The 121385-nt window shown below is 52.8% G+C and overlaps 4 protein-coding genes across 7 annotated transcripts; 2 read left to right on the plus strand and 2 right to left on the minus strand.

The window, feature by feature from the left end:
• Window positions 1–274: 274 nt before the first annotated feature.
• On the minus strand, window positions 275–69207 carry CNGB1 (cyclic nucleotide gated channel subunit beta 1). Its single transcript, XM_058527708.1, has 33 exons — window positions 69031–69207; window positions 66449–66506; window positions 66088–66160; window positions 65191–65308; window positions 65045–65087; window positions 64807–64843; window positions 63092–63167; window positions 62782–62821; window positions 62257–62416; window positions 61383–61458; window positions 60078–60309; window positions 52800–52959; window positions 51804–51875; window positions 51542–51558; window positions 45084–45259; window positions 44368–44404; window positions 38055–38217; window positions 34939–35046; window positions 32890–33047; window positions 31628–31783; window positions 30440–30648; window positions 29393–29443; window positions 29019–29105; window positions 26996–27060; window positions 26048–26170; window positions 20429–20570; window positions 19495–19654; window positions 17668–17765; window positions 17489–17572; window positions 14473–14591; window positions 14047–14193; window positions 6214–6433; window positions 275–3063 (listed from the first exon to the last, which is right to left on the minus strand). Exons 1-33 carry the CDS (start codon window positions 69205–69207, stop codon window positions 2806–2808), a joined length of 3900 nt encoding a protein of 1299 aa, XP_058383691.1. The 3' UTR covers window positions 275–2805.
• Window positions 69208–75740: 6533 nt separating this feature from the next.
• On the plus strand, window positions 75741–86716 carry SPMIP8 (sperm microtubule inner protein 8). Its single transcript, XM_058527921.1, is given in 10 exon segments — window positions 75741–75848; window positions 75850–75876; window positions 75878–75911; window positions 76642–76866; window positions 80235–80296; window positions 80592–80766; window positions 81309–81370; window positions 81596–81660; window positions 82023–82055; window positions 83128–86716. Coding segments are annotated over 10 exon segments (822 nt in total). The 3' UTR covers window positions 83159–86716.
• A 3671-nt stretch (window positions 86717–90387) lies between these two features.
• Window positions 90388–97173, minus strand: ZNF319 (zinc finger protein 319). Of its 4 annotated transcripts, XM_058527918.1 has the most exons (4): window positions 96886–97173; window positions 95381–95469; window positions 92284–94275; window positions 90388–92053 (listed from the first exon to the last, which is right to left on the minus strand). In XM_058527918.1, exons 3-4 carry the CDS (start codon window positions 94018–94020, stop codon window positions 92039–92041), a joined length of 1752 nt encoding a protein of 583 aa, XP_058383901.1. In that variant the 5' UTR covers window positions 94021–94275; window positions 95381–95469; window positions 96886–97173; the 3' UTR covers window positions 90388–92038. The 4 variants fall into 4 exon arrangements, with proteins under 4 accessions (XP_058383901.1, XP_058383898.1, XP_058383900.1 ...); XM_058527915.1 differs by having other exon boundaries at window positions 90388–94275; XM_058527917.1 differs by lacking the exon at window positions 96886–97173 and adding an exon at window positions 96275–96846 and having other exon boundaries at window positions 90388–94275.
• A 120-nt stretch (window positions 97174–97293) lies between these two features.
• USB1 (U6 snRNA biogenesis phosphodiesterase 1) lies at window positions 97294–119894 on the plus strand. Its single transcript, XM_058527920.1, has 7 exons — window positions 97294–97461; window positions 98130–98296; window positions 106326–106509; window positions 113733–113786; window positions 116132–116237; window positions 117469–117552; window positions 118824–119894. Exons 1-7 carry the CDS (start codon window positions 97364–97366, stop codon window positions 118926–118928), a joined length of 798 nt encoding a protein of 265 aa, XP_058383903.1. The 5' UTR covers window positions 97294–97363; the 3' UTR covers window positions 118929–119894.
• Window positions 119895–121385: the final 1491 nt, after the last annotated feature.

Here is a 121385-nt window from a genome sequence, read left to right on the forward strand (position 1 = left end):
GTCTAACGGGGTTGGGGAAATTGGAAGCAGTTGGCTTGGTGAGACCAGAGGTAAAGGGGCTGTTTTTGAGGTGTTTAGAATCCTAGGGGCCACGGAGGTTTGATAAAGCATGCCACAGGGATATCTCTCCAACAACAGGAATGCAGGATAAATTACACCCCAAGGATGTCGATAGGAGACCAGCTAGGGAGCCTGAGCCAGGAAATAACTTCGTTTTTCTCACAAAAGTGTCTGTCATACTTGGTCAGTTTCCAAAATGAATCCACAAGCCAGGAACATTTGTCTAAATACTTTAATTAAAATGCATTGTAATAGGATGAATGCCAGACTGTAAATGCAGTGTTCATGTTCACTAAGAAAACAGATGAAAATATTCCAGGTAGCTGAATACATCTTGATAATGAAGTTTTAAACAGCTTCTTGGTTTTCATTTTCTTTAAAATATTTATGTAATTAAAAAAATAACTTGCTATTCATTTTCTACCAAAATGCAGGAAATGTTGAGACATATTAAATTAGTAGAGATTCAACATACATCAATTAAGGATTCTGTTTCAGATGCAGAATGACAGTATTCCTGAGTGGTACCATCCATGCCTTGGCTATCAACCAGTCCAAGTCTATTTGGAGAATCATGCCAGCCTCAAATTCAATTAATTGAATATCCAAATTTTGTGAAAATGTCAAGTTTTCTGAGATTTCTCAGTGAATTTAAGACACCGCTCATCTCATTTCAAAAGCAATTTTCTTTCCAGGACAATTCTTGGGAACCTCAAGAATCTCTTGCCTTATATAATAAGCAGTATTCATTCCAGGGTTGATATCTAAAAGAATAAGTACATTCATATAAAAAAAGATTCCTTATAAAATAGGATCTCACAGTGAAGTTGTCCTTAAACCATTCTGCCATCTACTGAAGGGCAATCCGTTTACTTTACTGATATATGTGAAATACTTGCTAAAGACAGAAGCATTTTCTATGCTTGGATCTTAGAATACGTAGTGCAAATACGGGGATGATAAATGGGGATGGTAAAGAAAAAAATTAGCCAAACCCCCAGACCTTCCCTATTTAAATCAGTGTTTACCAGTGAAATTATGTCTATACGACACTATTTATTACAGCATTATTTTTACCAGCATAAGATTGGAACACAACGCAAATGCCCATCAGTGGGAGAACGGTTAAATGTTATATTATATGCATACCATGGACTAAATTGCAGTCACACAAAAATAAGCATGTCCTTAATGTGCTCATAAGGAGCAATTCCCAAAATAAATCAAGTGAAAAATAACAGCGGCTCTAGTACATTCCCAGTCGTATTTAAGAAAAAAAAAAAGGAAGAAAACAAGAATGAATTTACCTATTTCCTTGTGTCAGCTTAAAAATATCTCTGAAAGGATACACAAGAAACTGACAATAGTGGTTGCTTGCAGGAAGGGGACCAGGGAGGTTGGGGTAAGGGGAGAACTTCTACTGAGTATCCTTTTGTACACATGTAAATGTGTTATTACCTATTAAAACTAATTAATAAAAATTTTTTAAAAGGGTAAAATAATAATGTCGCTCATCATTATAGCCAATGTGATGATCACTCACATCACATGATATGTCATTGGCTGGATGAATCTGTTTGTCACCCTGGGGTTTGGAAACGCTTAGACCAGCCTGGGAACTCCCACATTGTTTAATTTTTCGCAGGGGAAATGAAGGTTCTACTTTTCATTCGATGGATTAAAACACACATTTGCAGCCCCCCAAAGGCCCCTTCAGCAGTTCACAAGGTTCCTGTAATTGTATATAAAATGGGCAGTATCTATTTGGAAGTCCAGGCTTTTTGTGTTCATGGTTGCTGGTGGAAACACATGGCCCAATGCTAGTTTTCATTTTTCATCACCAGCTCCCCCAAGAGCCATTCAGTATGCAAATAAAATCCTCTTAATAAATATTCATTGACTGAATGATTCTTTTTCTTTTCTTTTTTTTTTTTTTTTAAACTATAAAAGCAACACGACTTGATCTGGAGAAATCTCAGGAACTTCAGTGGCGTGGGCTGTGAGATTTCATCTTCTAGGATTAATGGAAGTCGCTGCCATCATCTCTATAGCAAAGGTGTCAAAAGCAAGTAACAGATTGATCCCTGCTGAGGAGAAATGAGTGGCCAGCAGAGCGGATGCTCAGAAGCGTTCCCAGCACCTGCCCAATAAGTCCACTTCCATTTTACCTGTTCTGAGATAACGGTATCACTCACAAGTGAATAGTCTGGGGAAGACAAGCGCTAACTACCTGAACGAGCATCACGTTGCTAATGCAACCGCCCAGCAAAGAAAAATAGCATCGCACGTGGGTCAGACGCGCCATAATGTTCGCTTAGTCAAACGAACAGCACGACTGCCCTCTTCTCTGCCGAAATGTTTTCCGTCCTTGAAATGTGGGAGTCAAATCCTTGAGGGAAAACCCCAAACATTCCATAACCCTTTACTTCTCTTCCCATGTCTTGGAGCCCCATTCTGTCCGCTGCCTGTGAACTTTCAAAATAGAGAAGAGTTTTGTTCTTAAAAATAACAACAGTCGGGGGAAGGCAGGGCTCTCAAGTGACAGTGGGAGCTTAGGGACACGAACACTTTATGAAATTTGTTGGTTTCAAGACCAGCCCTGCGAGAAGCTGATGTCCGGGCGGGAATGTTGGCGCGGAGGTCAAGGAGAGCGCCTGAGGCCACTACCGCGGAGCAGCGTCCCGGCCCGGGGAGAGGAGCGCGCGGTGCCGGGGGCGCGGGGCGCGGGGCGCGCGGGCGGCCGCCTCACTCCGTCTCCTCCTTCTCCTCGGGCATCTCCACCGACAAGATCTGTTCGCCGGGGTCCGGGCCCGGGCTCATGCGGATCCGCACCGAGTGCTGCTCGGGCTCGGCCGCCCCCTCCCCGCCTCCCTCGAGTCTCGCAGGGGAGGCAGGTGGCGGAGAGCGCGCGGCCGGGCCCTCCGGGGCGGTCTCCGCCGGGGCCGAGGGTTGCACCTGCGCGGCCGAGCCCGCCTCTCCCGCGGCGTCTCCCGATCTCTGGGCCTGGAATCCGGAAAGAGTGACTCGTGAGGCAGAGAACCTCCAAGGGGTCTTGGGTACCTCCCGGTTCCCGCCTTCTCGACCCGCAAGGAGGAGGATGGCGGAACGCTCAGGGATCTAACGGGTCGGGGCGGAGCCGCATCAGGGTTATTTAAATAGTAGAAACAGTGTATTATGGGGAAGTTTAAGGATTAAAAGTCGCGGTCGGATTTAGTGGAAGGTCTTGGGGATATTTTAGGTCTCTGCTGATTTGCAGGGCTGGAAGCGACAGTGCAGTTTCCAGTTCAAGGGCTGAGCCCCGCGCCTGAGCTATTGAGAGAGGAGAGGCTGCGACCAGCAGGGGGTGCCACCATGGCCCCTGCAAAGCTGAGCTGGCCTGTCCTGCCCGCCCCAGTGACCAGGGCTGGGTGCTCCTGGGTGAAGGAGAAAAACTCTGAGCAAACACGGTGAAGGCTGACGAGAGCAGGAGCAGCGGTGGCCTGGCCACCTTTCTGGAAGGTCTCAAAGATTGAGACCCCCAGGGGAAGAATGGGCTAGGTACCACTGGCATTAGGCTGAGCCGAGCCCGTGTTTGGGGACTCTGGTGGGTAACTCCAGCCTCCCGCCTGCAGGGTTCCGGTGGACGCTGGTCGTGGTTTTGAAACCGAGGAGGAAGGAGTTAAAATTTCCGTGGCTTAGGGTGAAACTGTGCCTTGTTCCCACCAGGTTAACGTGGGAAACAAAGTTTCTGAGCTTGCCTTGCAGAACAGCAGGAGGACCGCTGATAAGAGAGTAGCTTGCTGACAGCCGCCTGCCTAAGCATGCACAGGAGCATTGAGACACGAAAGTGACTGATTGTAAACTTTAGATGTCACAGACTAAAAATCCACTGCGTGCAACACATAGAAGCCCCGGAATTTGCACGTGCGACCCGTGAAGAAATATGAAAGACAGTCGCGCCTGGGCAGAGGACTCTTAGAAATTCAGCCCCCAAGGCCACATGCTCCCCCCTCCCTTACCTGAAACCCCAAATAAAAACCCTGGCTGGTAGCTTTTCCTGGAGTTTGGGATTACAGTATTAGCTGCCCATTCTCCTTGCTCAGCACTTTGCAATAAAATTCCTCCTTTCTTCCACTACACCCCGTGTCAGGGATTGGCTTGCTGCCGAACAGGTGAGTCAACCCACTTCAGGTTCAGCAACAGTCTGGGTATCAGTAGGGAATCGGGTGAAAACGCAAGCCTTTGTGGTTACCCATGGCCCCTCCTGCCCTGTCTGATCCCCTCTCTGCATGGAAGGAAACCAGGGAGGAAGCAGCCCCCAGAGAAGGAGGTCCGAGTGGCCCTCAGCTATCTAAGAGCCGCTTGAGTGGGTGGTAGTGAGTTTAAAGTGAGAACAGTCAGCATGCTTCTGTGGAACAGAGACCCCCTGGCATTCGCTCAAGTCATAGGGTGTTGAAGAAAGGAAAGGGGGGAGAGGGAGTGACCAAGATGCTCCTAGAACCCAAGGCAGCCCTGGGGACCTGCCACTCCCCCTGTCTCGGTGTTTCTGCATGTGTTGGCGCACCTGTTCCACCTCCCCTGTCCACCCTAAACTCTGACACGCACTTCTAGGACAGGATGCCCAGATGGTGCCCATTATGCGACTTCCTGAAGCATCCTGCTATAGATGGGACCAGAGGAATCATGGGAAGGTTGGTCAAGTGCTTCTCCGTGTTCAAAGTGCTTTTATAAAAGGTATCCAAGGCGGCCTGCTTCCTCTCGACAATGCTCTGTGGCAACCATGAGTATCTGGGTCTCAGAAAGCTTGAGGAGCTCCCCAGGTCACAGAGCTGCGGTGACAGAGCCGGGATCTGGACCTGGGTCTTTGGACTGCTATTTAAGAGCTCCCTGCACTCTGTCGTTCTGTCCTGGTTGTTCTGAATTGCGGGGAAATGCCTTTTATTAGAATAGTCCTGCAAATTTAATTCATATCTCCAAGCCGCCTGGGTAGAGCAACGTGCCCCATTTCAGATAAAGCCTTTCACTGTATGAAAACAGTCTTGGAGCTCGTGTCCGCTCAGCCCATCACAGCAGCCGCCACTGAAGACCCCAACTTGCCAGCTCCACCCTGCCCCTGGCCGTTTGTGAGCCAGGCAAGCACGTCTTTCCTCAATCTGGGGCCATGGGAGGCTGTATCCAGAGAATATCTTGGAACTCCAGGTGGCTTTGATGTCACTCCCCAGAGTCCTGCTGTCAAACGACCTCTGGACAGGTCCCCTGGACTCTGACACCAGCCTAGATTGAGACTGAGTTCACCGGGCTCCTTTGAATTCTGTCATGTAGACTGCTGCCCCCTCCCTGCCGCTGAGCTCCTGCCTAGCGCCCCGACCCCGTGGCCTCCCTAAGGGACAGTCATGAACAGCCATAATTAGTGCAATCATCCTAATTGGCATTCTCAGCATTAGTCACAGAAAAAAGTCCCAGAACTAATTTTTAAACTCCCTTCAGATTTAGGGGGGTGGGGGTAGTCGGCACTGTGCCTCTCAGCAGATTTTTCTTTCAAATCTTCTAAATTGTCACAGACACAATATTAAATATGAGAACATCACTGGCCTCTGGGGAGGGACGTTCCCTGCCCGCACCCACCGCTCCTACCTCTGCAACAGCACTGGGGCTTCCTTTTTCGGAAGCCCCACCCCCACCCCAGTCCAGAGTGTGTGAGCCAGGCCTCTCCAGAGCACCACATCGAATGGCTCAAGACTTGACATGTGACCCACTTCTGTCCAATGACAGTGGCCCTGGGAGTTTTGCTGGAATTACTGGGAAAGAGGCACCTCTTTCTGTTGGGGTTGCTAAGCAGGAGGATGTGATCCTGGAGCTCTTGGGGGCCTGCCCGGGAGTGGAGCCACCCCTGAGGAAGGCAGAGATGGCAGGGTGGCAGACCTCGTCCTGTGGGCATCCTCGGAGCTTTTGGATCCAGCCTTGCCTGAAGTTTTCAGTTCCTTGACCCAAGAAATTCCCTGATTTTCAAGCTAATTTCAGCCTGCACTGTGGCTTACATTTCTGTCACTTGCAACCAAACGAATCCTAAGTGATATAAAAGGAGGGGGAAGATACCTTAAAATTAAACATGGGGTCCATTCTCTGAGGCCCCTGGGCCCGCTCCTTGGCGCGTAGTTGAAATGGACGGGTTACCTGTTCCAACAGCTGCTGCTGCCTCGCAGCCGCCTCCAGCGCAGCCAGTTCTTTGAGTCGGGCCCGGAGGTGGGCCAGCTTGCCGCCTTTTGCCCCCTTGGCGCCCAGCTTTCCCGCTGCGGCCAGGGCGGCATTGAAGAGCTTGGGGGTGCCCGCCCGGGGAGGAAGGATGAGCACGCTCTTCTGCTCCTTGGGCTTGTTGTTATTTCTCAGCATGCGCCTGAAAGAAAGCAGCGGCTACTAACACCACAAGAACACCCTGGGACAGAAGAAAGACTCGTTTGTGGACGGCCCTTTAAGTTGGAGTTGTGTGATGGTGGTTTTTTGGGTTAACAACTTTTAAGTGCCTTTTCTGAGCCAAGCACAGACTGAGTGCTTCATGCACAGCATCTCACTGAATGATCAGAATAACCATATGATGTGGGTCTTATGGTCTGCACATTATAGATGAGGAAACAGAGGCTCAGAGAGGTTGAGTAACTTTTCTGAGGTCACACAGGAAACAATGAAGGACACTTTAACATATGGAATCAGAAACAGGATGCCCAGATGAGAAAGGAACCACAGCTTTTTGCTTCTCCTTCTCCTTGAGCTTCGTTGTAATTTCACCGTCATGACCATCACCACTGTCAACACTCACTGAGTGTCTGTATGTGTCGGGCCCTGTGCTTGGTCATTTATAGGCAGGCATTCTCTGGTGACCTCTGTGATCCCTATCCTGGTTTTCATGCCTCTGTGTGGTCCCCTCCCCTTGAGGCCGAGTGGGACATGTGACTTGCTTTCAACCAGTAGAAGACAGCAAAGGAATATCACTTTGGTGACTATGCCACATAGGGTTGTGATCTCTGTCTTGCATGGAGACTGTCTCCCTTGCTGGCTCTGATGAAGCAAGCAGCCGGGTCGAGGGGACCCGTGTGGCAAGCACCTGTGGGCAGACACCGGCCAACAAGTAGCTAGGAACTGAGGCCCCCAGTCCTACAACCACAAGAAAGTGAATTTGGCCAACAACCATGTGACCTCGGAAGCAGATCTTTCCCCACTCAAGACTTAAAATGCGACCCAGCTCTGATTATAGCCTTGTAGCAGACCCACCTAAGCCGTCCCCAGACTTCCGACCCATAGACACTCTGAGATAATAACTGTGTGTGGTTTTATGCTCCTAAATTTGGGGGAATATTGTTATACAGCAACAGATAACTGATACACACTCTGTCGTTTAAGTTTCACAGTCGTCCTCACAGGTAGGTCCTATTATTCTGCCTCATTTCAAAGGAGGATATGGAAGTCCAGAGGGGGTGAGTAAGTTTCCCAAGGCCACACAGCTGGGAAGGGGCAGAGCTGGAATTCAAACCCATGCCTCTGACCCCAGCACCCCAGATCTTAATGAATATAAAGCAACATCATAGTCACTATCTTCTTGGATGCTGACAATACTCCTGTGACATGGGAAGGGCTGGGATTATTGTACCTATGAGAGTTGGGGAAACTGAGGCTCAGAATGGAGGGAATGACATGCCCAAGGTTGCTCGTAAGTGGCAGAGGCAGAATTACAACCCAGATCTAAATGCAGTATACTGCCCTGCTTCTCTGAATAAGGATAGAATTTTCCATCTAACAGAGCCCCAGCCTTTTATAAGTAATTTTTCACACTACAAATATGTGATGAACGGTTTGGCTCAAGAACAAATGAATTTCGCCTGCAATCTAGCGGGCCTAGGGTCCTAATTGGCAAATTCATTCATCAGACTTCCAGCAAAAGTTGTTTGTTTAAAAATGAGGCCATTACAGGCTGCTTATCTAATCAGAGGCAAGGGATTTAAATTGTGCATATTGCTATTAATTGCCCAAGACTTGCATTTTCTAGATGAGGCTCCCCCAGGAGGACGCAAACACGATAATTCATCAGAGGCCTCTAACATGCCCGGCACTGTCACCTGTGTCATTTGAGTCCATAATTCACGGCACAACAGTCTGCGGGAAGGGTCGGCGTGGTACTAAAATGACGTACAAGGAGCGTCTCTGAGACCGTGGCTGATTGCTAATGGCTGTCTCTGTTTTGAAACATTGAGCTGGCTTCTGGGACATTTCCAGATTAAAGAAATTTATCCTCATTTTCAGGTGACACGTGTTGCACTATAATTAGGCTCAAGCATTCACCCTCGGAGAAAGTGGCACGCTCCATTTCTTGGAGCAGCCAAGCCAAAGAGCTGAGCACTTCACTTCTTGGGGGCCTCAGGTCTCCCCTCTGTAAAGCAGGGAGCTTAGACAGAATCCCACACGTGACTCTCACCAACTCAGATGTCCTCAGCCCCATGGTTCTCAGACTGCTTCTCTCCTTTGATGGGCAGGGCTCATACATGATCCCCTGCCTGTCTCCTCAAGCTCGCTTCCAGACAACCAGCCTCTCTGAATGAATCACGTTCACGCCACAGCCCCCAGTCCCAGGCCCCTGTCCTGCAAGGCCTGTCAGCGTTTCCTCCTTCCTCTGGCTGCCTCACACCAGCACCCTGCAGGCATGGTCAAGAGCGAGGCCTCTGCGGGATCCTAGCTGATCTGCCAAACCCTCACCTAACCCAGCCAGAGGAAAGGGATTGCAGCTAAAGCGTGGTCTCCCTGGGCAGCGCTCCTCTCGCAGGGGGAGGGAGGGAGGGTGAGGGGACCCGGTGCCAGTCCTGGGACATAAACAGTCAGCGCTCATTATTCGCGGTAGTTCAGTTTTATAAAGTCCCTGTGAACACTGAATTAGCGAATACTGAACCATTGCTTCTAGAGGAAACACAGGGTGAGGTCTCTGTGAGCCTGTCTACACAACAGTCTCATCAACTGATCAATACACAACCTTATCTTGTGTGTGTTTCTGTTTAAAGACATCTTGTTTAATATACACTGTTGATTCATTAACAACGAACTCACGGCCGACAGCACTGTAACTCATGCCTGAACAAAGGCGCATCCCAGCCTTCGCGCCCTTAGAACATGGGACGACACTTCAGCACGACACTGGGGGCCGTTCTAAATAGCAGTCACCAACAAGAATCACAAAAACGTGGCACACCATAGACCGGAAAAAGACCCTTGTTTACAGTAGGAGCTGAAGCAAGAAGGCAGAACGTCAGCTTCCGCTGGGATGTGTGCTTTGGGCGACTCAAATTTTTTGCTTCTCTGAGCGTGTCTGCAGATGACCGTGACAGCCCCGAGTGTTGATTTTGGGGTTACGAATAAATTTTGGTGAGTAGGCAAATTGCAGATACGGAATCCATGGACGATGAGGATTGATTGCACTTTCTGATCCCTCGGGAGAATAGGAGGAAGTGGGCAGACTTTGTGGGAAAAGTTCAGGCAGACCAGCCTTTGGAAGGGCCCTGGGGCTTCTCGGAGAGCAGCCAGGTAACGTGAGTTATGGGGCAGTTTCTTCCCCAGGGGACCCCAGCGCCTTGTGTGTATGAGGCTCTAAGTCAACACTACATCCACTCACCTGGACACTGCCAAGCGGATCCTGTAAAAACCTAAGTCACATCAGTCACTCCTCTGTGTAAAGCCCTGCATAGCTCCCATCTCCCTCAGGGTAAAAGCCCAAGCCACCATGAGGCTTCACCTACAAGGCCCTACCCAATCTCATCTCCTTGACTTCTCCCAGCCCATCTCAAGCTGTGCTCATTTTCTTACTGGTCTGCACACACACTGAGCCTGTGCCTCCTCTGGGCTGTTGCACATGTGGTTCCCTCTGCCTGGAATGCTTTTCCCTGCGGGAAGTCCCCAGCTCACTCCTTCACTCTGTGCCCGTCTCAGTTGAAATGTCACCTCCTCAGAGTGGCTTCTCCTGACCCACTTATCTCAGACAGCTCCCTCCATCACCTCCAATTCCTCCCGTGGCTCTGTGCTTCCTCATGGCCCTTATCCCCAGCTGACACATCATGTCATCACTCACGTCTCCTCAACTAGAATGTAAGCTGTGTCTAGGTCCCCAGGGCCTAGAACAATATAGTCAATAAATTACTGTGCTGTGTGAATGGCGTTGGTGCGTCTGTTCCTTTATCGTGACCACTCTCTGTGTAGGTTATTTATGGTGTCATTTCACAGAAGAAGGGGAAAATAAGCATGTGTGACAAAAGGCAAGGGAGGAAAAACCAGATATGTGGATTCAAAAGGCTTTATCCGATGGAAAAATTATAGAGAGAACAATTATTATTAGCATTTATCGAGTTCTCCCACATGCCTGGCACACTGCTGGAGGCATTCACATATGCTATTTTGTTTAATCTTCTCGACAACAAAGTAGGGGCTAATTATCCTTATTTTACAGTGGAGAAAACTGAGACCAGAAAAGTTAAGTAACCTTTCCAAGGTCACACAGCCAGTACCGCACACAGATGGGATTTGAGCCCTACCAGCCTCCCAAGCCTATGGTGGTTTTTCTACATGATGCTGCCTCCATCACTCAATTTAAAACCTGATCTTAAGGGTTTGAAAGCAAAAACCTGCTTTTCTAAAAAATTACCTACTCCTCAACGATACAAAATACAGATGCGCAAGGTTTTTGTTTGTAATTGCAAAATATTGGAAATAGACTAAACGCCCATTCATAGGACGGCTCTGCAACTGCCCAAAAGAAGGAGGAAGCTGTCTAGGACTGGTGGAGAATGTTTCTCAGGATTTGTCACGTGAAAAGAGCAAAGTGCAAAAGAGAATGTACAATACGCTAGCTTTTGGGATAAGACAGAAAGGGAAATAAGAAAATATTCACGGATCTGCTGATTTTTGCAAAAGGAAAAGCAAGAATCCAAAAGCAGAAATGAATGAGCTCGGGTTCCGACAGGGGGCAGGTGGCGACGGTGGGGGGGTGGGGGGGAGGTGGGACACTTCTCTGTGTACGCTCCTTTGTAGTGTTTTGACTTTTGGTATCACGTTCATGTTCTACCAAACAAGAATAAATCAGCAAGGATTGGTGGGGGGATCCTAAAATGGAATGCAAACTGAAACATGCGAACCTAGTTGTATCGCAAATGAGCAAATCACCCACAGTAAAGGCAGGAGGAAGAGAGCTCATCCAAGGAACTCCTAACCCAGCGCTGACACCGTGTGTGCTCAGGCCGAAGGCAGAGAGAACCGTGCTCTGCTTAGAGGGCCATCTTGTCTCCAGGAGCACGGGGTAGTAATTCTGATGCTGCTTTCTCTGTAGTGGAGGGCTGAACAAATGAACAAATGCAATGAGGATAAAGGGAGCCACATTTCTCAGTGTGGGAGAAGGAATTTACAAATGTAGCAAAGGAGAAGATTAGAATGGACTTTGTGGGACCGGCCTCGTGGCTTAGCGGTTAAGTGCGCGCACTCCGCTACTGGCGGCCCGGGTTCGGATCCCAGGCGTGCACCGACGCACCACTTCTCCGGCCGTGCTGAGGCTGCGTCCCACATACAGCAACTAGAAGGATGTGCAGCTGTGACATACAACTATCTACTGGGGCTTTGGGGGAAAAAAAATAAATAAAATTATAAAAAAAAAAAGAATAGACTCTGTGGTGTTGGATTGAAACTGTTCGATGTAGATATAGATACAGATGTAGATATAGATATAGACACAGATAGATACAGACAGAAAAACAGATCTTAATATATGTGTGTATACGTGTGTGTGTATGTGTATATATATTTGCATTTATACATACAGATGTGTATGTTGGTGTATTTCCCAGCTCTGTCCACTCTGGAGCCCTAGCAGCACCCCAGGAGCAATGAGTGCACTGATTCAGATCCTGGTTTCTAAAAACCGCTCCCCTCTGAAAGGAATCAAGGCTCCTTGGAGAAATGGCCATTTCCAGGGACGCAGCCAGGAAAGTACGGAATGAGCTTTGAGCATCTTATTGTGCCTGTAGGCAAGGAAGTGAAACTGAAGGTGAAGGAGTTCAAGTTTCCCTGGATTAGCGTGAAACTGTGCCTGTACCCACCAGGTTAACACGGGAAACAAAGTAACCAAAGTGTCTGAGCTTGCCTTGCAGAACAGCAGGAGGACCGCTGATAAGACAGGAACTTGCTGACAGCCCTCCACCTGACTAAGCATCAGTCAGCAGCATTCAGAATCTCAAATGACTGATGGTAACCTTCACACGTCATAGACTAGAGATCCACCGCATGCAACACACAGAATCCCCCAGAATTTGCACAGGAGGCCCTTGAAGAAATATGAAAGACAGTCGTGACTGCGCAGAGGACTCTTAGAACTTTAGCCGCCAAGGCCACGTGCTCTCCTCCCCACCTTATTCTCACAGTATGCTTTGGCAAAACGCTTAGAACCTCACCTAGGCAAGCTAATTTGTAACCGGTAGAAAGAACAACTTGTTAGCAGAAAATTTATGTCCTCTGCCCAAACTGTTCCTTCTGTCCCAGATAAGGAAGGAATTGAGGTTTTCTTAGATTCCTCAGGAACGTTGCATTCAGCAGATCCGCTATGGAGAGGTACCCAGTGTTCTGTGCTCATCCATCACCGGACACTCCTGAGCCCCCTTCCCAACCCTGTTTGCCTTGTATAAGTCGTTTCCAAATCCATTCCCTTTAACATGGGTTTTCTAGGACGATAGTCCACCATCTTCTGATTTGCTAGCTTATGGCTTATTAAAGTTTTATCTCTTGGCCTTTTATATTATGGTGAGCAGATCGAGCCCTTGCTCAGTATCAGAAGTGCTAAAATATGATGGGGATGTAACAAAAGGTCACTAGAGCCAGCCTGAAGAGGTTCCCACTGGCCAAATATGAAAGGATTTGAGCATCAAAATAATGATTGTAAAAGGATATACATGAAATAAAGCAAATCCATGCTGATATAAATAGATAAATGAATAAACAAATAAATGAGAGAAGAGAAAGCTCTTCCTTACAGTAGAATGCTTGCTAATAAATGTAGAAGGCCTGAGGGAGTCAGAAAATTACTGTTCTGCAGCCATCATGGCCATCATTGTGGGGAACCTTCAGTGGATGCTAAAAGCAGTGAGTGAAAGTTTGATGAGGAACAGGAGATCGATACAGTCTCAGAGTGACTCCCCACAAATGACCTATTAATTACAAAGAAAGAAATAGTCGCTGCAGAGTGCAGAAACTTTAACCAAGTGATCACAGTAAAAAGCATCAATATTGGGAGAAAGCGGCATCTCGTGCCTCTAGATATGCTGCACCGAGAAGGACGCAACATCATTTCTGAAGAATTCCCACCCGAAATGCAGACCCTGAATGTCATCGCTGGAAAACATCAGATCAAACTAAATTGCGGGAAATTCTTCAAAATAACTGGCCTGTTGGGCCGGCCCCATGGCTTGGTGGTTGAGTGAGCGCGCTCCGCTGCTGGCGACCCGGGTTCGGATCCCGGGCTCGCACCGACGCGCTGCTTCTCTGGCCATGCTGAGGCCGCGTCCCACATGCAGCAACTGGAAGGATGTGCAGCTGTGACACGCAACTGTCTACTGGGGCTTTGGGGGGAAAAAATAAATAAATAAAATCTTTAAAAAAAAAAATAACTGGCCTGTCCTCTTCGAAGAAGTCAACGTTCTTAAAGATAGAAAAAGGCCGAGGAACGTTGATCCTAGATCGAAGGAGACGAAAGATATGTGCCAACATGGTGCGATAGGTGATCCTAGACTGGATCCGGGAATGCAAAAGAAGATCTATAAAAGACACTTTGGGGACAATTAGCAAACGTTGAATCTGGATAAGGATGAGGTAATAGTATTGTTTCAATATTGAATTTCCTGATTTAGTAAAGGTACTACAGTTCTGTACGAGAAAGTCCCAGTCCTCAGGAAATGCACACTGAAGTATACACAGATTTTTTTAATTGAGAACACGTACCTGGCCTTCTTCCGGAGCAACTTCTGGGACTCAGGATAATGCACCAAGATCTCATTGAGGTCCTTCTTATCCAGAATGAAGAGGTTGGTGAACCCGTGGGCCACCACGTTGGCTGTGCGCCGATTCCCGCCCCCGACAGCCAGCAAGCTGGGGCAGAGAAGGGAGGCGTGTGAGACCCTTCGGAGGCTGCGGTTTCAATCACACTAAAATCTTAATTTTCGCCCCTGCGTGGAGCACAATGATGGCCTCACGAAGGTGAGAGCCGGGGACCACCCTGCCTATGTCAGCAGGTGCCCGTGCTGCATCTACAGAGGATTCCTCAGACCCACCAAAGGGCCCTGAGGACGTGGTCCCTCCATCGGCCATCCCCTCTCTTTCCCCAGCCTCTGCCCAGGTCCCCTCGGTCCACTGCAGCTCCCCTCTGACCTTATTTCTCCAAACACAGATCCAGCTCTCAGCGTCACCAGCACAGACTTCCCGTCGGGACCACCCAGGACCTGCACCTGCCCTGCCTGGATGATGTACATCTCTCGGCCTATCTCCCCCTGAAACGGAGAAGGGGTGACCAGAGAAGCAGCAGACTGGGCCCGGAGGCTGGTGTCACAGCTCGGAGGAACCTGGGCTGGGGTCTAGCCCTGCCAGTGACTTGGTGTGTGGTTTGCAGCCAGTCATATCCTCTCTCAGGCTTGTCTCCCCATCAGCGGATTGGGGACAGTGCCCACCCCCAGCCTGCCTCACTGACAGGATTACAGTGGGGAGTTAGTGGTGCGATGGAAAGGACAGGGCTAGATAAGCTAGGAGGTGCAGGTGTAATGGTATTCTGCAAATTCCCGACTATCCACAAGATGGAGGGCCCAGAGGAGTGGAAAATGTAACGGTGGTTCATACAATAAACTGATACCTATACCTAGCTCGTATCATATCAGCAGCTCGGAAAGCGTTTGCTAACTAAAATAAGAATAACAACAATAGTAATGTCTAGCGCTTACATAACATCTTTCTCTGCCAGGCGCTGCTCCAAGTGCGTTGTGTGGCTAAGCCTGCTTAATCCTCAGCAACCCTCTGAGGTAGGAACTCTTTGCCCAAGGTCGCAAATCTAGGCCGAGGCAGAGCTGGGATTTGAAGCCAGACAGTCTGGTTCCAGAGTTCATGGTTGTTATGGGCTGAGTTGTGTCCCCCCAAATTCATCTGTTGAAGTCCTAACCCCTGAGTCCTCAGAATGTGACATTATTTGGAAATAGGGTCATTGCAGATGCAATGAGTTAGATTAAGACGAGCTCATACTGGAGTTGATGGGCCCCTAATCCAATATGACTGGTGTCCTTATAAAAGGGACATTTGGACACAGAGATGGGCATAGAGGGAAGGCAATGCCTCTTCAAGACACAGGGAGAAGATGGCCATCTCCACGCCAAGGAGGGAAGCCTGGAGCAGATCCTTCCCTCCCAGCCCTCAGAAGGAACCAGTCCTGCTGACACCTTGATTTTGGACTTCCAGCCTCCAGAACTGTGAGACAATACATTTATGTTGTTTAAGCCGCCCAGTTTGTGGTATTTCGTTACGGCAGTGGTAGCAAACCAGCACAATGGTCTTGTAACCAAATTAACCCAAGTGAATGAATGAATGAATGAATGAACAGCTTGCTTTGGACGGCAATCAAAGTACCCGGTCTGCCAGGCATCCTCCACTGCTCACGCCCTCGCAGGCCCCTGCCTGGCCTGCTATCTGTCGGTCTCACCTGGCATGTTTAGAGGCAGAGAGACCAAGGACACGTAGGTCGATTACGCCTCTGATGCATTTCACAAACGTCTCCTGGCCATTTCACACTTGCATGACCTTCTTAACAAGAAGGAAGAAAGTTTCGTTTCCCTGTTTCTGCGTCCAGTTTGACACGGGGCGAAAGTGTGACGGGTCTAACGAGCGCACCCCACCTCACTAACCAGCCTCGGGGTGCTCAAGTGGGGTGGCCTGGGGGTGTCTCAGCAAAATCGTCGCAGAACAAGACTGGACAGCAGAGGGCGCCACTCACACACGCTCACCAAGGGCTCACCTCAACTTCCCCCTGTAAACTCCCCAACAGCCTGATTCACTCTTCCTCATCTGAGCAAATTCTACCTCACCCGCAACGATGGCAGCACTATCCACGGCATCTGCTCTGTGCTATCACAGGGCCAAATGTCGTATGCTCATCTTATTCAGTCCTCACAACCACCCCATGAAGGAATTACTATCACTCTCCTTACTTTAGCCGTGAGAAGAACCCAACTCAGAGAGGGCAAGCCACTTGCCCAAGGCTGCACAGCTAGGAAGCGGCTCCAATGTCAGACAAATCACTCTGTCGCTCCCAAACTCTCTTGGCTTCTAAGGCTGCAGCTTTAAACTCTCAGCCATCTGCAGCACACTTTCCCCTTCCTCCCCCAGCTCGCTGCTTCTAGAAACTTCACTGGAGCATACAACTTGGAGGCAGGGGCCTCTTGGGCTGGGGGTTTCTGAGTCTTACAGGGGTTGCTTGGGCAATATTTTCACCCCTGTACACACACCCGGCCTTATTAACAGCTCTGTAACAAGAGGACTGAAATCTGGCTCCTATTCCTCGACTCAGCTACTCACACACCAAGGGACCTTGGTCTCACCTTGAATCCCAAAGAGTGAGAGCAGAAAGGCCCTAGACACAGTCTAGCCCTGGGATTCCAATCCAAATGTTTTCCGGGACCAGGTGGATGATGTAAACTAGTGAAGGGAGCCTGGTGTGGGGCAGCGGGGAGTGGTGGGGCCTGTGGCATCAGGAGAGAGCATGACGTCCCCTTCAGGGGCAGCCCCTTCTCCATTCCAGCTGACTCTTGCTGTTTGGGAAAGTGGGGCTCAGTGCCAGCAGATTTTCTGTTTTCACCCAGAAATCTGGATTTTTATGTGAAACCTTCTAATTTTTAAAGGTCGGAAACTAATTTAACTTTTTTCTTTTTTTTTAGATTAGGCAAAAACAAAACAAAAAGTAACCTCTACAAAACATCTGTGGGCTGGCTCCTATGCAAGGGCCATCAGTTTGCAACCTCTGACCCACCCCACCCCTTTTCCCACCCATTTTCCTGACAGGAAGACCAAGGCCCCAGAAGCAGTTCCATTGACACAGTCCAGGGCCCGCCTCGCTTTAGGCTCCTCACTGTCCTTTCCTGTAGAGTGGGCTTCCTCAAGTCCTGGCCCCCATGTTCCGCTGCTGGGGAAGCAAAGCCTGAGGCAGTTCTGAGCTCAGCACCTGCAGCTGGACAAAGCCCCCTCGTGCCCCGCATCCCGGGATCCCCGGGGTCAGCTCACCAGACAGAGCTGCTCTGCTCCCTCCCGACAATTCCGCTCTCCCTGGGCCCGCAAATCTCCCTGGGCCTTCGACACACGCACCGGCGGGGCTGTACATCTCAGACCGTGTGGCAGCGGCCTCGGCCCTCACCTTCTTGCACACGTAGTCGTTGGGCAGGTAGACCACGGAGCGAAGCCTCTTCAGCATGTCGAAGATCATCTGTCGGTCACAGCCCTGTCCCCGAGAGGAGGGGAGAGAGCCCCGTTGAGAGGCAGGTGTGGGCTTGGGGCCTTCCAGAGCCCGAGGGCGAGGGCGCTGGGCGGGCGTACCTGGAAGAGTGCCACTTTGCTGACGATGTTGTAGTTCACGTCGATGGCCAGGTCCAGCCTCATCTTGTCTGGAAGCTGCACCATCAGCTCTGACTCGTCTGCAAACGAGACCCTGGCAAGGGTCAGAGGCATGGCCAGGTCTCTCCCCGACACACGTGGGGCTGAGTCTACACTGCACTGGCTGGCCTGGGCACACCATTCCTGCTGCCAGAACCACTCTGGATTGGGACAGTGCCCTCTCTCGCCTTTCCCTCTGCCGATAACACCTGCGTGCACCTCCCTGGCTAACTCCTACTCACTCTTCAGAACCCAGCACTAATGTCACCTCCTCCAGGAAGCCTTCCATTGAGATGGCCCCACCCAGCTATTATGTTAGCAGTTCCTGTGCTGTCATACTTATCACACCCTTTATTGCAATTGTTTGTTAGTGATCTGTCTTCCCTACTCACACTATAAGAATAACATTAGCCAGAACTAAAGTACATTGAACATGTTTTTACAGAATGCTTTACGAAGATGATTTTATTAAATCCTCCCAGCACCCCCAGAGGTGCCCACCACCATAATCTCCACTTTACAAACAAGGAAAAGGTGCCCACGGCCACGCAGCCCAGGGGGGTGGAATCAGGATCCCAGCCAGGCCCTGCAGCTCCAGAGCTCGTCTCGGGAGAGCAGGAGCCGAGTCTGTTTTGCCCACCATGGGGTCTGCAGTGCCCAGCAGAGAGCCTGGCACGGAGGGAATGTGGGTGACTGGAGACAGGAAATGCACCATCTGACCCCGACCCCGATGCCCCTCCCACTGCACCACAATTACTTGTGGGCTCGAGCTCTGCGTGAGCCTGGGCAAGTCAGGGCCCTCTCTGGTCTTTAATGTGCGCCCCTGTGAAAGGGGGCAGAGATACAGATGTCACAAAGCTGTCACCAGAATGGAATGAGGCAGTGGATGTGAACACACCTTGTAAACTGTAGAGCCCTGTGCACTAGCAATAGGTAACAATGAAGATTCTACTGCTCATTGTCCACAGACCTGCCAACACCCCCAGCCCAGGAGAGCTTGGGGCTGAAGTACGGCTTCCTTGAGACCAGAGAGAACCGCAGTGTGGCCCTTTTATTTGGCTGAGAGGGTTGGGGAGCTCTAGGCCCAGTGCCAGCAGCCTACAAGTTTTTTGGGGACCCCGAAAATGACATCTAAGCTCTGAAAACAAAATTACTAGCTCCCCAAGATAAAAAAGAAATTGGAAAAAAACTTAAAATTAATGAACATGTAATTAGCATATTCAAATTTCATTAAGGGTCCCATCTAGAATCCTTGAAAACTTCACTACATGTGGAAACAATTTACAGGTAAGATTCTCTCACTTTGAATTACTGAGCACACCCCATTCCTGACAAGAAAGGGGAAACAATGGTGAATTAAATGCATTGTTGCAGCCAAATAACTTCAGAAGCAAAGTATAACATCAAAAAATTTACCAAAACAAATATATATATGTGTATATACATGGAAAGAGAGAGAGACAGAAAGACAGAGCCTCCCCTCTCTCCTGATTTCAGTGGTACGTGTATCTCCGATGGGGATGCACTGCAAAGTTGGCGAAGGTGGGTGGGGCAGAGCGTCCAGAAGACAAGCCCCTGGAGTCTTCAGGGGTCTCCTGATGGCCCAGCTTGGGGTACCTCATGAGCATCTCCAGGCCCCTCTTGCTTAAATGTTGGGGCTGCAGCCAGGAGAAGCCCCAGTGCCGGCGCCTCGGGGACACAGGCAGAGGGCAGGCAGACAGGGCGGGGCGACAAGAGTGGGCGGGGGAGCTGGTGTGGGGGGGGTCTTACCCAACATGCCTTGGGAGTGCCAGGTGTACTCGTACCAGGTCTTGACGCGGCTCTGCACGGCCCGGGGGATCTTGTAGAAGTTCATGTACTTCACCGTGCTGTCCATGCAGCTGCGGTAGTAGGTCTGCCCCGCCGTGGCGGCCCCCACCACGTCTCTCATCTGGGGGCAAGGGTCATGGAAGCCACTGGGTCAGAGTGGGGCCATCAATGGGCGTTGGGGACGTGTGTCGTGGGCACATCTACTTTACACAGACCAGGGGTGCCTGCTCGCGGTGGGTGGGGGAGATCAGCAGACAGAGGGAACCCCATGCCCACACACGGAGGTTTTGCTGATGGGAAACATCCTGCCTCCAGTGTGGACAGGACAGAAGGAGAGAGGCTGCTGGCCCCTTGGGTGCCCTCAGGTCTGTGGGGCCACACGGGAAGGAATGCCTGGCTGGGCTGGCTGATTCTGGTACAACATGGTCCCGCGGTGCCAGAGGCCACTTTGAGCCCATGATGGAGGACATGTGAACCCAGTGTACTGCTCCTCAGGGTGGGACCCTTCAAAGGTAACTCCTAGGACCGCTGATCGTCACCTTGGGCACTCACTAGAATATGAGCTGCACCCCTAGCACATTGGAAACTCCCAGGGGTTTCTCTCCAAGGGAACAGCCCATATCCCCAACCTTTGCAGAAAGCCATTCAACCCGGCTCTCCCAGATATCCCAGAGGGATTGACGTTTCAAATGGGACGTGACCTCAGAGAGGGACCTCCACCACCTCCTTCACCCAGTGGGTCCCAGAGCTCCTGGCTGCTGGCTCTCGGTCCAGTGCTCTTTCCCGGGCTTAGTCCCAAAGGAATGGGCACAGATGGGGACATTCTTGGCAGCAGTGGGAGGAAGAGGGGCCCTGAAGGCAGGTGGGTGGGAAGCCAGACTAGTGACCCAGCTACCTGTCCGATCATCACGGAGAAAGCGAAGACGCCCGTGAAATAGTTCAGCAGCTGGAAGACAATTTCAAAGAGCGTCTGGGGGTCGGGCAGCCCGCCAATGGTGATGAGAGTCTTCACAGCCCAGTAGTAGCAGCGAATGTAACTAGGGAGAGAAGAGAAGGGGGACCCCAGTTATCACAGGCCCCACCCTGCCGACCCTGGGTGGCCTGGCTCTGATAGATGTGCGCTGTGCAAAAAAAATCATTTACAGCCCACAAGTGCAGAGAAACAGCCTCTCACGTGCGCAGAGCACTCTGCAGTCTGCAGGGCGTGTTTGCAGACGCTCTCCAGTCTGGTTGTGGCTCTGCCCCAATCCTGCAGGGACCTGCTGTCATCTCCATCTACAGATGTGGAAACTGAGCTTCCGGGAGATTGCTAGAAAGTGTTGGCAGGAGGATACACCAGGGTTTTCCCACTCCTGAGGCCTGGGTTTCCTCAATTTCCCTCAATATTATTTCAATTTCCGGTCTTTCCTTTGCTATCCCATCACATTGGTTCATGGAAAGCAAAAACAACATCCAAGTTGGAAGGTGCCTCAAGGACCACCTTTTCTGACCCTCCCCCTTGCCCACTCATTTTCTGGATAGAGAAACTGAGGTTCCCGAAGGGAAAGGGAACACCCACGGCCACCAGCTGGCAAGTTCCAGAGCCAAGACTAGAACCCAGGGTGTCGTCGGCTTCTCTGAGCTGTCACCGCCCTTAGTAACCCCTCGACACAGGCTCATGAACCTTCTGGAAGGGAGGTGGGGGGGATGGGGTCCTACTGCGCACTAAAAAGCATAGGAAATGCCCCGAGCTAGTCTCATTATCACAAAGCAGCAGGAGTCCCTCCTACGCCTGTCCACACCATCAGGCTGTGCCCTGCCAGGGGTCAGCAAAGGGCCAGGTCAGCAGGGCCGAAAGATGGGGCACTCCCAGCCGGCTTTCCTGTGCCTTCCTGTCCTCCCACCAGGGGGTTGTGAACGTTCCTGTTCTCCCACCTGTGGACACAGGAACCACTCAGTGTCCCGATATACCCATGCTTCCAGGGACCCTGCTCAGCTCTGAGATGGAGAATGTCATCCAGTTGGCGATCCTCCGGTCTGAGGATGACCCTAACCCGGTCCTGCCCTAGGCTCCAGGCACATGCTACTTATGCAGCATCGTAGTTAGAACCTGGGCTCTGGAGCCGGCCTGCCCAGGCTCAGACTCAGCTCCGCCTCTTTTTAGCTGCATAGCCTCAGCCTCCTTCTCCTAAAATGAGCATGCCAGTAGAACATCCTTCACAGAGTGATCATGAGGACGAGATGAGGTGCTAGAAGAGCGCCTGGCACGCGGTGGACTCTCGGTAAATGTCAGCTGTCAGAGCCTTCATTGTCGGTGCCTGCCGCGTGCCTGCAGTGGGGAACAGTAGACTCGCCTGTGTCCTCAGGAAGCTCACCGTCTAGCAGGGGCAGGCAAGAAAACATGCCATGAGTGCTGGGAGGGGGAAGTAGAGGTTGTAAGACGGGCTCTGCCTCTGACTCACTGCAAGGCCTTGGGCAGGGCTCTGATCCGCCCTGCTCCTGGTTACCAGCAGGTGCATGGCCTGTGGGGTCAAGCCTCCCATCATACTGGCCTTGGCCACCAGAGGGCGCTCAAAGTGGCCTTTAGTGGGACTGAGCTGGGTGCTGTTTGGGAGCTGGATGGAGGGGCTGCTGGGGGCCACCAACAGAAAGAAGACCTGAGTAATGTCCACAAACCTCTGGCTTTCCCCCAAAGCCTTCCTGGTTGGAGGAATCTTCCACTGGCATGGCACGTCTTAGGGGCCTCCCTGAAGTCCTTGTGTCTTCCATGCTGCTGGGTCTGGGGGGACCCCTGCACGCCCAGGCTGGGCAGAAGCAGAGCAGGATGAAGGACGCAGATGTGTAGGAACTCGAGTTTTCAAGCCCTGGACCATAGCAGGCACTCAACAAACCATCACTATTTTGAAAGCTACCTTTCTCTGTGATACTGAACTTCTAGAGGAATCTCCCTTCACTCCTTGTGCTTTTTGCATATATTGGGGTTCTCTGTAGATTTCATTTGGAAAAGAAACGGGCTGCCAAGAAAGTGTGCCCTCTCCCCCGCTGAGAAGCAAGAGCTCCCGAGAGCCCTGCTGAAGGAAGTCCCCGACGCGTCTCCATCCTCTCCCTTCCCAGCTCTCCATTCCGTCCCAGGACCGCCCGTGATGGGGGTGCCAGGCCCAGCCTGGGACGTGGCTTCTTAGTTTGTTGGGGTACAAACCCTTTGAGAATCTAAGGAAAGCTAGGAAGCTTCTCCTTAGGAAAGCCAGCATGTTCTCAAAATTTAGCTCCAGTTTCCAGGGGGGTTCCTGATTCCCTTAAATCTCTGGACCCCAGGTCAGGAGCCCCTTTTCTGGTATGCCGGCTTCCCCGTAAGAAAGGCCTCAACTAGGAAGTGGGGTCACCGACGCCTGTTCAGGCACGGGCTGGACATGTTACACACTTGAGTTTATTTTTTCACGCAAGAAATCTAAATGTAATACTACCCCCGTTGCGCAGATGAGAAAATTGAGTCTCAGAAAGGGTAAAGGCCTTACCCGAGATCACACAGCAAGCTTTAAAGAATAGCTTCTGTTCTTCCCTTTGCTTAGAAGGGATCTTTGAGTCCTCTCTCTGCTCCCTTGTGAGGGGATGAACGAATGAAATCATGGGTTCAGGAGCAGGGCTGCAGATGGGTTCAGCCGAGGGGAACAGGGAACAGGGCCGGTGGTGATGCAGGGGTGTTAGGCCGTGACCCCATCCCCGACACGCTCCATCCCACACGGGTGTCAGGGTCCCCTCCTGCCTGCCTGGGCTGCCCTGGGCTCTGGGACATCTCTATATAGGTGTGACTCCCCTCAGGCCACAGACCCACCGCAGAAGGCGACAGCCGTGGCCGCTGTGGCCGAGATTGGGGCATCGTACTGAGAAGGGGACGTTCTGGATGAACAACCAGGCTACAAAAAGACCGCCTCGGACTGAGTGACCGCCCGTTCCAGCGCCACCTGGAAGAAAGTGCTTGGAGGAGGTCAAAGTGTTGACAGCTAGCCTGAGAACATTTTGCGTCACTAGTGGGCACCACCCAGGGCGAGGCAGGGCCCCCCTGAGGTGACTAACTGACCCCCTGGACTCTTCCCCCCTCCTCTTCATCATCACGGCTGACCGAGCACCCGCTACGGCCCGGCACCGGACCAGTGACTCAGACAATCTAATCCTCACAGCTTACTTCTTCAGGCTGTGGGTGGGTCCCATCATCAGCACCCTTCTGCAGATGAAGAAACAGGCCCAGAGAAGAGAAATGACCCATCCATGGCGAGCAGCTCCAGGAGTCACACCCTGGCCTCCTGTCACTAAAGCCTGTGCTCTGAATCTCCAGGCTCATCCCCGATCTTGACCCCACGTGCTCCTCGTCTGCTTGCCACACTGCCCTCCCTCCTCCTAATCGCGAAACCCTTTGTCGTGACCTTTTGGTCTAACCGACAGACCAACATCCCCCTAACTGGTCCGTCTGCTTCCCCCGTCCTCCTCCCAGGCCATCCTCCCATCAGCCATCATGAGAGTCACCTTTTGAGACCCCCCTGGGTCCTGTCATCCTCCTGCCTACAAGGCTGTGATGGACAAGGGGTGAGAGGGTCAGTGGGGGAGCTTCTGACAACCAGCCAAGCCTTACAGAGGGGGTGGTTTCCGGGATCTCTCTGTACTTCCCGATTGACTTTTCTGTCAACCTAACACTGCTCTGAAAAAATAGCCCATTAATTAAAATAATGTTAATTTTTTAAAACTTTAAAAATGTTCATACCCTTGGCCCTGCCATCCCCCCTTAGGAATTTCTTATGAGGACATAATCAGGCCAGAGGACAAGATTCACATACACAGGTGTTCACTGCAGCATCGTGCGTCATACTGAAAAAGTGGAAACATCTTAAGTGGCCAATGATAAGAAAATGGCTAAACAAATGGTGGGGTTAATCTGTATGGTGGGGTATCTATATCGTGGTTTTTAAAAATTTAATGGTGGGAAAATATGCACAATTTTGTGTTATTCTATTTCCTCGTTGATGACATATTTTTTCACATTTCTAAAATTGGGATTATCTTACAATCCATGTATACATTTAGTGTAATATTTCTTTTTTTTTTCCAAAAAGCTGTATTGACTCAATACTGGGTCATATAATTAACTACATCTTAGAATCAAAGTAGTATAGTAGGAAGGAATAGGTTCCTGATCTTTCTTTTATAATCAGACAGAAAAGAAACCTTGGCTGGTTCCCCACTATTGAGAGCAGCGCCATCCAATAAAAATACGATGCAATCCACATGCATAATTTCAAGTTTTCTAGTAGCCACATTTTTGAAAAGTAAAAAGGAACAGGTGAAATAAATTTCCATAATGTATCTTAGTTAACCCAAATATCAAAATTAATGTCATTTCAACAAGTAACCAATATTTTTAAAATTAATAGTAAGATAGTTGACATGTGTTTTCATGTCTTTCGAATCCCGTGTGTATCTTATGCCTCCCACACATGTCAGTGGCGCTCGCATTTCAGGTGCTCGGTAGCCCGTGTGGCTGGGGGCCACGATATTGGACAGCACGGCTCTAGAAGGTGGGGTTCCAGCTTCTCAGATGGGGAGTCTGCTTGGCAACCCGGCCTGCCTGCCTTTCCGGATACTTCCACACACCGGCCCCCTCTAGCCATGCAGGACTGCTCCTGGCTTCTCCATTATTTTGCGACTTCGCACCTTTCTTCAGGCTGTTCCCTTCCCCAGGGATTCTCTGCCCCTTCTCTCCACCCACCAAGGCCAAGATCAAACTTAACTGTTCAGCATTGACCATCCCATGCCACCGTCCCCACCCCTCTACAGCACTGGGCAGATGGCACGACGTTAGGACCCTGTAGCCACGCTGCCTGGGTTCAAATCCCAGCTCTCTAACGTGTGACATGTGTGACCTTGAGAAGTCACTTCACATATGTTACCTCATCTGTAAAATGAGGGTGATCATAGGACCTATCTCATGTGACTGTGGGGAAGACTGAGCTACTACGCTGGGTGCTTAGAACAGGGCTGGTCCATAACAAGTGTCCTCCAATGCTCGCTGCTATTATCATTATCACCATCCCCATCATCATCGTTTGAGCAGATCCCACAGTGACCGGCGGCTCTCTGGATTGGCAGGTAGGTTTCCCCTGAGTGCCTTCTCCTCCACGGCTAGTGATGCCCGGGGAGCTGTGTTGAGAAGCATTGTCTGGTCCCACTCCCACTCTGCCAGACCCATGGGGTAGAGGGGCGGACGCATGTGTGAGGTCAATTTGCCAACTCTACTAGACTTTGGCATGCTGAAAGGATCTTTCGAGCAGGTCTTGTTCATGTCTGTGCCCCCCTCTGTCTGGCACGTGCAGGTGCTCAGGAAGTGTTAGCTTAGTGTGGACGGACGTGGAGACTCAGCACTTGAATTTGACCAGGTCAGTGGTGCCCTGGGGGCAAGGTGGCCTCGGCAATATGGCAGCATGGGACTCCTTTCTGGGAGTCTTTGTTCGTGAATTGCGGCCCTGGGGGGAGGACCGTGGCTCACCTGTTTCCCACGCCATCGTAAACCCAGTGAGTGGAGCCGATGCCCTGATAGGCTGATGCCCAGTAATACAGACACGAGTTCACGTGCAAACTGTAGAGCAGGTAGGCCGTGGTCCTGATGACCCTGCAGAAGAATGAAGGCATGAACACAGCAGCAGAAAGGGCGGCTGGGACCCCTGGCCCCCGGGGTCAGGACTGCAGGGAACAAGCCAGTCCTCACGTCCCCTCATGCCCCCCTCAGAGATGCCCTTGGTGGAGCTGCACGGCCCTGCCCAGCTGCCTGCAGGATGGACGCCTGGCCGATGGGAACCAGCCAGTGGCTGGAGTGGACCAACTGGATACTCCTTTGAGACTGCACCATTAGGAATGGTGGCGCTTGAATGGAAAGTTGTCAAGGCTAGGGGCTGGAATCGGCACAGAGCTCCCTGTGCGGGCAGTCCTGGGGAGTGGAGGAGCCAGAGGGGAAATGTATCTGCGGGGAGGGGCAGAGAAGGGACAGAGGCATGTGGAGATGTGGAGAGGAGCTCGTCCCCGCATGTGGCCTTGGTGGTCTTGCACGCCATCCTTGGACGTCCGTGAGACGGTCCGTACAACCGTTCCCCCTGTGTCTGAGCGCTTGAGGGGGTCAGTTCCCTGAGCTGAGACCAAAGTGAGGCCCGGCTCCCTGGAAACGCGGGGGAGCCGTGCATGTCAACCTGCGTGTGCCCTCCTCACAATTGGGGGAAACGGGACATTCCTGGTTCTCTGAAAAACAAACATCCCTTCGGAGAAGGGCCAGGAAGAGGCCAGGCTTCCGGTGGCGAGGGGACCAGCAGGGCCAGGGCAGCTGGAAAGGGGAAGAAATGTGGGTAGAGAATGGCTTGCTCCGTTCTGGCCGCGAACGTCCTGCGTCGTGTGTGTGTGTGTTCATGTGTGCGTGTGTGTGCGTGTGTGTGCGAGGGGATCTCACCTGTAAACGTAGGCTTTGCTGAGGATGGATTCCAGGCGGTTGTTAAACTCGAAGAAGGCCATGTACTGGGAGGAAGAGAACGGCATCAGAGCAGCCCGCTGCCAAGGGTGGCCCGCCGCCCTCACCTGCCCGGCCCAGTCCCCACAGTGCCAGGGCTGAGGGATCTTTCTGCAGCCCTTGGGGGGATGAGGCTGGAGGGTGAGCATTCACAATCAGAGGTCCTTAGCCCTCAGAGGGATGGGGATCAGACACTCCATTTACAAACCTTATTGGAAAACCATGGCCCCTCTTCCCGCAGAAATTACGTACTATAATCACGTTCTCACAGTCTGCGTATCATTTCAGGGCCCTCACAGACCTTCTGAATCCTATCATGAAACTTTTAGGGGTAGGTGGGTCCCAGGTTAAGGAGCCTGTTTTCAATGCTTACTTATAAAGAAAACAATTTTATAACGAAACAGCATCCCTCACACCCCCACTCATATCCTCCAAAGGCTTATTTATAATAATAAAATTATAATAATAACTCCTCTTTACCGAGCACCTCTGATGCCTGCCCTTTATTTTGGTGCCTTATTCCTTTTCTACATGTGAAGTATGTGTTATCGTTCTCCTTCTACAGACAGGAAATTGGCACTCAGAGCAGTTCAGTAACTTGCCCAAAGCACACGGCTGGTAAGTGACAGAGCCAGGATTCGAATCCAGATGGGACTCAAAGCTGCAAGCTCTTTTCATTATGTTACACTACCTTTAAATCTCTGCACATATGCTGTTTGATATTTGAAGATAAATTGGTGAAGATTCCCTAAGGGACATGCTAGCTCTCGTCCAGGGATTCATTCTAATTTCCGTCCAGAGTTTGCACAAGATGCAGGAGGACCATGGGCTTGGAGCCCTTGCTTTAGGCTCAAAGCGTTTTGTCCTCTGAGTTGTGCTAAACATTAGGCACCGAAGATATGCATGCTCACTACCACCATGTGAACCAAGATATGGATCCCACCTCTGCATCGGGAGTAAAACTTGGCCTGTGTATCCAACCTTCCTCACTCAACTGTTTGGCTCTAAAGCAACCTCTGAAGCCCCCAGGAGGCTGGCACGTGCCGGATAAGACTGGTGCCACTTCCCGTTTCCCCCTTCCCCTTGGCAGCCAGGAAGCTCAGAAGTAGCGTCCGTGCTCAATTCTAGCAAGGTGTGCTTTCTTTTCCTCAGGGTACTTGCATTCTTCCTATTTTTCTCCACCCCGTTTCTCCAGGTTATTAAGGTTATTGCATTGGCCTCTTTTGTAAATTCCTTCATTACGGTTTTGGGGAAGAGGCATCAGGCATCATGGAAGGAGAGAGATGAATTTATTGGTTGGCCAGAAAAATCCATTTGGGGGATCCAGCGTGCTCCAACTGGCTGTCTACCCTGGTCACATTAAAGGATGGTTACCAGCTCTCCACTCCACACGTGTCACCCTTGCTGGGACGCCAGCTCTGCCTCAGTGGCAGCAGGAATGACTGTAATGACACTGAGCAACAACCAATGATGAAACAGGTGTCAGGCTGCACGTTCAAATCCGTCCCCGGCGCTTCCTGGCTCCTGTGACCTGGGGCAAGTCACCCAAGCTTTCCAAGCCTCAGTTTCCCCATCTTTTGGATGAAAACCATCATAAAGCAGAAGTCTCTCTATAGTTACTGAAAGCTTAGACAGTGGAGACAGACTGCCTGGGTTCAAATCTGGACTCCACACCTTCCTACCTGTGTGACCTTGGGCAAGTTACTTAACCTCTCTGTGCCTCAGACTTCTCATTTGTAAAATGCTGGTACTAACAACACTCACCTCACGGGATTGAGGAGGAAGCACCTGTAAAGCCTCCGGAAAAATACCCAACACAGGGCGCCACAGAAGCCCTAGCAGTTGTAAGGAACCTCCCATCTCGCCTCAGGCCACCCCCACCCCCATGCCACCCGCCCCCTAGTGCCGGTGCAGAGCATGGGGGAGCTGAAGGCCTCGGATGGGGAAGCCCGCTCGCTCGTCTTACTTTCAAGCAGCGGGGCAAACGCAGGAGGGGGTTCACTCCGAATTTCAAGTAGAGCAAGTCCAGGGGCAGGAGGCAGAGCACGTCCATCTAAAATCCCAGGGGACACCAGAGTGCGTAAAACTGGTACCCTCATGGCTGTGGGATGGGGTGAGGTATGGGGTGGAGGGGTCTCTACCCATGATGGAAAGCTGAGGTCAGAATGCCCCAGGAGGGCCTAGAACTGAGGGCAGAAGGCGTCCCACCAACAAGCCTCTGTTTGGCTGCCCGGCCTGTGCCGTCCTGGTGGGAACCACGTCCCACAGGCCCCAAGTCCCCAGGGCCCCCAAGACACCACCCTCCAAGACCCCGCAGAAACCTGCATCCCCGGCACTCACCTTAAAGCGGCGAGACTTCAGGTAGTTATCCCGCATCTCCTTTTTGTCCGTCTGTAAGAAAATAAAATCGTGACTGTGAATTGGCCTGAGAGCTTAATCCCTGACCCAGTGGGAGCAGCGGTGGAAAATCTCGCAGAACCTCCACCTCCCTATCGGAGTAACAGCCGCATGGACACGGAACCCAGATGAGCTTCGGTGAAAGCCTGGGAGCGGGGGGCTACAGGTGGGGAGGTCGAGCCCCCGGTGGGAAGGGAGTGGTCACCCAGCTAGAGTCTGATTTCTTGGACGGAAAGCCAGGATACTGAACTTATTCTCAGCACGTTGTTCTTCCCCAGACCATCTGCAACCTTATTTACCGAAGAGCTGGCAACTGCTCTGATCGGGCCAGGAAAGAGGTGGCCCAGGGAAGGCCTTGTCCTCTAGATTGTTTTAGAGGCACAACCTCCCCTTGTCTGTACACAGGGGTGCAGGCTCTGCTAGGGTGGGATTTTGGAAAGTGACCTGCACCAGGAGATGAGAACTGTGCCTCCTGCTTCTGCCAAGTCACAATCAGGACTTCAGTTCCCACCCAGTAAGTGCAGTGGGCTCTTTGCAGGACCCAGGACATGTCAGTTACCAGCAGTTACCTGTGCTGAGCACCCTGAAGACATGACCTCTGTCCATCCTCACAGCAATGTTGTGAGGGGGGAGGAATTACTACTCCCATTTTACAGAAGAGGAGACTGAGGCTCAGAGAGGTGATATAGCTAGTTATGGTTGAGCCGGGATTTGAAACAGGTCCACTTGCACTAAAGGCCATTCTCTGGACCCCTTTCCATCTCTGATTCCATCAGGTGGCCCAGGAGCCGTTTCGCCCACAAGCAATATTTGATGTGCATAATTTGAATACGTCAAAGGTGTTGTGTTGTTGAACAAACACGGGCAGACTTCCTGCGATTTCCCTGTTCATTTCTCTTGCTGTCAATCGTGGCATCGGGGGTCAGTCCCTCAAAGGCTCTGGCTGCAGAGTCTGCCCCCGGCCACCCCCTCTTCCTGCCTGTGACTCACAATGATGTCCCCTCCTCTGACAAACTGCAGGCGCAGCTGGAACACGGTGATGTCCAGGAGGTAGACGAGGTCGCACAGGTAATCCAGCAGCAGCCAGAGGTGGATGTTGTCCGGGGTCTGGTAGGGGAAGGCCCAGCGCACGGGAATCAGCCAGCAGTTCCAATTCCAGGCCAGCACCACGAAGAACAGCCACAGGATGTACATCAGGTCTGCGGGGACGGGAGGGGGCAGGAATGTGCGAGAACAGCAGCTGGAGAGGGCTCCTCACGGTGGGATCAGGGTGAGGCTTTCTTCTTTCCACATGTCCGTCTGCACTTTCCTACAAACACTATATGTGGCACTTCGGTAACTTGGGGGGAGGAGTGTAAAACTATCTTTGGGTAAAAAATAAATCACCGCTAGGCTCTAATAAATCAGAGTACTCTGAGGAGGGGATGTGGGGGCATTATTAGACGATAGACGCCCACTAGAAAACACTTCTGCTTTCAATCCTGTTGAAGTTTTTCCAAAAATGTATTTCCTACCTTAGTAAATACACGACAGTAAACCTAGAAGGTGGACAGATGGATACATGGACAGGTGGATGGATGGTTGGATACCGTAGGTCACCTGGTCATTTTAGAGAACCAGTGGACATCAGGGCTGGAGTCCTGTCCCCCAAATGACTTCTTGTGTGACCTTGGGAATGTCCCCTCTGGCACCAGCCCTGCCCTCCTCAGAGAAGTCACAAGAGGAGGCCAGATAAGAAAGGCAGGGAGATCTTTCGTGAACTGTAAAGTGCTGTGCGCACGTGAAGGGTTGTTATTCCTGGGGAATATATCGTGGGCTAAAAGGGAAGCGAGAGGAATTCACTTTGACGTTGGAAGAATTTCTTCCCTTTTCTGCTCAGAGCAGCAGCTCCGGGAAGGAGCCAGCGAGAGCAGAGTAGAAGAAAGACAGGGCCAGGAGTCGGAGTCCTGGGTCTCCATAACTAGTTGTGTCTTTAGGGTGGTTAACTTCTCTGTGCCTTAGTTTTCTTGTCTGTGAGATGGGTATGATCTCATGTTCCTATGCCAGGGATTTTTCATTTGTTTTGGGTCATGAACCTTGGAGGTCCGTGGCCTCCCAGCCCACCTCTTGCACTCCCTCCCGTTCTCCTGCCCTCTCATGTTACAAGGAGGCAATGCCCATTGCCCACCCCGGACTCACTGGTCAGCGGGTCAATGCTCTGGGGAAACTGGTACTTCTTCCAGGGGCGGCGTTTGAACTTGCAGCAGAGCATGTCGCAGTAGTGCCCCTCCTCCTCCTGCCCTGCCTCAGCCGGCTTCGTGTCAGGGGCTGGCTCTGGGGGTTTCTTGGCTGGAGCTGTGGGATGACACTGGTGACCATCTGACCCAGCCCTGAGGCTCAGGGAGAGGATCCAGAGAGAAGGCTCCCAACTACAGACCCTGCAACCAGAGCCAAGGGGACCCTGGCACCATCCCACAACCCACTGTAAGCTCTGTGTGTGGAAGCCACGTGCTCTCCTGGAGCAAACCCCACAGCTCCCTCCTTAACAGCAACCTGGGCACCTGCCCAGAAACTCTTCCCAGCTCAATCTGGAACTGCTTCTCAGGAGCTGCCCCAAATGAGGTGTTTCTGGGCCAGTTGGATGTTTCCAACTTGAGTGTCTGCTTGTGTGTCTGCGTTTGGACCCCTCTGGGTCCCTCTGCAGCGCCAGGAGCATTTCATACCCGGAACTTCCACTACCCTGGGCCAGAAATCAGGAAAACATTGCTCTAGGTTTTGCAGAGCAGAAATCCCAGCTTCTTCCTCTCTAAAACAAGACATCGAATGGGATCACAGGCTTCCTGTGCGTCTATGATGATATTGTTGGTGACCTAGAGGTTGGCTCTTGTAAGTTCAATATGGCTATGTTTCTGGCTTTAGGATTGTGAAGTCAGGCTCTGCTAGATCCATGGTTGGCACCATGAGTTCTAAGGCACAGCCCTCCTTTGGAAAGACCTAGAAAACCTCCTTGGTAAGAGAGCACGGGTCTTATTTCCTCCTGAAATCTTGAAAGCAGGGACCTTTCAGGTAGCCCCATAAGAATATTGCAACTGGGGCCTCTGATAAATAAGACTGTCTAGTTTCAGAGTAGGCTATGGACACCATCTGAGTGTGTGACATGAGACACGTCCCAGGGTAGACCACCTGCCTGCCTGTGGGAAAGGGGCAGAAGGGTCAGTGAGGGTACTTGCTGTGTGGGAGGGGGAGGGAAGTACAACAGGATAGCTGGTTGGAACTTTGACCTTCTTCCCTCCCCCGGCTCCTGTACATACAGGACCCAGAAATCCAGAGAGTGGGGATCTTGGCTTTTCTCATGTACCCCACCCATTTCCTTAGGGCCATTCTCACTGTGAGTTGACAGGGGGCTTTGGGGGTCCCATCCCACCCCTGGCCGGGTGGGCGATCTCCAGCTCTGGACTCACAGGGCTTGGGGCTCTCCTCATCGGAGGTGACGTCGGGGTCGATGAGTTTTTCCTTCACCTTCTCTGTCCGCTCCTTGAAAAGCTTCACCAGCTCCTGCAGCCGGTCGTTGATGATGGCGCTGTTCTGGCTGGCAGCGGAGGCCGCGCGGTCCTGGTCACTGAGGAAACACCACCCAAAGCTGAGCGGGCATCCCGGGAAGGGACCTCTTGCCCCAGGCAAGAGCAGAACAGGGTCTGCATCCCACCTGGGCTGAAGGAGGCAAGTCCTGCCCATCTCCTTCTGATATCAGAAACATCAAACCAACTTTAATATCTCTGAGGAGGAAATTCGGTCTGGGAGTAACGGCCGGGTGCTCCGGCCCAGCTTTTAGAAAATGTACCACGGAGGCTCTGATTCAGATGGGCGGTTCTGGAAAATCTTTGATGCCATTTGTAATTTAGAGGGAAACACTTGTAATTTAGGTGGGGCTCAGGTGAGATACGTGTGTGAGACAGATCAGAGAGGGGACACGGCTGCTTTTCCAGGCTTAGGAAATAGCTGGTGGGAAAAACCATGCAGATACATTACATATCCTTTAACTGATAGGAATTTAAACTGCATGCAGTCGCAGCAAGAGAGAGACAGACAGACAGAGAGAATGAATGAGTCTCCTGACATTCCACTCAGCGTGGGGCCAGGGCCCCGGGCGAGTGGAGACGGGCCGTGAGTGGCTCTCCCCTGAGTGGCCTCACTGTGACCATCTCACTGAGCTGAGTGCGGTACTAGCGTTGATAGATCCATTTTCTTTTTCTTACATCAAGGCACTGAGACTCAAGCCAGCTTCTCCCTGTGCTCAGGTGAGGGAGCTGAGCTGGAGACAACCAGTGTGGGGGTCCCAATGAAAGATGGCTCCCGGGTGTGCTGGAGACATGAGCTGCTCACCCACACCTGTTCTCTCCTGTGGGGAGTAGCCACTGGGACGTGGACACCTGGCTGGGACCACATTTCCTGGGTGTGGCCAGGCGAGTTCTCACCAGCGGACTGTGAACAGTCATGACACATGTAACTCCAGCCTCCTTGTCAAGGAGTGGCCTGGTGTTCTCCCTTTCCAGTGGTGACCAGCAGGATCTTGGAAGCCACACGAAGGTGGCAGAGCTGCTGTCAGCTGGGTCCCTAAATGACTGCATGGAGCAGAGCCTTCCGCTGACTTGAAACATGCAACTAGTGACATGACTATGACACATGAGACATCTTCTTGGATCTTTGGGGTCTATTTGTTACAGAGGCTTAGTCTATACATGGGTCTCCATGTTGACCGCCTTAAGAGTTTTTAGGGGTAATTTTTATTACTATACCTGATTTCTGCCTTATTTTCTGATATTAAACCCTAACCCTATCCCTCCCCTACTGCATAAGATGTGACTGGACCACTGGACTGTGGGTGAGGTTTGGATTGGTTTCCTGTTTCTTTAACTTTTCTGAACTTTCCACTACTCTGTTAAACATAAACTCCATAAGATTATGGATAGAAAGAAAAGACTGGAAGAAAAGCCCAGTGTCTCCTGAGGCCACTCCAGGAGGTGTGGCTGGGGAGCAGGATGCGGGTCCCAGAGCCCAGGGCTGGAGGATTCACCATCAACAAGGCTACTCAAACTCTTCAGGAAAACAGCTCCCATTGGCCCAGCCCTTAGGATAGTTAGATGTAGAGACACATGTCCCAACGCCCTCGCAGTGGCCTCTAAACATTGTCCCACAGACCAGCTGCATCCCAGTCGCCTGGGAGCTTGTAAGGAGGTGGCTTCCCCAGGGCCTGCTGTCTGAGGTTCTGTACACAGCTGGGCCCACAGTCTGAGTCCATTCTGCAGATTTTGCAGAACTCCTGGGCCAGCCAGAGGCAACCTGGGCAAGAAGCCCACTCCTGTCTTACTACTTGGAAGCCACTGGCAAAGCCCGCCTTGTGGTGGAGGGTTCTAGAAACATCCATGCTCCCCCTCACTCACCTCCCCTTGCCCGCCCATCCCCACCCCGCCTTCTGACTCTCTGAGACCCCAGAGGTGGCCCCCACTCACTCAGTGCCCTGCGGGGTGGGGTGGTCCGACCAGGCAACCACGGGGGACTCAGCTGGCAACAGCACCTTGAGCTCTTCGGCCTCATCATCTTGGGAGGGCAGCCTCTTCCTGCAAGGACACAGACGTGGAAGGGCCTTCAGGGAGGGCAGGGGCCCCAGGGGGACGTGGACTGACTTTGAGCCCTGCAGATCACCCAGCGCCGAATCCTGGCTGGGGGATGGTGCTGCCAAAGGGTCCTCGCTTGCCTGCAGGGAGACAAAAAGTGAAAAGAGAGGGGCATAGCCACTCTCTGGACCTCAGTCTCCACATCCGTTCAATGGCCTGTGTAAAAGTAACAGCACTGACTTGGCGTCAGACAAACCTGAGCTTGCCTCCCAGCCCTGTCTCTTCCCAGCGTGTGACCTTGGCAAGCTACTTAAACCCTCTGAGCCACCTCAGTTTCCCCCTCTGTAGAATGGCACTAAATCTACCCAACTAAATGAGACACATCACTCAGCCGGATTGTAGCTTAAACGTCCTTCTCCCCCCTCCCAGTCTAAAGTCGCTGCCCTTCCAGCGCATCCCCCCTCCATTCTCTATCATTCAACCCTTCCAGCTACTAGAGAAGGCCTGAGGGCTCACGGTCCATCTGGTTAACTCTCCTGGAAGCTCAGCCTCCCTCCCTTTGCAGATGTGCCCCCGGCTGCAAAAGAAAACACTCTTGGGCCGTGGAGGCTGGTCTCCAGCTCATGGTGTGACCTGGGGCAAGTCCCAAGCCCCATCTCCACCTGGAGCTCCAGGTTCCCTATCTGAAGAATGAAGACTAAGTTATCCCCGGGGGCCCCTGCCATTGAGTCCAAGTCTGCCATGGGGTGCTGCATTTGGAGCAAGTAGCATCTCAGCGGATGGTGTCTAGGTGTGAATCCACCTGGCACTCTTTTGATCTTCAACCTCCGTGACTCAGGATTCCACCATTAGGGCTTCTGGAGGGACACAGAAGGAGGGATGTGCAGCATTTGCCTTTATTCCAGAAGGTTCTGAAACTATCGTATCACCTATGCCAACTCGCCTAGAATGGCAAAAGTCATGGGTTCACCTCTTTGACACTCTAATTAAAAGGACGGCCACGTGCGAGAAGACTGAGGCCACAAGTTCCGCAGGTGGGACCTAAACTCAGTCCGGCGTCCAGCCCGATTCCCTCTCCCGAGCCTGGAGGGCACGTGCTGCCCCAGAGAACCCAGATGTGAGCTGAGTCAGCAGCTGTCCCCCAGCAGCCTGGCGCCCGGCCCCGTGCTGGGAACCTCACACGCAGCAGCTCCTTGAATTCTCACAAGATCCCCGTAGACAGGTGGTGTTCTATCCTCATCTTATAACAGGAAGATGGGGGCCCAGGAAGGGTCAGTGACTTGCCTGAAGCCTCACATCCACTAAGTGGTGAGCTAGGAGTCACTCCAAACCGCACTCTTAAGCTGTGGGGAGGGCCTTGCCCACGTGCCCCTCTGTCAGGGCCCGTGGTTTTTCTGCTCCCATCAGTTGCCCCCAGTGCTCATTCCATCCCTGACCACGGGCAGCCCTGCTGGCCTATTGCATCAGGCATCAGAGTTCACCTCTCTCAGGGCTAAGCTCAGGCAGAGACCCTCCAGTTCTTTGCAGCTACATCCTACTTAGCACTTTCTGGAATAGTCTGTTTGTTCGATTACTTGTTCATTGTCTCTCTCGGCCCCACTAGAATGGCAGCTCTGTGAGGGCAGGCCCTGGCAACTTTTCCTTGATGCATCCCCAGCACCTAGAGTAGAGCCTGGCTCATAAAGATGTTTAGTAAATGTCTGCGAATGAATAAATGAATAAATGATATGAGTGAGAGGAGCCCCACAGGCCCAGCCTGTAAGCAGAAGGCAGGAGGCTTGGATTCTAGTCCCAAGTGATCCTAGGCCCCTCCTTGCCCCCCAATATCCGCCCCCAACCCAGCTTGTACAGTTTCCCTACCCTTATAATGTGAGGGAGGTAGACCAGATGTCTGTAACCATGGTGGTGCCATTTCTTCCATTGTCTGTACTCTGTACATAATTCAATGAATTAAACATGAGGACTGATGGGGCTGTGAGCTGTGTTGCACTGCTAGGTGAGATTATGACTCTTTTCTCCACATTAAAATATGAGAGCTCCCTCTGTTTGCCACATCCAGCCATCTCCTGGCCTCAGCTGAAAAATTACTCAAGGGCTCATGGATGAGAGCAAAAATTAATCAAGAAAAAAGAACCATCTCTCAATCCAGCCAGTGCAGGAGAAGCACCAACAGCTCCCCTTTGGCTTAAATATAGTCATTCACAAAGCACTGCACTGCACTTCATAGTTTGCTTACAGCTGTATGCAGGACCTCTCTCAGTTACCTGGCTCACATTGCCCAAAACCAACTCTAACCATGCAGCAACAAATTTATCTCAAGAGGCGTAAAAATGTGTGGAAATTTGACCAGGAATCCCACTCGTGAGAAAGGAGTCCAGGCACAGAGAGCAGAACACCAAAGAGATGTTCATAACACCATTATGGACAGTTCCCAACAAAAGGGAATTTGTTAAGCCCATTCTGGCACATGGAGTTGGAGGAATATCATGCAGCCATCATAAATGAGTGTTAAGGAGACAGCTTGGCAATGTGGAAAAGGATTCACTAAATGAGATGTGGTCTCAAATCAGATGTGATCCAAATCACTCTTTCAGTTAAAACCACATAAAAGCATGGGCCCATCAACAAAGTATAAAAGAAAAGGCAGAAATATAAAAACACCATCTAGTGTGGTGCGTTATGGATGATTATTTTTCTAGCGTTCTTTGGTATTTCCATTGCATGATTCAATAATAAAATGAGGGGGTGGAAATTAGCCCTGTCACATTTATTACCCCTTTCTAACATACATTTGAGGTTTTTGGGGACAGGGCTTCCTGGAGGGCTCTTTATAGAACCCTAAGCCAGGACTCAGGAGAACCAGGAAGCAAAGTCACAGTCCCACTTCTGACACCAACTTGCTGAGTGACCTTGGGCCAGCTGCTTCCCCTGTCTGGCCCCAATCTCCTCTCCTGCCAAGTGGACAGGTGGTGCAGTGCTGTGAAAAGTCCAAGAGAAGCAGAAAAGTTGACCTGTGGTTGCCTGCGGCCGAGCCTGGGACTGTGAGGGTGTCAGACTTGGCAGGAGAAGGTGGTGGCAGCACAGGCGAGGGTGGACTCTCCTCCACGGTGAGGGGGTGGCTGTCAGCATCAGCATCTTCCACCTGCACTTCTGGGTGCTCTTCTGTGGCAGGCACTTGGGGAAAAGGAGAGGACAGAGTCAGAGAGAGAGAAGAGCCGGGTCCCGGGGGCCTTGCTGTGTTATTGAAGGAAGGCACAGAAAGCATGTTTGGAGGGACCTCTGCCAGCCTCACTCCCCGACGGGGCCCACAGGGGAGCTCCATGTAGGGGGTGCAAGAATGCAGAGCCCATGTCCCTCTGAGAGCCACGGCCACCCCAGCCACCAGCACACGAGCCACAAAAGAAGCAAGAATGCCACAGAAGCCATGGAAGCCATGGAAGCCACAGGAGCTCCTGGACGCAGCCTGAAGTCCAGCCATCCAAAGCCCAGCCTGGTTTCCCTGGGCCTGGAGAAGCATCAAGGACTTGGGGTTGGGGGAGGGGGATGGTAGCACTCAGCGAGGATGTGGGGAGCCTGGGGGAGCCTGAGCGCCAGGTTCTGGCCTAGCTCAGCTGCTTCCCTCTCTGGGCCTCAGTTTCCCCATCCCAAGGTAGGGAGTCTAATGCCTTCCCAGGCCTGTGGGGAGGTGGGGCAGGAGGGCACATGGCCTCGTGCTCTTGAAGGGCCTCAAATGGAGACATCTGGAAGTTTCCTCCAATCAAGGGTCACAGCCTGTCTTTGTAGTGTATGTTACCCCTGTTTGGGTTCCCGTTTTGGTATTTCCTTGTTTGTGTACATGCCAGGAGCCCCCAAAATTCATCAACCCAACTCCTCTTCCAACCTCCGAGAGGCCTGGTGCCATGTCCCACATCCTGAGAATCAGGTCCTCCCTGAGAAGCCCGAGTGTGGCCCCACCTCAGGCTTCATTACCCACCCCAGGGACGGTGGGACAGGTCTGCCCGGGGTGGAGCCCAGAGGATGTTGAGGGGCCGGGATGGTGCCCCCACCCCCACCATGCCTGGGTAGGACCACTGCAGCCAGGCGCTGGCCTGAGCACTAGCAAGGCAGCCACACACACCCCAAAATGGGGAGGGGGAGCATTTTGAAACGCTTGGATATGTGACTTTTTTTTTTTTTTTCTGTGAGGAAGATCAGCCCTGAGCTAACATCTGCCAATCCTCCTCTTTTTTTTTTGCTGAGGAAGACAGGCCCTGGACCAACATCTGTGCCCATCTTCCTCCACTTTATATGGGACGCTGCCACAGCATGGCTTGCCAAGCGGTGTGTGGGTGCGCGCCCAGGATCCGAACTGGTGAACCCCGGGCCGCTGCAGCGGAGCACGAGCACTTAACCACTTGCGCCACTGGGCAGCCCCGAGACTTTTTTTTTAAATGGCCATCATGGGAAAAGCCAGCACTTGGTGGAGTTTGGTGGAGGGAACCTAAGCAGGCCTCGAGACTTTTTGGCATTAATTTTACTAAACCCTAAGCCCTCAGGGGAAGAGGATGAACAGGAATCGAGAAGTTTTAAAAAATTTAAGGAAGAAGTTTTGCCAGACTCACGAGATGCCCCAGGCTGTGGAAAGCAAGAGAGGGCGTAAGGCAGAGGGGACCTGACCCTACTTCCCCTAGACCTTGGGAGGTGCGAAAGGCGAGACTGGGCGTGGAGGCAGCCAGGACTGCGGCAGCCTCTCAAAAATGCTCAGGGGAGTGGCCGAGTGGTTAAAGTTCTGCACACTCCGCTTCGGTGGCCTGGGGTTTGCGGGTTCAGATCCCAGGTGTGGACATACTCCACCCATCAGCCATGCTGTGGAGGCGTCCCACATACAAAATAGAGGGAGATTGGCATGGATGTTAGCTCAGGGGCAATCTTCCTCACAGAAAAAAAAAAAAATTGCTCAGAGCCCCAGAGTTCCCCTAGCCTGGCCCCCGGGCAGCAGAAAGCACCCTGGCCCCAGCATCCGTGAGGCTGTCTCAGGGAGTCTGGTGGGGACAGATGCTCCCCTCGCCCCTGCCCTGGCTTGGGAAAGACCCTGCAGCCTAGATTGTCCCCAGGGAGGAGGGAAACCCCTCAGTCTAGTATCTCATTTCCCGCCAGCCTGGCAGAGTGGCACTCAAAATAGAAATTATATTGGTTTATATTTTATTGATTTATAGAGTAAGAGTAATACTATTAAAAATATAAAGAATATGGTTGTATGATTAAATTGGTTTAGAGAATAATACTATTTACTGCTAAGCGCTTCCTTGGTCCCTGCCGGGCGTCTGTCTCACTGAACTCTAAGTGCTTTATATCTATTTGTTCTCTCACCCTTCCCTGCCACTCTTTGAGGTCCTGGTATGGTTGTCACCATTTTGTGGATCAGGAAACTAAAGGTCAGAGAAGTTAAGAAACTTGCTGCAGAGCCAGGATTTGGACCCAGAGCTCAAACTCTCATCCCAACCCGAGGTTGGTGAGCAGCATACACAGAGGCCTCTGTTCAAACAAAACCTCAGCTTGGAGGCGCCAAGCAGCAATATTCCCATGGGAATAACATCCTTATATGCGCTGTCATCGCCTTGTCCGCAGCATCTAAAGTCACCGTGTGTCACATCACAGCCGGTTTAGTCCACTGACCCAATGTATCAGCGGGGATATTTCTCAAAATGTGTGGCTCTCAGGGACCACGGAGGATACAAGATGATTTTAGATGGCACAGACGAGGCAAAGGATAACATGGAATGAGAACATTCTCCTCATTTCAATTCTCTCTGGATCCTGAATACGCAGAGAGGAAGTCTCAAATTAATGCTATTGTGGCCTTCACACCTCTCTGACACAGCTAACCCCATTTGTGGCTGGGAGAGCAGGCCCCGGCTGTGAGCCCACGGCAGGCCACTGTGTTTCACCAGAAACTATCCACACCACTTCGTCTTCAGTGTATTTGTGGTTTTTTCTATGTATGCCTTCTGTTTGCGGCAAGCAATGCTAGTTTTCATTTTACTAGCAATGTAAGGTTTCCTGTTTAAATACACTTAATTAAATAAAAAAAGGAATCCATTGAAAGCAAAATAGCAAGCAAATAAACGTAGAGTTGGTACAGAGCACAGCAAAGATCAAGGAGTGATGTCTGGGAATGGAAGTTGGGGGAGCCTTTGGAGTGAGTCGATTTAGGGCTTGCTCAGAAGACTGAGCCTGGGTGTCACCCCTTGTCACGCCGTGTGCCCCCTCACCCCACCCTGTGCCCACCCCCGAGCCAGGAAGGGGAGAGAAGGACAACAGTGAGTCTCTCCTCATGGAATGTTTGGTTCTGCCCGTCTTCTGATCTCAGGGGCAAGCTTGCCCAGTGTCATCCAAAAATAAACAAGTCAAAGGGAAAGTGGGCAGGTCTGGCTTGAGTTAAGGCAGAAAGTGACGGGGGCTGGCCCAGAGGCACCAGGATGTCCCTGAGCCCTCTGTCATCAGGCAGCAGGAGCCTGAAGGCCGCTGCGGGGACCTTGTCACAATTAAACGGATCCAGACGGGCCCTCTCTCTGCACTGGCCTCTCAGGGGGCCGCTCCTCCTGCTGTCTGTCAACACCTGGGGGCCTCTCCTTTCCTGAAATGGAATTTCCTGGGCAGATATCAACAGTCCTCAGAAAGTCCAGCTCCCAGCACTCTCAAGGTCAGTAGATTCTGTCTGCAATGAACCTCTACATTCCTCTCATTTCACTCTCCATTTATTCTCTTCCCCAGCCCAGCTCCCTGCCCCAAGCCTCTTGGCCTGGAGAGCTGGGCGACTTGTTTAAATTAGGGTGTGAGTGACCGCCTGTATAAAAAATGATGATCTGCAGAAAGCAACGTTTAACCCAAAGAAATGAATTGCTAACTGTGGAGTTTTAGGCACAGAGAGAAGGGGACTAATACCCCTCAAGTCACCACAAAGCAAGATGAAGGCACTGATCAGCAGAGGAAGAGGGGGTGGTTTTCTGTAAGCCCAGCTAGTTGTCCCATGCCATGACCATGGCAGCCATGCAGGAAGCAGCCCAAGCTATGCGGAAGCACATTTCGCGGGCATGAGCATGCGGGGTGGGCCTACACTACCTAGGCGACGGATGGAGCTCCTGGTCTCCCTGGCGAAACTGGAGCTGGACAAGGCCGTCCTCCGGTTGATGAGGACGGGGATGCGGGTGATTGGGGGGCGGTAGCTGGGCACGTTGGGGAGGTGTTCCGCCAGGTTTGGGGGGGCAAGCTTGGGGGCCACCTGGCCAGGAGGCAAGTCCTGGACCAGGCGACTCAGCTCCATGTCCTGGCCTGGGTTAGCCATGGTGCTGGGGCCAGGGGGTCTCCGGCAGAGGCAGGACCCTGGGGACTGCAAAGAGGAGCACAGAGGGCAGGGAGGCCGGGGGGGCGGGGCTCCTCCCTGCCGGCGCCAACACAGACCAGCCCAGCGCCCGCCTGCACTCACAGCGGCTGTGCCCAAAGTCTGGAACATCACTGGTCCCCAGAGTTCAACGCCAAAAGCATCACCAAGTCATGTGGCAGGTCCACCCACCAGCCCTGAGGGGCAGCCCGAGCCCCCCTACTTCTTGTTCTCTCCCTTCTAACCAGCCACCAGCAGCATTTCCCATCTCAGACTCAAAACAGAATCAAAGAACCCCTAACTCAGACTCCTGGGCTCACAGCCTCGGGACTCAAACGTTCTCAGCCAGTCAGGATTTCCATCCCTAAGGAACCCTGGAGCTCAATGAGTTTCACTGCCAACCAGAAGCAGTACCTCTCCCCAGGGCGCTGGTTCCCCAACTGGGCTGCACGTTGGAATCACCTGGGGAGGTTTGGAAATGCTGATGCCCGGGCCCAACCCCAGAGATTATGATTTAATGGTCTGGGTGAGGCCTGGCACCAGGATTTTTAAATCTCTTCAGATGATTCCAATGTGCCGCCATGTTTGAGAACCAGGGCTCAAGGCCATGGTCTCCAAATACTAATGTGAGACAGATCATCAGGAGATCTTGTCACAATGCCGATTCTGCTTCAGCAGATCTGGGGTGGAGCCTGGGATTCTGCATTTCTAACCAGCTCCCAGGGACGTCAAAGCTGTGGGTTCTAGGTCCACCCTTTCTGGCAGCGGCAGACAAATCGCTGTGCCTCAGTGTTTCTCAGAGTGTGGTTCCCAGACCACCTGCTTCCAGATGACCTGGGGAAGGGGGCGGAGCCAGCCCCATGGATCTTGAGTCTGCACCTGAGTGACCTGGTCTTAGTCATCTGTGTGGAGTGCAGACCAGGAGGTTTCCTACAGACACGTGTTGAAGTTGACGGAGGACATTTATCAAAGGTCGGGGGGGAGCCAGCTGGGGACACATGGGGTTACGACAGTGGGTCCAGTCCATCTCAGTCGCTGGCTGGCTGGGAACACGAGCATCGTGGTGCCATGTGGCACCCCCCCTCGGTGCCAGCCCCAGAGCTGGGTCCCTTTGACACATCGTCGCCCCTACTGTGCCCAACAACCCTGTGAGGTACGTACTATTATTGCCCCGTCTTTCTCGATTTGGGAGCCACAGCTAAGAGAGGTCACAGAACTGGCTCCAGGTCACACAGAAAGGAAGAGAGAGGAGGCAGGAGAGAAACACAGGTCTGGGCCCTTGACCGCTTGGCCAAATGCCGCCCACATGGAGAGTCAGTTTTCTCATCTGTGAAATGGTCTGTCTGCCCCACGGGGCGGCTGGAGCGCCCGTGGCTTGAGGAACGTGGAGGCTTGTAAGTCCAGGGCTCCATGTCCATCTGTCCTGGGCTCCATGACCCAGCTATCCTCGGCTCCCCTTGGCTCTGTCCCCACTGTCTCTGGAGTTCTGAGGATTTGGGGGGACAGTAAATAATAGAAAAGTGCATGTTCTGGGTACAACCTGGAGATCTTAGCAGTGAGAAAGAGCTCGACAACAGAGGTGGAGTCTAGGACACGCCCTTAGCAAGCTCTGGTCCCAATTTTCTCTGTCACGTTTGAGCCAAGCCCTCACAGGGTCATGGCCCAGAGAACGGTGTCCCCAGTGAGGGGGTGGCCAGAGGGGTTGGCTGGGAGCAGGGTTTCCCCAGGCCCACTGGGGATCCTGAGGAGGCCTCAGTGCAATTCCAAGGTGCTCTGGGGCCTTTGAAATCCATCACCAGGCGCTGACAATGTGGCCCCAGGACACAGAGGATGGGCAGATGGAGGGGTGTAGGGAGTGTGGAGATGGACGGGGAGGAGGTGGGGTGCCCCTGGCCCAGGCTGCCCCCAGCCTGAAAGTATCCTGGACACTCTGTGCAAACCCACCACCCCCACCACACACCTACCTCCTGAGTCGGTGGCCACAGCCTCCTCCTGCGGGTCCTGCAAGAAATGAAGCGCGATCAGAAGCTGTGAGCACCAGCCCCCCCAGCCCTGGTCCGGCCCAACCTCTGTCGGGAGACCCGTCGTCAGGAGTCCTCATGGGCCCAACTCTACTCCTGGCCCTGCCCGGCCAGTCAGGCCCTGCCAGCCCACCTTTTGGGGCACCCAGGGAGGTGGCCTCCAGCCTGTAGAGGGCAGTGCACACGGGAGCCCCAGGCCCCAACACCTGGACCCGTCACATAGCATGAGGGGGTCTTCTCAGGCAGCCCTGTGCATGTGGGGACACAGCAATGAGGGCAGACACCATAGCACTCCCCACCATGGGCACAGAACTTCACAGTGTACAACTGTGTGCAACACCCTGGGGAGGGGTTTTTAGCCCCATTTTACAAAGGTGGCCACTGAGGCCCGGAGTGGGGAGGTGACTTGCCCAGGGTCACACAGCCTTGTGAGGACCAGAGGGCAGGTCCACCTGCTGTGTCACCCAAGGCCCTTCCCGACACCATCTGAGGTACAAGCGGGCCTCACAGGACCTACCCCCTGCTCCCCTCTGTCCGGTGGGCATCTCACCAGCCAGAAACCCCCCTGCAAACACAGTGGACAAGGCCCCAACCCCTTCCACCGCCGCCAGCCCAGGCCTCAGGGGTGGCCCGGGTGCCGGGCTGGTGCTGCTCCATACCTGGGGTGAGGCCCTCTGGTGCTCAGTCACGTCTACTCTGCTTGGGTCCTCACCACCCTGTGCCGCCAGATAGCTATCCAGCAGGACACTGTGACCGGAGGGGGAGGAGGAAAGAGCTGGGGTTAGCGGTGTTAAACATTTCCTGAACACTGCTGAGTGCCAGGCTCTGTGGGGAGCTGGGGCTCAAAGATGCCCAAGAATAGGTCCTCGCCCATAGGAGGCTCCCAGCACATGGGGTCAGCAGATCCCATGTCCTGCTAACAATCTTCCAGTCTGAGACATGCGCTGAGCAAGGGGCTGTGAAGGGCACAGCCACAATTCTGCCTAGGAAGGAGGCCTTCGCAGAGGAGGTGGCCCATGAGCTGGGAATGTTATCCAGAAAGGAGGAACAGCATGTGTAAAGAAAAGCATGGAGAATGGTTTGGGGAACTGTCCTCTGGGGTGTCAAAGGGCACTGGATAGCGTTCAAAATATATGCCCAAAATTTCCCCTCTGAGAGTCTGCAGGCAACCTTGGTGATGTAAGCAGGGCAGGGAGGACGAGAAAAGTAAAGCCCAGAGAGGTGAATCGACATGGCGAAAATCACACAGCGAATTGTCCCAAACCACACGAACCTCAAATGTGGGCCCTGGTTCTTTCCACGCCATGAGATCAGAGCCACACTGCAGCTGCTGAAGGTTTCAGGGTCCCCAGCCCAGGCAGCAGGTGTATATGAGTGATGGGGGCTGGGGGGAGGTAATAGGCAGCACGAGAGACCACGGCAAACCAGGGAACCTGTGCCCATCTGAGTCTGCACACCCACTCTGCTCGGAATGGGGGCCCCGGGGACAGATCCTCCGATTTTCAAGAGTAACCTGAACTACACGTTTTAAAGGTGGAATCTCCCGATCTTTAGATGCTGATAATTAATCCAAATTAATATATCTGTATTGATATGTGGATATCCAAAGAGCCTGTCTCCAGGCTATATTCGGCCCTTAGATGCCCGTGTGCGACCTCTGGGTTAAAATGATGACTCAGGACCAGGGGCTAACGTGATTTTTGTAGTTAAAATTAGATCCTGCTTCCTAAGGGCCCCGCCCCACCCCACAGAGCCCTGTCACCAGAGGGCTCGTGGAGGCAGCTCTGCGGTGTCTGCCGCCCAGAAAACCTGGATTCACCAGCGTCCCCCCAAAGGGCCGCGTCTCAGCCCTCCCAAGGTGGTTGAGGTGGTGGGGACGGATTGGAGCCCTAGTAGGTTGAAGCCAGCAGCCTGGGAGCAGGAATCGGCTGGCAATCATATTATCACAGCAGCTCCCACGGGCTGTGTGCCGGGCGCTGGCCAAGCACTTTGCACGCACAGCAGCTCCCCAAATCCTCACCCAAATAACCCTGAGAGACCCAGGCTGTGACGGAGCCCAGTCCAGCTTAGACATCGGCGGCTCAGAGAGGTCAGACGGCCTGCCCATGGTCACACAGCCTGTACAAGGCGAGACTGCATAAAACATGGCTGTCTCCAACGCCACGTACTTTACACTCCACTGCCCGCCTCTGAGCGTCTACACGGCCCCATGGGACACGGAGGAGCGAGGCGAGTGTCTGGATGACCCAAGCACCCAACTCGCTTTATTCCTCTTCAGTGTATTGGGATTTCCGTCGTGAGGGGCTGAATTATCAGGGTCACGCTCCCTACCCCAGGAAGAGACAGATCTCCTTAAAGAGACTAAGTCACAAAAGCAAGGGCACATTAGGACTTTCCTGGAGCCTGGGCACTGCAGCCTTCCTGGGCCCCTTCCTCCAGAAAAAACATATTAAAAATTATATTTTATGACCGCATTGATATGGAGAGTCCTATGTTAATATTATATATCAAAACATTCTCTTCCATCTAAAAGTTCATTTTTGGTCTGATTTTAAAAGAAATGAAAACGTTCTTGGGGACTCCAAAAGTGTTGTGGGAACTATGCTCCCCTCAGGTCTCAGAGCACGAAGGCGGGGAAATGAACTTCCCACAGTGCAGTCAGAGGCTGCCTGGGGTCTTGCTCGTTTCAGAATCAGGCCAGGAATCGCCGTATGGCCTTGGGCAAGTCACTGGGAAGCCCTCGGGCTGCCTCTGTTTGCTTCTCTGTCAAATGGGTAGGATGTGCCCGGCCTGTACAGCCCGACTTATCTGAGTGAGGTCAGAAGGCCTGGTGAGAATCTCATGGAAAAATCGACAAAGACCTCCATGTCAGGTGTAGTTCTCAATTCTCCACTTCTAAACACTGGTGAGCAGCTTTCCTTGTCTGTGGTGCCAAGTGTTCACTCTGAGGCCAGCCTGACCTGGGACAGAATACTGGCTCTGCACGTGCCGGCAGGCCACCCCTGGACATGGAGGGTACTGTTCCTGAGCCTCGGTTCTCCCATCTGTGAAATGGGATCAATAATAGGTGCCTTAACATAGTGTCTGGCTTGGAAAATAAGTGCTCATCAAACAGCAGCTGTTATTATGATTGTTCTTGTCATTATTATTAATCCCAGAGGAGGTGGCATTCTGCAGGTCTGTGAATCACTCACGTGGATTGGGGAACATTTTGCACAAACATCTCCAACCATCGAACACCTAACAAGCCCTCCGGTGGCCCTGTCAGCACCACCACGGGTTGTTTTGGGACATACATACCCAAAGTCATGTTGCCCCTGGTTGGCAGTGTACCCAGTGCCTGCCAAGGCCCCCTCTTGCCCAGCACAGAAGCAGCAGGCCATCAGCTTCCGGAAAGTTCCCAAACCCCAAGGATTTCCAAACAGAGGATGACACAGACTGGCTGAGGGTGTCATCCCGGAGGACCCCCGGCTCTCCAAGTTAAAGGCGCAGGGAGTAGCAGAGCAGCCAGCTTGCAAGGTTTGCCAGCCCCCTGCTATTCCCCCAGGTCACCTAGCGGGCTGTGTCCCCAAGTTAAGAGTCGCCCTCAGCAGACTCTTCACCCAGCACCCCAACCCTGGAATAAGGAAGGGAGCCCTTGGGGAGAAGCAGCCACCTACTTGGGTCGCGCCGTGTTTGCCGATGAGGACGCGCATGGTGCAGGAGCTCAGCTGGGGGCAATGACCTCCGTCCCAAGCCCCGGGTCGGTGCACGCAAGGAGAGGATTTAGAGACCCCGGCCCAGCCCCGAGCCAGCTCCGGAGCCCGTGTGGGTCGGGTGGCGAGTGAGCCACGATCCTTTTCCTGCTTCTAATCAGATTGAGGGATGCGCGGGGGAACTCTGCAGAAACGCCCCCAGGGAGGCCAGGTGGGGACCAAAAGGCTGTGGTTGCTAGGAAAAGCCGGGCTGTTGCTGGCAGGGACCGGGTCGCTAGGCGACCATCTGCCCGTTACCAGGGCCCGCGCGTCATCAGTCACCCCTGTGCCTGCACCAAGCTGGCCAAGAGCATCCTTCCCCGGCGGGTGACAGCCCACAGCTGTCCCAAGCCTGACGCCCTCTGGCCCTGCCCTGCGATCACTCACTCTGTCACCACAGGGCCCTCATCCCTCCCTGGACCCAAAAGTTCCCTGAGTTTAAAACTCTGGGAGAACGTTTGTGTGAGCGTGTGTGAGCCTGCAGCATTTGTGGGTGACTGTATGCGTGTGCTTGTGTGCAAGAGCATGTGTGCAGGGTGTAGTGTGGATATGCACGTGTGTGCATGTGTGCACACGTGTGTGTTGTGCATGCCTGTGCATGTTTGCAGGCTTTGTGTGGGTATAAGAGCATGCATGCCTGCATGTATAAGTGTGTGCATAACCCAGCGTGTGTCTGTGTCTACATGCTGGTGTGCATGTGTAGTGCAGACATGTGTGTCTACCCATGTGTACTGTGCACTGAGAACACGTGTGTAGCCGGTGCACGTGCGCGTGTGTGAGCACATGCCTTCAGTGATGCAGCTCAAGAGCAGTGGCGTATGCAGGGGTTTTCAGGCCTGTGTGTTGGGCGCACAGGTTTAGTGGGAGGACAACTCCCCCTCTATGCGCTCCACACAGAGGCAGGCGGAAAGCAGAGGGCAAGCAAGGATGCGCTGATGAAGGTAGGCAGCACCTAAGGTCTTCACCTGGGGGAAGGGCGGTCAGCTGGTAGTGAGAGCAGCCTGACTCTGGCGGGGACCAGAGGGCAGAATTAGGACTGGGTTACAGAAACCATAGGGAAGCAGCCTTAGTTTTGATGGAAGAAATAATTACGTACGTCAGAGGTGCATATGGACGGAATGGACAGCCTTCGAAAGGTTGTGAGCTCCCTGTCGTTGGAGGCAAGCAAGTATCTGTGTGGCCTCCTGCCACGGATGGAAAGATTACCTATGAGCTGGGCAAGGGTGGCTAAAAGCAGATGACACTGAGCAGCCTTCCAGCCCTGTGCTGGGCTCATGGTTTAACTCTTTCCTGACTGGGGCAATAAGTGCCCCTCAGTAGGGCTGAGAACATCAGTGACCTTCGATGGGGCACTCGCTCCAGGCCAGGTCCTACCACCCCATTCTCACCGCTGGCCTGTGACCACTCTGCAGGGGCTTCCAGACATGGGGCAGAAGCTCTGTGCTGGTTTGCTGCTTGCCCAGGTCACTCCACTAAGAGGAGCCAAGCCTGTGCTCCTAGCACGGTGCCACCCCGCCTTGGGCCATGGCCAGGGGACAGGTCAGGGATGAAGGCTGTGGGCCAGGGGGTACCACGAAGGGCAGAGCGACAGGGACAGGGGACAATGCAAGGGGGATGGAGCAACGGGACAGATGAAGTCAGTCTGCCTGATCCGTGCTAACAGCCTCCTCACTGCTCTCCCTGCCTCAATCTCTCCACAAGGCAGCTGCCGGATCATGTCAGTCCCCTGCTCACAAACCTCCAATGGCTCCCCATTGCCCCTGGCAAATCAAGTCCAAGGCCTTTGCCGTCTGGCCTCACCGCCTCTGAAGCATCATCTCCCACCACGTCCACCAGCTACACTGTCACTGTTCCCGGGACACGTGGGCTGCTCTTCAGCCAGCGGATCACTCCCTCCTCTTTGAAACCCTTTCCAGCTTGGCCTCCAGGCCCCATACTCTTCTCGGCTCCCTCTCCTCTCACTGGGCCTCCTCCTCCGTCCTTTCTGGTTCCTCCTCATCTCCCTGGCTCTCCTCTGGCCTTTCAGCCTCTCCTCTATCCACGCTCACCCCGGAGCATCCCCTCCAGCTGCACAGCTGTCAATTCCATCTACATGACCAGACTCCGGACTTTACATCTCCTGTCCAACTTCTCACTCTCCTAAGTCCAGTCTCCAGGCTCCAGCTGCCTGCTCTTCACCTCCACCTATCCGTCCGTCCTTCTGTCCATCTCACATTGCTAAAAATCCTCTCCCTCTTAGTGGCTTCTTTTTTTATTATTATTACTGAAATATATTTGACATGTAACATTGTATAAATTTAAGGTGTACAACATGTTTATTTGATACATTTATATATTTAATACGATTGCTGTGGGAGATCAAGATTTGGCCACCCTGAAATATATCTCTTCACCTTGGTTGTTTTCTCTGAGGGACATTTGACCTCCCCCACTACCTGCCTAAAGAATTTGACATAGTAACTCCTTCCTGGAACAGATCTTCTATCTGATGGCTGTAATATAATGTAAAATAGATGTTACAATAGAAAAGGCATCAACAAGCCCATCTTATGTCTCTCTGGCCACATTCTCTGGATGGCCCTTGAGGAGTTGCCAGACAAACATTTACATTTATAAGGGAAATCTCCATTTGTAAAGGTATCTCCCTGTTTTGGGAAGAGGGGGGATGGCCTCATTTCTAGAGACTTATCAATATGGAAGGTGAGGCCTTAAATCTGCATAATAACCTTACTCTTGTTTACTGTGCTTTAGTGGTAATCTCCTATAACTGACTCCCCGCCCCCAACATCCTCCTTTGTCATTGGCTGAACATGGTATTCAAGACGAGAATTTCTGCTATTGTGTTGAGAAACGCAGTGTCCCTGCTTTCTCCCATGTATACATGTTATTAAACTTGGTATTATTTTCTCCTGCTAACCTGTCTTGTTAATTATTTGGCCAGCCACAAGAACCTTAAGGAAAAGGGCAGAGGGAGACTCTCCCTCTCTCCTGACATTGCCATTGTAGTGATCCTGTCACATGATTATCATTTCTTTTTAGTGGTTGGAATAATTAAGATCTACTCTCTTAGCAAGTTTGGTGATTATAACTCTTAGTGGTTCCTGATCTCCATTTTTTAACCTTTATTTTAACTGAACTGTGTGTGTTAAGGTTGAAATCTTATGGATGCGGGGGGAGACTCAACCATTAATGGGCAGTGGAGCAGAATCAGGGCAGTCTTAGAAGGCATCAAAGGCAAGCGTGGGACCATTGTAGGGGGTGTCGAGGGAGATGCACCCTATGCCTTGGCTTTGTTAGTTACAGAGAGCTGGGAGCCCACCGCGTGTGTCCATTCATTCATCCATCCGTGCATGCAACAAACAGGTATTTGGTGCCTAATGTACCAGGCACTATCCAGGCTCTAGGGACACGGCAGTGAACACAAGAGACAAAATCCCCTCCTTTGTGGAGGCTGTGTTCTAGTGTTTGTATGGGTGTGTGTGAGGGGTGTTGAGTGGGGGGTAACGTGAGTCCTGGGTCATTATGAGCACAGCAGGGGACCCCCAGCCTCCCGCAGAACAAAGGAAGGAGCTCTCCAGAGCAGCAGAGAGCGCATCCCCCCACAGAAGCCCAGCCGACCCTCAGCCAGGGGCATAAGCGCCTTACTCAGGCTCCTCCTCCTCCTCCTCTTCTGCTTCCTCCTCATCTTCTTTCTCCTCTTGAATCCAGGGCAGCTCCCTGAGTTGAGGTCAGAGGCAGGAAGTGACCCACTTGTAGCCGCACCCCGAATCCACCTCCCACCCCCATTTTCGGGAGGGGACCCCTGAGACCAGACCTGAACTAGCCAACCAAGACTGGACCTGGGGAGCCCCACCTGGGCAGCCCTGGGCTCTCTCTCTAGCAACAAGGCTCCTTCACTGCATGAGGGGCCTGTCCCAGCCCCACCATCCTGGTGGTGACCCCAGGTCAGCCCCTGATCCTCTCTGGCCTCAGTGGCCCCATCTTTGCAATGTAGGTCATGGCCTGAGGACCTGAGGCCTCCCAGCATGAGCGGCTGTCACCAAGATCACTAGCGGGAACTAAGACAGTTACATCCCCGTTGAGGGTGACTCAGCAATCACTACCACGATTGTACATCCTCAGGACCAATGACCTCACAACCCCCCTGCTGGAAATTTATCCTGTGGATGTATACACGTGCACGTGCAAGGACATATGTGCGAGAGTGTTTGTTACGGTATTGTTTATAATAACAGCATTTTGGAATCAACCTAAATGTCCATCAATAGTTAAATCAATTCTGGCACATCCATATGATAGAATACCGTGCAGCTGTAAAAAATGCAGATGATCTGTATGCACTGATGGTGCAAAGACCTCAAGTCACATGGTTGAATGACTATAGCAAGGTGCAGACAGGCAGGGCGTGTGATGTGCTATCTTTTGTGCAAAAGAAGAGGGGAATCCAGGCTTGTATATGCTCAGACAGTCCCTGGAATGGCACAGAAGCACCTAGCAACCCTTATGCCCATGGGAGAGGGATAGGTGTCTGGGGTGAGGGAGGGGCAGGCTTGGTTCCCGCTCTATACCCTTTCATACCTTTGGGATTCGGTACTCTGTGCCTGTTATCTTCCCAAACAAACAGCCTTCTCTGGCACCCACCTGGGCATCAACTCGGCCTCATTCTCCTCTTCACAAGCTGGAGCTTCCTCTGAGCCCTGCGAGCTGGTGCTGCCGTCCTGATGCTCGTCCTCCTCCCGGTGAGGGTCAACCTCTTCTAGGACGAGATCCGCCTCCTCTCGCTCTCTGGGAAGGATGCTGACTGCAGGGGACACGGGGAACACTGAGTCCCAGGGACCACACAGGGAGCCTTGGCCATCACCAGCAAGGCGCCTGCTCTCAGCCAAGCAGTGGAAACAGCACTGTTACCAGCAGGACCTTTAACAACTAGATCAGTGCTAAAGTGATGGGCTGAAGCCCCCCATCCTTCACTCTGGCCTCTTCCATTAGTTTCCTCCCTCTTTTTCCTCTTGAGACAGCGCTTCAATTACGGTTAGTCTCTGTATCTCATTGGGTATCTGCATCTCATCCTTCTTGGAAGTTTGTGCAGAAGCAGAAAGAATGTGTGGGAGATCAAGATTTGGCCACCCTGAAATATATCTCTTTACCTTGATTGTTTTCTCTGACAGACATTTGACCTCTCCCACTAACTGCCTAAAGAATTTGACATAGTCACTCCTTCCTGGAACAGATCTTCCCTCTGATGGCTCTAATATAATGTAAAATAGATGTTACAATAGGAAAGGTACCAACAAGCCCATCTTATCGGAAGTTCTGTCTCTCTGGCCACATTCTCTGGATGGCCCTGCGAGGAGTAGTCAGGCAAACATTTACATTTATAAGGGAAATCTCCATTTGTAAAGGTATCTCCTTTTTGGGAAGGAGGGGGGATGGCCCCATTTCTAGAAACTTATCAATGTAGAAGGTGAGGCCTTAAATCTGCATAATAACCTTACTCTTGTTTACTGTGTTTTAGTGGTGATCTCCTGTAACCGACTACCCCCCCCAACATCCTCCTTTGTCATTGGCTGAACATGGTATTTAATACGAGAATTTCTGCTATTGTGTTGAGAAACGCAGTGTCCCTGCTTTCTCCCATGTATACATGTTATTAAACTTGGTATTATTTTCTCCTGCTAACCTGTCTTGTTAATTATTTGGCCAGCCATAAGAACCTTAAGGGAAAGGGCAGAGGAGGATTCTCGCTCTTCTCCCACAAATGCTTCTAACCACAGCGTCACAAGAGATGACAAAAGACCCAGCCTCGGGGTCCACCTTGCCACATGCAGGCGCACAGTGGCCTGGAATGTCCTGAGGAATGCAGAGAGAGCTTGCCCACTGCCTGCTCTCCAGATGCCATGCCCCGGTGACAGCACACTCCACGCCCATAACCTCAGCCCTTCTGGGATCCTCTCTCTGCCTCCTGGGCCTAGAGACTCCACCCTCCAAGGGAATCAACTTTCTCGTGGAGATGGTCCCACCTTCAGATAGGAGTCTGTAATTCTCAATATTTCTCCATGTACTCAGGTCCCTGACAATGAAACACTGTGGGGCTGTGAGCTTTGCAGAAGTGAGTGCAGGGGAGTCTCAGGAGGAACTTAAGGCTGCCCCCAGGCAGGAGAAAGGGGAGAAAGGTGGAGATTGCCTGGATACTAGGTGTTCCCCAGAAGCTCCAGGGGCCTTGGTGGACCTCAAGCCTAGCATCAATTACTAACAGTGACTTTAAATGGAAGCTGGCCTCAAGTCTTATCCTTTGACTTTGGAAGTTATTGTTCATAGTATAGAATAATAATAATAATAGTAACAACAGCAGTGACATTTATTGAGCATTTACTGTGTGCCAGGCCCTGTGCTAAGTGATTTACATGGATTAACTCAACTAGTCCTCACATCAGCTTTTTGAAGTGGGAATAATTATTATCCTCATTTTATTTTCCCTTTTTCACATGTTATTGCCCATTTTACAGATGAGCAAACTGAGACACAGGTTAGCTCCTTGTTTTTTGGGGTGCTTCCCGTGTGCCGGGTACGAGCTGAACGCTTTCCAGGAGTGGCCTCGCTCAGCGCCCACCTCCTGGCTTCCAGTACAGCTGTTGTCCTGCCTCTCAGAGGAGGGACCTGCCTGCCCTCCGAGGATGCCTCCCACCTGCATCCTGAACCAGCCTTTTCCTTGGCTGGTCCTGGCTCCTCCGGCCCCGCAAGCAGCCCTAGGTTTGACCAGGGAGTCTCCTCCAAATGCAGCCCCAAATTCGGGAAATGTCGCTCGTGTTGTTCTATGTTGCCGTCCAGCAATGATGTGGCATCTCTACCCCAAGCAGCCTCTTGGGGTGCAAGCTCCTGCCTGACGTAGCAGGTGACATCCAGGGGACAGAACATCCTCTGGCCTGTGAGCTTGTTAGCTTTCACAGCAACCCCGCCGGGTGAGAACAGTACTCTCCCCATTTTATAAACCAGAGTGACTTGCCCAAAGCCACACAGGACGTCGGAAGCAGAGCCGGGTCTCCTGACTCCTGTTTCCCTGGTGTGCTGTCCCCGGTGACAAACGTGCCCTGTGAGTGCCTCCCTGGCATCGGGGGCCACTCTGTAATGAGCGCTAGGAGAGCCCAGCGTTTGGCGTCCTGAAGAGTTGATGCCGTCCTTGCTTACGTCCTCCCTTTCCTTTCCATTTACCTTTTCCTTTTAGGTACTATGTAGTGAGTAAGCGTTGTGGGAAATCAAGATTTGGCCACCCTGAAATATATCTCTTTACCTTGATTGTTTTCTCTGATGGACATTTGACCTCCCCCACTAATTGCCTAAAGAATTTGACATAGTAACTGCTTCCTGGAACAGATCTTCTATCTGATGGCTGTAATATAATGTAAAATAGATGTTACAATAGGAAAGGCACCAACAAGGCCATCTTATCGGAAGTTCTGTCTCTCTGGCCACATTCTCTGGATGGCCCTGCGAGGAGTTGCCAGACAAACATTTACATTTATAAGGGAAATCTCCATTTGTAAAGGTATCTCCCTCTCTGTTTTGGGAAGAGGGGGGATGGCCTCATTTCTAGAGACTTATCAACGTGGAAGGTGAGGCCTTAAATCTGCATAATAACCTTAATCTTGTTTATTGTGCTTTAGTGGTAATCTCCTGTAACTGACTCCCCCCACCCCCAACATCCTCCTTTGTCATTGGCTGAACATGGTATTTAAGACGAGAATTTCTGCTATTGTGTTGAGAAACGCAGTGTCCCTGCTTTCTCCCATATATACATGTTATTAAACATGGTATTATTTTCTCCTGCTAACCTGTTTTGTTAATTATTTGGCCAGCCATAAGAACCTTAAGGAAAAGGGCAGAGGGAGATTCTCCCTCTCTCCCGACAGCGTCTTGTAAGCACTTCCTCCTTTCGTCTTTGTGCCAGGCCTGTGAGGCAGGCCCTACACTATGGGCCAAAGATTCCACAACTCTGAGAAGAGGACGGTGCCAAGGTCTCCAGCAGGGAAGGGCAGGCATGGGGTACCGCTCCGGGGCAGGCCCCGAGCATGACCTGGTGAGGGAGCCACTGTCTTCCCCCCGGGAGCTCTGAGCCCCTCTCCGCAGGCATCGGGTTCGCAGCTCGGGGCTTTTCCAGGACCCCACCCAGGTGCCCAGATCACAGACGGGGCCTCTGACGCAACGGGGGTGCTCGAGCTCACATGGAAACTGCTGCTCCATCCGGGGCTTAGACTTTGCCCCTAGGGTCCTTCACGGGCATGCCGCCTCCTGGCCAGACCCTCTCTGCCAGCCCAAGACGTCCCTCAGGGCCGCCGAGTGAGCGGGGCTCTGACTCCAGCAGCCCCGTCTGGGGAGGGGCTCCTGTTTCCGGGACCAGCAGACAGAGAGCTCAGGGACATGGATTCTAGGCCAAGGCCCCCACCTGGACCTGGGTTGCTGGCAAAGCCTCCATCATCCCTGAGACCTGGGTCGTGATGCCCCCTCTCTCTGCCTCTCCCTGGTCCAGGCCCACACCTTCTCCCACCTGGTCCCCAAAGCACTAACTTCTCACTAACCAGGCATTTCTCAGAATGTGGCCTCTGCTACTACCCCATCATTGGAATCATCTGGGGAGGTGCGTGCTTCTTGAAAATGCAGATTCCCAGGCTCCCACACTCTTCAATTCGGGAGGTCTGGGGGTGGGACATTTCTTCACAGCTGCCCCTAGATGCTTCAGATGTGGCCCAAAGTTCAAGAACCCATTGCTTTCCCTGCCTCCAATGCTTGCTCAGCCTCAGGGTGATCTTTGTGAAGTCACTCCCCTGCTCAACCACCTTCAATGGCTCCCCATTGCCTACAGCCTAGTCCCCTGAAATCAAGCTCCAACTTTTCTAGTTTTCTCTTCTGCATCAAGGACCCTGGGCTCCAGATTAGCTGAAGTGCCCACCACTCTCCCCGTGCACCCCCTCCCTCTCCTACCTCCAGGCATTGGCTCATGTTATTGCCTCTGCCGGGGCTGCCCTCCCCCCCACACCAGCTTGAGACGTCAGGGGTCTCAAACGCAAAGGGCCCTGCAGCCAGGGAGATGGTGTGTGTAGGCCAAGTGGAGGGTGCCACCCGCCCTCAGGTGGCAGCTGCTGCTCAGATGTCCCTAGAGGCACACTCTGAGCCCGTCACAGCCGGATCTTCCCAGTTTTTGAGAGAAGCCAGCTTTTTCTGTGTAAAGCCATCTGATTTTTAAATGTTGACAACTAATTCTAATTTTTAAAATAACTCCTTGTCCCAAACAAAGACATCCGTGGGCCAGCTGGGACCCAGGGCAACCAGCCCAGGACCCCTGGCTAACTCCCCCTTCCTGCAACCCCAATACCACAGGCCACATTCAATCCACCCACCTTCCAAACCTACACACTCATTTAGCCTTATCTGAAGCAATAATGTCATGCCATCACAGGTTAGATGTGCTAATTAATGCTTTTTAATGTCAGCGAAAGCCTTTGTTGCGTCCACTAGAGTCCTGACCCGCGGAGGGAGAGAACGTGGCCAAGCCAAAGCAGGACCATTTCTGGGAGAAACTGTGGCCTGTAGGGGCACCGACTGAGCCAGGTGCCACGCCGAGGGCTGTGTGGGTGTCCTCTGAGAGAGAGTCCTCCACGGGCTCTCCCACAGCCTTCAGTGGGAAGTCCTCCTGCTGTCTAGCTTAAGTCCCACAGGCCGCCCTTCCCCTATTCTGGTGGAAAGGGGTCAGCCTTGGTCCCCGAGAGGTGGCTCTGGGACTGATGGAAGTGACTCTGACTCACTCTCGCCCTGCCTGGGAGCGTGAGGAGGGGCAAGGGGTCACTGTTCAAGGAGGGTGGGGTTCAACAGCCACCCCTCCCCCTCCCTTGCAGGTCCTCTCTTCAGGGCACCCTTCTTTCCTTCCATCCATCTGTCCGGCTGTCTGTCCGTGCTCTCCCAGGCTCCCTTCTCCCCTGTTTCAGAGGCCTCCAGCTGCCGCCACCCCTGAAACAAAGGAGAAGACAGAAGGGTGGGTGCGCGGCGGACAGGCGGAGGGAATGAATGAGTGAGTGACCCAATGAGTGAACGGCTGGAGGGCTGGGGACAGAGTGAGGAAAAGGGGAGGGATGCTCATCCCCCAGCCAAATCCTAATCCTGTTACCCGTGAATGTGACCTTATTTGGAAATAGGGTCTTTGCAGGTGTAAGAAGTCGAGGATCTCAGGATGAGATCATCCTGGATTTAGGGTGGGCCCTGTATCCAACGACTGGTGTCCTTATGAGAGAATGGAGAGGGAGATCTGACAGACGCAGAGGAAAAGGCAGAGATTGGAGGGCAGCTAGAAGCCAAGGGACCCCAGGGATTGCCAGCAGCCCCTGGAAGCCGGGGGAGAGGCATGGAACCGTTCTGCCCTCAGAGCCCCAGAAGGAACCAACCCTGCCACCACTGATTTTAGACTTCTGGCTTCCTGAACTGTGGGAGGATACATTTCCGTTCTTTGAAGGCCCCCAGTTCAGGGGCCTTTGTTACGGAAGCCCCAGGAAACTAACGCACCCTCCAATCTCTGGGGTGGGTCCCAGAGCCCACTCACGGCCCACACACTCAGGGCACAGCAAGGAGGCCCTGTCTACAGGCTGAGACTCCTGCCTCCAGCCAGAAGAGCAGAGAGGAGGGTAAGAGGGGCCGGGGGCTCCGTCCTCAGAGCTCTCAGCAGCCCCTGGGAGTCTCTGCTCCAGGGAAGGTTTTTGTCCCACTAACCTTGGCCTGAGTGGGCAATGCTGCCAGGCCAAGGGGACTCCAGTCACCACTCCGAGAGAACTCGCTCAGTGACCTTGGGCACATCTCTGCCCCTGCGTCTGCCCCAACAGCCATGGGGGGGCGCTGCTCTGCACCCTCCAGTGTGGCCATGAGCTCCACAGGACTGAGAGCCCTGCTCTGAGGCCTCCTCCTCCCGCTGTTGTCACAATTGTACAAACCCGTCCCCTCCACGGCTGCTCTGTCAGTCCCGAGCTCCACGGTCAGTGACCTGTCCGTGCTGCCCCAGGCCACGGTGACTGCCAGCGTCAGAGTGCTCGTGAAGACCACCACCAGCCGAGCGGGGCTGGTGTTGGACGCAGCCGTCAGACACGGCGAGGAGCAGCCCTGGGAGGCCCTGGGGCCCTGTGTCCAGGGTGGAATAGGGCCACCACCCCCGGGGCCCGAACTCTGCTTTGCTCACCTCTAGAACTCATCACAGGCCTGGCACATAGCAGTCTGTCCATGATCATTTGTTGATGAATGAATGCCCTGTCCACCACACGCCTCTTTGGAGGCCACGAAATGAAGGAGGAGCAGATTTTGGACCCTAGCCCTCCCCTCTTGGCCTCCGTCTGTCCCCAGTCCTGGCACAAGGCTGGGATGAAAGGCACCACACACCTCCCCAGCCCAGCCACAGATGAGGGGATGCCCTCCCAGCTCAAGGGAGCTGGAGTCTATGGGGTCCAGTTCCCCTAGGGAGACCTCATCCCTCTCCCTGTGCCCCCCAACCAGGGCTCTGCTCAGCCAAACCACTGGTCCAGGGGGGCAGTGGGGAGCTCTCTCTGGGTTGTTTCTAGCAGAAAGGGGGGCCCATTGACTTGGCCTCAGAGCTGTTTTCTCTGGATGGAAGCTAGAACACAGGCAGGGTTCCCCACTACATCTCCTCACAGCCCCAACAGGGGCCTCCAGCCACCCTCTGGCTCTGGGCCAGGCTCTGGCTACCTGGCCAGGCTGACTGGGGGGTAGGCCTGCCGAGCATGGGGCTCTCTCAGCCCCAGGTCAGGAGACCCCGACTCTGCCCCCACAGTGAGTCCAGGTCTGGCTAGGGACAGCTCCAGCGCCCACGCGCACTCAGACCAAGCAACCCTCCCAGAGACGCACACGGGGACCCGGTAACATGTCACTTACTGGTCTGCACGTCACACGTCACAGGGCAGTCAAGCTCCTGCATGGGGAGAAAGGGGGAAGAATTGCCATGGCCTCCTGCCCGCCTCCCTGCTTCAACCACCCCTTCCGGCACCGCAGGAGCACGAGGGTTGTCCTCACTCCTACCAGGACGCCTGCAGAGATCCTGCTGCAGCAGGCTCCCCTCTTCCCTGCTCCTCTCCTGCCTTAGAAGCCGCCCTCTGCTCCCCTCGCTCTCCGCCCGGGATCACTGCTCGGTCCCACCTCAGCTCCTCTGCTCAGGCTGAGTCCCTGCCTGGAGTGCCCTCTCTTCCTTCTCTGTGCGTGAAAACCCTCCTCCTACCCTTCCTTGGAGGGTTGTCTCAGAGCTTCGTCTGCAGGAAGGCCTCTCCCCACCAGCACCACACCTTCCCCTGCCCTACCCCTGTGTCCTCAAGGGCCCTCCTCTCTGAAGGATCTTCTTGCCACCAGCCTCTCCCTTCCCTCTTCTCGGAAAACGCCAGAGCTGCGCTTCTTCTGTCACCCACAGAGGCCCATGAACACGGAGCCTGAGGGCTCAGCCTGCAGGGAAGGGGCCCTGAAGCTTCCTATCCATCTCCTACTGCAGCCAGGACCGGGATCCAGGCCTCCCGCCTCCCGGTTCCAGGTGCTTCTATGAAGAGGTCCAACTGTCCCCAAGAGAGAAGGGCCAGGTGCCAGGTTCTTGGATAGGGAGAATAAGAGGCGACAAAGTCCCCACTCCCCTGACCCACCCATGTTGGAACCCTAGGTTGTTGGAAATACACACAGGGCCCGCTGGCTTCCTGTGAGCCCGACTCCTTCCTAGAACATTTCAGGCCTCTATTGTCTCTGGGCCTTTGCACATGCTGATCCTCTGCCTGAAGGGCCCTTCCTATACCACCGCCTTCACATTCACCTACCCTCTTCCTACCCCTCCTTCAGGTCTCAGCTTGCAGGCCGCCTCCATTGGGAAGCCTTCCTTGACACTCCTGGGAGGCTCTTCCTCTGCACCCCACATCCTCTCTTCTTCCCCCCGTGGAAGTACCTCCCCACCGACTGTGAGCTCCGGAGGGCGGGGCCAGGCGAGCGCTTCTCAGCCCTGTGGCCTCAGTGACCGGAGAGTGTGAGTGTGGAATGAGTGTGAGCCGTGCAGACAGGCAGGCTGGAGGCTGGGATCCCGACGCAAGCTGCCTTCGTCCTTCTGTGCCCCCACCCCAGGGACACAGGCCGACCATCCCACCCTTGCCTGAGCTCCCAAGACCCCTCCCACCACCAGCCAGGGCCCCACTTCCCGAGCCCAGCACCAACCTGCTCCCCAGCCTTTGCATGGAGCACTGGCTGAGGCAGCGCCTTCTCCAGCCTGTGCAGGAGCCACAGCACCAACCTGCAGGCGAGAGAGAGCGGCTGTGTCCAGGTGGGAGGGCTCATGGGGAAACTGAGACCAGAGTCAGATCCCTCCCGAGGCAGACAGCAAGCCCGCCAGAAGGCAGACTAGAACCTGGGTCTCGAGCCTCAAAGACCATTGTCCCCCATCCCTGGCTTCCCTAGGCAAGCCTCTGGCTACTGCTCGGACCCCAGCAGGCCCCAGAGGTGCATTCCAGGCCCCTCCCACACTGCCAGGATGGGAGCATTTGGCAATACCCACTATGATGTTAAATGCATGTATCTTCGGCCCAGCAACTCCATTTCCTCAGATTTATCCTACAGATTTACTGCATATGAGTGAAATGATGCCTGTCAAGGCTATTGATCACAGCAAAAGAGTGGAAACAAGCTTAAATGTCCACCACATAGTTAAATAGAAGCTGGTACATCCATAGAATGGAGTACTACGCAGCTGTTGAAAATGAAGCCGACCTACGGGTATAATAAAACCACCTCTAAGATACATCATTAGGTGGAAAAGCAAGATGCAGAACAGTGTGTATGGTTTGCTGTCGTCAGGTACGTGTTTAAAGAAGAAACATGCTCACAAGCTCGTCCGTGCGTGAAACGGTGAGGAAGGACCAGAAGCACTGATGCGGTTGCCCTGGGACAGGGCCCTGGAAACCCCTTGGAATTTTCTCCCAGGTGTGTGTGCTAGTTTTATAACTAAAAAAACTGGTTTGGTGAAGATTGGGTGTTGGGCTGGGGCAAGGACTGATCCTGCTCCCCATGGGAGGTGGGGCATTTGGGGGCTCACCTGGCAGAGTCCCCGGGGGGCGACAGGGAGGAGGCCTGGAGGCCGGGCTGGGGCTCTGGAGTCGGCTCCTCCTCGGGCTGCGGGGGGCCAGGAGTGGGCAGGGAGGGGCTCTCCAGGGCCTGCAGCCTGGGCTCCGTTTCCAAGGGTGGTCCTGGGGGCTCTAAGCAGCAGGGAAAGCAGGAGGCTAAAGATGACGTGGCAGGGCTCCACACGACCCCTCAAGGGCACGGGGACCGGGATTCGAGGCGCCAACATAGCTGAGTGGGGAGCCCCTTGGGACCACCCAACTACCCCAACTACTTGTCCAAGACCTCACAAGTCTGTCCCAGGCCACTGGCTTCCTAGGCTGGACTGGGGAGGGAGGTCCAGGGTCCCCCGCAACAGCTCACTGCCGGGAAGCCTTGAACCCCTCCCTAGTCTGGGTGAGGGCTAAGGTCCTCCTCCAGCATCCCCCAGGCCCCAGTTGTACCCCAGCCCAGCCTGTGATCATCCCAGGCAGCCCATTCCCAGGTCCCGTCCTTGTACCTGGGCCCAAGGCGGCATCCGCAGGCTCATCTCTCCAGCCCTGGATCATAAACAGGGAGTGGGGTCAGGGAGCAAAGTGAGCCTGTGCACCCCTACCCCGGCCAGCCGGGCCCTGGCCCATCCTTCTCCCGAACCCCTCTGCCCCTCTTGCAGTCACTCCTCCCCCATCACGGACCCTCCGGGGAGGAGAGCACCCCCTCCGCGGGTCCCGGGGGGTGGGGATAGCCTGCTGGTGTAGGCAGGCTTTTCCTGGGGCCCAAGAAACCCTCCCAGGTGGTCAGCTGCCTGCTCCCCCTTTTCCTCAACTTACCTCGGAGGTTTTCGGGGGCTGAGGCAGTACTCTGTCCAGATTCTGCTGGAACCACCTGAGCAGCCAGGGCCTGGGCCTGCAGGGGGGCTGGTGGTCAGCCGAGTGGCCTGAAGGAGTGGGCCAGCCACACTGTCCTGACTGCCTGCTGGGGTCCCGGGCCTCCACCAGCCCTTGCTCACCCTCGGCTCCCCTTCTGCGCAGTGGGGGCCTTGTGCTGGGTCCTCTCAAAGGGCCCCAGGTGGCGGGGGAAACTTCCACCAACCTCAAGTTCTGACCCAGGGCTGGAGCAGGCTCCTGGAAGAACAGGCCCAGCCTTGGCTTCCTGGGCAGCAGGTGAGGAGCGGGGGCTGCCTGGGGACCTGAATGCAGCAGCAGGGGCATTCCGCTGTGACTGGGACAGAGAGGTCTGTCTTCATGGGTAAGTGACCTGTGCAGGGCCCCACACTTAGAAGGGCCCCTTTTCTAATTTAATGCTCTGTTGTCACAGTGTTAAATTCTTAATAGTTTTTTTAAAGGAGTCCTGCATCTTCATTTTGCGCTGGGCCCCGCAAATTACGCAGCTGTTCGGGGGCAAACATTGGGTCCCAGATCCACATGGCCTCCAGGCAGCCCTTCTGTCTTCAGGGAAGCTCCATGCTCCCCGGGGAAACTACCCCCCTGGGTATGGCCCCAAAGAAAGCTGGCATGTCCTCTGGGTGCCTTCTTCCTAAATCACTTTACTGGTCCCAAAGTCAGCAGAGTGGCCCTGGGGACCCATGACCTGGACAGCCTCGAGGGGAGCGAGCTGGAGCAATGAATGAATGAATGGAGTGTGTGATTGTATAAATTCATCAATTCATCCATTTGTTCCTCCCTTCTGCGCTGAGTCCCCTCCCTGTGGCAGGCACTGTGCTGGGCGCCAGGGGTCCAGCAGTGACCAAGACAAAGTCCCTGTGCTCAAGGACCCGACAGTCTAATGAGTGAATGAAGGAAGGAAGGAATGATTGAGCAAATGGAGATGAATGCGAGACTCTGGATTTCTGGCAGGGATTGCAAACTGGAGGCTTCAGGCTTCTATTGGGGGCCCACAATGTTTTTGAAAACTTTTCAATTAGTTAGCAACATCTAAAAATTAAGGGTTTTACATAAAAGCCTACATTTCTAGCTTCTCTTGAAAAACTGGAAGATCTGGCCACAGGGGCCCGCACGCCTGCAGGGCAGAGGCATTTGGAGCCGAGCAAGGCCCCTCCCTGGAGAAAGACAGGGGCTCCCCCGTTTGTCACAGAGTCCCCCCAGCCTGCCACCCATGATGACAAGGCAGCTCTGAGAAGTCCGAAGCTGATGCCAACTGTGAGGCCAACCTGGGCACCCCGAGGTCCCCCACAGTGGCCCTGGGCCTGCTCCAGGCTCCACACGGTGCCCACTCACATGATGCCCACCTGTGAGGATCTCATCCTGCCTCCTCCCCGTCCTCAGAAGGCGTCCCCCACCTGGGGATCTCCCAATAATTAGCACAGCAAACTGTGGGCAGCACAGGGCCCATCATCCCCATCTTGTGGATGAGAAAAGTGAGGTCCGGGAGAGACAAGAGGCAAATTCAAGGTCACACACCAAGGTGGTGGTAGACTCTGCTCCTGAACCCAAGACCCTGGGCTCTGGGCATGCTGCTCCCCCACCACACACACTACAGATGAGGTTCAGGGGCTCCCAAACCAGTGCTCAGGACGGGCACTCACCCCGTGTCCTGGGCCCTGGGGGCTTCATTGGGTCCATCTGCAGAAGAAAGGAAGGTGGTGAGCAGCAAGAGGCCAGTCCAGAGCCCCCCCACCCCGGCCAGCCCGACTCAAGCCCAGGTTCAGACCCGGGGCCGGTCAGATGAGAAGCCCTGGCCCCGGGGACTCTCCCCAGGGCAGGGCCCATCCCAACAGCTCCTCGTTCCCACTGCTGTAAAGCCATCCTGCTTCCCCGCCTTACCTGAGCCCCCAGCGCTGCAGTGCCCAAGGATCTGTGCTCCCGCCTGCCAGGACAGACAGACAGATGTGGGCAGAGAGCCTGGGTGCACTGGCCCCCCACCCGCCCCTTTCACATCCGACCCACCTCAGCTCCCAGCCCAGCAGTACCTGAGCCGGGCCCTCCACGCCAGCAGCAGTGTTCTGGGCTGGCCCGCCACTGTTGACTGGCTGCGGGACCACCTTCTCCACGCCCTTCCTGAGCCAGGTCAGCACCCTGCCACTGGGACTGCGAGGGACAGAGACACCGGCTGCCCTCACCTCCCCAGCCCCTCCCTGGTCAGAGTGGCAGTCCACTACCTCCTAAAGAACTAGGTTTGAATCCTAAACCTCTGTCTCCCCACTGTGAGACTTCAGACATCCCCCCTGGGCCTCTCTGGAAAATGGGGGATGCCAACCCTTGGTGAGGCCAGGCACGTCCGGTGCCAACCCGAGCCCACCCCCATCAGATGCTCAGTTCAGCAGCCAAGTTCTCTCTGTCATCCTGCCTCCCCCTTAGCTGGGCTCCGGGGGTTCCTGTCCTGCACTTGGCACATGTCTTGTGCTCCAGAAAGGTTGAGGGTTTCCTGTGGGGTGTCTCCTTGTGACTGAGGCTGGTCAGCCTAACTATGAGTCACAGACTCACTGCCTGACGCCAGCCCCCCGCAGACATGCTCGCTTAGACACGCACCAATGGCCCAAAATGTTTGCGCTAACTGAGAGGTTTCATGTAAAAGTCTGGATTTCTGGCTTTGTGGGAAAATTAGAAGCTCTGGCCACACTGGACCTGCATTTCACCCGAGCACTGAGAAACCACTGGCCCCCACCCTCCGTTTCTCTTGGTCACATTGTCCCTTTGGCCCAGGAGACCCCCAACCTCTGCCCGAGGCTCCCTTCAGCCAATTCCCAAGATGCTCTGGGCCTTGGCCTGGGAATGCCCACGGACCTGGGAGCAGTGCCCGTCCCCACAGCGGCTTCCTAGCTTGGGGAGGAGTTTGGTCCTGAGGAGAGGGGAGGGTGGTGTGGTACCTGTTCACTTCGGGAACCACAGCAACCTGGCCCTGGAGGGACGTGGGCAGAGCAGGGGCAGCCTCCTGGGTTTCTGGAAAAGATCCCTCATACCTTAGATCTGGAGCCTCAAAGAGTCCCCTTTCTACCCTGCTGCGGAGATTAAGTTGGTGGCAGGGGAGAGGGGAGGACCCCAAGGGGGTCAGAAGGCCAGGGTTCCAGCTCAGCTCAGCTAAAAAGTCCCCAGGAGCCCACTCTGAGCTTCTCTGAGCCTCAGTTTCTTCACCTACGAAGTGGGCCTGCCAGCCTTTCCCCTCGCCTATGGGGAGAAAGCAGCCCCTCCCCAGCTCCTGGCCCTGCCGGCTAGGCTTCCAGCACTCACCCTGAGGGCTAGGGTCTGCCACAGCCACTTCCTGCCCCTTGGATGGCTCCTCAGGTGCCTGGAGGGTTCAAACAGGACCATGTAAGCCCTCAGTGAGACCAGCCTGGTTCAGGCAGGGTCAGCCCCTGACCCACCCACAAGGGACCCCTCCACCCCCCACCAGGACCAAACAACTCTATTCTCACAATCGTCTCTGTAAATCCTCCCAGCCCCAGGGGCCCTCATGCAGGGCTGGGCTCTCCTACCCCTCCCAAAAGGTGGCCCCCAGGCCTATCACATCCCCCACCTCACTGGCCTGAGACTAGAATGTTAGAGAGAGTTATGAAGCCTTGGAGAAAGCTCAGGGGAAGAGCGAGGCGAGAGGAGCCCACCCCTCACCCAGCGCCCAGCACAGCTCTCCCTCTCCCGCTGGCCCAAACTTCCCATTCCCCTCTGGCAGCTGCACAGCATTCAGCCTCCGCCACCTGCCTCTCATCTACCTCTGCAGATGCACCTACTGCTGCTGCGTGCACATATGTGCATGTACAGACAAACATGCACATGCACACAGACACACGAGCACGTGTAGGCTCTCACATGTACAGACACATACATACATGACCGCACATGTATACACACAACGACACACAGACACTCGTGTATACACACCTGCATACATGCGCAGACACAAAATAAGTGCATCTGCCCACAGATACATGTGTACTTGCAAGACACAAATCACATATGCATATAGATTTGTGTGTATGTATAGGGCACATGCAAACATGTGCATATACACATGTGCGTGCATGCAGATGCACACACATGCAAATGCCTGCACGTGTACAGATACACAAACATGTGCATATGCATGCACATACATTTGCAGACATACACAGACACGGATATTATATATACACACACATATGTGCTCAGTCACATAAACACAGGCATATACACAGTACACATGCATACTTGCACTGACACACAAGCATGTACTCGTGAACACATCATTTCATATGTGCATCAACACAATCAAACACACACATAGATGAACACACTGCACAGACACACAAATGTGCATGTATTCATGCACAAACACATAAAGTTCCGCATCTGAACACATATACGAGATCCATGCACAGATGCGCAAAATATGTGTATATATAAACATGCAGACACATACAACTATGTCCATACACACATACATGCACAGATATACAAACATGGGCATATGTGCACAAACACATGAATACAATCACAGGCTCAGAAACATGTGCACATACACACATTTATACACACCAGCACACCCACATGCACACAGAACTACAGATACACTAATGCATGTGCACATACACACAACATATATGTGTATACACGTGCATACCCACACATGTCAACACCCATGTGTGTTTGTGTACACTTGACTTGCTGTCACACGTGTGTGCATAGACATACCACTACAGACACAAGGCACACATGTATATGTACATACACATGTGTGCACGTGAAAACACACATGCACACAAATGCTTGTCTGGGCAGCTCACTGTTTCCTAAACACACTCTGCACCACCCAGAAACAGCCAGGAATGCCCCACCTCTTCATCTCCTCCAGTTACAACTCAGCCCAGCCCACTGTGCCTAGGAAACACTCCCCCACCAGCTCCCAATCTCCAAAGTTAAGATGATTCTCTTCCTCCTCTGAGCACCCACAGTTCTCAGTCTTATTTGGCCCTCTCAGAGGGGTTGAACTGAGGCCACCATTGGAGCTCACCGCATCTCCTCATCACCTCTGTCTCCTGGTAGAAGGAGACCTGCCTGAGACTCGTCTGCTGATCCCCAGGGGCAATGCCTTATTCATCATTATGCTCCCAGCACTGTGCACAGGCCTGGCATCACTTAAAGCTAAATCAAATCTGTTGAATCGAACTTTTTAATTAGTTGTCATCAAGCTCCTGAATGAATAAGATGCAGAGCTGGCAAGTTTTGATGTGCTCAAAGGAAAGTTCCAGAGCAATGCCACTCAAAGTGTGGCCCATGAGCCAGCATCAGGCCTATAATGAATAAGCAGTTTGCCCCAGAATGTATATCGACACACTGCTTCCTTCATCGAGAAAGTCTTACTACAAAACAAATACCCACCAAAGTAAGCAGTATGCTTGGTTACATTGTAGATTCACATTCTGGGAAGTTCCTAATCTCATCCTGGGCTGGTGACAAACAGTTCAGTGACTGGCTACTTTGAGTAGCTCTGTTCTGGACTCTACAGGTTGGCATACAACGGCCAGTGGGCCAAATGCAGCCTGCTGCTTGCTTTTGTAAATAAAGTTTTACTGGAACACAACCATCCCCTTTCATTTATGTATTGTCTATGGCTATTTTCATATCACAGTGACAGAGTTGAGTAATTAACAGAGACGGCACGACTCACAAAGCCTGAAATATTTACTATCCAGCCTTTTACAGAACCAAGTGATATCCGCGTTTTCTTCTGGCTCCAAATTTCTCCGTTGTGGAAGGTCCATCGGGGGCAGCTGACCCAAGCTGGGACTTCCCTGAGCAGCAAGACTAGGATGCCCTTCTTCACCCTTGCCTCTTACCAGAGACTCGTCCCCTAGCTCAGCCTCCTCAGGGGCCGTTTCAGGCTCCGGCTCTGGTTCTAGCCCCGTCTCTAGCTCCAGCTCTGACTGTGGGTCTCCCCCCTCCTCCTGCTCCATCTTGGTCTTCTGAGGGGTCGCTGGGGGCTGAGGCAGCACCTTCTGGATCCAGCCCAACATCCTGGCACCTGTAAGGGGCAGAATCCCCAGAGTGCTCACAGTTGCTCCCACCATTTGGGGGCCACTTTTGTGGGTTACATATTTCCTTTTTCTCTCATCATCTTTAAAAATATTTTTGCAATTATACCTCCAGTTATGCCTTATAGAAATACTCAAGCCCAGGAACATATGCATATAAAGAGGTTGGTCACAGCGGTGTTATAGCAAAAGATGAAAAACAGCCAAACAGACATCAATAGGAGACTGGTTATTGCAAAGTACCTAAATGTTCATTTGTAAGAGGGGCACATATTAAATAAACTACAAGACACCCGATAATGGAATATTATGGAACCATTAAAAAAAAGTAGATCTATTTGAATTAACATGGAAAGATGTACTTGCTCTAGACTCCACTCACAAGCAAATCAGTTAAACTTTCCATGCCTCAGTTTGCTTTTCTGTTAAATGGGGATATTAATAGTACCTACCTCAGGGGGGGGATGGTGAGGAAAAAATAAACTGATAAGAACAGTGACTGGCACACCCTGAGAGCTTAATAAATGTTGGCTGTGACTATTATTTGGTGTCAAGCAAAAATGCTTGTTGTGGAATATCATGTTCAGCATAACCCCATTATACATTTTTAAAAATACATCATAAGTAACATATGAATGGAAAATCTGTTTTGTTTAGTATAAGATAAAATTAACCTATTTTCATGATTAAAAAATTTTAAGGGGCCGGCCCGGTGGCGCAAGCGGGTAAGTGCACGCACTCCGCTGCAGCGGCCCGGGGTTCTCCAGTTCGGATCCTGGGAGCACACCAACGCACTGCTTGGCTAGCCATGCTGTGGCGGCGTCCCATATAAAGTGGAGGACAATGGGCATGGATGTTAGCCCAGTGCCAGTCTTCCTCAGCAAAAAAAGAGGAGGATTGGCAGATGCTAGCACAGGGCTGATCTCCTCACAAAAAAAAAATTTTTTTTAAGATAAAATGACAGTTAAACCCCTTTTTCGTGGTTTACTGTGATATTTCAGCCCTACCATATATGGGTTCAGTTTCTGGCATCATTTATCTTCTGTGAATGGGGAGCCCCTGACCTTGTGATCAAATCCCTGTGGGATGGCCTGGCCCAGCAGGCACACACAGGTCAGTGTATGCAAACTCCCAGCCCTAAAGGGGCCCGTCTGATGCAATGCCCAACACACTGTGTCCCCCACCCACTCCCCAGCCGCAGGCAGCTAAGGCATTGGTAGAGTGCTTCTCCATCCCTCCTCTGCCAGGGACCCCGGCCCCAGGCTGAAAAGGGCAGGCCCAGGGCCCAAGATCCCTGCCCCCATGCCCAGCTCCCCGCAGCCCCTGGCCGTGCTGCCTGCCCTTCTACTCACAGCTCTGACTCTGTCCCCACCTTGGCCTCAGCAGCCCAACTCCTCCTATGACAGGCTGTGTGGGGGACAGGGATCTGGGTGCGGAGTCAGATCCCTGGCTCAGCCTCCAAAAAGGTGAACTTGGGCCAGAGATGACCCCTCTGGTCTTCCATTTCCCTGTTGGGTGGGGGGTATAGACACAGCCATTACCAAGGTCGGTAGAGCCCAAGGGCACACGTTTAGGATGGCAGATTCTGCCGACCCCGGCCAGCCACAGGCAGCCCCGTCTGCCCCCTCTGAGCTAAGTACTCCGCACCCATGATCACACTCGTCCTCATTCTCACCACCAGTAAAACAAGTTTGCATCACCACATTGCAGCTGAGGAAATGGAGGCACAGAGAGGTCAATAGACTTGCCCAAAGTGACACAGCCAGCAAGTGGCCAAGCCGAGTCTGCACTCAGGTCTGTCTGACTCCACAAGTCCCACATCTACCCCCCGTGGTGCTAATGTTTGCCCAGGGTTGGCTTCTTCTGCAGGCCAGTCCTACAAACCCTTTCCCAGCCGGCAGCCACTCTGGCTTGTGTTTCTGAACCTTCTGGAAATGACTAGGAAAGCCTTCCCCGCTCTCAAATTTTCTTCTTCTCCCAGATCCAGCCGTTTCCTCCTAGATGGAGACATTTACAGGTCCCTCCCATCTTTTTGCCATGTTCCTGCTGACTCCACATTGAGGGAGGCTCAGGCGGGAAGGGGGATCTGAGGGGGGCAGGCCAGGGCAACTATGGGGCTTGGACCACCAGCCTTTTCAGAATCTTCTGGGAGACTGGTGAACATACAGATTCCTAGGCCCCTCAAAACCCCTAGAGGGCCCTGGAATCTGCATTTCACAAGCTGCCCTGAAGATTCTGATACACAATAAGATTTGAGCCCGCAGGGGGAGAGGGAAGCCTCAGGTTTCCCAGCCTTGCCCAGTTCTCCATGTCTAAATGCCTTGCTAGAAGGAGAGCATGGGGATCCCATCAGGGTCCCAACAAGCCGCCACCTCACCCTGAGTTACCTGCTTGGATGCTGACCACCAGCCAGGAATTGCCTTCTCCCTGCCACTCGCAGCTGGCCTCTCAGACGCAGAGGATTAATCGGCGGCAGCTGGGACGTGTGCAGAGGATTAGCAGGTGCAGAACGGGTGGGGAGGTGGCGGTGGAAGAGAGGAGGTTGATGCTCAGGGAGCCAGCAGCAACCTCCAGGGGCCAGCAGGGATCTGGGCCCCAGGGAAGGAGCCCCACGTGGCCCATGTTTGGGGCACCATGGGTCGCTTAGGGACCTGCCCAGCTACCAGGGGTCCAGCTCCCCACGGAGTGGCTGCTGGGAGAATAACAGCTTGGAGTCCCCACGTGGTTCTGGGAGACTCCTCGAGGTGGCAGGGCCTCGTCAGCTCTCGGGCAGAGTGGCAGGAGGCACACCCCCGCTCTCCAGCCCCAGTGCCGGGACTCAAACAGAATCTCTCTAGCCCAGAGTCTTCAGCAGCTTGGGCGGGGTCTCAGCAGCCTTGAACTCTGCCAGAACAGCCCTGGTCCCAGGGCTGGGCTTTTAGGAAGGATCCAAAGACTGACAGATGACTAACTGTGTGTGAGCCGGCCCCCTGAACTGAGGTCAGACTCTGGAGGGGAGACAGAGATCTCAGGGAAGAGGGCATGAGGGACAAAGGCCCAGTGAAGAGGGGCTCAGTGAGGTGACTGGACTTGGGTAGGGGTGGGGTAGTGGACTGCTCAGCAAAGGGGCAGGGACTTGACCTAATCGTCTACAACATTTCCCGAGCTCTTCCTCTGTGCCCAGCAGTGTGCCAGCTTGAGCACACTGAGCGAGCCAGGCATAGGAGCTGCCCTCATGGAGCTTACATGCCACTGGAGGAGGCAGAAATAAAAAAGATTAACGATGAATAAAGAACTATTGCAAACTACGCTGAGCGCCATGAGAGAAACAAAGAGGGCAGAGACGTGTGAGCGGTGGTGGGGAGAAAGGGGTAGGCCGGCCTCTATGAAGAGGTCAATACTGGAGCTAAGACTTGAAGAGCAAGATCTGAGTGACCAGTGGTCCAGGCAGAGGACGCTGCCAGGGTAAAGGTCCTGAGGGTGGAAGGAGTTTGATGCCTCTGAGGAACAGAGAGGGGGCTGGACCTGAGACCTGACAGAGCAGGGGCTTAGTGAGTGTGGGGGAGAGTGGCGGAGATGAGGTCACGAGGTGGGAGGAGCCAGATCAGTAGGCCTGTAGGTCGTGGGAAGGAGTTTGTGTTTTAGTTGACGGACCGTGGAAGCCCGGGATGGCTTTGAACAGGAGGCAGACACGATCTGCGCGGCTGCTGTGTAGTGGGCAGCTGTGGAGGCAGGAAACAGGTCAGGAGGCTGCAAACGGACAAACCAATTTGTGGTTGATGACCCCTGGGCTCTCCTTCCTGTGCCAGACCTCTGATATCAAATCCCCCAAGGCAACTGGTGTGGGAGAATGTTCCTACTGCCAGCAGGGCCCAGCACCAATGGCAGAGCTCAGTGAACAGTGAGCTCTTCCGCAGCGGTGGCCTGTGTCCTCTGTGGTATTCCCCCCTTGCCTCTGGCTTGACGGAGGCCAGTGCAGAGACAACGGGGCTGGCTTCCACTAGGCGGGTGGCAGTAGACAGAGAGAGAAAGGGGAGGGAAAGGAAAAGGGAGGTGTTGAGGGTGCTCAGCTTGGGCAACTGGGTGGCAGGTGGTGCCATTTACCGAAAAGGGGAAGCCCGGGGTTGGGGGTGGGTGAGAGGAAGAGCTTTGTGGGGGAAATCATGGACTCTACTTTGTTAAGATGCCTGAGAGACATCCAAGTGGAAATGTGCAGTAGGTGCAGGGTGTATGTGTGTGTGTGTGTCTGGAGCCTGGGGAGAGGTGGACTGGAAACATTTTGGAGGCATCAGCTCAGCTTGTAGATGATGCTTAAAGCCACAAGACTGATTGAAATCACCTGGGAAATCTAACCTACTTAAAGAGAGGAGGACCAAAGATGGCGCCTGGAACCCTCTGGCACATTCCGAGGTTGGGAAAAGGAGGAGGAGCTAGTGAAGGAGACTGAGAGAGCCGCTAGGGAGAGAGGAGGAGAATGAAGAAGAGGGTGCTGCTCCCCGAGACGAATGAGTGTGTTAGGGGAGGAGTGGGTGGGACCACTGTGTGAGCTGGGCTTGACCTGTGCCCCTGGCTTGTGCAACCTGGAGGCAGTGGGTCCCCTGGGGAGTGGGCTAAGTCAGATGGGCCGGGGTGAAGAGTAATGGGCTCTGGGGTCAGGAAAACGAACAAACCTCAGCCACACACCAGTTTGGATGACTCTCGTGTGCACATGTATGGAGAGAAAGACCCCAATGATCCATGTATACAAAGTTCAAAAAGGGCAAAATTAGCCTGCCTTGTCTGTGGTTGCAAACACAGGTAGGAAAGCTACGAAGAAAACAGTGGTTATACTGTGGGGTAGGAGGGTGGTTCCTCTGGCAGGGGGTTGGGATTTGGGACTGGGAAGGGGTATGTGGAGCCTTTTAGGGGCTGGCAGGGGCCTATTTCTTGCTTTATTTAGCTGGCATCAAATTTTTAAAACAACTTTATTGAAGTATAATTTATATGGCGTAAAATTCACCCATTTTAAGTGTGAAATGATTTTTAGTAAATTGACTGAGCTATGTAACCAGCAGCATCTTAGTTTTCGAACATTTCCATCACCCCAACAAGAGCCTTCACTAGAGTCCCTCCCCACTCCCGCCCCCAGCCGCAGGCAACCACTCATCTGCTTTCTGTCTCTAAAGAGTTGCCTTTTCTGGACATTTTATAAAAATGGATCATATACTATGTGAGGGGTTTTTGTGTCTGATTTCTTTCATTTAGCATAATGTTTTTGAGGATCATCCACATTGTAGCATGGATCGGTACTTCATTTCTTTTTAATTCCCGAGTCTTCCATGGCATAGATATACCACAGTCTGTTTATTTATCCACTAGTCAATGGACACTGGGGTTTTTTCCACTTTTAGGCTATTATAAATAATGCTGCCATGAACATTTGCATGCTAGTCTTCATGTGGACATATACTTTCATTTCTCTTGGGAAGATTCCCAGGAGTGGAAATGCTGGGTCATATGGTAAATTTATGTTTCACATTTTAAGAAACTGCTAAACTCTTTGGCAAAGTAGAACCCCGTGTCTTATCTGAGTAGTAGTCACTTGGGGTCTCACTTTGTACGTTATTAGTTACTATTATATATTTATGCACTTTATACTTTATAGCTTTAAAAGAGTTTAAAAATGAATTGGGGGTGGGGTGGTGAATGGAGTCAACTCTGGGCACGTTTTCTGTGAGAGGTGGGACGTGTGGATGCTGCTCTGGGGGCTGGAGGGAGCACTGGAGGAGAAGCAACCAGAGAGCCAAATCCTACATGAATCACATAAGGGTCCCAGGACCCATCAGGCGCAGCACCTGGGCAGGTATATGCAAAGCACATGCTAAGATACGCAAATAAGTTAACCTCTCCCCAGGGTTTCCTCACCTCTGAGGTCCATCTCCAATGGTTGTGTCCAGGGTGGTGGGCAGGCCCCAGACTTTGGGGTGCTGAGCTTAGACACTCATGACCTCACCTTTCTGGGAAGGAGGGAGGGAGGGAGGCTGCAGGCTGCAGGGGGCTGGGGTGGACTGTCACCTGTTAATCCCTGTCCTGCTGAGGCCACCACTCTCTCTGATCCCTTTAGGCTGACCCTGGATACTGGCGGCAGCTAATCTCCACCCCTGGAGACCCAAGGGCTGGCAGGCAGGGCAGTGCCCCCTTCCCTGAGTTTTACAGGGAGGGGAGGGCCCTCCCAGCTCACAGACACCCCTCATGGCAGGGCCTAGGGCCCTTACCTAACACAGATAGGACCTTTGAGGCCCAGAGAGAGACAGTAACTAGTCCGGGGTCACACAGCCTGCCCTGGCCAGCCCTAGCATGGCTACCCCCAGAGAGCCCCAGCTCCCTCTCTGATGTTTCCCAACACGCCCGGCCTGTGCTGAGGCCCAGGAGACAGGAACCTTCAGGAAGGCTGAAACGGGGACCAGTGCACAGGACCTCTGGCAGCAGGCTCTTCTCCTCAGAGCCCACAGTTGCCAGGGTTGCCGAGGAGTGGGTGCCCTCACAATCAGGCTCCAATGGGCATTGTCTCTGCAGAATGTTCCTTTATTCTCCTACTGTCTCATAAGGCGCTGGGGCCCGGCCCATCTCCCTGCCTCTTCTCCGCGCTGAGCAGTCGGAAAAGCAGAAGATCCTTATAAGCCTGTGCACCTGGGGCCTGCGCCCTGCAGATGAGGTAGCCACTGTGGGTGGCTACACTTCCACGCAGGCCCATCCCGGGAGGCAGCTTCCCCATGCCTGTCACCATGTCCTCTCCCCACTCCTCCACGGTCCAAGGTCCTCTCTCCTCCTGCCCACCTACCTCCCACCTCCATCTCTCGCCTCTAACTGCCGTCAGGAAGAAAGCAAGCTGAGTCAACAAATTCTCACTACAGTTTAAATGACTGAAAGGCTCTGGGAATATCTGCTTTTTAAAGGGAGGCCCTGGGTAGCCAGCAATGTTCTTCTAGTTCATATCTATCACGTCTCTCCCCTTATTTAAAACTTTTCTATGTCTCCCTGTAGGATTTTGAGTAAATGCCAGATAACTTAGCTAAGGCCAAAAGTCCATAATGAGTTACCCAGAGGCATTCTGAGCTAAACTCTGAACCCACTTGCCACTGCTGCTTCCTGCTCGTTATTTGAGAATAGACACAAATGCCACCTCTTTTAGATCATTCCCTGAATGCCCCAACCCCAGCCTCCGCAGACACCCACACCCTGTACTGACCTCTGTCAGAGCCCTCAGCACATCCCGTGTGTGTGTGCGTGCGTGTGTGTGTGACTGTCTGAATGTCCCAGATAACCACCTGCTCCTGGAGCACAGTAGGTGTTGGACGAGCAGAGGAATCAGCACTGGCTAGGGTTCTGTTCCCACACAGAAGGGTGTCTAGCTGGCCTGAGCCCACGGTGAGCCCCTTCACACCCTCTGCTCCCCAGCCATGGCCCGCATCATCGACCTGGTGCCCTGGGAGGACGGCTCCACCCACGTATACGCGTCCCCGGCCATCCTGCTCCCCATCAAGCGGCGGCGCAACCAGCTGGCTGGCGTGAAGCAGCAGCTGTACCACCCAGCCCTGCCCAGCCTGCGCCGCATGGACATGGACTCCGTCAGGGCCTGCCTTCCCGACGAGCACTGCCAGTCCACCACCTACTGCTGCAAAGGTCAGGCCAGCCAGCTGAACTGGCACCAGGCCCTCTGGGCCTTTGGGGAAGGAGTAGATGGTTTCGAGAGAGAGACCTTGGAGGGGAAAGCCATGAGTGGCAGATGAAAGGATTGAAGGGGCGAGTCCCAGCTTGGTTCCTCCCTGTCCAGGAAACTTCACAAGGTCTGAGCCTCTGTTTCCCTGTCACTAAAATGGGTCACAAGGCTATCATGCGATTAAAACGAGGCAAGGCATGAAAAGCACCTATAGTGGTGCCTGGCACTTAATATATGCTCAACAATAATGTTGTTGTTATTATCATTAATGGATAGAGACCTTTGCAGAAGTCAGCAGTTGCAGTAGGAGAAGTAATAGTAATAGCAATAATAACAACTTCTGCCCAATCATTTTTCCACTGGAAAAGGCAGAGAAAGACCCTGCTGACCCCTCCCATGAATGACAGGAGACATGTGAGCCTTTGGGGTGACAGGGCCACATGGGCCAGGCAATGACCCTTCGTCGACTGAGAAGCTTGTGTGTGGAGGTAGGGGTGCCACGCAGACGTACACGTTCCTTTCAGCCCACCTATGAGGCACCTGCTTCGTGCCTGACACTGCACTGGGTCTGCAGGGAAACAAAGGGCGTTCCAGCTAGAGGGAATAGCATGTGTAGAGGCCTGGAGGGGAAATCTACCTGAGGTGTTGGGTGACCTTGAGAGGTTTGGTTGGTCTGGAGGAAAATGTTTGTGGGGGCAGCAGGAGCTGTGGCTGGGGATGAGGGCACAGCTCAGGAAGTGTCCTGTGGCTAAGTTCAGGGGTCTGGACTCTCCCGGGAGGGAAAGAGGAACCTCTGAAAGACTTTAAGCAGAAAAGAGGTCTGAGCATTCTGTCATGTGGGGCCGGGAGGCCCAGAGGGATTAGAGGTGGATGATGGGGGGATGTTTAGGACACTGGGACGGACCACAGTCTTCAGGAAGGAGTGAGACCACGGGGGAGGTTTTGAGAAGGTATTTAGGAGATAAAGCAACAGGGCTGGGTACTGGGTGTTGGAGGGGGAGTCTAGGACCATACCCAGGTTCCAGCTTAGGTGACAGGCGGGGCAAGCCTGTCGGAGACTGCATGGAGATCTCCAGAAGTCCCACACAGACCCCTGCAGGGCCAAGACAGGAAACACAAATACAGGAAGTGGGTGGGGAAGCAGTGAGGAGGGAGGAGGGAAAGTGAAGTGAAGCCCCCACATGCGTCCTCTAAAGGGGAGCAGCTTCTGGGGCCCCACAGACTGTGCCATGTGGGAAGCGTCAGCACAGCTATCTGAGCTTCCAAGAGAAGCCAGGAATCTAGATTTTTAAGGAAAGCTCTTGATTTAGATATATATTTTTATTGCAAGTATAAGCTTTTAATAAAAGTGAGAGTCACAAGTTCAAAATTCAAAATGCTGTAAAAGTGTACATTTTAACAAGTCTCACTCTCCCCCCCCCACTTACAGGTAACCATTCTTAGTCTCTAAGGTATTCTACCATTGTTTAAGGAACAGACGAACATTTATTCTTTTACTCCCCAACGTTTTATTGTGAACATATGCAAACACGGAGAAAAGTTGAAATAACACTATGAACACCCATTACCTTCCACCCGCTCCAATGAATGTTTTACCATATTTGCTCTCTCTCTCTCTCTCTCTCTCTCTCTCTGTCTCTCTCTCTGTCTCTCTCTGTCTCTCTCTGTCTCTCTGTCTCTCTCTCTGTCTCTCTCTCTGTCTCTCTCTCTCTCGCGCGCACACACACACACTTTGGCAAGCAGCTCCCAATGAAAAGAACAACCTCCTACATGACACAACACCATTATCACGTCTAGGGAAGTTAACAATAATACCCTGATATCTAATATTCAGTCCATATTAAAATGTCCCCAATTACCACCACAGATGTCTTTTATAGCTTTAAAAAAAAATTTTGGAACCAGGATTCAATCTAGGATTGTGCATTGCAATTGGTTGTTATGTCTCTTTAGTCTTAGTTTAGAACAGTCCACCTACTTTCCATTTTTCCCTCGTAATACTGACTTTTTAAAGAGTCCAAAACAGTTGTGTTGTAGACAGTCCTACATTCTGAACTTGAGCCATTGTTTCCTTATGGTGTTGTTTACCTTGATAATCTATTTTCTGCAAACTAGAAGCTGGGTGTAGAGGCTTGATTAGCCAGGTAAAACATTGCTGGCTAGAATCTTCCACAGGTGACAGATGCTGTCTTTGCCGTAATGCTTCAGGAGGCACAGAAGGTCATTATCCCACGATCAGTGATGCTGTTTGATGACTTGGTTAAGGTGGTGACCTGAATGTGTATTCTTCTCTGCCTCCAACTGTCTCAATTTTAGGCTTTAAAGCAAAAGGTAGCGTGCAGCATACACTCTTCTGCATCTTGGAGGTCTTGTATGGAGAACTTCCTCTATTTATTTTGAATAGCTGCACAGTGAGGGTGTATCGTAGCTTATTAACCAGCCCTTTAAAGACAGACACTTGAGTTGTTTTCAGTCATTTTCTATTATAAACAATGCTGAAGTGGGTAAACCTTCTGCTCACATCATTTCCAGTTGTGCAGCTGTGAAGTGGGATAAATTCCCAGAAATACAACTGTGGGGTCAAAAGGTCTGTGTATTTATAATTCTGATAGATAATGCCAATTGCTTTCCAGAGGCTCAAATCAATTCACACCCCCTCTGGCAATGTATGGCAATGGCTCTGTTTCCCATAACTGCACTAACTTTTGGATTATTTCCATTCTGATAGGCAAAAATTGGTATCTTAATGCAGTTTGATTATGGATTCATCTTATGAATGAGGTTGAGTGGCTTTTCATGTGTTTAGGGACCATTTGTATTTCTTGTGTTTGTGTTTGAACTACCTATGCATCTTCTTTTTTTTTTTTTTTTTTGGTCTTGATTTCCAGGAACTCTTTCAATATTAGGGAAATTGCACCTCATCTGTAAAATAAGCGGAAATATTTTTTCCCATTTGTCTTTTGACTTCTGGTGTTGTTTTTGCCATGCAGAAGTTTATTTTTATGTAGCCAAATTTATCAATCTTTCAGGCTACTTGATTTTGAAAGAGAGTTGGTAAGACCTTCCCCACCCTAAGGTTATAAAGGAATTTACCCATGTTTTCTTCTAGTACTTCTATGGTTTCATTTTTTTACATTGAAATCTTTGATCTATTTTGAGTTTATTCTGTTGTAAGGGGCGTGTTAAGTAAAAATCTACTTTATCTCAGATTTTTAAAAGTTGTCAGATATTTTTAAAAACTTTTAAAGCACTGTGGGTCAAACCTCTCCTGTGTGGGCCCCTGACCGCTGGTGGACGAGACACCTTTTCTCCCTTTCTCTTCCTCCTTCAGACGACTTTGACAACGCCTACTTCACGCTCCTCGGCGTCCCCAACAAACCCCTGCAGTGCTTGGTGAGCGTCCGTGGCCCCCGGCCCTGAGTTTGCTCAGGGTCTCGAGAGGCGGGAAGGACCTGCCTGTATCCAGCCCCGAGCTCCTCGAGCTCTGGGCTCTACTCTGCGCACTTCCTCAGCTGCCGCCTTGGAATCCCGCCCCCTTCCCATCTTCTTCAGGGGCTTCAGCCGCCCCCTGGGTCAGATGGGCCAAGAGTCAGGTCCTGCCGGGGGGGGGGGGGGGGGGCAGGTTCTGGGTCAGTCCTGCAGGCTTTTGCACCTACCCCCGCGGCCCTGACTCCCATCTCCCTGGCAGGACATCACAGCGACCGGCCAGAGGCTCCGCGACAGGTGCCGCGAGGGAAAGCTGGCGCCCATCGCGCCCGGCATCAACCGCGTCGACTGGCCCTGCTTCACGCGCGCCATCGAGGACTGGTCCCACTTCGTGTCCTCAGCCGGCGAGTTCAAGCTGCCCTGTCCGAGCAAGAAAGGTCAGTCTACCGGGCGCGGGGGATGCCCTAGGGCGGGGGAGACAGCCGAGCCTCTGGTCCCTGGAGCCGGGACCAGGAGCGCTGACTGGGGGGGCGTCGGGGGTGGGCTCGGGCAAAGACAGGGCGGGGAAGCCGGGGAGGGAGCAGCTGGGCACTTAGAGCGGGCGGGACTGAGACGGCTGAGGGACAGAGAAGTTGGACTCGTCATAGGCTGAGGGCGGGGCTGGTTCTGGGACCAGCGCAGCAGGGTCTGGAGGCGGGGCGTGGTCTGGCCGGGCGGTGGAGGCGGGACTGGTTCTAGGAGTAGGTGTGGGGCGGGGCTTGTTCCGGGCTCGATCTAGGGGCGGGGCTCCGGTGAGGGAGGGGGCGGGGCTTGTTCGAGGCAGGCTGGGGGCGGGGCTCCGGTAGGGGCGGGGACAGAGCTTGTTAGGGGCTCCGGTGAGAGCGGGGCGGGGCTTGATCTAGGGGCGGGGCTCCGATGGGGCGGGGGCGGGGCTGGTTCGGGCCGGGCTGGGGGCCCGAGATGGGCGCTCTTTCCATAGTCGAGAGTTTCAGCGGCTATGCAGTGCGGTACTTGAAGCCGGAGGTGACCCAGAACTGGCGGGTAGGGAGGGCTGCGCGCTGACCCTTCCCTGGGGCCCCAGGGGTAGGGGGTCTGGGGCGAGGAGCGGCTAACCCGGGGCGGGAGGCGGGGAGGGGAAGAGGAGACCGAGAGCAGGGTCTCCCAGTCCGCAGGCCAAGATCTCCCGCAGAGAGCGCTGTGTGGGGCGTGAGCAGGGGTCTATGACCTGCCGGCTCACAGACCCCTAATCCCTTTGGCTTGCCCCAGTACTGTCTCAACCAGAACCCCAGCCTGGACCGCTACGGACAGAAGCCCCTGCCTTTCGACTCCCTGTAAGTGACGCCACAGGCCCCGGGACCCCATACCTGGAGGAGGAAGGGTGGGGTCGGGTCTTGGCCGCTTTCCCCCAGCGCACACCTAGTGGCCCTTGAAAATGTGAGACCTGGGAAGAATTGCTTGCTCCAATACACACAAGACATTTGCAATTTCAAAATGAATTAATGTTTAATTCCTACCAAACGGAGCATCCTGTCATCAGGCCCTGGCAACTCCACCCTTTCGGCGTGGAGCGTTAAGGTGGGGGGAAGGTGCAGTGTAATCCTTCTGGCGGGACGGCGCCTCCCGAGGTGGGAGTGGGGTTCTCGGAGAGGGTCGCCTTCCCCACCTCGGGCTCACCCTCCTCGCTCTTTCACAGGAACGCTTTCCGACGCTTCGGCTCACGCTACAGGTAGGGGGATGACCCCGCCCCCGCCCCACACCTGGCCACGCCCCCGCCGGCCGCGTCCAGGGCTCAGGCTCTTCTCAGAACCCGCTCTACTCACCAGGAGCGCCCCGAGGGATTGGTACCCTCCTGAGTGATGTCAGGGGGATGCGAGCTGCCTCCCTCTGAGAGATCCGCGCCAGGCAAAAGCGCAGCCCACTGGGAGGCGGGGGGAGCGGAGTCCATGTCCCGCCCGATTTGGCCCAGAGGAGGACAAAGGGAATGGGGGTTACCCGGGAGGCCAGCAAGGGCCGGAAGAGTAAACTGACATGTAAGAAACATGATGGAAAGAGTCAAGGATCTGCCTTCCAGGATGCGGATAGGTGGTAAGGGCTGGGGCTAGTGTTCCCAGCAGGAGTGTGCAAATATTCAAGCATTTTCACATTCTCTACACTTCAGCAGTACCAGACTCCTGGGTGCGACCCAAACCACCAGCACAACCCAGCACTCCACACCTTTGCTTGTGCTGTTTCAGCTCCTAGATGATCCCTCCTTGTCTGCCTGGAAAACTCCTCTTCACTCTTTAAAGCCCAGCCCAGATGTCCCCTCCTCGCTGAAGCTTCCCTCACCCTCTGCCTCTCCCCTCCAGCTCAAACCCCTCCAGCTGGTCACCACATGTGCATCTCTATCTCACAGCAGGCAGACTGTTGTATTATAATCATTGATGGAAAGCTTGCCTTCTCTCACCCACCCTGTGCACACACAGGGGAGTGCTTTCTGCTTTTTTACTACTATATAATGCCTGCCAGAGTAGGTTCACTAAATGATTGAAAAAGGAGTAAAGCAGTGCATGGTTGGGGATTAGTGGGAGATAAAGATGAAGCAAACTGGACAAGGGGCTTGAAAGTCAAGCAAAGGAGCCAAAAATGTACAAAAGGAAATAGCCATTGAAGACTCTCGAGCCATAGAGAGACAGGATGTGTTTTCAGAGCCTTGAGGGCAGGAAGGTGGGTTTTGGGGGAAGGCCTAGAGAAGGACAGCGTGATTTTTCCCCAGGACACCCTGGAGGCCCCCAGCTCACCCCTGTTTCTCTCCACAGTCGTGTCAACTACCTGATCCCCTGGCATTAATCTGTGAAAAGGAGGCCGATCCTCTGGCTGCCGGACCGTGCCACCTCAGGTTCCCCAGCAGGACAGAGAGTGTATGGTGGCACCACCCATCTCCCTTAGAGTTCAGCCTGACTGGAAATAAACCTAATGCTCCTACAGGGAGGCACCAGGCCCTTGTGCAAGTGCGTGTGCGTGTGTGTGTATGTGTGTGTGTGTGTTGCAGGGGCTGGGACAGGGTCAGGACCTCAGGATGACAACTCCTGGAGGACTGGTGGGGGGCTGGAGAAAGATGTCTCGTGACCCCAGATAGAGAGTCAGGGTCTAAGCCCCAAGGCCCAGCCGGAGGTGAGGTGCAGAGGCAGGCCTGGGAATTGGGTTTTCCTTGTGCCCCCGTCCCCTGCTTGCAGCCCCATGACCAAGTCCCCTCCACCTCAGCCTCTGAACTTGAGCCCTAAAGAGAAAAGAGGGGGTTCAAAAGGGGTTTTTAGACACCTCTCTCAGCCCTCGCCATACCGGTGTACTCTGGGGGCTTCCCTGGGCCCGGGATCCCCCTGAAGAGGTGGAGGCAGGCTCTGGCCAGGCCTGTGGCCTCTATTCCCTGTGAAGTAGCAGAGTGTAGAAGTAAGATGAGGTGCCTGAGCCCACTCAGAGAAGAAAGTTTCCTGCTCCCCAAGGCACAGCCAACGAATATAGCGTGTAAGCAAAAAGTTGTCTGCTCTATCCACATGGCTTCAGGACTAGCCCTCCTCTGCCCACTGACGTACAGAGACGAAGGCATGATGTCCTGGGAACAGCCATGGGCACTCCTGGGCCAGGCCCAGAATAACCCCACTCAAAAGGGCTAAGGAAGAGTGTCTCCAGCGTGGTCAGGGGGTTAGAGCAGCCAGCATCAGCGCTTAGCCCCCTGACCTTCCAGATACCCCATCCCCACCCACCGTGGTCTGTCTGCAAGGACAGACCCAGATCAAGATAATAGTCACCAAGCTCAAAAATTGTCTGAAAAGGACTTCTGGTGCTTCGATCTGGGGCCTCAGGGATCCATCAACCTTTCAAAATTATGTGCAAAACCATATGTCTACCCACATGTGCATTTTCCATGGAAAGGCTCCTTGTTTCCATCAGATTCTCAGGAAAGTCAATGCCCACGAAAGTTAGGAAACTTACATCTCCGTCCCCTTCCACTAATATTTACTGAGCACCCAATGCGTGCAAGCCAGGTCTCAGGTCTCTCAGAAGGAATTTAAAGAATAATACCAGCCCCTCCCTCTGGACCCTGTGTTACACTGTTCAGAATACATTGTCATATGACCCATTGTCTCCTCCAGGCCTCACATCCCATAAGCACCCTGGAAAGTGAGCAGAACCAATGCTACCCTATTTCACAGATGGGAAAACTGAAGCCCAGATCAGGGAAGTCATTAGCCTCCAGCCAAACCCAGAAACAGGACTCAAAGCAAGTCTCAGCACTGCCACAGTGTTCACATATAGTTTGTGCTCAACATTAGTAGAATCAATTATTTCCCAGAATGGGGGTCTTTCATTCAACCTTGGGTAATAAACAAGGAGATGAGTTGTGTTGTTGTCTGATATGCAGACAGAGCCTGCCTTGCAGTCCTGAGGCTGATTTTAATTTCTTTTAGGGGCGGATGTAACAATCATTACCCTTACTCTGAGGTGAGAGACCATGGTATCTGTCTCTCTGTCCTCAAGTACGGGGCTCTGCTGACAATAGGGGAGGACACAGGAGCGTGGGGAGGAGCAGATGGGAAGTAGAGAGCAGAGCCCAGAGCCCCTTCCTCCTCGGGGCCTGTTGAGGAGGTACCAGCCTTGTGCCATCTTATGCAGGACGAGGCCCTTTCCTCCAAGCCCAACAGGCAGTCCACCTGGCTTGAACTGTGGGAAGCCATTGGCAGAGCCCCTGGAGTGTCAGAGCCACACACTGCAGCCCTAAGTGCCCCCTCCAACATAGCAGCTCAGAGAAGAGATGGATTTGCCCAAGGCTCACAGCAGGGACGCTGGAGACCTGGCCTGTGTGAGACTGGGGACAGCGGGAGAACGTACTGAAGCATGCCAGAGGGAATCAAGTGCCCGGGAGTTTTTTCCTGGCCCTGCTTCCTTGACGCTGAATAACTGGGCAAGTCCCTCTGAGAACCTGGCCCTGCAGACATTCGAGGCCTCGCCAGGCCCCGTGCTGGGTGCTGGATGCCAGAGGGACACAGACCAGTTGCCATCCCTGCCTTTGAGGCGCTTCCAATACAGTAGGAGAGAGGCAGGCCCAGCTGATTCAAACCTGAGAGCAGAAGGGGAGAATGTGGGCACACCGAAGCCATGTTCCTCGAGCCCAAGGTGCCATGAATGGTAACCCACACCAGCAATCTGTTTAGGTTCTGGCCCACCAGTTGTACACTGAATCCTGACTTCCTGGATATAAAAATGCATGCCCAGGAATAAAGGCAATGCAGAGTAGATGAGCATTAACAAGCCTGACTGAGTATACACTTTCCATTTTTAAGTGCAAGGCAATGTATTAAGCACTTTGCAGGCCCCATATGATGGGTGATTTTAGACCCACTTTACAGATGATGAAATGGACTCAGGGAGGTTCAGTGGCTGGCCCAAGGTCACACAGCTGGGGATTGGCAGAGCTGGGAAATGAAGCCAGGCTGCCTAACCCCTGAGCCTGCGGCTACCACACTTTGTTGCCTTCCTGCTATGAGAGAGATGCAAGCCAAGAGTGGGGAGGAAATCAGGGGGGCTTCCTGGGGGGCGAGGACATTTGACTAGGGCTTAGAGGAAGGAGAAGATGTTCCACCAGAAAGCTCTCTTGGAGTTGCTGGCGGTGGCAGAGTCTGCAGGTTGCGAATCTCACCAAAAGGCCAAGAGATGGAAAGAAGCCCCACCCCTGCCCACCTGGGCCACTGTCTCCTGGCCTGGAAGTCTCCTCAGCCTGGGAGGGGGGCTCTTTGTTCATCATAAATAGATCACATTAGAAATCCTCCCTGTGGCGCCTGCCTTGGAGACAGCCCAGTCTCCGTGGCCTCACCTCCAGGCCTTCCTGGCCTAACCCCAATCCACTGCCCTGGCCCTGGGCCTCAACGCATTACACTAACACAAACCCCACCACCAGCCTGCTTGCTGTGCCAGCACCCCCAGACTCTTGTCTGCCTCCTAACTTTTGTTCAAAGCCTTCATTCCCCCTGAAATGCTTCCCTGTCTCTTCCTACCCAAATCCCACCCTTTCTTCCAGGCAGCCCTCTCTCAAGGCCTCCCTTTTCCCCCTATTCTTCCCCAAGATTATGTATAGGACAGGGACTATAGCTGTTTCTGGGGACTAACCCATAGCCTCTGGCCCACAGGAGGATCTCAGGAAATACTGCACTTGCCAGCTTCTCCTATCTCTCTAAGTGGACGTGGGGCTCAGGAATGGGGTCTGGGGCCTCCCAGAACCAACACACAGATCTGGACTAAATGAAACAACTGCTACAATAGTAGTTGTGTTTATTACAAAGAAACACACAAAACATACATCCTCACTCAGGGGCTGGCAATGGGGGAGGATCAGGGATGGGGTAAGGTTCCTAGCTGAGGGAGGGGTGGAGTGAGGGTCAGGGAGGACTCTTCTTTTTTTTTTTTTGTGAGGAAGATCAGCCCTGAGCTAACATCTATTGCCAATCCTCCTCCTTTTTTTCCCTTTTCTCCCCAAAGCCCCAGCAGATAGCGTCATAGTTGCACACCCTTCTAGTTGCTGTATGTGGGACGCGGCCTCACCATGGCCAGAGAAGCGGTGCGTTGGTGCGCGCCCGGGATCCGAACCCGGGCCACCAGCAGCAGAGCACGCGCAGTTAACTGCCAAGCCACCGGGCCGGCCCAGGGAGGACTCTTGCATGTAATGTTTTGGACTAAATATCAGCAGCTTTGACATTTTTTGACCTTACCTTTTGATCCATGAAAACCTCAAAACTCTCATCTAAAGTTCTTGCTTCACGCCCTGCAGCACCGGCTCAGTGTCTGGCAGACAGTAGGTGCTCAGTCATGCTTGTGGATGGACAAAGGCAGGCCTGCAGACCTGGGTGGCGATGGACACACGCTCAGTGAAGAGGGAGACCCCATAGGCCCCCGCCGCTCCCCTTGACCTCCCTCAGGGCCCTGAGGAGGACTGGGAACTCCGGCCTTGCAAAAATCAATAGCGGCCAAGGTCTTTCCTGGAGGCATGACCTTCAAGGAACAAAGAAACCATCACTTGAGGATGGGATGTGCAGCTTATCACAGGCTAGCCTGGCCCAGGCTGTGAGGCCCTGGGCAAATGTCCAAGGCCTGAGCAGCCCCTGGTCCTGTCTGAGGCCACCTCTGGAGAAGGGAATGAGGTAGGGGCCTGGGGGGGAGGTCGGGATGTAGGACAGAGACAAGGCACTCCACAATGGCCCCTAGGGAGGCCTAGGCTCTTGACGGAGCTACCTCTGCACAGACGGGAAGACGGAGCATGACGGCTTCAATCCCTCCAGGAGTTGAGAGCAGGCCGGAGGGCTGGCCGCCCCTCTGCCTGCTGGGGAAGAGCTGTCCTGCTGCCCTGGCCAGACCCCGTGCCAGCACCAGTCCCGGCCATTGTTCCCGGCTTCCTGGCCAGCAAAGAGTGGGTTGGAGCCAGAGCCCCAGGCTTCAGTGGCTGGAGTTGGAGGCCTGCAAGGTTCAGCCCAGGGCTGTCCCGGCCCCACTGTCCATCCCCCACCTGGCCCACCTGGCCAGCCCCCAGGCCACTGTCATCACTAACTGTCTGGCTTGGGCAGCCTCTGGACTTCTCAAGGGTCAGCCCACAGGGGATGCTCAGGTCTGCCCTGCGCATCTCATAGAGATGGTGTGAGGCTCAGACCAGCCGGTGGATGGGAAGAACTTGTATACAGGGTGTCAGGGGTGGGGGTGGGAGAGCCCTGACATTCAGATGGCAGAGCTAGGCTGGCTCCCTCCTGCCTCTGACCTCCTAGTGCTCTGCTTTCCTGAGTGGCCACAATGTGGCAAACATGCCACATGGGTCATTTCACTGTGCCCTCACCCCCAGCCCAGAAGAGAGCATTACTGGCTCCATTTCACAGATGAGGAGGATGAGGCTCAGAGAAGACAACCAACCTGCCCGAAGATTTGCTGCTGATGAGGGGCAGAGGCAGGACTCTAGCCAGGTCTGACTGTGATGCTCTTAAACCATGACACCACTCCACTGCCACCATGGTTCATGAGCACAGGCTCCACTCCTGGAGAGCAGGGTCCTCTCACGCTGTCCCCCTGCAGGGCTGAGCACAGAGCTAGCCACCGAGTGGGAGTTTGACAAAGCTGTCAGGATGATGGGCTCCCTAGAAAAGTCTAGGCCCAGCCTCCCCTGGCAACAACTCCTAGCACCCAGGAGAATGCCCCACTCCCCACCGCCCCCTGCCCTGTGAAGTGCCTCTTTCCCCAGTCACTAAAGAGAGCACTAGTTTGTACCCCTCGTCACAATGTCTGAAGTTCCCTATGAAACTGCTATGCTCTAAGAGAGGGAGACTCGCATCAGATATGGGACACAGAACGCTGTGGGGGTCCTGGGCAGGCAGGTGGCAGAGGTACCTGTGTGTGTGGTCAGGTGCAGTGGGCAGCTGCTTAAGACAGTTTGTGCTGTTTCTGTCACTTACAACCCAGAGAGTCCAGACTGAGACAGGAGGGGAGCAGGCTGGAGGCCAGGAGAGGCAGGGAGGGAAAAGGAGACACAGATTGATCCTGTTCCTTCCCAGAATAGAGCGTCAGGTGTCTAAGGACCTTCAGAGATCAGAGGTCAAGACCTCGGCTTCAGATGGGGAATTGAGGCTCCGAGAGGGGCAGAGACCTGCCTGGGGTCGCTTGTTATCAGAGGGCTAGGACTTGGACCTGAACGTCCAGGGCCGGGGCTCCATTCCCTGCCCTGGCTTTGGCCCAGGCTGGAGCCCAGAGGCTGAGGGCCAGGTGGGAGCTGAAGGAGCCCCACTGCTTCGTGAGAGGAGTTGGAGATGGGGACAAAGGAAGAACAAGTTATTTCAGGCTCCGTGTGAGCTCAGCTCCTGCTGCCCCTGGCACGCACAGACCATCGTCCATTCAGGAAGGGCAACCTGAAACTATAAATCACCAAACACAGGCCAGTGCTTTCCAGGAGTCTCTGCGAGTGGGTGAGTTTTGCCTAAGGTCACTCGGCCAGAGAGGAAGCGGGACTCGAGCCTGGCACAGACACAGAGGGCCCCGAGCACCCTCCTGCTGACACCTGCAGAGAGGAACCACATGGCTTCTCAAGGACAGGGTCCTCCCCTGGCCACACAGAGGGAGCGAGAGGAGTATGGGGTCCAGGTCACATCTGGGGTCCCCCAGGCCATTCCACGAGGGCTTCTACACCCCGTTTTGAGCCCCCTGCAGCACGAGCAGCAACTTGTCCCCTTGACTTTTTACCCTCACCCCCCCCAGGGCAGGGTGTCCCCCCCACCAGGGCAGGGTGTCCCTGCTGACCACCCTCCACTGGCTCTCAATGCCCAGCACTGGCGAGGTTGCTTCTCCTCTCTCCGCACCTCCACCCTTGCCTTTGAGAAATGGAAGCAGCCTGAGTTGCAGTCGCCCTGCTATGGGACAGAGACGGGGGTACAGAAGAAAAAGTGTAGGAAGGCTGAGATGGGAGGTGGCTGGGGTGGGCAGGCAGATGGAGCGTGTGCATGGGCTGCGTGGAAGTGGGGGCAGAGCAGGTGATCCTCTGGGGCAGGGCCTGTCTGGCTGGGTCCACTGCTGCCCCAGGCAGGCCCTCGTTTTCCACTGGGGCTGAGCAAGCTCTCATGCTTACCAGACCCAGTCCCTGGCTTCTGACCATCCATGAGCTGCTGTGCCTCACGGCCCAGCTCGCTTTGCAGGGGCTGTGGTTAAACCCCGAGGAGGTCAAGAGACTGCAGTCCCATTCCCAAGGGCCCCCGGGGTCCTGCAGTTGGTACTGCCAGCATCTTCACAGCTTCCCCACCAGGGCCTCCATACATGACTCCATTTAATTCTCACAACTAAGCAAGGCAAGGGTTTACCTCCCCATTTTACAGATGAGGCAACTGAGTTCCAAAGAGGTTAAGTGACTTGCCAGAGTCACATGACCAGAACGTTCAAAACACAGGATTTGGACCCAGCCTTGTGTCCCAATCCCAAGCCTGCCACCCTGGCCTGCACACCTCTGCCCCTCTCCGCGTCCCATCATCCCCCTGTGGAAGAATGACCAGAACAAGCAGGGCTTTGGTCTGTGATGGTCAATGTCTTTACTTCTAAAGCATACATTGGACTCACTATATATTAACATCAAAAGGGGCTATCTAAAATGGAGTCATTCTTTTTAAAAATCCAGATTCTCACATTTTTATATAAGATCCAAAATGACATGAAATTAAACTATACAATGTTATGAATAGTATAACAACTGCTTTTAGAAAGCAAAATGAAAGGAAAAAATTAGCAGTTGAGACTGCTGTCAGCCTGGGTTCCCCGTCTTCTGAGGCATTGTGACTGGGAGCCAGCACCGAGGGGAGCACCAGCCCCTCTCTGCAGGCACAGGAAGGGGACCCAGGCAGGCAGAAGAGGCGGACGGGGGCTTTTCAGACTTCTTAAGGTGAGAGGAGGACAAGGCGGGTCTCCCTGCTCCTCTGGGCCCTTGGTGCGTGCACTGACTCAAGTCTTCTTTTAGGACCCACGACCAGGGGAGAGGGCTGGAAGCGGGCAGAGGGAAGAGCTGGGTTCAAAACAATCTTTTCAATTATAAAGGTCCTCTGGGCTTCCTGAGGAGGGCCCCAGCTGTCCAGAGATCAGTTGACTCCAGCTACCCACTGGTTTCCTTAACAACTCTCTTCCTCTGCCCACTCCCTATGCCTTGGATATCCTCGGCTCCACGAGCCCTCTGGGCAGCCAGAGACCCAGGGGGACCCTCGGAGTACCCAAGGGAGAATGCTCTGGCCTTGGACGTAGCTGGATGCTGTCCAGAACATCTTGGCAGTGCAAGACCCCTGGGGTCCAGGCCAGCAGCAGGACTGATGGGGGAGGGTTCCCCTGGGCCAGGAGGGCACTGTGGAGTCAGATGCCATTCCCACAGTCCTTTCGCCTCCCCCACCCTGGGTACCCAGGCCTGGTCTTGGCCCTGAAGCAGGGCTGGGGCGAGCTGATTGGGGCCATGCCCTTGACGCTTTGGTTCACACAATTCAAGTGGGTGGACACTTGTTTGCATCCCCTGGGAAGATCATGGGCTCAGCCCTGCTTCCTCCCAGACACCAGGTGGTCTAACAATCCCCTTCTTTCACATGGGCAGTTCTATCTGGCTGACAGCACATTCCCTACCAGAGCTTGGAACCATGCTGCCCAGGTGGGAGGGGCACTTCTAAAGCAGTGAGATTAGATGTCGGTGCAAAGGCTGCCTTTCCTCCTTCCCCATGGACCACACCCTCTGACTGTGTCACAGGAGACTTTCTCTGCTTCCTTCCTTCTGGGTGGGCCAACTGCTCTCCAGGGAGACGCAGCCCACAGATGTGCAGCCCTCCTGTACGTCTCACCTGTCAAACAGAGAGGAAGCATCGCCCCTGGCTGGAGCGGAGAGGCTTGTGGCTCATGGTCTGTCCTCCTGGCCCCCAGGACCACATCACAAAGCTGGCCTTCTCCCTCAAACAACTTGAAGGGGGATGCCCTACCTCCAGCCCACCTCTGGGGTCTGGCCCACCTCTGGGGTCTGGCCCTTCTCCCAGGCCCTGCCATGACCATCCTCTTTCCTAACCTATCTGGTTTCTAATCAGGCTGAAAGGACTGGGAAGGTTGGGCTGGCACCACCCCCTCCTGGGGTGGAGAGAGGCCACTTGACTTCCAGCCTGGCTCCGGTCCCCCGGAGACAAGGGAGGCTGACGGCTCTCAAGAAAGCGAATCCTGTAATGGAAAAGAGGTTTGTGGAATCAGGGCCAGCCACAGCAATCTGGGTCCCCCCACCTCCAGGCCGGTACCTGGAGCGCCAGGCACCCACACCCTCCACCTGCCCAGCGCCCTTTTGTCCTCAAGCCCAGGGCCCCGGAACCCGAGCTGGATGGAGGGCTTGGTGTAAGGAGGCTGGGCGGGGCCCGGCGGGGCGTGGCGTGGACTCAGGGCAGGCAGGCGGCTACCTGGTAGGCGCCCTCGGCAGCAGCAGCGGCCGCGCTGTGCTGCGCGCTGTGCTCCTGCAGCAGGGCCACGTCCAGGAAGCGCTCGCCACACCACGCGCACTTGAACTGCTGCTCCCGGGCGTGCACGCCCTGGTGCTTATTGAGGTGCTCCCGCTGCTTGAAGGCCTTGTCACAGTTGGGGCACTTGTAGGGCTTCTCGCCCGTGTGCACCCGCCGGTGCCGCTGCAGGTCTGACGCGTACTTGAAGCGCTTCTCGCAGTCCGGGCACTTGAGCGGCTTCTCGCGGGCTGGGTCGCAGCGGTGCTGCACGAACTCGGAGGACGAGAAGAAGCGGCGTTCGCACAGGGTGCAGCGCAGGGGCTTCTCGGCCGCCGAGCAGTGGGCCAGCTGGTGCTTCTGCAGGGCCGACGCCCGCTTGTAGGCCTTGTTGCACACCGGGCACTTGAAGGGCCGCTCGGCCGCGCCCGGCAGGCACTTGTGCCGCAGCAGCTCGGCCGACTGGTCGAAGCCCTTCTGGCACACGGGGCACTTGAAGAGGGTCTCGAGGGTGTGCACGTGCTGGTGGTAGAGCAGGTGGCTGGGCTGCCCGAAGCCCTTCTCGCACAGGCCGCACTTGAAGGGCTCCTCGGTCTTGTGCGTGCGCCGGTGCCGCATGAGCGCGTACTGCTGCTTGAAGCCCATGGGGCACAGGTCGCACTTGAAGGGCCGCTCGGCGCTGTGCGTGCGCTCGTGCTGCCGCAGGTCCGACGGCCGCTTGAAGGCCTTCTGGCACTCGCCGCAGCGGAAGGGCCGCTCCCCGCTCGGCGTGCACGGGTGCTGCAGCAGCTCCGACGACTCCTTGAAGTGCAGCTCGCACACGTTGCAGCGGAAGAGGTGGTGCTCGCCCGAGTGCGCGTACATGTGGCGCACCAGGTGGGAGCGGTGTTTGAAGGTCTTCTCGCAGACCGCGCACTTGTAGGGCCGCTCCGAGCTGTGCGTGCGCTTGTGGTGCACCAGGTGGGACGACTGGCTGAAGCTCTTGTCACACAGCGTGCACTTGTAGGGCTTCTCACCCGTGTGGATCCGCTCGTGCCGCGAGAGCTCCGACAGGTGCTTGAAGGGCTTCTGGCAGATGGGGCAGCTGTAGGGCTTGTCGGCCTGTTCAGCAGGAGCGACGGTAGGGGGCGGGGCTGCTTGGGGCAGCGAGGGGGCAGCAGCGGCCGCTGGCTCAGCCGCCTCGGCGGGCTTGTAGGTCTTCTCGCAGATGGAACATTTCACGAGGCCGCCGGTGCCACTGTGGGCGCTGTGATGCTGCGCCAGCGAGGTGAGCAGCGAGAAGCCCATCTTGCAGACGCCACAGACAAAAGGCTTCTGTTCCGCCTGCACACACTGGTGCTCCAGCAGGTCAGTAGCCTGGTGGAAGATCTTGAGACACTGCGTGCACTGGAATGAGCGGTCATGGCCTGCCAGGCACTGGTGCTCGTGCAGGCTGGACAGGTGTGCCAGGTCGTGACCACAGACCCCGCACTTAGGGCCCGGCTCGCCTGCTGCCTGCAGGGGCGCATGCTGCGGGGGCTGCAAGCCTGGGTCGGGCTGCAGGAGGATGCCATAGACGGCACAGCCCAGCGGGTTCTCAGCTGTGCCCGGGGGCAGTGTGTGCTCGGCCAGGGCTGGTGGTGGTTCTGCATGGTGCTGAGGCTGCGGAGGCTGTGGCTGCTGTGGCTGCGTCTGTGGCGGCTGCTGCCAGCTTTCCGACATGCTTGGGAAGATGAAACAGGGTTTGGAGAGTAATGGCTTCAGTTTCCCCGCTTAAGGTGACCCAACCCAGAGAGAGAAGTTGCCCAGGATCAGGTATGGACAAGGACCTCAGACAAGGCACAGAAGAGGGTCTGGTCAGACGGCCCAAGTCATTAACCGAGACGGTCTACAAGGCTCTGCCTACAGGACGGGGGGGGTCTTCGAGGCAGAGTGCCAGCAATGCCACGGAGGCTCTGCCTTCCCCGATGACGGGTTCTGTAGAGAAGAGAGAAATCATGAGCATGAGGCAGGGACACGCAGCTGTTCCCTGGGCCTTCTCCCTATTCTGCCTGCATGTGCCACATTGACATAAACCACATCAGGGCTGGGAGGTCTGCTCTCTTCACACACCAAAGAAGGCTGCTGGCAGCTCAGCTTCTCCAGCAAAGCGGATGCTGGCTGCCTCCACCCCCACCCACGCTCAGGCCCCCATCCCTGGGCCAGGGCATCCCAGCCTCCCAGCTCACTGCCAACCCTCTTTAACCAGCTGTCTCACAGGTGAGAGTCTGGGGTGATCTGCCCACAATAAAAGAAGTCACAAATTCTGCTCATGCTCCAAGGCAAGAAGGAGGGAAGACCGACCAGTTAGGGCCGTGGTGTCCAAAAAACAATAATTTTAGCAACATAATTTTTCTTTGCAAATAAGTTCTTACTTGGAAACCCAATATATAAGATGGATAAAAGCAGAGAGGCCTCCATGGGGTCTGCCAGCTCCTCTCCCACTGCTGCCCTGAATCTCAACCCAGGACATCATTCCTCAGGAGAACGGCCTGCTGGGTCTGAGGTCTGGGAGGCCAGCCTTCCCAGATCCGAGGGCCCAACAGCTAACAGCCTCAGTTCACTCAATATTTACAACAACTACACGGAACTGAGGACCATCTCAAAAACCTTCTCCCGTGAGGGGCTGGCCCACATCCCTCTCCACCACCCTCTGCCCTGACCATGCACCTGTTCTCTCTCCACACAACAGGCTGAATGGCCTGGCAGGGAGCTGAGCCAACGCATGATGGGGGTTAGAGGACAGGTCCCCAGACCCACCCAGCCTGGATGTCTACACAGCAGAATTCCCCACTCTAGTCATCTCCCAGAGCACCAAGAAAAAAGTCCTAAATCCTCTGAATCTGACAGTGTCAAGGCCTGCAGGAAAACATAAGCAATTAGGAGTTTGCCTCTGCAGTGTGGGAAGCAGCACACTAACCATGGAGCCTTTCTCCTCATCCCCTTTCTGGAGACAGCCCTGTTCCCTCACTCCAAGTCACTAACATTCTGGGTAATCAATGGAAGGTAAAGACCACCCGGCCCAAGCAAATCTCTAACTCACCACTTTGTGGCAGCATAAGGTAATGACAGGGAAAGGGAGGAACTTTCAGAATCAGATGCAACCCGCTTTCAGGTTCCTGGCTCCTCCGCCTGTAACATTGAAAAGTTTCTAAGTTTTCTCCCGAGGGAAAGAGGAGAAGGTAGGGGATGCCTTCACAGGCCAGCCTGGCCTCTAACTGTTCTGCCAAAGAAACATAACAGTCAGGCGAACGGCTGTCATCCTCAGCATCTTCCGGGAAAGGAGGAAGGAAAGGAGCGGCTCCGGGTGGAGGCAGCAGGTTGCACGCGCAAGCAGGTACTGAAGCCTCCCCAGGAAAGAGGGAAGCGGAGCTACTCTGAGCGCGGTCTAGGTCCGACTGCGGCAACCCAACTGTTCTTTTCCGGCATGAATGGCTGCCAGACCCAAGGTCCCCGGCCCTGGGCCCCCAGTTCCACTGCCCACCCCGGCCCCCCTGCAGCAAAGTGCAGCCAGGAAGCCTCTCTGATCACTCCGCAGAGAGGAGGAGAGACTGGGGTAAGGGAGGCAAGGGGAGGCCCCCACCTGCGCCCCACCCCAGCCATTCCTCCTCCCTGGGAAACCGAATGAAAGCTGATCACCTCCCCGCCGGCACTGCCCGCCGGCCCAGCTGGGCGGCCTCCTGTCAGCCCTCGCCGGGAATGGCCTGGCCGCTGCGGCCCGAGCGCCGGCCCCGCGGGCGACTGGGCCCGGGGAAGGCCCCAGGGCCCGGGCTGGGCCCGGGAGCGGCTGCGCGTGGAGACTGGCCTGGGCCGCCCAGGAGCTCAGGAGGCCACCGGGTCGGGCCGGAGGTGGGGGGGCGGCCGGGCCGGCTGGAGAAGGGGTGCGGCGGGCGCGGGAGTGGCCCCCAGACGCGGCCCCGGGCGCCCCGCCGCTCACCTGCTCCAGGCCGCCCGCGGGGTCAGGCGCGGGGCGAGTGGCGACCGGCTGCTCTCTCTGCCGCCCCTTTATTCCGGCTCCATCGGCGGCGGCGCGGCCTACGCGCGCTGCCAATCCCCGGCCTCGCGTAGCGGCGGCGGCCGGCCCGGGGGCGGGGGACGGGCTAGCGGCGGCCGGAACCGAGGAAGGGACGTGCGCGGCCGGGACAGCGGGGCCGGGGCGGAGGAGCGCCGGGAGGGCGGGCGGACAGACCGATGGCCTTGCAGAGACCGGCGGACAGGCGGGCGGCGCGGGGGCCAGGGAGGCGGGGCCGGGGGAGGAGCGGCAGCCGGGGCGGCGGCGGCTGCGGGAGGAGCGGGCGGCGCGGAGCGAGGCCGCCCCCTGCCGGGGACCCCGCGGCCGGGCCGGGTCGGACAGCCGGGCGCGCGGGGTGGCTCTCCGGTCGCCCGGCCGGCACGCCTCCGCTGACCCAGGGAGGGCGCTCCGCTTCCTACTACCCTGCTGGGCCTTAGGGGAGGGGGCTCCCGGCCTGGCCCCCGGCCTGACCCCTGCACCTGAGAGGAGGGGCCCCCTAGACCTGATCAGAAGACTTCTGATCTTCTGGCACTGACCCGCCTCTGACTCCTCAGTTTGCTCTTAGGGGAGGGGCCCCCGGAGTCAGACTTTGGACCAGCTTGAGCAGGGGGCTCCGGGACTTCTGATCCCGTCCGCGAGGACAGGGATCTCCGCTGGGTCTAGTGCGCTGACCGCTGACTCAGGGACTGTCCGTGGCTGGGAGGTCTGGTCCCGGGTGGCTGCAGACAGAGCCGCGGACAGAGAGGTGAGGGCGCAGAGCGATCTGTGCAATGGGCACACGAGGCTGGGGGTTTCCAGGAGGCTACACTTAGCGGTCGAAGCGCTGCGAGCGAGCGGGCAGCGTGGTCCGGGTGGGTAGAGCCTTTTCTAAGGTCCTGCCGGGCCCCGCCTCCAGGCCCCGCCCCGGGGCGGGGCTAGCCCGGGCCCCGCCCCCGGGGGCACTTCCGGCTCCGCGGAATTCCGGGCGCGGTGCGGTGGCCGGCTGACCGGTCCTGCTGTGGTGGAGGAGGCCCCATGAGTGCGGCGCCCCTGGTGGGCTACAGCAGCAGCGGCTCGGAGGATGAGGCCGAGGCCGAGGCCCGGGCCCGGCCGGGGGCTGGAGGCCGCCATCGGTGAGGAGCGAGGAAGGCTTTCTGGGGAGGGGACGGGTTCACGCGAGACCCCGAGGGGACCCGAGGGTCGCGGTGGGGTGGGGGGTGCAGGGCGGCTCGCGAGGAAAGGAAAAGGGGCACAGGGAGAAAGGAGGATCGGAGGACAGCCCCGGACAGAGCCACAGAGTGCCCCCACCTGGCTAGGCCGAGGTTAGGAGGCAGGAAACGTGGGTTGGGGTCCCGCCTCCGCCGCTGGCCCACTGCATCTCCTGGCGCGCACCGCTGTACCACCCAGGGTCTGTTTCCTCACTGTCAGGTAGAGTCCACCTTACAGAGGAGGGAACTGAGGTCCAGAAGGGGCACATGACCTGCCCAAGACCGCAGAGCTAGGAAGTGCTGCTCCAGTCCAGTTAGGGAATTGACCTCTGAACCACACATTGCTGCCTGCCCAGTTGGTTCCCGTGAGGACCACACTTCCTGCAAAGTCTGCGTCCTGGAGTCGCTGGGAGACCCCAGTGAGACAATACTGGGGACAGAGCTTTGTGGTTATCTAGAAGCTGCTTACTGCACCTGGTGAGAAATAGACACACAGAGTCACGTGTATAAGGGGTTTACAACTTTCCTTGTATGTACAGAGGTGGAGAACGCTAGCAGGATAAATGTGCTCGCTTTCTTTTTTTGTCTTGCAGTGGACAGAGCCCCCTTCCCAGCCAGAGGTTGCCAGTCCCAGACAGTGTGCTGCACATGTTCCCGGGCACCGAGGAGGGGCCTGAGGATGACAGCGCAAAACATGGGGGCCGCGTGCGCACCTTCCCCCACGAGCGGGGCAACTGGGCCACCCATGTCTACGTCCCGTGTGAGTAACGTGTGAAAGGCCCGTGGCTGAGACTGATAGGTGCCTTTTGGTGGGAGGCAGCTGGCCCCAACCAGGGGGAAGAAGCCAGAGACCTCTGACATTGGTGGTGGGAAAGAGATGGACTCAGCAGAGGGAGAAAGAGTTTCAAGAATTGGGAAATTTTTCTGTAAACTTGGTTTCAGTTTAAATTCATTGCCTGAAATATATTTTATTTATTTATTTATTTATGTTGGTGAGGAAGACTGGCTCAGAGCTAACATCCATTGCCAATCCTCCTCTTTTTGCTGAGGAAGACTGGCTCTGGGCTGACATCTGTGCCCATCTTCCTCTACTTTATATGTGGGACGCCTGCCACAGCATGGCTTGATAAGCAGTGTGTAGGTCCGCACCCGGGATCCAAACCCACGAACCCCAGGCCGCTGAAGCAGAGCGTGTGAACTTAACCACTATGCCACCCGGCCGGCCCCCTGCCTAGAATATTTTTTATTAACTCTGAGTATAATGTTCTCCCTGCTCGTGAGGAGGTGACTAAGGGAGGGTGTCGGGCAGCGTCAGGGCCATCCCAGTGTGCAGCTGCAGCTGGCACTTCATTTCTAAGAGGGCCCTAGCAGGGTTCCAGCCCCACCCTGGCCCTAATGAGTGAGTGGCAGGCAGGAAATGTCCAGGCTTCAGCGTCAGACCTCGCTCCACTACCCACTACTCTGGGTGCCCCTTATTAAGTTACTGGACTGCTCAGAGCCTCAGTTTCCTCATCTCGAAAATGGGGACAATAGTGATACCTATCTCCTAGGACTTTTGTGAAGATTAAATCAGCTAATCTGTGTCAAGTTCTTAGCACAATACACAGAGTAAGTGGTGGCTCTTATTAGTTTGTGTTAGATCAAGTAAACTCTTGGGACCTCCATATCCCCATCCACAGAATGGGAATGGTTCTCTATACTGCCTGTTTACCAGGACTTTTGGACAAACTGAGTAACACACTGGGTGTGAGCAGACTCTTAACCCTGCAGCTCTAGTCACATGTTTGATTAAAAAATAAATAATATGTGAACATACGATGGTTGGCATTGTAGTGTTCTTTGTCTTCGTGAAAAATTAGGAGCATTCTAAATGTCTATCAGGAGATTCTAAATGTCTCCTAGGAGACTGATTAAAGAAAGGCGCTGTTTCTGATTGTGGATTACTGTGGAGCGGTGATCACGAGCTCGACCTCTGTATTGAGAGGAAGGGTGTGCAACACGTAGTGTTAGATGAAGAAAGCCAGTGGAAGAACAGTTTGAATGATATGCTCTCATCTTTTTTTTTTTTTTTTTCATTCTTGATTTTTATTGATATTTTAATGGTTTCTAACATTGTGAAATTTTGGGTTGTACATTTTTGTTTGTCCATTACCCCATATATGACTCCCTTCACCCCTTGTGCCCACCCCCCACCCCCCCTTCCCGGGTAACCACAGTCCAGTTTTCTCTGTCCATGTGTTGGTTTATATTCCACATATGAGTGAGATCATACAGTGTTTGTCTTTCTCTTTCTGGCTTATTTCACTTAACATAATACGCTCCAGGCCCATCCATGTTGTTGCAAATGGGACGATTTTGTCTTTTTTTATGGCTGAGTAGTATTCCATTGTATATATATACCACATTTTCTTAATCCAATCGTCAGTCGAGGGACACTTAGGTTGCTTCCACTTCTTGGCTATGGTGAATAATGCTGCAATGAACATAGGGGTGCATAAGCCTCTTTGGATTGTTGATTTCAGGTGCGTTGGATAGATTCCCAGTAGTGGGATGGCTGGATCATAGGGCATCTCTATTTTTAATTCTTTGAGGAATCTCCATACCGTTTTCCATAGAGGCTGCACCAATTTGCATTCCCACCAGCTGTGTATGAGGGTTCCTCTTTCTCCACATCCTCTCCAACATTTGTTGTTTTTTGTCTTGGTGATTATAGCCATTCTAACGGGCGTGAGGTGGTATCTTAGTGTTGTTTTGATTTGCATTTCCCTGATGATTAGTGATGTTGAGCATCTTTTCATGTGCCTATTGGCCATCTGTATATCTTCCTTGGAGAAGTGTCTGTTCATTTCCTCTGCCCATTTTTTGATCGGGTTGTTTGTTTTTTTGTTGTTCAATTGTGTGAGTTCTTTATATATTATGGAGATCAACCCCTTGTCAGATGTATGTTTTGCAACTATTCTCTCCCAGCTGGTTGGTTGTTTGTTCATCTTGATTCTGATTTCATTTGTCTTATAAAAGCTCTTTAGTCTGATAAAGTCCCACTTGTTTATTTTTTCTTTAGTTTCCCTAGTCTGGGTAGGCATGTCATCCGAAAAGATTCCTTTAAACCCAATGTCAAATAGTGTGTTGCCTATATTTTCTTCTATGAGTTTTATAGTTTCAGGTCTCACCTTCAGGTCTTTGATCCATTTTGAGTTAATTTTTGTGAATGGCGATAGCACATGGTCCACTTTCATTCTTTTGCATGTGGATGTCCAGTTTTCCCAACACCATTTATTGAAGAGACTTTCCTTTCTCCATTGCATGTCCTTAGCACCTTTGTCGAAAATTAGCTGTCCGTATATGTGTGGTTTTATTTCTGGGCTTTCAATTCTGTTCCATTGATCTGTGTGTCTGTTTTTGTACCAGTACCATGCTGTTTTGATTACTATTGCTTTGTAGTATGTTTTGAAGTCAGGAATTGTGATGCCTCCTGCTTTGTTCTTTTTCTTTAGGATTTCTTTAGCTATTCGGGGTCTTTTGTTGCCCCATATAAATTTTAGTATTCTTTTTTCTATTTCTGTGAAGAATGTCATTGGGATTCTGATTGGGATTGCATTGAATCTGTAGATTGCTTTAGGTAATATAGACATTTTAACTATGTTTATTCTTCCAATCCACGTGCATGGGATATCTTTCCATTTCTTTATGTCATCGTAGATTTCCCTCAATAATGTCTTGTAGTTCTCATTGTATAGGTCCTTCACCTCCTTGGTAAGATTTATTCCTAGGTATTTTATTCTTTTTGATGCAATTGTAAATGGTATTATCTTTTTGAGCTCTCTTTCTGTTAGTTCATTATTAGCATATAGAAATGCAACTGATTTTTGTAGATTGATTTTGTACCCTGCAACTTTGCTGTAGTTGTTGATTGTTTCTAACAGTTTTCCAACAGATTCTTTAGGGTTTTCTATATATACAATCATGTCATCTGCAAATAGTGAGAGTTTCACTTCTTCGTTACCTATTTGGATTCCTTTTATTCCTTTTTCTTGCCTAATTGCTCTGGCCAAAACCTCCAGTACTATGTTGAACAGGAGTGGTGAGAGTGGGCAGCCCTGCCTCGTTCCTGTTCTCAGAGGAATGGCTTTCAGTCTTTCCCCGTTGAGTATGATGTTAGCTGTGGGTTTGTCATATATGGCCTTTATTATGTTGAGGTACTTTCCTTCTATTCACATTTTATTGAGAGTTTTTATCATAAATGGATGTTGTATCTTGTCAAATGCCTTCTCTGCGTCTATTGAGATGATCATGTGGTTTTTATTCTTTGTTTTGTTGATGTGATGTATCACGTTGATTGATTTGCGGATGTTGAACCATCCCTGCGTCTCTGGTATAAATCCCACTTGATCATGGTGTATGATCTTTTTAATATATTGTTGTATTCGGTTTGCCAATATTTTGTTGAGGATTTTTGCATCAATGTTCATCAGCGATATTGGCCTGTAATTTTCTTTCTTTGTATTGTCTTTGTCTGGTTTCGGTATCAGGGTGATGTTGGCCTCATAGAATGATTCAGGAAGTGTTCCATCTTCCTCTATTTTTTGGAATAGTTTGAGGAGGATGGGTATTAAATCTTCTTTGAATGTTTGGTAAAATTCACTGGAGAAGCCATCTGGTCCTGGACTTTTATTTTTTGGGAGGTTTTTGATTACTATTTCAATCTCTTTACTTGTGATTGGTCTATTCAGATTCTCCATTTCTTCTTGGTTCAATTTTGGGAGGTTGTATAAGTCTAAGAATTTATCCATTTCTTCTAGATTGTCCAATTTGTTGGCATATAATTTCTCATAGTATTCTCTTATAATCCTCTGTATTTCCATGGTATCCGTTGTAATTTCTCCTCTTTCATTTCTAATTTTATTTACTTGAGCCTTTTCTCTTTTTTTCTTAGTTAGCCTGGCTAAGGGTTTGTCTATTTTGTTTATCTTCTTGAAGAACCAACTCTTTGTTTCATTAATCCTTTCTACTGTTTTTTTGGTCTCAATATCATTTATTTCTGCTCTGATTTTTATTATTTCTCTCCTTCTGCTGGCTTTGGGCTTTGTTTGTTCTTCTTTTTCTAGTTCTGTTAGGTGTAATTTAAGGTTGCCTATTAGGGCTTTTTCTTGTTTGTTAAGGTGGGCTTGTATCGCTATGAGTTTCCCTCTCAGGACCGCTTTTGCTGCGTCCCATATGGTTTGATATGGCATGTTATCATTTTCGTTTGTTTCCAGATAGTTTTTGATTTCTCCTTTAATTTCATCAATGATCCATTGGTTGTTCAGTAGCATGTTGTTTAATCTCCACATTTTTGTCACTTTCCCAGTTTTTTTTTCCTGGTTCATTTCCAGTTTCATAGCCTTATGGTCTGAAAAGATGCTTGTTATGATTTCAATCTTCTTAAATTTATTGAGGCTTGCTTTGTTTCCCAACATATGGTCTATCCTAGAGAATGTTCCATGCGCGCTTGAGAAGAATGTGTAGTCAGCTGTTTTTGGGTGGAGTGCTCTGTATATGTCTACTAGGTCCATCTCGTCCAGTTTTTCATTTAAGTCTAATATTTCTTTATTAACTTTTTGTCTGGATGATCTATCCATTGCTGTAAGTGGGGTGTTAAGATCCCCTACTATTATTGTGTTGTTGTTGATTTCTCCTTTTAGGTTTGTTAATAGTTGTTTTATGTACATTGGTGCTCCTATGTTGGGTGCATATATATTTATAAGTGATATGTCTTCTTGATGGAGTGTCCCTTTTATCATTATATATTTCCCTTCTTTGTCTTTCTTAACCTGTTTTATCTTGAAGTCTACTTTGTCTGATATGAGTATGGCAACACCTGCTTTCTTTTGTTTGCCATTAGCTTGGAGTATTGTCTTCCATCCTTTCACTCTGAGCCTGTGCTTGTCTTTAGTGCTAAGATGTGTTTCCTGAAGGCAGCATATTGTTGGGTCTTGCTTTTTAATCCATCCTGCCACTCTGTATCTTTTGATTGGAGAGTTCAATCCATTTACATTTAGGGTAATTATTGAAATATGAGGGTTGAATGTTGCTGTTTTGTCACTTATTTTCTGGTTCTTTTGCATTTCCTTTGTTTCTTGTCCCATTTGTTTTGGACTGCCAATTCAGTTTGGTTGTTCTGTCTTATGATTCTTCTAGTTTTCTCTTTGTTTATCATATGTGGTTTTAATTTGATTATTTGTTTAGTGGTTACCTTGAGGTTTGGGCGAAAAATCTTCTGTATGAGATAGTCCATTATCTGATAGCCTCCTATTTCCTTATACTAAGTCAATTCAGTCACTTTCCTCTTCCCCTTCTAAGTTGCTCTTGTTATACCTTATTCTATCTTGTGTTGTGGCTGTGTGTTTACAGTGATGAGGTTAAATTTATTTTTGGTGAATTTCTTCCTTTGATCTTTGAGTTTAGTATTTAAGTGGTTGCTAACCTATTCCGGTAAAGATCTACTATTTCTCTGATTTTGTCTACCTACTTTTCTCCTTACTCCAAGCTTTGTGTTCCCTTTCTCTTCTTGTTTTCAGGCCTGAGGGCCTTCTTGAGTATTTCTTGTAGTGGCGGTCTCGTGGCCATGAACTCCCTTAGCTTTTGTTTATCTGGGAGAGTTACTATTTCTCCATCATATTTGAAGGATATTTTTGCTGGATAGAGTATTCTTGGCTGAAAGTTTTTGTCTTTTAGTATTTTGAATATATCATTCCAGTCTCTTCTAGCCTGAAAAGTTTCTGTTGAGAAATCCGCTGAGAGCCTGATGGGAGTTTCTTTGGACGTTATTTTTTGTTTTTGTCTAGCTGCCCTTAATATTGTTTCTTTGTCGTTGACCCTGGCTAGCCTTACCACTAGGTGTCGTGGTGAAGGCCTTTGTCTGTTAATATATATAGGAGTCCTGTTGGCTTCGCTTACTGGTATTTCCTGCTCCTTCCCCAGATTTGGGAAATTTTCAGCTATTATTTCCTTGAATAGGCTCTCTGTTCCTCTTTCCCTCTCCTCTCCCTCAGGAATACCTATAATTCTTATGTTACATTTTCTAATAGAGTCCGATATTTCTCAGAGTCTTTCTTCATTTCTTTTTAGTCTTAGTTCTCTCTCTTCTTCCATCTGGAGTATATCTGTATTCCTATCCTCTAAAGTACTAATTCTTTCCTCCATATTGTCAGCTCTGTTCTTTAAAGATTCCAGATTCTCCTTTATCTCCTCCATTGTGTTCTTCATCTCCATCAGCCCTGATAGGTTTTTCTTTATGATTTCAATCTCTTTTGTGAAGAAACTCCTAATCTCATTTAATTGTTTGTGTTGTCTCGTATTTCGTTGAGTGTTTTTATGATAGCTATTTTGAAATCTCTGTCATTTAGTTTATGGATTTCTGTGTCTTCGGGGTTGATTTCTGGGTGCTTGTCATTTTGTTTCTGGTCTGGTGATTTCATATATTTTTGCATTGTGGTTCCTGTGTTAGTTTTGATTTTCCTCATCCTGGAAGTCTCTGGTTGCAATTTCCACCTGCCGCCACTGTGTGGTGGTAAAGGGCTGTGTAGTCTAAGCCCCCTGCGCTCTGCCCCAGTTTTTCTGCTGCGATCCGCAGTTTTGTTTTGTTTTGTTTTGTTTCTTTTCCCCACTGCGATCCACGGGTCCAGTCCAGTTTATTCAGGTCTGCCTCGGACCGCTAGATCTGGTCGAGCTGCAGACTCCGGGTTGCGGGGAGGGGGGAGCTCTCTCTTTTGCCCTCTGGGTCCCTGACGTGGGAGGCTTCTCGTTTGCCCCTCTTTATCCGCTCTCTGGGTTGCTCAGATGTTGATGGTAGCCCTGTGGCTCCTCTGAGCCCTCTGTGCGGGAGTTTCCCACTGGCTGAGAGCGCCCGAAGAACTACAGTTTCCCGCCGAGGGCCGCCCCTCCCCCCTCTCTGGGAGCCGTGCGGACCGGATCGCTGATCTGATGGGGAGGGAGCGGAGTTCTCCTTACCTCTCCCCACTTCCTCCGGGGGCCCAGCACGTTCCGCTCTCAGATGTGCGGCAGTGTGGATCCCTCCGCTCCAGCTTTTGACTGTCTGGGATTCCGTTGTTGGTCTGTGGCTGTTACTTTTGTTGTATTTTGTGGGGGAAGAATTCACAGGAAAGCTCACTCCGCCATGATGCTGACGTCACTCCCTGCTCTCATCTTTTTTAACAAATAAAATATGTTCATTAGTACATGCACTGGGAAAAGGTTTTTTGACAGGCTTTATCTCTAGGGTAGTAGTCTTGAAGGTGGGGTGTATGTACTCCGGGGAAGAGGTCAGGATGATCCATTAGGAAGAAAAGTATTAGAACTTTTTTGTGTATTTCTTTTTATCTCGTCTTTTTAAATTTCCATTCTTGAGAGTACATTGTATAACACACATAATTTTACAAAGTAGCACACGTTTGTATTTATAAATAAATACACATGTATTGCAGGTATGTGTGCAAGCTCCTTTTACTAATGGCGCCTGTGATCAAAACAGTTTGGAGACCACTGCTCTAGGTGATAGGATTTCAGGGGCCCCTGCTTTCTCCTTTGCATTTCCTTTTTGCTTGGATTCTTTCCACTGAGCATGTGGGTGTTACTTCTGTAACCAGAAATACATATTAAAATATTATTACAATATATAGACATAGGCTGCTGTCGAAGTAATTTTCTCCTAAAACCCAGAGTAAAAAAGGCCTCTGCCTTCTCGGCTTCTCCATTCAGCCATGCCACCCTGGCTAAGGGAACAGCCCACCCTCTCCACTCTCCCCCTCCAGATGAAGCCAAGGAGGACTTCCTGGAACTCCTTGACGCGTTGCTGCCCCACGCCCAGACATATGTCCCCCGGCTGGTGAGGATGGAGGCGTTCCACCTCAGCCTGTCCCAGAGCGTGGTTCTGCGTCATCACTGGATCCTCCCCTTCGTGCAGGCTCTGAAAGACCGCCTGGCCTCCTTCCCGAGGTGAGTGCCGAGTGCTTCCTGCTGCCCCGCGTCTCCCTCCCCTCCAAGGCTCCTCTTCCTGTCCTGAGCTACTGTGGAGATATAAGTGTGGGGTGTGTTACCCCAGCAAGCAGGCCAAACCTGAAGGTTAGAACACTGAACTTCTGGGGCCGGCCCCGTGGCGTAGCGGTTAAGTGCGCACGCTCTGCTGCTGGTGGCACGGGTTCCTGGGTGCGCACCAACGCACCGCTCGTCAGGCCATGCTGTGGCGGCGTCCCATATAAAGTGGAGGAAGATGGGCACAGATGTTAGCCCAGGGCCAATCTTCTTCAGCAAAAAGAGGAGGATTGGCATGGATGTTAGCTCAGGGCTGATCTTCCTCACACAAAAAAATAAATAAATAAAATGATTTAAAAAAAAAAAAAGAACACTGAACTTCCAGGGCTGCCTGCTGCACATCCTGTGTGACCTTGGGCACGCCACATAAGCTCAGGAGGCTCCCGAGGCCTTATCTGGCGTGTAAGTCATGGGAGTGGTGGTGGCTGCCTCAGAGGGACTTGTGAGTGAGATGAGGTCATGTGTGCCCTCAGCGTGGCACGTGGCGAAGGATCAGGACTGGACCCAGCTTCTGGTCTTGTCTACCAGTCTAGGGCTTTTTTTCCTTAACTATTTTCATTCCTCTTCTTCCTACCAGAAATGCCTTTCCTCCTAGACTTGGCCAGATCAAAGCCCCGCTCTTTCATTGAGGCTCTTCCAATGGGCTCCCCCAGAATCCCTCAGTGCCGGGGATCGTCCGGTCCTGTGGTTGTTTACACCCCTAGAGCTCATTTCACTCATCCTCCTATCCGGTCATTCCCGTGTCCATCTTCCCCTTTGGAGCCCAGTTCAGGCCCAGGAATGCGCTTCTCTGAATCACCACACATCTTTTCTCCAGGTGCTTTCCTCACTGTAGGCATCAAATGCGTGTTTGCTGAATGACTGAGCAGGCAAGAGGGAGCCCAGAAATCATCTTCTGTATCTTCTGAATGTTGGTTCTAGAAGGAGCCTCAGAAGCCATCGAGATGGTGGTTTTCTCACCCTGGTTTTATCTGCAAAGCCCTTTCTTTAGATGAAGTGTACACGAAAGCCCAGACGTGTAGATATGTAAGAGAGAGAAAAACAAAAATCTTCTAGCTGAAGCCCGCAGTTTGGGAGGCCTTAGGAGGAAGTCCATGGATCTACTCTGTCCCGTTGGAGAACTGCCAATTTAGTCTAACCCCCTCTGACAGCCAGAGGAGAAAGGATTTGCTCCAATTCAGCTAGTTAGCCAGAGAATCAGAACTAAAACTCATCTCTCCACCTAATCCAGCCCTCGCCCCTGCTTTTCATTGTCATTACCAAATTTATTGAGCCATATGTGTATTAGTCAGAATTCTCTTGATCTCAGGTGCCAGAAATCCAACCCCAAGTCCTTTAAACTGAGGGGGACTTACAGGCTGGTGTAACTAAAAAGTTCAGAGGTGGCACTGGCTTCGTGCGTGAGTGGATTGGGGTGAGCAGATGTCGGATGGCACCTGACTCACCATCTCTCGGCTCTGCCCCTCTCTGTGTTGGCTTCATTCTCACGAAGGCAAAGGAGGCCCCCAGCCTGGAAAGAGAGCCTTCTCTTCTAAGAGCTTCAGTAAAAGTCACGGGAATGACTTTGATTGGTCTGACTTGGCTAACATGCTCTCCCTTTGTGAGCAGAGTTAACAAAACCCTTTCCCCTTCTACATGAGAATGCTTCAGTTATCCTGCTTCTAGTCTGTTCCCTGGATAAAGCTGTGTTCACGGGCCACATCACTTATGGTGAAAATGACTTACTGGCACACTGCATCTGGGCTGGGAAGACCGTGAGTGAACTAAGCCCCTGGTGGGAAGCTCGGCTCTGGGCTTCCCTGCATGCAGTGGTCCTTTAACTGGGCGAGTCCCTGGCTGGGAACTCTGGAAACTTTGCCCAAGGGCCGTGACAAGAGATGTTGGTCCCTGGGGGTCATGGATGTAGCTTGTTCTCTTGCTCACTTAGGGACCAGAGAACAGCACCTGGAGCTGGGTTGGGACCCTTGATGCTGCCCTCCTGGTGCACGGTGTTTCCTAGCCCATGTCCTGAATGAAGCCGGGCCACGTGGCCTCTTCAAGTTTGTCTGGTTGAGCCTGAGATGACCAAGAGTGGGCAGTGCACCTTTGATTCTGTTGCTACGACTGAGGGCATGCCGTGCCCTGATTGACCAGGCCTGGGTCATGTATGCACCCTTGGAGCAGGGGGGTGGAGACCACTTCACTAGCACAGAGTGGGAGAGCAATCTTCCAATACGAGGTTACCAGGAGAAGGGGTGTTGGTTGGTGTATTAGGGCTCTCCAGAGAAACAAACCAGTAAGATATCTATGGATATATATAAGAGGAGGTTTATTTTAGGAATTGGCTCATGCAACCTACAGAGGCTGAGAAGTCCACTATCTGCCGTCTGCGAGCTGGAGAACCAGGAAAGCTGGTGGTGTAATTCAGTCTGATTCCAAAGTCCTGAAAATCGGGGGGCTGATGGTGTAAGTCCTGATATGAGCCTGGAAGCCTGAGAACCAGGAGTGGCAATGTTGGAGGGCAGGAGAAGATGGATGTCTCAGTTCAAGCAGAGAGAGAGTGATTTTGCCCTTCCTCTGCCTTTTTATTCTATTCAGGCCCTCAGTGGATTGGAAGATGCCCACCTACAGTGGGGAGGGCCATTTGCTTTACTCAGTTCACCAATTCAAATGCTGATCTTTCTGCAAACACCTCACAGACACACCTGGAGATAATGTTTTACCAGCTATTTGGGCATCCCTTAGCCCAGTCCAGTTGACACATAAAATTACCCATCACAAGTCCACCCCTTGTCACCTTGATACCTGTATGCATTTCCTTAAACCAGACTTAGTCTCCAGGTTAAGATGGTAACAAGGTCATAATTCTGCCTGACATGATACAACTGTCCTGTGTGCATCTGAAAATACGCTAACCCCTTCCCTGGAAAAGGAGGGAAAGTTCTTAAGTGATGCCTACTTTTCTCCTGATATCCCATAACTTGAATATTATGGTATAAAATAAACAATACTTAAATACTGATGCAAAGTCAGTACATCTTATATTACATGGGGAATAACAGAAGAAAGAAAACATATCTATATGTACACACAAACGTATTCATAATAAAATAAGGAGGAAATACTCATGACAGTTACAGTCTTTGTTTCTGTAACTGGTCACATGGTCGCAGCTGGTATTTATAACTACCTTTTACTACCTAGTCTGTATTCCCTTTGCCTTCGGCAGGTACGTCAGCTGGTTGTGGTTCTTTACCTGGAGGAGTGACCCAAACCTTCATTCCTAAAGGATCTGGCCCGTTATTTATCCTGCCTGGATGGGGTGGTTGTAGTTTTCCATTGACCTTAATCGCAGGGCATGGTAACACTCTGAGACGCCCTAAGGGAGCTCCTGTTTTCCAGACATCTCTTCCTTACCTCCACTGTGGAGCAGTGGTCCGGTTTCCCGTTGGTAGTCAGGATCGGCCACCCCAGCCAACACCGGAATTCCCTTCCTGTTGATTCAAAGGCATGAGGAGCCCCAAGTGGCCAGCTGGCAGTCTTAACTTCCCATTCAACGGGGTCATTATGTCTCCCGGTGGAAGCATTCCTCCCTTTGCAGCTAAGACCTCTAGGCCACCAGAGCGTAAAGTTTGGGAACAAACTTTATGGAAGCAAAAATTTCGCTAGTGGGTCACTAAGGTAATAGTGAGTGGTGCCCCTCCCATTTCCACCCCTTGATTCCTGGATCCATGAATCCTGGCTATGGGGGAAACAGCACCATATGTTGGGTGCCGATTCAGAGCATAGACAGCCTTCTGGAGAATGTTGCCTCAGCCTGCAAGGTACTGCTACCTGGCTGGCACTGTAACTGAGTCTTCGGAAGGCTATTTCACTGTTCTCTGAAGCCAGCTGCTTCAGGATGGTGGGGAACATGGTAAGACCAGAGAATCTCATGAGCGTGGGCCCATTGCTGCACTTCTTTTGCTGTGAAGTGAGTTCCTTGATCAGAAGCAATGCTGTGTGGAATACCATGATGGTGGATAAGGCATTCTGTAAGTCCATGGATGGTAGTTTGGGTAGAAGCATTGCATGCAGGGAAGGCAAATCCGTATCCTGAGTATGTCTCTTCCAGTAAGGACAAAACACCGCCCCTTCCATGATGGAAGCAGTTTAATGTTATCAACCTGCCACCGGGGAGCTGGCTGGTCACCCCGGGGAGTTGTGCCATATCAGGAGCTCAGTGTTGGTTCCTGTTGCCAGCAGATTGGGCACTCAGTGGTGGCTATAGCCAGGTTAGCCTTGGTGACTGGAAATCCATGTTGCTGAGCCCAGATACAACCTCCATCCCTGTCCCCGTGGCCACTTTGTTCATGAGCCCCCTGGGCAATGACGGGTGGCTGGGGAAGGAGGATGACTGGTGTCCACAGACTGGGTCACCCTATCCACTTGATTATTAAAATCCTCCTCTGCTGAGGTCACCCTTTGGTGAGCATTGACACAGGACACGAATATCCTCATGTTTTTGCCAGTTCCAAGAGGTCTATCCACATATCTCTTCCCCAAATTTCTTTGTCACCAACTTTCTAATCATATTCTTTCCAAGTCCCTGGCCATCCAGCTAAACCACTGGCCACAGCCCTGAGTCGGTATATAATTACACGTCTGGCCATTTCTCCTTCCAAGCTGAGTGAACAACCAGATGCACTGCCCAAAGTTCTGCCCACTGGGAGGATTTCCCTTCACTGCTGTCCCTCAGGGCCGTCCCCGAGAGGGGCTATGGTGCTGCAGCTGTCCACTTTCGGGTGGTGCCTGTACATTGTGCAGAACCGTCTGTCAGCCAGGCCCGAGTTTTCTCTTCCTCTGTCAATTGTAGGGAACTCCCCATGAGGCCACAGGTGCAGGCTGGGAGAGAGAAGGCAGTGTAGTAGGAGTGGGGACCATGGGCACTTGGGCCACTTCTTCACGTAACTCATTTGTACTTTCAGGGCCTGCCCAGGCCTGATTGTATACACCACTTCCACCTGGTGACGGAGTGCTGCTCTGCAATGCCCAATTATGACTTGGTGGGTGAGACAACACGGTTCCTGATGGGCAGCTGAGGGCGCATGGTATCTTGGTGGCCCATGGTCAAGCATTCAGTCCCTACTATGGCCCAGTAGCAGGCCAAGAGCTGTTTCTCAAAAGGAGAGTAGTTCTCTGTGTATGATGCAGGGCCTTCCTTCAGAATCCTAAGGGTCTGCACTGCGATTCACCCACAGGGGCCTGCCAGAGGCTCCAGACAGCATCCCCATCTGCCACGTCAAGCATGGGATCTGCTGGATCATGTGGCCCAAGTGTCAGAGCAGCTTCACAGCAGCCCGGACCTGTTGTTGCAGAGCCTTCTCTTGTTCTGGGCCCCACTGAAAACTGGCAGCTTTTCAGGTCACTCAGTAAACGGGCCGGAGTAACAGACACACCCAGATGAGGAAGATGTTGCCTCCACAATCCAAAGAGGCCCACTAGGTGATGTGCCTCTTTTTTGGTTGTGGGAGGGGCCAGATGCAATAACTTATCCTTCATCTTAGAAAAGGGATATCTTGACACGCCCCAAACCAGTGCACCTCTAGCAATTTCACTGAGGTGGAAGGCCCCTGAATTTTTGTTGGATTTATTTCCCACCCTCTGGCATGCAAATGTCTCACCAGTAAGTCTAGAGTAGTTACTACTTCCTGGTCACTAAGTCCAGTCAGCATAATGTCATCAATGTAATGGACCAGTGTGATATCTTGTGGAAATGAAAGGTGACCAAACCCTGCAAAATAATTATGACATAGGGCTGGAGAGATGATCCACCCCCGAGGTACGGCAGTGAGGTGTACTGCTGGCCTCGCCGGCTGAAAGCAACTGCTTCTGGTGCTCTCTGCTAACAGTTATCAAGAAGAGCATTTGCCAGATCGGAGCCGCGTGCTGGGTCCAGTGGGTGCGCTGCGTTGCTCAAGCAGCGGCAGCACATCTGGAACAGCAGCTGCGGTGGGAGTCGCCACCTGGTTAGGTTGATGGCGATCCACCGTCGTTCTCCAGGACCCACCTGCCTGCCGCACAGGCCTCGGAGGAGAGCTGAACAGAGATGCGGGCATCGCCACCCCTGCGTCTTTCGAGTCCTTCGTGGTGGCGCTCATCTCTGCAGTCCCTCCAGGGACGCGGGATGGCTTTCGGTTTACTATTTTCCTAGTTAAAGGCAGTCCTGATGACTTCCACTTGGCCTTTCCCACCATAATAGCCCTCACTTACCTGGCTGAACCTGATGGTCCCTGTGTAACGGATCTGAGTGGTGGGTGGCTGGGTGTTTCTGCCCCAGTTTCACACCAACAGAGACCCACTTCCCCTCATTAAAGCATCATAGGTGAGAGCAACGGCTTTGGAATCAGCAGGCTGGAGTTCAAATTGGAGTTCACCAAATTCAATGTCGCCAAGCTTCAGTTTCCTTGTCTGTAAAATGGGCGTAATTATCTTGCCTGCTCACAGAGATGATGTGCACGAAGCCCTCAGCTCAGCCCCTGGCACATGGGAAATGTCCTTGTTATGGCTCAGACTAGATGGGCATTGTCTTTTTTTTTTCTCTCCTGCTGAGGAAGATTCGCCCTGAGCTAACATCTGTTGCCAGTCTTCCTCTTTTTTGTATGCGGATCACTGCCATAGCATGGCTGACGAGTGGTGTAAGTCCATGCCTGGGATCCGAACCTGGGCGACTGGAGCGGAGCGCTCCGAACTTACCCACTACGCCATTGGGCCAGCCCCCAGAATTGTCTTTTTTAAACCTGCAAGGAACAAATTGGCCCTTTAATGATCTATTATCACCAACTTGATGAATAAGACTTTCTCAGTTCCCATCAGTAAAGGGAGATAGTCTCAAATTGTTTATTTGAATGAACTGCTATTAATAAACTAAAATTTTTGGTAGCATCTGAATGATGCTGTGTATTAGTTGGACTGGGTGATTATTTAAGGTCTTGTCCAGCTCTAACGTTTTAGAGTTCAGCTTACCACCTGTATAATAGGATGACAATACTAAGTGTGAAATGAGTTAACTATATTTTCAAACTACTATTTTTTAATATAAACTATTTTTTCTGATTTTTTTCTTATTATTCTTCCTGAAATGTGGTCTTTCTTCTTCTGAATTTCAGATTCTGCTTTACTGCCAACCGGGTAAAGATTTATACCAATCAAGAGAAAACCAGGTGAGTCTCCCGCCTCTGCCCCCAGTCACTTCCAGAAGATTCTTTGGACTAAAGATTGTCTGTCCCAGGTTTTTGTTTGTTTGTGTTTTAACCAACTCTATGACTACAAAGGCAGCTGTTCCCAAATGTGAACCTTTCATTAAGAAAAATAACTAGGGGAGCATGGGGGGAGGGGCAAAGTAGAGAAAAACATCGTGGTATAGAGAGAGAAGCCTGAGATGGAACGAAAAGCCGGGTTCCTACCCAGCTCTGTCCCCAACTTAAGGTTTAGCTCATCTCTTCACCTCCATGACCTTCCGTTTCCACGCCGTCACACGCTTACCCTTGATACATCCACAACTGGGCAGTTGTGGGGCTCAACTGAGCCAAACAGGTTTTGATAAGTATTAAAGTATTGAAGAAATTGTTATTATCAAGGCTTCAAAGTGAGCCTTTCTGTGTGATCCACTCACTGGGCTGCCTTCTCTTAGCACCTCTGAAAGGAGGGCTCACTCATTCATTCACTCATTCTATGCTGCACAGATTTATTAAGCGCCTGCTCGAGCCAGGCACTTGCTGTGTACTGCAGATTCAGCAGGAAAACGTCCGCACAGTCCCTGCTCTCAGGGATCTTACATCCTGTAGGGGAGACAGATAATAAAGTAAACGAGATCATTAGTAACTATGGTGTGATACAATAGACAGTCAGGAGCGGACGGCCAAGGAGGGCACCAGGGAGGTGGCATTTGCTGGCAACTTGAGGATGGGAAGGAACCAGCCTTGGGAACAGGTGCTGGCAAGAGCCTCAAGTAGAGGATACAGCAAACCAAGTAACTCGGAGGCAGGAAGGAGCTTGGCGTGTTTGAGGAGGCCAGTGAAGTGGAACCCGGGGAGCACGTGGGAGAGCAACAGGAGATGAGCTGGGCAGGGTTAGCTCATGCAGGGCCCTTCAAGGTCAAGGGAAGGAGTTTGGATTTTCAGTGTAATGGAAGCCATTGGGGGATGTGAACAGAGGAGAGACATGATCTCATTTATGTTTGTAGATGTCAGTCTGGCTAGATCGCGTCTGCGTCTGTGGCTACTGAGTGGAGGCGAGTGGTAAGAGAGCAAAGGTGGACGCAGGGAGAGCAGAGAGGAGGCAGGTGCCGCCAGGTGAGGGACCAGTGGTGGCCTGAATTAGGGCGATGGCAGTGGAAGAGCCAAAAAGTGGACACATTCGTAATATACTGGAGGTAGAATCAACTGGAATTACCAGTGGGTTGAATCTGTGTGAAGGGGAAGAATCAAAGTAGATTCCTGGGTTTGGGGTAAATAATGACCCCATTTTCTGTGATGGGAAACACCAGTGGGATGAAAATCAAAAGTTGTGCTTTGTACCTGTTAGGCTTTGCTGCCTGTGAGACCGCCAGGTGGAGATGTCACGTACGCAATTGGGTATACAGGAGAGGGGCCAGCTGGAGATAGAAATTTGGGAGCCATCGGCCTGTGTGATATTTAAAGCAGGGCTGGGTGAGATCGGCCCACTGGAGAGTGCAGATGGAGCCTGTGAGAGGGCTGAGGATTGAGCCCTGCAGCCTGTGGGCATTTAGAGGTCGGAAAGAAAGGGCGGCAGAGGAGAAACAAGGAACCAGAGGTGGGATCAAACCAGGACTGTGTAGTGTGTGGAAGCCAAGAGAGACAAAGGTTTCCAGGAGGGAGGAGTGAGTGGTGTCAGGTACTGCTGAGTGGCCATGATGAGGACAAAGAAGTGTCCACCAGATGCGATAACACGGAGGTCGTTGGCCGCTTTACGAGAGCAGTTCCCGGCGAAGTGGGTTGAAGATGAGAGGAGAGGTTTAGAGACAGTGAAGGTAGACACATCACCTGAAAAGAAGTTTTACTGAGAATGAGATGGGATTGGCTGAAGATGTGGGTTTAAGGGAGGGTTTTAAAGATGAGAGAGCATGTCTGAGTGCTGATGGGAAGGGAGCTGGTGCCAGAGAGTGAAGTCCTCGAGAAAGGGTCGAGACTCGGGAGCAATGATGGAGAGCACGGATGCAGAGGCTTTGGGGTCTGTAGACTTGGCAGTGGCAGATGTAGGCGTTCCCTCAAGGGTTGTCAGATCCTGGGAGGGAGGAGAGACATGGGGTTAGACTTGGGGAAGGAAGGTTTACAGACAGAGGAGGGAGGATTGAAAGAGCATTCTGCAGGGGAGACAGATAATAAATCTCAGAGAGCAGGAAAGTGAACTGACCCAGAGACAGAGAAGGAACGCATGGCCCAGACCTCTGGGCTTTCTGTCTGTCCATCCTCTGCCCCAGCGCGGGTGGCTTATGTTCTCAGAGGCTGCGTCTCACACCGTGTTCTCCACTTCTGCCTCCCCGCAGGACGTTCATTGGGCTCGAGGTCACCTCCGGGCACACCCAGTTCCTGGACCTGGTTTCAGAGGTAGACAGAGTCATGGAGGAATTTGACCTCACCACTTTCTACCAGGTAATGATCAGGGCTTTTTCTTCTGCATGGGCCCATCTATAACTGGAATAAAACCAGCCTTCAAGAAGCCCTCGTGAGTGGAAACTGAAGAGCCCTCCAGAACTTTCCCATGTGAAGTGTCCTGAATGCCAGCCTGCCGAGGACACACACCCCTCAGAGATGAGGGCTCTGGGGTGTGGTCAGATGTGGCCCACCCAAAGGCCAAGATTTCTTAGAAATCTTTTGTTATATCTTAAATATGCACGAGATTTATGCCTTCTATTCCATAACGTATCCACGTTTATTTTTATATTTTTTAAGAAGTCATTTTCCCAAATGTTTTTTAGTAAAAAATTAAAAACACTGCAGGAGGAGTTGTAGCTTCACATAGCTTCCTGTGCCTTGCCCCTTGCCCTCCAGGGGGACTTGAACTCCCAGCTGAGTATCAAGGCTTTAAAGGGCCATTGGTTTTGATATATTCTTTTAAAATCATGCTGAGGTATATAAGTATGAATTTGAATAGAGAAAATTACTATTTCTTCATAATTTTAGACATTTTGGGTTTTGTTCATTTCATCCTAAAAAGTCTGTCATCTATTGAAATGTGTTAGATCAGAAAATAGAATTGGAGCTGGGTTCTCTTCCACATCCCAGATTTAATGACTCTCTGTGATATGTAAAGAAGAGCCTCTGAGAACAGGAGTGTCTTAGTCAGCTCAGGCTGCGTACAAAATACCGCAGACTGGGTGGCTTACGCAACAGAAATTTATTTTCTCACAGTTCTGGAGCCTAGAAGTCCAAGATCAAGGTGCCCTCAGGCAGAGTCGGGAGGACTTTCTTCCCGGCTTGTGACAGCCGTCTTCTCCCTATCCTCACATGGTGGGAACAGGAAGCAAGCTCTCGCTGTCTCCCATAGGGGCACGAATCCCATCGTGAGGGCCCCACCTTTGTAACCTCATCTGAACCTAATTATCTCCCAAAGGCCCCATCTCCAATACCATCACAGTGGGGGTTAAGGCTTCAACATATGAATTTGTGGGAGGACACAATTCAATCCATAGCCAGGACCACCCCAGGGCTATTTGATCTATCTGTGGAGGGTGCTTGGGATCAACACTGAGGGTCTGATCTCCCAGGGGGCAGGCCAGGGGTCCCCTGGGATACCGTGACAGCTCCGTCACAGACGTGCCGCGATGTCTGGACCTGCCTTGACCTCCAGGTGACCACCTGCCTCCCTGCTGTTCCCCCGCAGGACCCTTCATTCCACATCAGCCTGGCCTGGTGTGTGGGCGATGCACGACTCCAGCTGGATGGGCAGTGCCTGCGGGAGCTACAGGTGAATTCCCAGGGCGGGAGCACAGAGGGTGCTGACCTCCAGAAGTCATGGGCTAGAGGGTGGGGAGGGCGAGGGAGCCGATTGGCCCTGAGGATCAGGCATGCAAACCTGAATGCCTGGGAAATCACAGACATCGCGTGAGACCCAAACACCTTACCTCGCTACTCAGAGTGCAGTCCTGGACCAGCAGCATCAGCATCACCTGGAAGCTTATCAGCAACACAGACTCTTGGGCCGCACTCACACCTAAGAAACCAGAATTGCATTTTAGCAAGATATCTAGGGCTTTGTGTCACCGTTAAAATTTGAGAAGCACTGCCCTAGAACACTGATCTGGAGGATGCTGCAGGCCTCCCCTGAAGTCCTGGCCCCTCGCCCAGAGGGCAAAAGCATGGGTGCCACAGGGGCCTGGCAGATGTTGGAAATGAGTGAAATGTGCCAGGTGTAAAGAACATCCACCCTCGTGGCCTTGCTTGTATTTGAGAGGGAGGTGATATATTTCCCTTTCCCCAGTGCCCTCCGAGGAGCTGATGCTCCACCTCTGAGCACCAATCAGCCCTGCAATCCTGGGAGGTCGGGCCTATCAGCCCTACTTTGAAAATGAGGAAATGGATGCTCAGAGCCCTGGATTACAGAATCCAACAAAACCAGGACTGGGACCTGGGGCTGCAGGAGCCCGAAGCCAGAGCTCTTTGCTGCCTCCAGCGTGGTTAGGGGGAGGAGACAGTGGGGAGTGTTGCCGTGCAGGAATGTGGACCTAGTGTTGCTAGCACTTCTGTTTTCAAGAGAAGCCAGAAATCTGGATTTTTATGTGCAATCTCCCTATTTTCAAAGGTTTGCAGCTAATATGTATTTTTTTAAAAAACACATTTTGCAAGCCAAACAAAACATGTGCAGACAGGATACAGCCCAGGGCCCTCATCAAATAGCCACCTCTGCTTCAGCCTAACCACAGTGGAGGCCGCAAAGAGCTCTGGCTTCGGGCTCCAGCAGCCCCAGGTCCCAGTCCTGGTTTGGTTGGATTCTGTAATCCAGGGCTCTGAGTGTCCGTTTCCTCCTCTGCAAAGTGGGGATGATAGGCCCGACCTCCCGAGACTGCAGGGCTGATCGGCCAAGAGAATAAGCGCAGAGCCTGGAGCCTGCCTGGCCCTCGGTCTCCCCTCAGCACTGCCTCACCTCTGAAGGGTCCCAGTAGGCGGGGTTGTTTGCAGTGCCCTCTGGGTCCCTGATTCCCCTTCAAGTGACTCTCCTCTCCCGGCTCCTGCTTTAAGGCGATTGTGGATGAGTTTGAAGACTCCGAGATCCTGCTGCGCGTGCTCGCCGGGCAGGTCCGCTGCAAGTCTGGGAACAAGTTCTTCTCGATGCCTTTGAAGTGAGCACCAGGGGCCCTCTGTGTCCCAGGCCCCTCTGCAGGCCAGGCAGAGACGGAGGAGCCTGCTCAAGTTGATGGAGGTGCTCCCAGCCTCCCGCTGGGAGACTGGCCCGAGGTGCAGCCACTCCTGGTTGTCCCTGGGGAATGCTTCTCTCCTGGTCCTTTTAGGTCACAGGTCGGGTGCCACTGTGTTGTGGTCATTCCTGGAAGTCACCAGTAGAGGGCAGCCTGGACTTCCTAGTGCTAGGTCTATGGTGGTTATGCAAAAATAAAAAAATTGGGGGTCACCCGGTGAGCCCACTGTACTCAGCCAGAATCCCCACTGTAATCCCTCCAACAAGGGGCCCCTCCCCCACACTCCCCCTTCAGCTGTTTGCATTTCGATGCCACTGGCCTCAGACCAGGGTTTTTAAAACCATCATGCCCTGGCTCATCCCTGCTCAAGCCAGGACGAAGGGTGCTTCAATGGGTCTGTCACCATCCCTCCTTGAAGCGTCACTTTTATTTATTTATTTTTAGTCTCACCCCCTCCTATGCCAGCAGAGGCCATTTGAGGGCCAGGGTACAGAGTGCTAATTTGTGGTTCAGCCTCAGTTTTCTCCATTCCTTCCTCCCGCTCGCCCCCAGCCAGGTGGCTGGGGAGATGAGCAGATGTTTCATTTTGGCCTGGCTCCTGGCTTTAAGCCAGGCCCCCAACGCTCTGTGAGCTCTGGCTTGCCCTCAGCTTTCCCTGTCACAGTTCTCTTCTGCTGCCCCCAGCTCCCTGCTGTGGCCTGCCGGCATCCTGAGGGGGACACGGAGCGAAGGCCGGGGGTTGCACAGAGTTTTTATTCATCAAGCCCTCACCAGAGCAAAGGACCAGTCCTCTCTCATTGCCGTCTGGATTTCTGGTGATGGATGGAGAGATATTTTTATGTTAAATAGTTTTAAATTATGTTCAGCAAATAAAAATGGTGGATTTTGTCTTGGACTGCTTCTATTCAACTAGATGAAAAGATGAGTTTCCTCTGCCCCTGTCTTCTCCAGCAGGCTTCACAATCCGGTGGGGGGACACTTGGGAGTCTCTGTTATGACTTGTAAGGTGGCCATGAGAGGTGTTAATGATGCCTGAGTGAAATGAGGGTGGAATCCCCAGCCTGCCAGGCCTGCACACCAGAGAAGTCTACCTACCACATCTGGCCCAGGGCGGGGCCCGTGGCAGGGGGTCGCTGCCCCCATTCCTCATCAGTGTAGGCACAGACATTTAGACCTGACACAGCTCTAACCCTTTCACAGGCCTGTCAGGACCCTCTCATCTGTTTCTCCCAATAACCCCCCAAAAAGTAAACTGAGTAGGAATGATGATTCCGCTTTTACAGAGGAAGAGGTTCAATGACCTGCCTGGGGTCACGTGAGCGATCAGCGGTGAGGCCCTGCATCTGCCCTAACCTCAGTCCCACCCTAGTGCAGCCCTGCCACCCACGCCTGCTCCACCCCAGCCTGTGGCTCTGGCTCTCACTCTGCCTCCTGCGCCCCTGCGCTTCCCGAGACAGGCTCCCAGTCACTGCGCTGACAGACCCAGGAGATCACAGTCTGTGCCTTGTTCCCCAGCCCCACTGCGTTGATCTGCTGATTCAACTCTGACTGGTCAGTCAGTTCTTCTGGCTTTTGAGGTCATGCTAGAGAGAGAGAAGCCAGGCATCCTTCCTGGCATGCAAGGACCACAGCAAGTCCACTGTGCAGCCAGCACTTACTGACAGCTGCTCTGTGCCAGGCCTTGAACTGGGGCACTTGGTGAATCAGACTCATGCAGCCTTCTGGATGCTCACAATGGCAGGGACTGGGAAGTGCAAGCAAGGCCACCCAGTTTCCGGCAGGTTCCAATTTCAGGATGGAAGCCAGCCTCCGACAAGGCAGGGTCTGTGGGCACAGACCACCTGATTGTCCTTATCAGAGACACCAAGCCCCCATCTTGGGCAGACTCACTCTTCCTGGGTGGGGCCCACGTGTGATGGAGCACCACCATTAACAAACCCAGGAGGACTGCCGGGCGGTCCCCTGGGGGAGATGTGGCACGGATGGAATTAGAGTGCAGCAACTTTGAGGAATGGGCCAAGATCGATAACAGGCTCTTCACTGGAGAATGGAAGGTGGTGATGGAGGAAGGAAGTGGGAGATCACTGAGGGGGGAGGGGTCGGCAGGCTGGGCCGTGGAGGCAGGCGGCAGGGGCTTGGCGGGCACCCAGACATTGAGTGTGCCGCCGGAGAGGAGCGCGTTCATGAGCCAGCGCTCCGCTGACAGTGCAAAAGCAGCTGGGGCTCTTCCATAAGAGGAGATGTGCTCCGGAGACAGAAGACAAGACCAGCGCAGGCTGGGGTCCACCCCTAGGCAGGCTGGCGCTGGATAAAGAAACGCTCTTGATGGGGATTTTATCACACCAGGCAGAGTGCAAAATCAACACATCTGGCCTCGGTGTCCTCA

The sequence above is a fragment of the Diceros bicornis genome, chromosome 32 (assembly GCF_020826845.1).
Source record: "Diceros bicornis minor isolate mBicDic1 chromosome 32, mDicBic1.mat.cur, whole genome shotgun sequence".
NCBI lineage: Eukaryota > Metazoa > Chordata > Mammalia > Perissodactyla > Rhinocerotidae > Diceros > Diceros bicornis.

Excerpts from the sequence above, each read along its gene's own strand:
- ZNF319 (XM_058527915.1), bottom strand. The coding sequence starts at position 94,020 with ATGTCGGAAAGCTGGCAGCAGCCGCCACAGACGCAGCCACAGCAGCCA.
- CNGB1 (XM_058527708.1), bottom strand. The coding sequence starts at position 69,207 with ATGTTGGGCTGGATCCAGAAGGTGCTGCCTCAGCCCCCAGCGACCCCT. Across the intron at positions 62,822-63,091 it reads AGCCCCCGAAAACCTCCGAG|GGCTGGAGAGATGAGCCTGC; the intron begins GTAAGTTGAGGA and ends TTTATGATCCAG. Across the intron at positions 51,876-52,799 it reads GAGGCCGAGTTGATGCCCAG|GGAGCTGCCCTGGATTCAAG; the intron begins GTGGGTGCCAGA and ends ACCTCAACTCAG.
- USB1 (XM_058527920.1), top strand. The coding sequence starts at position 97,364 with ATGAGTGCGGCGCCCCTGGTGGGCTACAGCAGCAGCGGCTCGGAGGAT. Across the intron at positions 113,787-116,131 it reads ACCAATCAAGAGAAAACCAG|GACGTTCATTGGGCTCGAGG; the intron begins GTGAGTCTCCCG and ends GCCTCCCCGCAG. Across the intron at positions 117,553-118,823 it reads AGTGCCTGCGGGAGCTACAG|GCGATTGTGGATGAGTTTGA; the intron begins GTGAATTCCCAG and ends TCCTGCTTTAAG.